A 111,655-nucleotide genomic window follows, 5' to 3' on the forward strand; every position below is an offset into this window, starting at 1 on the left:
ATTGGTGTTTGAAGGTGCTCAATACAGTTATATTAACGGCGTTAAATGATAGACAAATAGAAGAACCAAGTATTTTTATTCCTTTTTTGCAACCACTAATTTGAGATTGCTTGAAAAATAGATTTTTATATAAATATTTCTGCGGCTATTAATTATGTAAGAAAAATGAATTTCACCGGAATGAATTTAATAATAATTAGATTGAATATTTTATTAAATTTTATATAAATTTAATTAAAAAAAGATATAATAGATGTTTGTATTTTAAAATAGTAGTTAAAGATGTTAAATTTATGTACTCACGGTCTTAGTCTAACGGCAAATACATGCAAATAAATCTGAGAGATTTCATATTCTATTTCCCGATTCCCATTGTGTAAATACGTCAAACTTATAAAATAATTATGGGTCAAAAGTGGAAAATGACTAATACTCATGCGTATCAAGGAAACAATAATGATGGGCATAATAGTCATTTCGTTGCCCAGCTTACTTTTAATGTGAAGCCATACATTACTTACGTACTTAAGAACTTGAAAAGCTAGATCATCAGGACCAGCAATGGAGTATAAGCAACGAGAAGAAGCCTTTAAATGTCCCTGTGAGATTGCCTTCCCTGAGTGACGTCATTTTCCGGCCTTTCCGGCGAATTTGATCGTTCTTTTATAACCAAGTTGCACAAGGACCAGGTTTTGTATACTCTCTTCTCTTCCTCTTGTTGATTTTGAGATATGATTGATTGTAGCTAGCGAAAACTTTGATTTTCTTCTCTTGGGAGCTCTATTTAATTTTGTTTCTTGTATTTTGACACCTTGTTCAGTCGGTGGCGACTTATATATATATATGCAATGGATTTAGTTTGGTCGAGAAAATTTGAGAATATGAGTTCAAAAGGAAGAGATAGGAATCATTTTAGCGTGTTAATTCTGTCCTTGCTTAGTTTTAGTGACTAGAAAGGAGAAGAAATTATGTTTTCAACGTTGCATTTCAAATTGCATAACATAGAAAGTGAAGGGGATTCTGAATGTTTGTTTGCTGGGAAAAATTTTAGGAATTTACAGATATTTTTGGTTGTTCTTTTATGCACTGATTAGTGAAGAATAATTAAAGATATCAGAAAGGTGTAAATTCCATAATAAAGTAAATATGCATCTTATGTGTTTGTTTTATTGATATAAAACAATTTCATTTGTTATTGTTATTAATTAGGTAGTGAAAGCAATGGTGCTTTTTCCATCTCTTTTTGATGGATTAGCTAGGACAGTATCAATCAAGAAAGGGAGGAACTCCCAGAAAGATGTAGGAAAGGAAGCTGCAGATGCTTTGGCAAAGGATGCAAGGAAAAGCGAGTTGATGTTGAGTTCCTCTGGCACTGTTAAGTCCAACAAGTCAAACAATTTTACCTCCGTCTGCTCGAAGAGAGGGCAGAAAGGAATTAATCAAGATCGCTTCATTGTCTGGGAGGTATGTCAATTTATGTTATGATTAGATTCTATTGTAATCAAGAGTCATTTCTGCATTCTGCTAGATTGGGAGCTACAATTTAGTGGAATCTAGCTATAGATTGAGCTTCTTTATTAAATATTACTTGTTGTTGTGCTTTTGGTGTGGTAGGAATTTGGTTGCCAAGAGGACATGATATTTTGTGGAATATTTGATGGGCATGGTCCATGGGGACATGTTGTTGCCAAAAGAGTTAAAGAATCTGTTCCTTCTTCTTTGCTGTGCAATTGGCAAGAAAGCCTTGCATTGACATCACCTGATGTGGATTTCGGAATGGAACTGGATAGAGATCTCCAACAGTTTGATATTTGGAAGCAGTCCTACTTGAAAACTTATGCTGCCGTTGATCAGGACCTTAAGCAGAATCCTGACATTGATGCCTTCAGCAGTGGTACTACAGCTTTAACAATCGTTAAACAGGTTACATGCTTTCTTCCGTTGTTGGAGGTGGATATATAGTAGCAATCATGTCATTTTGCAATTTCATGTTTCATCACATAATGATAGATTTCTCCGATTACTTAAAGCAAAATAACAGTTTCCTATGTAGAACATGAAATATCCTTCTTAAAATATTTCTAGAATACCAAAGTTTTGGTTTGTAGAAGTCGTTAGATTTACTGTTTATCTTTCCAAAAGCAATAGCCCACAATTGAAGAAGGGAAAAGTGGGATAAGCATTGTCTAAATTCTTGAATGGTATCGGAATGATCATAAGTTTTTGAGTTTCGAACTTTTATCGAGTCCAATAAGCCGAAAAAAGGAAGAAGCGAAATGATTGATAATTGTTGTTTTCAGGGTGAACAACTTATTATAGCAAATGTTGGGGACTCTCGAGCTGTGTTGGGGACAACTTCTGATGATGGCAGTTTGGTGCCTGTTCAGCTTACCATCGATTTCAAACCCAATTTACCCGGTCAGTGCTCTTCCTCCCTCTTAACTCAATAATTGTTATATGTAAACAAGCATTTTGTTCCCTGAAGAATTTGTGCTCCTGTTTATGGTGGTTGTAGAGGAGGCTGAACGAATAACACAGTCCAACGGTCGAGTATTCTGCTTACATGACGAGCCAGGGGTGCATAGGGTATGGATGCCAAATGGGAAAAGGCCAGGACTAGCATTATCAAGAGCCTTTGGTGACTACTGTGTAAAAGATTTTGGGCTCATTTCCATACCTGCTGTGTCCCAAAGAAGCGTAACACGCAGAGATCGTTTTGTCATTCTGGCAACGGATGGGGTATGCATATTCCCTCTCCTACTGCTTGACCTTGTGTTCTGCAATGCGAATTTTCTTTTAATTCGCTTGGTACTTGTAGCTAATTAGGTCTCAGGCTAAAATAAAAAGAGCACAATGGATTTATTCATATAGTAATTGATACTGAAATACACTTAATTTTAAGTTCTAAAAAAGTGGAATTTGACTAATTTTGATGCGCTGTTTTCCTCAGGTATGGGATGTTATTTCCAATCAAGAAGCAGTGCAGATTGTTTCTTCAACACCAGATAGGGAGAAATCGGCTAAAACGTTGGTGCAATGTGCTGCTCGTGCATGGAAATACAAGAAAAGGGGCATCGCAATCGATGATATCTCAGCCATATGCCTCTTCTTTCACGATTCACCATCTCAAAAGATTGACCCATTGATGGTCTTGAAACAAGCATAAGCGAGCAAAATAGCGTGATGGCTGGTTTAAAAAAAAGCCTTTCACTATAGTATGTAAATGTGAACCGTGTATAGTGTAAGAATGAATAAGAAGCACCTAAATGATCAAGCCATCTCAATATTATCTTTAATGCCAGAAAAGAATATTTTACATCCAATAATGTTCTTTTCTTGCACATTTTCACTGGTACGAAAAGAAATAGATAACCAAATTAAAAAAGTGCATAAGAGAATAGGTCTAACATCATGTGAACTCAAATCCAAAGATTAATCCAATCTTCCTTAACTTCCAAAACAGGGGTCAGCTGTACAATATGCATACTGGAAAAATATGCCCATTGCTTCTTAATTTCTTGCTGCTTGTACTGTCTGTGTTGCAATCATTTGAGCCACAACAGTGGCATATTGCACAGCCGTGTGTTGTGGAGTATAATGATCCAACAGACCGTACTCAGCAAAATTAGGTTCTATATGCATAAAGTGACCAGGTAATGATCTTTTTGAGATGGCCTCTTGCCATATATCAACAAATTCTTCTATGATTTGCCTGGCTTTCTCCATTGAAGATATGGGAAGATACTCAACCTTGAAAGGAACAAGATTAGTTAGAATTGCCTATGGTTTAAACAACCATGTTTGGAGAAGCAATCAATAAAGACCATAAAATCATAAACACAGGTATGAGATAATCTGCTTGGTTGTGATGTCATAATTTTCATAATGCCGAATTATCAAAAAGTTAAAATATCATAAACTCCTAAGAAGACAGTTATATTAGTTGATTATTGCGCTCAGTCCTCAGAAAACTAAGAACAATTCAGAAAGCAGGGAGTCTAGTAATAGAATGTATTTCAGCTACAAAAGCTTTAACCTTTTTACTGAAATGAAGTATCGATAAGCACTGTGAAATGTGAATCCTATGTATAAACAAGATCAGAACAAATATACTACAAGAGAAGCCAACTTTCAACACCTCTACAACATATATGATTCCACAAAGTTGAAAACTTGAAATCAAAGTATGCATTAGCATTCATAAGAAATCAAAACCCTAAATATGCATTTAAAAAGTAAACACAAAGTAAGCGGAGTATCAGACAAAAATGAACTTAGCATCAAGTAGCTTGAGGGGATACCAATTTTGTGAAATTAATCTTCAAATTTAAAACATAATATGCAAGTTCATTACCTCCATAACAATTCCTCTCAAGTTCTCAGAATGACTTGGAACAACCTTTCCCACTCTCAACTGAAAGTCTCCAAGTTGATACTGAAACCCCTAGATAATTAATTACAAACATCACCAAAGATTAAACCAACCAAAAGAATCACATCCACAAATCCAATGAAAATTTTTTATTAGATCAGTAACCTCAAAGCAAAGCGCCACTCTCGATTTGTAGGACTGAAGTTTGTCCATTATGGTCTGAATTGTTGAATCCGCCTCAACAACGAGCCTTTGGCCCCTAATCATGAAATAGTACTTGTCTGGCTGCTCCGGCAGAGAAATCCCCAAGAAATCTCGAGGGAATTCCGCAGTTAGCGACTGTTCTGTTGATCATATTAAATCAAATTTTCAGAAACATTTTCTGTAAAAAAAAAAGGGGAAAGGAACCAAATGAAAGAAATGAGATTAACCTCGAACCATTGGCTTATAGGAGGTTAGAGTAGCTTTCCACCTCCCTTCTTTAACTCCATTTATGCTCTCTACGCACTGTGAGACCTCGTTGAGAATTTGGGTGTTGACAGTTGTTCCTGCATTGGGTTGCCAATGCAAAACCCTATACGTACAATTTGAATTGGAAACTTGACATTAAATCCATAAAAAAGAAGATGAATGTGCTCTCTCTTTCTAGGGTATGTGCTTACCATTTCAGCGGCATCGCTCCAAGAGGGAAAACAGCTACAATGAAGACCAGAAACGCAGAACCTGAGACCAATTGGTTGGAGACCTCTTTTATGCATAGGAAATTTTTGGGTATCTTAATAAAACGAATTTGCAGAATTATAATGGGCTTTGGGATAGTTTCAAATTTTAAAAAGAATATATATAAATTGTGAATTTAAATTTAATTTGAGTTTTATATATAGATATTAATGAACTGTTTATATAAATAATTAATTTAATATAAAAATATATTTTATAATAATATTTATAAAAAAATTATATTTATTTAAAAATTTAAATTTAAATATTTTTTAAAAATATTAGATTTTTTAAATAAAAATATTAATAAAAAAATATTTTTTATATAAATTATTAATTAAAATATATAAAATTAAATAAATTTAAATTTTATTCAAACAATAATAATTAAATTTAAAATAAATTTAAATAATTTAAATTAATTTTTAATTAAATTTAAAATAAATTTAAATATTATTAATATAAATCCAACTCGAATTTAAATAATTTAATTTTTACTTATATCTATTTATTTACATCCTATTAATTACCAGCAAAATGGGATCCCTCCTCTTAGCTTGGGGCTGCTTTCTTTCAAAGTACGCAGGGCCAAATCCCACATCGAAATCTAATAAAGAATGAGAGGTTGGAGAAAATTATAAATGAGGGTGGGGTTGTAGAGCAAATTTAACCCGTCCTGTCAGGGGTGAAAGGCGACTCGTCAATGATCGTATAGAGATGGCGTGTCGTGCCGACACCTTGAACAAACGAACACACCTCTTTGGGCGAGTGGGTTCCACCCTACTTTAGGTGGTCCCGCTCGTCAATTTTTGGAAGCCTCGCCTCCGGGGAGGCTCACAAATCCTTAAATTTCAACATAATGTTTCATGGTCTGTTTAGTTTAAATTAATGTGCTTAATTTTTAGGCATATAAACGGAAGTTTTATTTTGCAAAATCATTTGTGATTGCATATTTGGAATAGGTTTTATAAAATTAAAATTACTTTTGGTCTAATTTCTCTATTCTATTGATTAATTGCGTTGCATTATGTATAAAGGAGGACAAGTAAATCAAATATAAATTTTATATAATTTAATAAAATTCATTTTATAAATTGCAAGGTGTATTGTCTGTTTTGTGCTTGATCTGTATTTTTCAGAGCGCTTGCTTCTCTCGCCCAAAATGTGTGGGCTTTGATAATATTTTATGTCATATATAAATAAATCATTTCAATGCATTTAATTATTTTAGTTTATTAACCGAATAGAAAAATGAAAAACACTAATCAAATTGAAAAATTGAAATCTCGTATATCTATTCGTATAGATTTTTCAAATAAAACCTTTTCTTCTTCACCTCTAGGCACTTAAAGGAGCAGCCATCATCCGCGGTAATGGCCAAATTCATCCATTTAATTCCAAATCTCAACAAATTCATCCATTATTATTATAATTACAGTTATTATAAAAAAATATTCTTAAATACGATTACTTTTAAACATAAAAATTTCATAATAACTAATCAATTCTTTTTCAAACAATATATTATCTACTCAGACTTCATATTCAAATTTTCAAACAATATATTATATAAAATCCCTAATTGACGTTAAGACCTCTTTTATAGAGCTGTATTCTACTCTGAATTCATATTCTCATGCGTTTGTCTTACTGGGAAATGCAGCTGCATTGAGCTTGTTAAAATTTTTCAAATAAAAAATCAATTTTTTTATCCCTCTGCTTTGATATTCAAAACATCCATATGTTCTGGAACTTGGGTATGGGATTTTTGAATTCAACCACTCCACTTTTGACCTATGTTTAGGCCATCTTGGTTCAAATGGTGAGATTCCATAATCAATTACCAAGAAAAATAATATTTGAGTTCAAAATGAATGTCATTTTTATATCACCAAATGAAAACTAATCAAATTAAACTCTCACAAGAAAGAAGGCTCAAATTTCAATTGAATGGGAACTTTCTGTCTTTGGTTGGTCAATCATGGAAAATGCAATGCAAGGATCTGTGGGGAATCTTAAGGTCAAAGTCCTTTCATGTCTCAGAGATGATTGGATACATTGAAGCTTCCCATCTACTATTAAACTATACCCATTACCCAACCAGCAGCACACAGAATCATTCAAATTTTAATTTTTCTCATCTTTGGACAGAATATAGTTTTTTTTTTTTTTTTTCTCTCAAATAAAGGTTTGTGTAGCTTTTGCTTTTGCTTTTGTTCAGAGGAAGCCTGGTAGACACCTTATAAACAATTTCTTCATGCTTCAGTTTCAACTGGGCATTATATGTGTGGGTCACTCGCCCCCAGCTTTCACTACGTAAATTTCTCATTTGATTTTATTTTGTTCATCAATTTTTGAGGGGAATGAAATTTAGTGTGAATCACTAGAGAATATTCATATACACTTTGTCAACTTATCTAGTGAGTGATAGGCGTACTTTACAGTTAAACCCCTCAAATTTCTATACCTATCCCAATCAATCCCATCCTTTATCTCTTATTAAAGATTTATTTGAAATTATTCTTATTGAAATTGCTAGTTTTATAAAAAGTTTTTATACGATTTAAAAATATTTTGTTAATATATAAAATTCAGAAAACTTTGAAAAGCTTGAATTCATATGAATATGATTTTACTTATATATTTTAATTAATTTTATGCCATTCGAGTTTAATGTTAGATAATCTCAAATTAAAAACCCAAGAAGATTAATAGCCTTTGGACATTGCAACACGTGGCAAAATTAAGGTTAAGCTCTTCATTTCTACACTTCCCACCAACTGATCCACTTTCAAAAATCTCTCCCGCAAACTTGGTCTTTTTTTTTCTTAACCGCTCCACCATCCATCACTCTCTCCTTGAAATTATAAAAAAAGAAAAAGAAAACGTACGAGCTTCTCCAATTTTCTTGGTCAACCTCATTTTCCTTTCTCTAAAATGGGTAAAGAATCTGATACCATCAAGTCCCAGTCGGTGCTGCAAATTTGCGCGCTCTCCATTTCTTGTGCCCATAGGCATCCTTGCAGGCCTGTAAGATCTCGTTTTATCGACTGGTATCTCCTTCTCGGAATATGTTATTTATATCTTTGATAAATTGTCTTGTATTATGAGTTGTCTTGTGTTTCTTTTTATGAATTATCTTGTATTTCGTAACTTGCATTTCTTTGTTATGAATTGTCTTGTATTTCTTTCATAATTTGTGTTTCTTATTATGAATTCTCTTGTGTTTTTTGTTGTGAATTATCTTGTATTTCTTATTTATAGACATGATCATAATCAAACCTAACCAAATTTAAATAAACTCAAACTCAATTAAAAAATAAATTTAAAAATTTGAAACTCAAATTTCATTTATGAGTTTAATATTGATTCATAATAAATATTAAACTCAAATTCAATTCGTAACAATCTCATTTACCACATTAACCAATCAACTTAAATTTCACTCAAAAATTTTAAATTTGAACTCATTTAAACTAACTCGATTATATTATAAACAAACTCAATATAATTTAAACTCATTTTAAATAATAAATAAATTTAAATAAAAAATAAAATTTAAATGATAAGATCATTAGTACTTTTAAATTAAAATTTTTTATCTAATCGAAATCTCTTGTAGAAAAATTAATTTTTTTATAAAAAACCATAATCTTTCATATTTTTTTAATTTCGATGTGGGATTGATGTTGTTAGCACATTAACTCTCACGTACTTTCTGTGTATATGTGATTTTTTAATCATTGTTGGACATATAGGTTGGTATAGTGGTGCAACACTTAATAAGTTTCTTCTAAGTTTTGGATTTAATCCTAACAAATTAATTTTGTTTTCAATTTTTTTTTATATTTTTTATTAATTAACTAAAAAAATATTATATATTAAAATTTTAAAATATTTAAAAATTTTATTATTATTTATAACTTTAAATATTAATATTTATTAACTCAATTTTTAATTATAAAACCTTTAATTAATTATATATAGTATATTTAGTATAAATTTGATATTATATAATCAATGTGCAAAATTTAATTAAAATATATATATTGATGTATAAATCTATATATAAATATTCTATTTAAGTGATGGAGAAAAAATATTTATTTAAATTACATAGTTTAATTTAATTAAAACTATGTAATTTTTCTGGTAGTATCAAAAAATATTTTTTATATTAAATTTATTAATGTAATATATTATTCATAATATAATTTTTAGTTTTAATTTAAGCATATTATTTATATTAAATTATTATATACAATATGAAAATTACTATTATAATGCAAATATAAACTATCATATAAAATGAATATATTAATACAAGTATAATCAATTTAATTACACAATTATATTATATTATATTATATTAATAATTTAATTTATAAAATTAAAGTAGATAATAAATTAAGAATGATCATAAAAGTGGACATACACAGATACATATATACAATAACAATCAGAATTTAAGAGAAATATTTTTTCAGTGTATAAAAATAGTATCACTTAAAAAGACACAGTGGCAAAGAAATATATGGTAATAATATTTATAATTTATTCTTGCCAAAGAATATTTATATTATTACTTAATTCTTTTTAAAATTATTACTTAATATTTATTATAAAGTATTTATTATTTTATATTAAAAGTATATTTATATTTAATATACTACATTTATTTCTATATATATATCATTAACTTTTTTATTTTAAATTTAAAATTAAATTATAAATTATTGTAATTTTTAAAATATATATTTTTTAACTATTGTAATATAATTTTAAATAATTAATTATTTATTGAGAAAATTGATATAATTACACATTTATAAAATATAATATTAACATAAATATTTAAAAAAATAAATGATATAACTCATGATTTTATTTAATGATTTATAAATAAATATATTATTAAATCTATTTATGAGTCTTATAAATAAACTTGCTCATAAACTTGATTAATATTAACATAAATATTTTTTTTGAAATAGAATATTAACATAAATATTTAAAGGATAAATAATATAACTCAAAATTTTATTTAATGATTTATAAATAAATATATTATTGAATCTATTTATGAGTCTTGCAAATGAATTTGCTCAGTAGTTTGATTAATGAATCCGTTCACTGCTTATTCGCGAGTCTGCTCAATGAATTAGCTCGTGAATTTGTTCATAAACTTGAAAACAAGCTTAACTCGCGAGTTTAAACAAGTTGAATACTTACTATTAAGTTTAAATTCAGTTCGTTTATTAAATGAACTTAAAAAGTGAGTTGAGTTTGACTCATTTTCTGTACAAATCGAGTCCGATCGAATTTTTATCGAGTGAAGTCTCGAATAACTTATAAACTGTTTGATTCATTTACATCAATATTTGTGGGCAGATGCTTTTATTTGATTCAAAGCCTTTCCTTTCAATATAATAGGTAGAAGAAGATGCCGATATTGATGTTATAGGAAAGCGGTATCATAAACTTGGTAGGATTTGTTGATGGATTGGTTGTTTTCGATTTGCGATGAGCTTTTCTAGCCTGTTTGGTAAGAGAGAAAATATTGTTAATTTCTTGGTGCAGCTTTGCAGCTTCATCCAGATACGAACAAACACCCCAAGGCTGAGATTGCCTTTAAGCTTGTGTTGGAGGTTAGATTCTGTCCTTTTTACCATATAATGGGGTTAATTTTATTTCAAATTTCATAGCATTAGAGAAAATCATGTGTAAGACAGTGGGGTTAATGCTCATAGATGAAAATCTAAAAATGACTTCTGGGTATCTGCTGTTTACACTTGAAATCCTTAATAAGTTTAACGTGAAATCCAATTCAAACCCAAGTTTTGGAATAAATGCCATTATATATCTTTGTGTTAATATGGGAGCTAACACCTCCATAAGAAGTCGATTAATGTCATGACTATTGAACTGTGAAAGAAGCCTGGAAAGTGAAAAATGTTCATACAAATGTAGTGCATTATTCAACTCATTGAATGGCTTATATGAGTTTTAGCTTTCTGGTATTTGAGAGGTTTGTGAATTTAATAGCTTATATAGCACTTTGTCTTCATCAAACTAAAGATGGATAATGATTCTTGGGAAATTTACGAAAACAGACCTGAGTATTACCATCAATAACAAGTTTATGTAATTTAAAAAACTCATTGAAACAATTTTAAGTCTTTATTTTTTGTTAGACATTTTATATTTTTATCCATTTTCTGAATATACTATAGCACAATTGTTTGATTTTCTTATATTAATAAAATTTTGAAAATATATGAATCAACTTATTAGTAATGATAGTATTTAAGGAATGTTTTTGTAATTAATTTAACCTCGATTCTTTTGAAGATTTCAGTTCAGGATGGCTGTATTTTAGTGCACAACCTGTTATATGATGCTTCTTTCATTATTAATGCTTTAGGACAAGTGAACTTTGTAACGTCGCTATCGCTCAGTTCAAGGCCTTGCAATGAAAGCTTAACATGGACAAATAAATAAAAACTCAATCTTTATTCTATTATTTTCTGGCTTTCTAAGTTGGAAGCTTACTTGGTTGCAGGCTTATTCGCGTCTCTCTGACAGTGTAAAGAGACGAGCCTTCAACTCGGAGAGATGGAAGAACTTCTGCATTGAGTGCGATGGAGTTCCATACATTCGCGGCAATTCTCCGAACAACTTGTACACATCAAAACTCAAGGGATTGAATCCTGCAAATCACTCAAGATTAAGCAGAATTCTCCAAGGTCTGAAAGAAATCAGAGAGAGGTTCAAAGAGGAAGCAAGGTGATGGAGAACTGTTTGAAAGCTAACGCTGCATTAAGGAAAAGATCTCCATTGTTTAGTACATCTGACAATCAATTTCCGAGCAACTCTGGGTGCAGATCTCGAAGAGAATCCCCAATTTTCGATCCATCTGACTACCTATTCGAAGGCTATCCTCATACCAGGAACCGTGTATACAAGAAACCTGAGGACGTTTGCTTCTCACAAAGACGGCATTCATCAAATTATGACCAAGAAACCGCAAGATATGATTCTCCAATCTTTGAGAACAGACTAAATGGAGGAATTTTAAAGACCAAATCTACTTGTGTTGGGTCATAAATCAGGGTAAAGTTTTTCACTAGAGCCCATAGATGTCTGTCGAGGGGAAAAGTTTCCATGTTTTTATCATTTCAAATTTTTTGAGTGGCATAGGATCACCAGAGAATCAAATATTTTGCTCAGATGCTTTATGACATTATAACAAAGACGGTATGACAAACTATCAGTGCCAGAAAGACAGGGATAGGTAACAGAAAGAAACTATATTTTAGGAAATTAAGATGGTCTCATTTTTGCAGCTTACTGGAACTCAGCCCTAATTCTTTCGTTGCATTGAAAGAAAATTTCATTCTTGGCTGCGATGGGAAAATTATATATGTATAAAAAAAAAAAAAAAAGAAACAGTCTAGTTTCAAAACTGATCAACCAGATGCTATGCCTCTGTCTCTTCGAGGAAAAATCACTGCATCCTTAACAAGTAACTCACCCTTCTTTTCCTGGTTGCTTGTTCTCAGGTTTTTTGAGAATACCGCCATCTATCAATGGCTGAAGCTCTTTATTGGCTCGTTCTTTGATTTTGACATCCGAAGATTCCAAGAATGCATATATTACTTTTGAACTGCAGGATAAGAGCAAAGGGATTAACATCTGATAGAGGTTTAAGTATCATACACAGGATAAAGGAGCTTAACATCAGCTGTAAGCTAACCTGTGACCTTGGGCCCACAATCCACAGTTCCCTTTCAAAGCTTTTATCCATAAAGTAGTAGCAAAGGTAGGGCTATCTATGATTAATCTTCTAATGGTTCGACTGGAGTGGAAATTTTCTAAGACATGCTCCTCTTCAGATTTAGGCTCTGCCACAAGTGATGCTATGGCTTCATGCAAAGCATTCAACTTGTCATCCAACACTGGGTGGAGAATGCCACCAGCACCCCCAGTTGCAACCTGTATCCATCACCAACATAAACCAAAGTAATGATGCCATTACAGATTTTGACAGAGAAAAAAGACAACCTAATTTATTTTTCACAGTTCCCTAACATGGTACAACAAAATAACATCAGCAATAAGGGAATTGACTTACCTCATACAACACATGTTTGCCAAAATTTGATCTGAGCAACTCTCCTGCATTCTCAATACATACGTCAATGAGTTTCTGCAAGGCACAGCAACATAGGACTTAGACTACTTTCAAATATATGTGTAATTGAGTGTGCATGCCCACATGCATCTCTTTAATGAACATAGAAGAACAGTAAAAAAGAATTGAAATGAAAGCTGCCACATAAATAGAGAGAGAGAGGAGAGAGAGAATCAAAGAGACCTCAGCAAGGCCATTCTCAACCAGCAATTCTTTCCTTCTAAGATAAGGATCTTTTTTTCCACCGTCAATTAATTGAACATTCTCAGGACTTGCACTCTCCTTGGTCCCAACCACTGTAAGTTTCGTACTATTGTCCTCATCTCCAGATTCTCCATCCTTTAAACAATATGTATCAGACTTTACTTCCAGTTCACTCTAACAATTGTGGGAAATATAGCAAGTCTCGATAAATTGAAACTTATTTCTAGAGAAGAGAAATAACTCCCATTACCTTGGCATTGAGAGAGGGAATAGTTAAATTGAAAGCAGCCATTTCATCAGGACTGAAATAACGTGAACAATTTGGATGGAGAAGCTGCAGCAATGGGCGCCTTCCATTCTGAAATTCACATAAAACAAATAAGATATATCTGGAACGAGATCTCAATATACAAATGCAAGCTCAAAAGCAGAAAACAAAAATATATAATGTATGAGAGCCATTGAATTAAACTTGGCATATCTGCTCCATAATTTAGCTTTTCTGCAGTTGAATTTGTTAAGAACTTGACTTATAAGATGGAAAGAGCATAAACCTTATCCAAAGCAAGCTCCTTCAAAATTGGTTGAAGTTCACGTATGACAGTCTGAAACAAGGAGAATTTGATGAGAATCATAATCAGAAAGAAATATACAATGACATACCAAGAACAGCCATTGTAAGCATCATAAGAAGAATCACCTTTGTAACAAGCGTTGTGTCATCAACAGTTGAAACAATGTAGGCAAGTACCTGAATAAAGAAATAACTGATATATGTAAATGGTAAAGATAAAATAAAATAAAACATGATTTTGTTAATGTGCTAAAATGGAAGAACTTCAAGAGAATATCAGCTGGCAGAAAATTCAAGTTAACAAGTTTTTCTGCCAAGATAATAAGTTAAGGTTTATTGTCTAGAGCACCAGTTCAACATCCCCGATATTAGGGCTCAAAACGGAAGCAGGGCTTCTTTTACAACTATTTTGAACAATATGAAGATTTCTTATAGATTCCAGAAGCATTTCTACCAATCAATAAACTAGACTAGAATTTAGGAAGTAGGTCGTTAAAGTAGGTAAAAAAACTGAACTTCTCAATTTCAGAGACAATCAAGTATTTAAAATGAATGCATTCAAGAAGAAGCATAACCAACAGTTAAGCAAGGATGAGCCTACAGCAATTAGACAAGGAAAGAGGAATCATTACCGTGCTCCCATATTGATCATACGCTATCTTGCCCATATGGCCTTTCATTCCTTTCACAATCTTCTTTCTTTCCTACATATAAGGGGAAAAAGAATAGCAACTTACAACCAAAACCATTTTTGCATAAGGTTACATAAACAAACTATTAGCTTCTTTTTCTTTGCATATGATAAAGATCAGATCACTTGCAACTGACCTTAGCACTCCCATGTTTAATACAGAGCATACCAATCCTTGATCCATCTTTTGTATGGATCATTCGAACAAGAAGTGGACCTGATAATTGCTGAATTACTTCCGCTGCAGAGGACTATACAAAAATGTAAATTAGAAAGACGAGAAGTTGCAAACTAAGTGGATGTTCAAAAGAATCGAAGCGCATGTAAAAATGTCAAACTCACCTTATCAACAATGCTGAAGTACTCTATCAGTACCCTGTGTATGATAGAGTGGTCAACTATTCCTTTTTCAAGAATTGGTTGAACCACAGCAGTCATGTGTCGCAAGACTGAACCCTTTTGTAGGTTCAGCTTTGCAATCACATCAAGCAATCTGAAGTAAAATCATGCACAGGAAAAAGCTGCCATCAGCAAGAAAAACAGCAATAACATGGGATATAACAAAGCATTGCAAAAGGGCAACAACCTTTCTGGTTGTAATTGTTAGAAACAATTAATCAGTTACCTGCTCTCTTTCATTAAGGTAAGGTCCTTGAACAACTGAAGCTCAGTAGAATATAACTCCATAAGAAGCTCTTGTTTTTGAGTTGCATTTGCAAGTTGGTATGCATGCTCAATGACTGCAGGTGATTAAACATGCACACCAAAAAAGGCTTAACAGCAACACACGAGAAAATATATACTTGGAACAAAGACAAATGCATCACTTATACTACTGCTTCTACTATTGGAACACTTAAACATTAAAATGAAATCAACAATTTACCACTTTTGATACTTGAGCTCATAAGATTCAAGCTTATCCTCTAGTGGATCGCTCAATACTGCTGATTCTTAAGTTAAATACATGAAAAAACAAAAGCAAGTCCTTAAAACCAAACTTGCCAGCATCACATAAGATGCTAGAAGCCTAGAACCAAGCACAAACTAAACTTTAGGAAGACTAGAATCCATCAAAGTTAAGCGCAAATGAGCAGATATAAGACTTTATCAGAACATTATATGTATCAAGTACTTTTGAGAAAAAAATAGAAAATAAGTAAATAAATAAAAAAGAAAAGGAGATAAACTTTATTATCGCAAACTTACCAACAGATCCAACCATGTGTCGAAGAAGAGAAGCAACATGCCCATGGAGATTCAAGATAAACTCTGACAGCTGTTTTTTAGAAGCTGCAAGCAGTAAAGTAGTATACTGAGATGACAATAATAATAAGGTTTACTTACATGACCTAGAAGAAGGTATTTGGAACCGGTCTTTCTTCCGGTTCCTCTCTTTGTTATTTTAACCCAGAACTTACCATTATCTAACATCTTATTTACTAGATGAACTGCGTATGTGTTGCATGCGAAGTTAAGAAAATGCGGCTTAAGCTCCTCAAATACAGAATCTCTTTCAGTTTGTGAGCAATACTTAACGCAGGTCTGATACAACAGAAACAGAGTTGAAGGTTAATGCTACAAAATAATTTAAGACAAAAGACAAGGAAAGGAAAAGGCTAAAAATCACCTGCAAAACACGCGAAGAAACATGGGAACTAGCAATTTCTGGAATCTTGCCCTTCATCTTTTGTAAAGCTTCACTAATTAACCTGAAGATAATTTGCAAATATAGAACTAGATGAGAGTGAGGCAAGGGATTGGAAAAAGAGGTGGGGGGAGGTAGAGCCTTCAAAAAGAAATTGTAAAAATAGAATCATATTTAAAACTTCAAGCCTTACGTACTTAGATCTTTCTTCTTTGGCAATATTTCGCTGCCTCATCTTCTCCCAGAGAGAAGCAAGTTCCTACTTGGAAACAGTGCAAATTAGGAAAATGCTTCAACCAACCATTAACATGAAAACACTTTTTGGCTAAGGTATTGAATATTTATATAAACAACTATTGAAGCCACTGTACTACAGCCCCCAAACCAAATCTCTTTTATGATCAAAGGGCAGGCAAAGCTCCAACTTCCATTTAGACAAATGTCCAGTTTCTCCCCTAGTACATATTGCATTGAGAATGTGAGTATGAGAGTGGAAAGGGTACAAACAATAAGGAGAAAAGACCAATGCCCGAGTCATGCACAAAACCTTTCAGACTACATGGGGTCAATTTCACAATGAATTATTCATTTCCCAGTCCCTCCAGCCAAAAAGAAAATTAAAATAACAAAAGGAAAAAAGAACGCATACTTGCTCCAGAGTGTAATGCCGCTTCCTTTTCTTCTTCCTAGCCTCTGCTAATTCCTACCATTAAAAATGAGATTCTATCAGTGAAAAAAAAATTGTAAAAACCACATTAGTAGTCAGTATTCATTTCCAATCCACTTTTAATTACAGTAAATACACAACACAAGGAGGGAAAAAATAATTAAAGTTGAACAAACAGCGATTAAAATACTGTAAAATACCTTTGAAACATAAACAAGAGAAAAATAAGCAATGCCCACCAACTAATAATCCATAAATAAAAACAATTAACCAAAATATACCTTGGCATGAAGTCGTCGCTCTCTCTTTGTTTGGGGCTCATGCTTCTCTTTACCGGATTCTGATTTTATCAACTTGCTCGGATTATGTGCTTTCTTCGAGGGCTTGAAAGGTTTCTTCAATCTCTCCGTCTGGGTATCGGAGCTTACAAGCTTCGGTTTTTTGGACGCTGAACTATCTGTTCGATTCTTGACATCTGGGTTTTGCTTTCTCTTCTTCAATTTGTTGCCATCGTGTTTCTTCGCCGCCATTGGAGCTAAGGTCGAGCTGCTTGTCTTGTTTTCAGTTGTTACTTCTAGGGGGGGTTTTTTGAGGGTTTTAGTTTGTGGTCTGGCCCTTGTGGAGGATAGGAACTATGAGAAACAGCAACGGCAAATTTTGGGCCGGGTCCTCATCCGGGATCCGCAGGACAAGTTCTATTGGGCGTGATTAGGCTTGGACTAATTTTTGTCCGAACCTAGCAAGACGCTCACAATTCTTTAAGACGACAACCATCATTACTCAATTAAAATCAATTATCTGTAATTAGCCAAAGTGTCCTATAAATATATAGTTACTCCTTATGTGTTATAATTTTTATATTTTTTTATATATATTAAAAATATAATTTTCTTTTTAATTTTTTCATTATATTTATTTTAAAAATATTATATTTTATTAAATTTTATAATTTTTATTTATTTTATTTTTAAAAAATATTAATAAAAATATTTTTTAATTTTTTAATTATACTCGTTTTAAAGATATTAAATTTTATTTTAAAAAATATTTGAAATAATTATTTAAAAATAAAATAAAATAAAATTATAATAATTAATTTATATATTATTATAATATAAAAAAATAAATAATAATTTTGATAAAAATTACGAAAAAGAAAAAGTATAATTTTTTATTTATTATAAAACATATATAATTTTTAATTATAAAAAATTACTAATAAAATGAGAATTTATTTATTAATCTAATTTAGTGTGCATTAAATTAAAATTCATTATTTTAATAGTAAATTAATAACATAAATGATAATATCTTGTAATTAAAACATAACCTTATATGAGAATAAGGTTAAGGGATGCATGTAGAAAAATATTAAATAAAAACTATTGCTTTAATTATATAAACTTTTCAAACTAACGGCTTCTAATTCTAACGGTATTTTTTTTTTTTTTTTTAAATACAGTTTCGGCCAAAAAAACCCAACATCAAATAAGCTTTTTAAGTTAATGTGAGCCACTGGCAAGAGAGGCACCGGTATGGTAAATTTATGAATTCCGGGAAGATAAATTTTAATCGGATAAATGAAATTTATATGTTAGTGAAAAGAACATCTGTGGGGTTACCTGTAATCCAAGAAAAATGACAAAGCTGTACCTCTAGTGAAACCCACCTGAACTCAGAGTTCAGAAATGGTTTCCATTAATTCTGTATTCAAAACTTTAACTACGTCATTGAATATCCTGTAATTAATTTAAGTAATTAAGCTGTAAATTAATTATGGCCTTCTTAATTAGAGTGACAGTGAATCACAATAGCTTGGTTCTTAACTCAGACTCAAACCCTGTCCATAGAGATGGCAACAGATTGGATATTTTCGGGTATTCGATCTGACCGAACCCTAATAGAATGGATTTGAGTAGGATTCGGATTTTATGTACCGGGTACTCACTATCCGAACCCGTTTATATAAATAATTAATTTAATATAAAAAATATATTTTATAATAATATTTATAAATTTTTTTATATATTTATATTTAAAAATTTAAATTTAAATATTTTTTTAGAAATATTAAATTTTTTAAATGAAAATTATTAATGAAAAATATCTTTTATATAAATTATTAATTAAAATATATAAGATTAAACGGGTTCGAATTTTATTCGGATAATAATAATCGGGTTTAAAACGGATTCGGATAGTTTAAATTAATTTTTAATCGAATTCGGAACGAGTTCGAATATTACTAATATAAATCGAATTCGAATTCGGGGAGTTTAATTTTCGCGGGTACCCGACCCATGTACATCCCTACCTGTCCATGACCCATGTTAGACGGATTCGATGAGTCTAAAACACCACAATGTTGCCGTGAATCCAGGGATGGATCTACATAGGGGCAAGGGCAAGGGACATGCCCCTGACTTTTTTAAAATTATTTAAGTATATTTAGATAAATTTTTTAAATTTTAAATAGATAAAAAATTATTATTAAATTTTTAAAATTTTAAAAATTTTGTTAATTTGTCCATATTTAAAAATTACATTATTAAAATATCTTTATATTTTATAAAATCAAATTCTTTATCCTTTTATAAAAAAAATTAATTAACCTACTTTAAACACTTATATTATTTACTTCATATAATTTTAACTACTGATTATTTATTATATATAAATTTAAATATATATATTATTTAATCTTACTAAATAAGCGAATAATAATTATTTTAAGAAATTATTTAATAATTTAATTTTATAAAATATAAAAATCTTTTATTTAAGTGATTTTAATATAAAAATAAATTAATGAATTTTTTAAAATAATTTGAAAATAATTCTCTTATAAATTAAATCACACCCCAAATACTATTTTTATATTAACAATTATATATTATCTTTTTTTTCCAATCCAGAAAATTCACTTCTAATATAAGGTTTCAACTTCAAGTGTATTAATTCTTTTTTCAAACTATTTATTTTATAAATGTTTATTTATTATTTAATTTATTTTTATGTACTTATTTTGTTATTATAAAAGGATAGTTATTTTTATTTATTTATATTTATATAATTAAAATTATATATTAAATTTTTACTTTATGAAAATAAATTTTAAATTAAAAAAAGAGTATTACAAGTAATGGTTAAATTATTTAATAAGTTTAATAGATTATGAGTTAGATTATTTAAAAACAACTTAAATATAAATAAAAACAAATATAAACAGTATTTATATGGATAATAAGTTAAGTTATTTAAAAATTTTTATGTTAATAAATTGATTTAACTCGTAATATTTTATTTCTGTGAATTTTTTTTTAGTTTTTATTTTTAATATATACATGCATAAAAATTTGTTTGAAATGAATAAAATTAAATATTATACTAACAAAATAAAATTGAGTCCTAATTTAAATTTTTAGATTTGTTACTGCATAATAAACCTATTTTGGTGGGTAATAAAATTATAAATATTAAGAAAGAAAAAAAAGAAACAAAGCATTGGATGCTGCTGTCTAATTAGGTTGGTGCTTTTCATTGGAAGTAGACCTAACAATTACATCACGGCCATGCAACATTGGATGCTTGGAGGCTGTCTTGAACAGTTTCAATAATTAACAGCTTTAGTCGCATGAAACGAAAAGGGGAAAAAATTAATGTATTAATATATGCATTGTGATTAGTTGGTAATTGGTGCAGTTGAAACCATGAATAATTGCAGTAAAGTCATAACATTTGATCTGATTTAACTTGATGCTCACTCATCAGCTTTAATTAGCTGATAATTTTTCATTTATCATTGATTTTGGATGATAACGTTTCTAATATATTCTAAAAACTAGTTGGAGGAGAGTAGTGTCAGCTTATAATGAGCACGTTAAAATGTGAAATTAAATTTGTTAATATCTAACTCATAAAAAGAAATGTCTAAATATTTTATAAGAGTATATTATTCTTATCCCAATTCAATGTTACTGGGAAATAAATAATTAACTTTATTTTGTATAAAAACATTTTGAATGTATAATTTAAAATATCCAATTTAAAGTATTCAAAATATTTTTTATTTGACATTACATTTAACTTATATTTCTTTATACTAATTTAAATATTAAAATGTCAAAATGTTTATTCATACGACACCACCCATTTTATTTTTTTGTTTTATAAATTATTAACTCATAAAAAACGTAATTTTTATGACATCAATAAAAATTAATTTTTTATAATTTATTATCTCAATTATAAAATATCAATCAAAATATTAAACATTACTTTGGAAATCAATGTCAAATAGTCTTAATAATAAATATTTTAATTTTATCTCAATTTTTTTTAAGATATACGTATCTTATTGACATAAACCCTCTACAAATTAGAAAATAAATATTAAATTCCTATTAAGTAAATGTAGATGATTTTAATTAATTTATAGTCAGAGCTAACAGTGAATTCTTTATTGTGTAGATAGTATTTTTTATGTGTTTTTTATAGCAATGCTTTTGGTGGAGATAGTTAATTTGATTGGTTTTGCAAATGGATCTTCATCAATAGATATGCTATGAGTCTCCTTCACTATAATGCTCCATATTTTTTGATATCTATACTCCCTTTGCCTATAGTGCTTTAGTAGGTGACCAAATCTGCTATGAATATGTTAAGAGTGTCCTTTTATCATTGTTGCTGAAAATATGAGAGATCTTCAACATTTGTTGCTTGATCCTTCAAGTACAAAGACGACAACAAGTGTTTCTCTTCAGTTCTACCTTAGCCATGGCAAGGGATAGCTTTGCTTCTTTTTTTTTTGTTCATTTTCTTCTACTTTAGTGACTTCATCTCTTTATTCCAACGACCTCTTAATCTTTTTGTAGTAACTGATTATTTTATGAGCAAATTTAGAAATTTTCTTCTTTTATAAAATTTTATTTATTGGGTTTAGATTTATTGTCCACAAACATTGGATTATATATTTGTTTTGCTTGTAATTTTACTTATCTATGAAGTTATATACTTATTGTATTTGGACCTAAAACCTTGATCAACATATCCCTTTTAACTTGAAAAAGAAAAAAAACTATTGAATTCTCTTGCTGAGACTTAAGGAGTATTACAAAATTAAAATAATAGGTATTTAGAATCCTTAAAAGGTAAGGAGGTGCAAGCTCGTCGGATATTTTTTGGTATTGAATCCGATAAAAATTTAATAGGATATAATTGAGTAATTATAATTAGATTTAAAACGTTTTCAAATTTGAAAAATTAAATAATATTCATAATGGGTTTGAATTTTATTTATAAATTACCCAATTCATTTATATAAATAATTAATTTAATATAAAATATATATTTTATAATAATATTTATAAGATTTTTTTTATATATTTTTATTTAAAAATTTAAATTTAAATTTTTAAATAAAACTATTAATAAAAAATATTTTTATATAAATTATTAATTAAAATATATAAGATTAAATAAATTTAAATTTTATTTAAATAATAATAATCGAGTTTAATACGAATTATGATAGTTTATATTAATTTTTAATGGGATTTAGAATAAAATTTGTTAATATAAATAGAATTTAGATTCAAATATTTTAATTTTTACTGATATCTTATCCACTTAGGTTATAGTTAAATAAGCAAATTAAATATTTAAAAAATTTTTAGGGTAAGCTACAATATATTTATTGATTTAGTTTATATTTTTTAAAATTAAATATTTTAATTTATTATTTTTATTATATTTATTTATAATATTTTATTTTATTAACAAAATAGTCGAACAACTTAAACTTCATATTTAACAAAATAAAAATATATTAAATAAATATTGTGTAATGCTATAACTAAATTATCTTATGTTATTTCATAAATTTACTTTTGAAGCATAATATTGATATAAATTATTAAAAAAATATCAGTTTAAATCACAATATTTATTGTCTACATAACTTTAATTTTCATTTACAATATTAATATTATGTAATATATAGAACAAATATTATCAATATGTTAAAAATTCTAATTTGTTTCTAGAAAAAAAAAGTGTTCTTCACAATTTTAATGGGGTTGAAAAACTTATTTTATTATTTTAAAATGTTAAATATAACTTTACTATTTTAGTAAATTAGAATAAGTATAAAAATTTTAGAGATTAAAAGGTAATTTTACTCAAAATATATTTGCTAATAAAACTTTCAAATTAAAGGGCTAGATGCCCAGCGGGAAACCAGACAACCCAAACATTTGAACTTCTCTCTTTCTTCGTGGTGAAATCTCATTGCCATTACCACAAATCCAAACTTTCTCTTCAGTTTTCCTGGTAACCAATCACACCATAAGCCCTACCTCTCTACTTCATCATTCTGCCATTCCTTTTCTACTCTTTCTAATTGAGTCCCAAATCCTAGGGTTATCAACTTACAATTGGAACCCTAATACACTCTGCCAAAACCAATTTGAAAATGACTACCAGAGAAACTCCTCCAAACAATATCCACACTGTCCAGGCAGAGAGAGACCTAGGAGCGAACTGGGAGGTAGATCTCGCTTCAAAGCTTGAAGATTACCTGTTGAAGATTTGCTCGGGTGAAATTACGGCCGCCGAAGACTATAACACTAACGCCTCTGTAAATTTTGCTGAAGGTCAGGTTCTTTGTGCTTTTATGGTAATAAATTCTTTCCTTTTCTGTTTTCTTGTTAATGAATTGCTGTTTATTTTGGGGAATGTAGCTGCTTTGCTGCTTCAAGGTTCTGTTCAGGTGTATAGCAGGAAGGTGGAGTATTTATATAACCTGGTGTTGCATGCTTTGGAATTTATTTCTCAAAAGAGGTTTGGTTTCTGTATTTCCTCTTCAATTTTTATTATTTCTTTATGGTTAGGTTCTAATTGGACTAACAAAGCAAATTTTATTGTAAAAAGTTAATTTTCCATCTCTCTAAGTTACTGGATTTAGATTTTAGAGGACTTGTTCAATTAGTTAAAGTTCACATCTTTTTGCATTTAATTGTAGAATAATTGGTGAGAGTGCATATATGTAACTTTTAATTCTGTCATTGTGCTCATGACTTTTAATTTTCAAAAATTTATTATGGCCTTTTATATCTGATATGAAAAGTTGACAATCTGTTATATATATATCTTAGAATGCATTACGTCCCTGGACATCCACAAATTATTCTTATTTTGTCAACAATTTCATAAGGTTTACTTTGTGGATATAGCTGCCCTGATCATTTTATAAGTATCTTGAATTCGGTTTACTTTTACATCAGCTTGCTCATTTATTGCTAGCCACTATGCCAACTATGTAGTACTTTCTTTGATTTTATGTATTTTCAATAGGCAGGAGCAATCAGAGGGCACATCAGTTCAGCCTGACCAAAGTGGTTCCCATGCAGTTTCTGATGAAGAAAATGATCAATTTTGGTGCTTAGATGATATCCCTGGTGTGTTTAAATACTGCACTCTATATAGTGATGCTATAATGCAAATATCAGCTAAAGTGTTCATTATATTGCAGTGGAAGCAAGGAATTCCTTAGATGATTCAACTAGTAAAGATGGTCCTTTCTATCACTTTGTGAAACCACCAGCAAACCTTGTTGTCCTTGAAGGTGATTGCTTGGATACCAGCGGTGATGCTGGAGAATTAGAATCATACCTGGTATGACTTATGTTTGCACCTTTTTCTATATTGATGAAGTTTCTATCTGCCTGATCTCAAAAACTTGTCTTTTTCTGCATTCTTGCAGTTAGCCACCAATGATCTCTATAGGGATTTTATTCTTCTAGACCCATGTGATTCTGTGGCAGTGGATGATTTTTTGATGGGAGATGAAACTGGAAAAGTACCAAATAGTATTTATAGGGGAAGCTCAACTCGCAAGAGCTTTCAGTCCCCCACAAGACGTTCAGGGGGAACTGCACGCATATCATCACTTGGAAAGAACCTGGATGAAAATCTCACAAAACCTCCTATGGCTTATTGCAGTGTTGGAGTGAATGACTGTAATGTGGAGGATGCTAACCTTGGATTTGATATGGAGGATGGATATTCAGAACCTGGGAACTTGGAGGATTCAGAAGATGATGACGACAATTATGATCCATGGAAACCCTTAAATCCCCATGAACCTGGGAACCTAAAAGTCAAACCTTTTAGAAAAGGTTTTTAAAGAACTTATCTCTCTTGTTTGTTTTGGTTACCTTATAATTTCTTTGTGCATCTAATAATCACTTGTCTTGGATTTTCTTAACAAACAGTAAAACCTTACAGAAGGAATGGTGTAAATTCTGCCAAGCAGACCTTGATGACTACTCTCTTTCCCCTTGCAAGGATGCATGGTACCATCAATCCTGAGCTCACAGAAATATGGAAAGCACGGCATAAAGGATATGAAAGCAACTCCCAGTCTCCTCCTTTATATGAAAAGGTACTGATTTCTTCAAGATTGTGTTATCTGAACCTAACCTGAAGTTTGTTTTGTGATTGTTGTATGATGCCTGATGTTACTACTGCAGCTAAGGCAATCCCTTAGTGACGGATATAATAGCTCTAATGTGACTTTTGATAATGCTGAGAATGCAAATGAAGGTATTGAACACGATGATGGAAATTCATATTTTGAGCAGCCTGATGATGAGATGCCAGAAAGTATGTATATGAATGAAGATTTACCTCAAAATAAAAAGGTTTGTAGGTTTGTCTCTTTGTTAAAGTTTACATCTGATAGTAGGTTGCTTATTGATTGATTTTCTGCAGTTTGATGATAGCTCTATTCAATTTGATGCCAATAAAGCTTTTGGACATGAAGAGCCGAGTTCTCAAACAAGCTTAGAAGATCTTTGTCGCTTTCACCTAGTAAGCATAAATTTGTTTGGTATTTTGTTAGAGTCTAGATATATTCTAATACATTTAATCAAAAAAAATTCTCAAATGCAATCTAATCTAACACTTCAATTAACTTCACGATGTTCATTCACACTGCATTTGTTTTGCTTGGTTATTATGGGAGTGTGTGGAAGTTCAATGATAGTTTTATCATGTAGGATGCTCTCCTTGCTGATATAGCTGAAACTGAAAAACAGACTGAATTAGCTTCTCGAGTTTCATCCTGGAAACAGAAAATTGAGCACAATTTGGAAGAACAGGTAATTGGAGTTGATCAATTACAACTATACATCTTGTTTTCTTCTGCTCATTTTAAATTGCACAACTTTTTACTCCTTTTGATTGAAGGAAATTTCCTATCTCTGATAGGACGCACGCCTTCCATTTGATATTCATGCCTATGGTGAAAGAATTATTGACAAGTTATCTCTTGAAGTTAACAATGATAATGTAATGTCCTTCGTTGATATTGTAAAAGGACAAGAAAAACATGATGTGGCTCGAATGTTCTCTGCACTTCTTCAACTGGTAAGTCCTTTGCTACATTTTAGTCCTGCCTAGCGTGTTTGTTTTTTTTTTTTTTTTTTCTTTTCTTTTAAAAAAAGAGTGTTTGGTTAGCTTAAAGTAAAATGGGTTGTCTTAAGAGAGGCAATTTTATTCTGCAGTTTTGCTTGAAGTGTCTACTCTCGTTGCTTAAATTTTGCACTAATCTTCACCAGGGAATAGATCTTAACTTTGCTTTTGCTTAGAATTTAACAAAATTTCTTGTAAAATGTCATAATTTTTCCTATTACAATATGAAATTTGAGAACTATGTTTAAAGTGATTCAATTGATGAAATTTTTCATGGAGAAATAGGTAGGGATTTGCATTAACAGTACTATTCAACTAAATTTCTAATTTCAGGTGAATAATGGAGACGTTTATTTGGAAAAAAGTGGAGCAAATGGTGAGTCCATTTGTTACACAGCAGTGAATCCTTTTCATATTCGGCTACTCAATCAGGACAAGAGAAGAAAGCATAATCAATTTAAATTACCAAAAAAGAGAGTTAAATCGCCAATGATACAAGGATACGAGAAGCGATCAAGAGATAAGTTTGGCCGACTAACATCCCCACTCGTCAATTCATCATCACAAGGTGAATCAACAATGCTGCCATCACAAAATAACTGCAAAACATCTGTTAAGCTTGGGAAGGTCAGCGGTGTAAGGCGCACTCCTGAGAGTAAGAGGAGACGGAGATCTCGAATTGTTGAACCAATAGACTTGCATTCTACACGGTGACACAGATGCTGTTAGCAAGTTTTCCTTTCATCCTCCATTGCTGGGGCAATTCAACTTCTATGCTGAAAGACTCGTAGAATGTAATATCAATCCACTTACCATCAACTCCCAAGATGTTTACGTTCTCAATTTAGAAAGCATTTCATTGGGCAATTATTAGCGTCTTTGTATTGGGCTTGTCTACATGAATCTGGAAGGGCTTTATATTATGAGCTATAGTTGCAGTCTTGTTGACTAACCGAAGACCTTCAGAGTAATGGCTTCATGAGCTTTTTTTTCTTTTTTTTTCTTTTGAACAATGCAAAATAGGATTGCATTTAAAAGGCTATCAAAGAAAATTCAACTGGCAGACTTGCATTTACGTTGGGAGAGGAGAAACAACTTACTTCAGTGGAGGGGCGACATGCTTCGCTGAAAGGAAGCTTGCTTCGATGGAGGAGGGACTGCGATTGCTATGGGAGAGAGGGACACGTTTTGCCATAAAAGAGAGATTATAAGGAGTCGTTTAGGTTCAAGGATTTAAACTTTTAAGTTAGGATCGAGATGAGTTGGTTTGGATTGTGTTAGGTTATTTAGTTAATTATATAAAGAGCTGTTTAATCTATTTTTAGTTTTTTAATGTAAATAAATCGAACTGAAAATTAAACTTTTTTTTTAAAAAAAATAATCAAATTAAATTGATCAAACCGAAAAATTAATTTGATTAAATCGATTTGATTCTATTTAATTTTTAATTTAAATTGAGAAATACTATTTTTTGATTAAAATAGTATAAATATAAAAATTTTAGAGATTAAAAAATAACTTTTTAAAAAATATATTTGCTAATAAAATTTTTAAAGGACGAGATGAATATGAAATTATTTCTTAAATAGCATAAAAAAGGAAAATCCATATATGAAATTAAATCTATAAATAAAGAAATCAGACATGAATATGTCAATGTTAAGTATCATTCACTCTATATAAGCCCTACAAGTGTCTTTAATAATGATCGCATTCCTGCACAAAATTATTTTCTTAGAAGTCAATTGCTATGATCATTACTTATTAAGGAAATTTTTTGTGATTTCATGAGGACCCCAACCTCTATTTCCTACTACTTGAGCAGTTTTTCTTAATTTTTATTAGATAAATTATTTGATTTGATTTAATGATTAAACACCTTAGAATTTGTAATTTTAAAACAATTCCCGATCAATAGGTTTTTATTTTTGCTAAAAATTAAAAATAAAATATTTAAATTTTATTAAATATATTTATTATCGAATAAAAAATTGAATCGATCAAAAATTTACAATTGAATAGGCTGAATTATAACTCAAGTTTGAATATATTATCTTGTGAATTATTGGCTTAGGTTTCTTTTTGGGGTCATAAAATGCACAGTTATAAGACAAAATTTGCAGCATTTTGTTCCGAAATGTGCTGATTTTTTAAATTTCTTTTGCTTTGTGAATTATTTTCTATATGATTGGTTTATTCTAATTGACGTTTTGAGACTTTTTATAGCAAGTGTTCAAATTGCAACCTCTAATTCTTATTAACTAAGCAATACCTTTTGATGGTGTCTAAAATATTCATTCCTTGTCTAGTTGGTAAATTGAATTTGTTTAACTTTAAATTAATTAAAAATTAGATTAAAATTTATCAATTAAAATAAAAATAAAAAGAGATATGCCCTCCTTTCACAATGCACTCTTCGCTCATATTAATTTATTATTAATTAATTAATAAATAAATAAATTATCATTTAAAAAATAAACTTAATTTATAATATCAAGAAAAAAAGCCTATATTTATGGGGAATTTTGTATAAGGTCCTAAAGATGTAATCTTACATCTCTCAAGGCTGCGCAGTAGGGCAATGCAAAAACGAGTTATAGAAAGAAGTATCCAAAGAAATAATTTAAATATGTAATGCAATGATTTCATTTTTAAAATTCATAAATTCTAACTTTTTAATTTAATATTATTTTTTAAAGCCGATTAATTAGCATATTAATAATAAGAAAAATATTAGGTTTTTGGTTATGATTTTTAAGTGTCCTATTTGTATAGGCGTGTGAGTGTGTTCTGTCAAGTGATTGAGTCCAGGCTAGCATCTTTGCGATGATTGAGGTGGGTCCCACACCCCCTCTCTGCCCTGTCAGCCCACATGCTGTCTCAACTCCCCCTTTCACTCTCTCTCTCTCTTCCCTTCATTTTTTTATTCCTCTTACTCATAGTCTCATGGACTCACTGTACTACCTCTCCTTTCTCCTTACGTGTCCAAAAGGGTTTCCACCAACCATCTCCTTTCACTAAATTTCTATGCTCCTCTCTTCTACCCTATCATTCCCCCTAATTTATTTTTTTCTCCTCTTGCAAATCAAGTCTTAACAAATGTAAGCTCACACTACTGCTAAAATTTAGCTGCTGCTTCTTCTTCTATCGCTGATGGAGGGCCGTTTCGAGCTATCTGTCGGCGAATGACTTTAGTAATCATATTGGTTTAAACACGGTAATTACCAATTAGTGGCAATAAATATGATTACTAGTATTAATATTATATTACTTACCTTGTTTTTTTGCATGGAGAAATAAGAAAAGGGAAAAGAAATCTGTCATTTCTTACTTACCAAATATATAAATTTAACAAGTGTGGTGTCATTTATATATAATTAATGCTTATTATTCACTAACTTACAGAACGTTTGCCCTCTCTCTATTTTGTGGTGCTTCTTCTTCTTCCTCTCCTTCTTCTTTTTTCTCTGTTTTTTTTGGGGTGCAGTTCTTTTTCTATCTGCTGCTGTTTTAGCATTGGACCTGTTCTTTTTCTTCTGCAGGGGTTGTTTCAACATGCAGATGCCAGTAAGTACGTTTTATGTTTGTCTGTTTTAGTTCTTTTAATCTGGGCGTTGGACCTTTTTTTTTTCTTCTTCTTTTTGTGTTCTTCCTAAATCTGGAAGTTGTGTATTTTGATTGCTTCAATTCCATGATTATTCGTGATTGATTGAATCAATATTTCATGACCTTTCTGGGATTTTCATTCTTGCTACCAGTTTATATCACCAATGGCTATGATGCAGAATTCAGTTCATTTTTACTTTTTTTACATACATAATATGCATATCTCTCTGTTTTTTTGTTTTTTGTTTTTTAAATTTATTGGAAGTGACTTGGGTATCATGTCAAATCGAATTCTTTCATTCCCCTTCTTGTTCTGGGTGACTCTGGAATTCTATCTCGAATAGTGGGTTTTATTTTTGTTGGTTTTCCTATGTTCCTGCACGTTTGAACAGCTTTTCTTTCCTTGGATTCTAGACCTTTTCAACTTTTCATAGATTGGTTTATTTACTGAATTATTTTCTTACTTTTGGAGTTACCAAACCATACTTCAGCTTTTCACATTTCAGCTGCCTATTTTATTCTATTAAATTATGGTAGTTTCCCATCTCTGCTTTTATTATCTTTTCCTTTTTTCCAAGAAAAGTTTTCTGCTTCCTGTTTGAAGTAATGGTGATCTATTATATTCATTGCTTTTATTTGGAAATACTATCTCCAATATTTAGTGTATTTGATTTTTTTTTTTATTTTTAAAATGCACTAATTGTTACCTCCATTTGGAATTATTCAACAACATGGGTGACATTTTGTGTGTGTATTCTCTTTGTTGGTCTTTCTTTAGCATTTTACTTAATGCATAGGATCTATAGCTTCTGTGAGTCCAGCAGAGGAGCATGACTAACTTGGACTTTCCATCTTGTCCTACTATGGAATTATCAATTTTTCCATTTTTGTTTCAAAGTTTTGTTTTTTTCCCCTTCTCCCTTTTAGTTGTTGTGTTATTTATTGCAATACTGAATCCTGATTATGGAGGTCTGTTGCTTGTCACGATTTTAGGTGGCATTGCTCTTGCTGCTGGCACTAAGCATTGCTATTGGAATTAATGGAGAAAGGAGCAGTGGACAGTGTGATTATAGGCCTAGTTTAGAACCAAGACCACACAGTGTGTCCATTCTTGAGTTTGGTGCTGTTGCAGATGGGAAAACATTAAATACCATTGCCTTTCAGAATGCTATTTTCTATCTCAAGTCCTTTGCTGATAAGGGAGGTGCTCAGCTTTATGTGCCACCAGGAAAATGGCTTACTGGAAGTTTCAATCTTACCAGCCATCTCACACTTTTCCTGGAAAAAGGAGCTGTTATTCTTGGATCTCAGGTTGTTTAACACTTGTGTTTTTATTTGATGTTGGTGGGAATTAGACAATGTAAAATTTTCTGCAGATGTGAAATCATTCAGTTCTGTTACTGGATTTGATAGACATTTTCCTTGCTTGGTAGGATCCATCTCATTGGGATGTTGTAGAACCCTTGCCTTCATATGGTCGTGGGATTGAACTTCCTGGAAAAAGATATCGAAGTCTAATAAATGGATATAAGCTGCGTGATGTGGTGATAACAGGTACTGTGTTTGAAATTTCACTTTCCACCATTTGAGCTCTGGTTTCCTTGTTCTCTATCATGATCATCTTACATTTTTATAACTGCTCTAGGTGATAATGGAACCATTGATGGCCAGGGCTCAGTTTGGTGGGATTGGTTCAATTCCCATTATTTGAACTATAGCCGGCCTCATCTCGTGGAATTTATAGAGTCAGAACACCTTGTAGTTTCAAATCTTACCTTCTTGAATGCTCCTGCATACAACATTCATCCAGTATATTGCAGGTAATTAGGCCAAAGCATAAGGGAATGCAAAGTCTATTTTTCAATCCTCTGATCAATTTATCCTCATACAATGTTTCTAACATGTCCATGTGGTTATACTCTGATGCAGTAATGTGCTTGTGCAAAATATGTCTCTCTCTGCTCCCCCCAAATCTCCCTACACCGTCGGGATAGTCCCAGGTTTGTAGAGCTCTTCTTTTATTTCTTCTAAAATTTTAACGCAGATCAACTGTCTTTACAAATCAGCGGTTCTTCCATTTTATGTTGCATGATTCAACTCTAGAGCATTTTATTTAATGATGTAGTGATAGTTTGGATGTTTTCACTCATATTTGGCACAGAATTACTTCACTGTGCTATGTGGAATGATTGATTAGACTTGCTAATTACTGAAAACATTTTCAGACTCTTCCAATAATGTATGCATAGAGGACAGCATTATTGAAATGGGTTATGATGCTGTTGCCCTCAAGAGCGGCTGGGACGAATATGGCATTTCGTATGATAGAGCTACAAGAGATGTGCACATTAGAAGGGTCCACCTTCAATCATCTTCAGGCTCTTCCATTGCTTTTGGTAGTGAGATGTCTGGTGGAATTGCTAATGTGCTTGTGGAGCAGGTCCACCTTTACAACTCATTTAGTGGGGTTGAGTTTAGAACAACCAAAGGCAGAGGTGGTTATATTAAAAGAATTCATATATCAGATGTTGAAATGGAAAATATCAACTTAGCACTTGGTGCTATTGGCGATCGCGGGTTACATCCAGATGACAAATTTGATCCTAATGCTCTTCCAGTTCTTGATCAAATCACCTTGCAAAATGTAACTGGTAAAAACATCAGTATAGCAGGAAATTTCACTGGAATTCAAGAATCTCCCTTCACCTCCATTTGTCTCTTTAATGTCTCCTTAATAGTTTCAGCCTCATCAAATTCTTGGATATGTTCTAGTGTTGTTGGCTTTTCAGAGTCTGTTTTCCCTGAGCCATGCCCCGAGCTGATGAGCCGGTATTCGAATTCCTCAGCTTGCTACTCCCTCTTGGTTTCTTATGGTGAATCTGCAAGCTTATGATACCATTTCTTCACACTAAAATCACATTGGTTAAAAATATGGATTCTTCTACAGTTCACTGTCTCTAAAGTAGGTGAGATTCTTTCCAATAAGACACATGTCTAAAGGAGTATTTGTTGGTTCCTGGGTTTTGTATTCTTCCAATGTTGAAATCTGCAGATTAATTACTTGTACAGCTTCATTTCTTCATTCATGTGTAAGAAAATTTTTGGTAGTGATTTGCAAGAACCACAAGGACTCGTCATCTTATTAGCATTGCTGTTTACAGTTTATTCCTTTATTGTTTATAATAAAGTTTGCTGCTGTACAGTTCCATTTTCAAAAAATTTATGTGAGCTTTTCATTGTTAATTAGAGCGTGATTGAGACTCGAGCTCGAAAACATTTAGCTCTGTGGACGACGAATCCATGTTTCAGTTTATCAGTAAAGGCCAAACCTATGATAAGTTATAAAAAACGAGGACAGAGTGAGGCTTATCTTTTTGGCATTTTGCTTTCTTCCGGTTGCTTGAGTGAGTTTAACGGTTAAGCCAGATTGGTGGAGGTAGGTCGGAGAGTGAGGTGGATGAAAGAATCTGACATGGCAGAACTCCATTTACGTTATATAAAAATGTATTTAATTAGATTATCTTAACTGCAAATTAATTATGTAAAACTTTCTGTTTTACAATTGCTATTAGATGAATTATTTAAATCTAATTAATGGAATAATACACAAAAGATATATAAAGTAATTTTATAAATATTGATGTATTATTTTGTGATAATAAATAAAAATAATTTCTTTTAATTATTAAAAATGAATAACAGAAGACTTGCTGTTTGTCTTGGCCAATTATTGTTTGCCCATCCAAACACAAAATTTAGGAATTTTCAATTTATTTTCCAAATTACTTTAAAAGTCGCTTTGTTTGTTTGTTTATAATGATTTAGACAGAGGGCCGTCCACTAACCCAATATGTGCAATTATTAAAAGAAAGTAGTTTAATTTTAATTAAAAATAGGATAATTTAACATGGTAGCCACATGCATTTTAATGCTAAGCCAACAAGAAGCAATATTTTCATGTGAATGCCATGCTTTAATGTCAAGGGTTTTCGGTTTGATTTGGGTTGAATCAGATTGATGATTTCAATTTGAAGAATTGAGAATTTAGGATTGGAATAAGCAGGTTTTTTTGGTTTTGGTGTTTATTTCAGTTTTAGTGTAATTTTCATTTCAATTTTAATTTAATACATTCAATTTGATTAATTAATGGCCAAAAATTTTAAAATACTTCAATTAAAAAAATTATTTTATTTTAAAATCAAAAGTAAACCGCATCAAAGTTTCAATTTGATTTAAGATGATTTTAGACAAATGCGAATTTAATTGGTTTCAATTCAATCTCATACCATTGTTAAGTGGTTGACCAAAGCAAATGTCAACTTGGCAATCAGAGATCAAAGTGACAAACTCGGCCCAATAAACTGTCATGAAAAAGCCCAAACAAGACAATGAGCAAAATGGAGAAGAGGGAGAAAATTGAAACGAACCGGAGGCCGGAGCCGATTGACGCAAGGCAAATTTCGGTAGAGGTGAGGAAATACAGTTATGCTTTTGTGCAGGATGAGTCAAAATAACATGTGGATGGCTAAAGGAGGAGTTTCTTTTTCGGGAACTTGTATTTTATTTTCGCCAAATTCCTATATATATATTTATTGATACTTCACAACCTGGAACATGCTTTTATTATGTGATTTTGATGGTTTATGCATGCTATCACAGTTCATGATCTTCTTCTAGTAGACTATTATGGGAAAGCTCGTCAATATGCATTAAGCTGTGTATGCATAGATTCCTTGGTGCATATTTCAGGCATTATGGGTCTCTATAATTTTTCTTTTTAGTCCAAATTCAAAGATGCTTTCCTATATTTGTCTTGTAAAATGGCAATCAGTTTTGTAATCTGTCTAGAGCTTTTCTCCTGGTGCAGCCTTAATAACATACTACTTGGAAACCAATTATATATGGCTTGAGACGTTGGGACTGCAAAAGATTTCTTATTTCTGGGGTTAGCACACATGTTAGCAACAACCAGTCTGTCTACGTTTTTGTTCTTTTAGAACATTAGGGACTTCATTATTATTATGAGAATGTTAGCAACAACCAGTCTGTCTACGTTTTTAGAAATTGATTCTGTAATCAATGGTAGACCTGAACCTAGGTTGTCATAGTAAAATATCTACATATGTTATGAGTCTTGCAATTTTATAGTATTGGGTTACTGTCATATGGTAAGATCATCGATTATCCATTTTCATTTATAAGTAATCATTTGTATATTGACGAGGACCTGTTGAACTAACCATCTTAAAAATGTTTAAATCTGGAAAACTTGGTTAGAAAAAAATGTCATTTCGAAGTTAATTAGGTGAGGACCAAAGAAAGTAATCTTCATTTAGGAAAGCATATTTCCTTGTCAACATTGCATTGTTGACAATTTATTTAAAATACAGATGGGTGGTGTTTGTCAAAATTGGTAGGCTAGGAAGCCTAGTTTCAGAATATATATGTGCAAGTCTTTTAAGGATTCTTCTACAAAAATTGAATTGCACCAGGCAGTATGTATTATTGGTCCAATTAGGAGAGGAATGCAGAATCGATTCTTCCTGAAATAACAAGCTTAGAATCAAATATTTCCCTTAGACATTTTCACATGCTTATTAGGTAATATAGTGCTTCCAGATCTTCTACTTTTTCTCTGATTATTCTCCATCAAGTTCTCTCTTTGCCAGAGGTGTAAGAAAGTGCCTTATTTCTCTTGCAACATTCCTGAACCTCACACTATGCCACACACATTTGGATTTTCATCACTGAAGATAGATGTGATGTTTCCATTGCGAGTATTTTCATGATAATCCTTTCTGTAATTATCCATCCTACTAGAAATTATGTTGCATGGTGGAGAGTGGATGTACTCATATTCTGTGACATATGGTGATGGCCTATATATGTTATAGCTGTGAGTCACATAGACTGGCTGTGGTGGTTCTGTTGGTAGTTCATGGCCATTAGGGTGTGTGGGCTCTAGTGGAAGTCCATGGCAGTTTGGGTGTCTGTTCCAGGGATCACCATAATTATGACCAAAGCTATACCCATACCTATAATCAGGAGGATGATGGCATATAACATGAACCTCTCCTACATCTTTTGGTTCAGGGGCTAGTGTAGGCTGACTTGCATTGACATCTGTAGTATCAGGTGATGATGATGGTTTCTCTGCTGTTGTTGGATTCTCAGGTGGTGGTGGATCTTTTGGTGGCTCTGCTGCTTCAGCTTGTGGAGCTTCTGCTGGGGTACGTTTTATTTCTTCAGTGGTTGGTGGTGTTGCACCACCTTCAGGTGGCTGTTGTGGTGGTTCTGATGGCTGTCTGTGGGAACAAATAGTCACAATCTTCCTAGTTTTCCTAATGGCTTTCACTATTTTTTCTGGATCTGCCCACCCTATTACTGTCAACTTCTGTTGAGGGAAGTCAATATATAGATCATATATACCTGTTGGAATGGAGAAGTTAGATATCAGAATGTTAATATTCTCAGGATGTTGATATTGGAAGAAGAAAGATCAGGATTATCACAAGTCACTTGGTAGTTGCTTACCATTGATACCATGCAGAGCCTTCTTGATCTTCTGCGTGCATCAGTTACAGTCTATTCGGACTTGTATCTCTGTAACTTGAGGTTTCTGCATTTGAGAAGAAATTTCAAGTTAAATTCTAAATGCACTCAGATAAAATTACAGGAAACAAGGTTAATGAGCGCTGGCTGGTGTTGTACCTCTAACTCTGGAGCCATTGGAGAGAGAGGTAGAGAAGGGAGATGAAACAACAGGGGATGGAGAGGGTTGGTAGCACGAAAGAAGAATCATTTGGTAGCATTTATCTGTACACAGAGGAGGGAATATTTGAAAGGCAAAAGGTATGGGACATGGAAGGAATCTCTTTTTCCTTTCAGTGAGAAAGGACTGGGAAGATTGATACCGTAGTGCTGTTTTGTTTACCCTTGAAAGAGTCTCCGTCAAAGCTTGAAGATGAGAAGGGAAGAAGAGGAAGGGATTGAGCATGGTGATTGATTAGTCGATGGGAATTTGCTTTAGCATGGATGTCCATGTCTATAACCGACCATGAAAAAGAATTAAAGCGAGAGCAGTCGATTTTGTTTTTGATGGGTTCACCAATCAGTAACAAATATCAAAGTATCTCCTTTTCGGGTGGAAGGATATCCACTGTCAAGGAATCCTTTCACAAGAAAAAATGACTAGAGCAAACAGAAATGAAAAAGCTATGGTTTTTTTTTGCTGTATGAGTTGTTTATTAGAGTTGGAAAGCACAAACCCACATTTCATTTTCATCATAAAGAACGTCGGGAGATGGAAGAAAAGATTATCCTATTTGCCTTAGAGGTGCTTAAGATTTGAGGGTAGCAATAAAAGAGTTGATTTTTGCATATGATTCTCTGATCACAGTTTGATGATTCCTACCAACCAGTTTGTTATTTGATTGGAGGAGCTTAATTGCTTGACTTAGTTTTGATGGGAGGAGAAAATTATCTGAAGCAACTAATGATTGTATAATGGTTATATTCCGAGGGTTGATAATGATGAGATAAGACATGATATGAACCCAAAATAATTCAAATTTAATTGATTTGCCATCTTTTAACTACATTGTCATTAAGCAAAAGCTTATTTAAACTATTTAAATTTGAGTTCAGAATCCAAGTAACTAATGATATTTTTGTTATTTGAGTTTTACAAGACAGAGATGGTATAGAATGTTGTTGTTTTTCTACTTTAAGGCACAAATTTATTGAGAAACTTTGGAATTCTGGAGACAACGATTGCTTTTGAAAAAAAAAAGGGATAAAAGGAATGAAGGTGAAGGAAGATTAGTTAGGCAACAAGAGTGTATCTCAGTAGAATATGAGTAATTAGATGTGAAAGCCAAAGGGGTGTAGTTTTAGGAGGATGGTGGTTTCCTTGTAGTTTGTGGAGATCAGCAGAGCCATTTCATTTGGACATATGTTAGGTCAAAAAAATAATGCTTCATATATAATTAAATTGATTGGTATATCAATTTCAAGATTTTCTTCAATATTTTAACATCAGATGCTACATTGTCCAATGATTATTACACCTTCTAGATGATATTATTGATTTCATGACAATAAAATAGCACATGTTTATTGAAAAATAAAATATTTTTTATAAATATTCGTGTTTTCATCGATCTCAGAGGTAAACCATTAATTCTTTTATTTATTTGAAAATTATGAAAGAATTTTATAATCATCAATTATTCAAATATTTAAAGGAGAAGATTAAATATGTGAGAATGAGAAATTTTTACTTGTAGGCATCAGGATTTGACAAGAAGTAGGCTTTAAGGACATGGAACATTGAACTTTTCTTCAGCAGCCTTGATATAAGTTCTTCATTGATCTCACTGTCACACTTTGGGTGGTATTTGCTTGTGGTCTTGCAAATGGATCCTCCCATCAGCAGCAGCTGCTGCTTTTAGCTCATAAGAAATTCTCTCTATTCACCTCACCTGCATCCATGTGCAATAAGGAAAAAATATATACAGGAACGAATTTAAATTGTGTATATTTTCTTAACGTTATCCTTTTATTCTTATAAAATTTAATTATGTATATATTATAAGAATTCCTGTTCATTGCCATCCATATATCCAAGTATCCTATTGTTTAATTTAATCACCGTCAAATTTAGACTATCTAGAAGGCATCTGAATTTCTCATTTCTTCTCTATGCCATTCTACTTCTGAACCTACTAAATTATATTATTCCATTTGCTGCGTATCACATGCCCCTTATTTTTTTTTTTAATTTTATAATTCGTGTCAGAATAAATTTTAATTATGCAATTTTTTATATATTACAAATATTTTTTGATATTGTCAACTATTACATTATTTTTTTATTAATATCAAGAATTATTTCTTGTGTATTATATAGATTTAAAACGGGCGGCCGTAAATTGTTGATGTATATGTAACTCATTGATGAAGTGTGAGTCTACTGCATGCAGTTGTGTGAGTATTAAGCATTGGCAGAAATCGAGGAAAAAGGACTCACTATTTCTGATAACTTAGAATTATCAATACCATTCTTTAGCCTCCATTATTTGACCTTAATTTAAGTGCATTTAATTTCATGTTCGGTCCATCTTTACACTTGAGTTCTCTTTCCATCTATAAATACCTGTGTTAGCTCTTGCAGTTCGCCACACACCACAGCATTTTCTTCTAATCTTTGCTTTATCATTCACCTTTGTTTGTTCTCTTCCAAAGGCTGATCATGGGCATTGTGACTAACGACACTGAGATTGCAAGCGCAATCCCTGCCGCCAAGTTGTTCAAGATCTTTCTCCTTGATTCTCCCAACACTTTTCCCAAGATTCTGCCTCAGGTCTTTAGGAGTATTGAAATTCTTGAAGGGGATGGAGGCCCTGGAACCATTACCAAAACTACTTTTGCTGAAGGTGATCATATATACATATAGTTTGCTCTTTTTTTTTTTTTTAACTTGCATTCAACACTTTTTTTGATAATTTTCGTTTACTTCAGTAAACATACTGTTGGTTCAAAACATGCAGGGACCCAATTAAAGTACATCAAGCACAAGGTTGATGTGGTAGATAAAGACAACTTCATTTACAACTACACTGCTGTTGAAGGTGATCCATGGTTGGAAGGACTAGACAAAATTTCTTATGAGACAAAGATAGTAGCTTCTCCCGATGGGGGATCTATCAGCAAGTGCACCACCAAGTACTTCCCCAAGGGTGACAGTCAGCTCAATGAAGACAAAATCAAGGAAGGCCAACAGAAAGCCCTGGAACTCTTCAAGGCTGTTGAAGCCATTATCTTGGCAAATCCTGATGCCTATTAACTAAATTCTTAAGGTGCTAATTAAGACAGTTCCTCTTGTTTCCTGCCATTTGGTACAACTAAATAACTGGCCATCAAAGTTATTCGCTTGTTTTTTTTTTAAATTTTTCTTTAATTTCAAGGCCAAACTTGCTTTTGGATTGCGTGGTAATAAAAGTATATGGAGTTGTGTGGTGACTGGTTGGCTTGTTTTGTACTTTATGATGAACTCAAAATAAATTAATAATACCAAAATTTTTTTCCTTAAAAAATGATGGATATGCATTTCTTGATTTTTTGTAGATTTTTTTTTTAAATTTTAACAACTTTCAAATTAGTAATAAGTTATAATTAGAATTCTAATTCATGATAATATTAAGAAGGTTTATCTAATCTTCCATTTGGAATGAAAAATTTTATAAGAATTTTATTTAATTATTTTATTTAAATATTTATTGTTTAGAATGAAAATTTTTAATTATTTTTATTTTAAAAAGCTTTTAATTTAAAAGAAATTGAATTATTGTATGATTTTATACTATTTATTTTTATTTTTTACAAAATAAATTGCTAGAGAAATATTAATAGCATTACGACGAATCCATTTAACAAAAATATCTTTTCTAGAGTCTAAAAAAAATTTACAATGACAAGGATACTCCTCCTTATTTCTCATCTCTCGAATATAAATCATTAAAATCTCCCGAATAACGTCAGAAAAAAGAGTTTCTACGAGATAAAACTCGAATAAGATTTCAAAAAAGACGTTGCCATTGCGATTCTGGAAACCCATAATAACTAGTAAACTTTTATTGAATATTATCTTCCGAAATAACCGAATCAATAAAATTTGAAGAAAAACAAACCACAGAAACAGACTCATGACTCTTCCACGTTAATGAAAAGCTTTCTCCCAATCCTTTTCTACTGATTGAGAAGCAACCATCAAAATGTAAAAAATTACGAAAAAATTCCATACGAGGACTAAGAGTTTTTGTTTTCATCAAAAATAAAATGTGCGGCTTGTAACTAGGAACCAAATCTTTCAATGCAATAACTGTTCGAGGATCACTGCCATAAATCTGCTAAAAAGGTATGCGTATTTTGAAAATTAATTGGATTATATGTGAGAAACATCCCCACCATACAGAAATCATAAGTTACGATAGGAATATCTCTGTTGCTCTTAATAGGGACAATAATATTTTTTTTTTTATCGATAGTCAATTGATGCAGATTGTCTTTCATGGGGAAGGAAAAAAAAGAAATTAGGTTTAAGAAAAAGGTAAAGGCGAGACCATAAGTATTAGATATATTTCATGCATTAAATGTTAAATCGGGACATTTGTGATAAAAAGATATTAAGTATACTAAACCATACATTAAAAGGTTAAGTCAAACTATATTTTCAATATTTGGATAGTTTTGACCTAAATAATGTTATTAACCTTCAAATTAATTAATTAGTTAATTATATTTATTGTCAATATATTTAAAATTTAATAAAATAAATAAAGTATAATTTGATTGCATAAAAATTGACACTGAAAAAAATTATAATTCAAAAAAATTATGATTTTAATCTAATTAATTAAGCAGAAATAATTAAAATTATCTAAAATTTATATAATATAATTATAATTTAATTAATTAATTAAATAAATAAATACTATTATACTAAAACGCTTTTAGTATAAAAGAATATTTTGTATTTATTTCTTATAAAAAATTTTTGAAAATCTCCAAAATATTTATAGGAAAGATAGAAAGCTAGTACTTAATATCTTTTTTCTTCTCAATTTATTAAAACTATTTTAAGGTTTTTCGATTGTTATTCTGTATAAATATCATTAAAGAATGAACATTTAAATGGTTTGTAATTTCAATTTATGATAATTCAATTAATAGTATAAATATAGTTAGAGAATCGTTTAAATTTTTGATTTGCGATAATTCAATTCTTAATTGGTGGAATTTTTTTTATCTATTTCAAACCCAATAAGCTTCAGCTTTGAGGGCAATGGCCTTGGACAACTTGCTTGGACAGACTATGCCAGTGAGCTCCATTTCATACGTGACAAAACCCATATTGAATTATTTAGAAATTTGCGAGAAGTTGTTTGTCTGAAATTATAAGAAATTGCTGCTGCTATTTGGAAAACTTGTTGCATGCATCCGGGTACATCTCTGGTCAATCTAAACAGACATATCATAGTTAGAAAAATCTTATCCAAAATATGGTAAATTTTACATATTAATATAAAATTTTAATTTTTATTAATTATATATACAAATTTATACATTAAAATATGTGTAGATTTTTCATGCTATTTATAATGTTAAATTACGTGTGATAAAAGCGAATCCGCTCATGATATTTGTATTTTTTTTTTATTAAATATTTGTATTTTTTATTAATCATGACTTGATCTAGGGAAAACAAAATGAATTAAAAATAAAAAAAATTAAAAGTATAGAATCACAAAAGATATCATATTCCATTCTTTATAAATTGGAGTTTAATGCAATTATTTGTGGTTAGTTGCTAAATTACTTTACTTTGTTTTTATTTAATTATAAATTAATTAAGGATTTCGTTGGCTGAGGAAAGTTCCTAAAAATGTGAAACATTAACTTGTTTAGTTGCTGTGAGTTTGTTACATCCTTTTCGAAATTGAGAATTAAATAAATCAAATTTGGACCATCCCATCTTCATTTCTCAGCTCTACTTTACGCCATTTTACTTCTGAAAGCCTACTAAACTATGTTATTTCCTTTGCTGTGTATCACATGCCTTTTATATATATATATATTATTCGTGGCAGAAATAAAATTTAAATATATGCAATTTTATATTTTGCAAATATTTTTTAATATCGTCAACTATTACATTATTTTTTTATTAATATAAAAAATAATTTCTTTTATAATTCTTTAATAAAAAAAATTTTATACCTTTTTATGCATAATTATAGATATCAAAATCATAAAAAATAATTTATTTAAATTCAATAAATATAAAGGTCTCAAAATTAAAAAAGTAATTTATTTAAATTCAATAAATATAAATTACGGAGTAAATAGAATCGAATTCATAAAAATTTGACACTAAAAATTTTTAATTAATTATTAAGAAAATAAATAATAAAAATAAAAAAATTAATAAAATATAAATTAAAATAAAAATCAAGACAATTAAAAAAGCAATAATCAAGAGAAAATCAAATCAATATAAATAAATTCTAATAGAAAATTAGAATTAATTTCAGTTTTAGCGATTAATTATAGAAATAAACATATCTTTATTTATTTTAATAAATTAATTCTAGTTTTAAAGGAGCGCGCCACGTAACCAATCTCTCAAATTAATTAATAAAAAATATTTACTAATTAATTTTAGTTAACAAATAACTCAAAAAAAATGTATTAAATTTAATTTCTCAACTATTTTAAAAATTAGAGAAACTTAATTCTAACGGTTAGTGAATTTACACTAATTATTCTTTATTGTTAATAATTCAAGCAATTATTAATTTTAAACATTCGAACTAACAATATATTATATTGAAATATGAATAATAGGCTCTATTGGTCAAATAATAAAATAATAATAATAAGAATTGAAATTGAATAATATTAAAAAAATAAAATATGAATAATAATATTTAGATATCACCATTTATGAAAAAATTAAAATTTCAACTAGAAATAAAGAGTTTAGCTATGCTCGATAAAAAACAAGACGTGGACTGCTATTCTAAAAAATGTGTTTAAATAGTAAAATTTTAAAAAAATTCTCTTGAAATTTTTTTCTAAAAGAGTTTGATTTGAATATTTTTAACCAAATAACTCTCTTGATTTATTTCCTGAGAGGGATTCTTTGATTTTTGGAGAGATTATGCCGTGAAATCTAAATTAAAACGTATAAGATCATCTATTATTTAATAGAAAGATTTAATTTTATTTATTTTTCCACATCAAATTTGCTTCGTTGCCATTGGGAGTTTTGCTAGGATTTGGAAAAATCTTTGCTCAAATCATTCCGCTATCGCACATAATCAACTTATTTTTTGATTGACTATTTTTTTATTTTTTTATTTTTTTATTTTTTTAAAAAATATTTCAAAAGACTCAAAATTAATATAAAAAAAAGAAGTGTAATTCTTGCTGCATGCACTTGTGTGAGTATTAAGCATATATTGAAAACACAAGGCAGAAATTGAGGAAATATGACTCACCATTTCTGATAACTTAGAATTATTAATACCATTCTTCAGCCTCCGTTATTTGACCTTAAATTAAGTGCATTTAATTTTCATGTTCCATCCATCTTTTACACTTGAGCTTTCATGCCTTCTATAAATACCAGTATTAGTTCTTGCAGTTCGCCACACACCACAACATTTTCTTCTAATCTTTGCTTGATCATTCAACTTTCTTTGTTCTATTCCAAAAGCTGATCATGGGCATTGTGACTAACGACACTGAGATTGCAAGCGCAATCCCTGCTGCCAAGTTGTTCAAGATCTTTTTCCTGGATTCCTCCAACAATTTCCCCAAGTTTCTGCCTCAGGTCTTTAAGAGTATTGAGATTCTTGAAGGTGATGGAGGCCCTGGAAGCATTACCAAGACTACTTTTGCTGAAGGTGATCATTTTATATATATAAGTTTGCTCTTCTTTTTTACTTCCATTTAATAATTTTTTTGATAATTTTTGCACACTGAAATCAAAACACTGAATACTACATTACTTTAAAAAATACAGGAACCGAGTTGAAGTACATCAAGCACAAGGTTGATGCGGTAGATAAAGACAACTTGATTTACAACTACACTGCTGTTGAAGGTGATCCATGGTTGGAAGGACTAGACAAAATTTCTTATGAGACAAAGATAGTGGCTTCTCCTGATGGGGGATCTATCAGCAAGTGCACCACCAAGTACTTCCCCAAGGGTGACAGTCAGCTCAATGAAGACAAAATCAAGGAAGGCCAACAGAAAGCCCTGGAACTCTTCAAGGCTGTTGAAGCCATTATCTTGGCAAATCCTGATGCCTATTAACTAAGTTCTCAAGGTGCTAATTAAGACAGTTCCTCTTGTTTCCTGCCATTTGGTACAACTAAATAACTGGCCATCAAAGTTTGTTTGTTTTTTTAAAATTTTTTCTTAATTTCAAGGCCAAACTTGCTTTTTGGCTTGCACGGTGATAAGAGTATATTGATTTGTGTGGTGATTGGATGGCTTGTGTTTTGTACTTTATGGTGAACTCAAAATAATAATACCAAAATTTATTTTCCTTGAAAAATGATGGGTATGCATTTCTTGATCTTTTGCAGATTTTTTGTTCTTTTAAGAACTTTTAAATTTCTGATAATATAGTAAGCTATAATTAGAATTCTAATTCAATATCTTGATAATATTGAGAAGGTGTATCTAAAAGTTTCCTTAACCTACAATATAATAATAGGAAAGAGGCATTTCTAGCCTAAATGCTTCCTCTACAAAGGATATTTTGAAGATGATTCTATAAATACAATTCCCTTTGCACTTGCATCTCGGCCAACCATAGACACCAATTCTCTCTCTATATATCTTGTTCCTTAATCATTGATTCCTCTTCATTTGTTGTTTCATTTTCAAAAACGCCATTATGGGTGCTGTAACTTTTGAGAGGAGAATTACAACCACGATCCCCCCAGCCAAGATTTTCAAGGTTTTAGTCCTGGAAGCTGACAACGCCGTCCCCACGATTCTGCCTCAGCTCATTGAAAGCGTGGAGATTCTGGAAGGAGATGGAGGGCCTGGAACCATCAAGAAGACCAACTTTGCAGAAGGTAAGCAATTATATTTACAACCCTTAATTAAGGTTAACGAATTTTTAATTGCACAGATGAATTATCTATAAATGAAGCAGGCAGCGAATTCAAGTACATTAGGACCATAGTTGAAGCAATGGACAAAGATAATATGACGCATTGCTACAGTGTAATTGGAGGAGATCAATGGTTGGATGTGCTTGAGAAAATTACGTATGAGACTAAAGTTGAAGCTTCTCCTGATGGAGGATCCATTATCAAGACTAGTAGCAAGTACTTTCCCAAAGAAAATTATGAAATCATTGAAGACCAAGTCCAGGCTGGTGCTGAGAAAGCTTTAGTATTTTTCAAGGCTGTTGAAGCCTATCTCTTGGCTAATCCTGATGCCTTTAATTAAAAATTTTCTGTAATTAATTTTGTTCAACTTATAATTTTTATTATTTCAAAAAAATTTAGTTAGGTCCTTGAATCTGAGAATATGAGTTAGGTCCTTATATCAAATCAAAGAAACACCAAGTGGATTACCCAGAAATCCGAGAATGAATCAGACAATGGCCCTTCAGGATGAAGAAGGAGCCTAAATATCAGGATTCAGGATTTGCCAAGAGGTAGGCTTCAATGGCCCTGAACATTTCCAGGGACTTCTCTTTGCGGGCATCAATTTCCTCCTGCTTCATCTCAGTGTTTCCAATAGTGTAGTATTTGATGTTGCTCCTGCAAATGGATCCTCCATCACCATCAGGCCTTCCCTCAAACTTATACTCATAACACAGTTTCTCAAATTTGTTCATCAATGCTTCACCTTCAATCACTGAATAGGCATACATGAAATTCTCCTTGTCTATCGCATCTGTCCTCTCCTTCACATACTTCCCTGAAATAAATCAAATTATTAAACCCTCCCAAAATCCTTAACAATAGATGCCATTGAATTTGTAATGTTAAATTACCGTCGACGTAGTTAATTTGCTTAATGGTTCCGGGACCTCCATCTCCTTCAATGGTGATGAAGCTTGCAATAAGCTGTGGGAAGATCTTGGGGAGAAAGTCTCCAGCTTCAAGGACAATGGCACTGAACAACTTGGTTGGAGAGACGATGCTGATGAGCTCCATTTCATAAGTGACGAAACCCATATTGAATTAGTTAGAAATTAGGGAGAAGATGATTGTCTGCAGCTGCTATTTGTATTATTTAAGAAATTGTCTCATTCAATTTGGAATCTCATATCTGGTATAAAAGCGAATCAGCCAATTGTGATATTTGTATTTTATTTTTATTAATCATAACTTGATCTAGGGACAAAAAATAAAATATTAAAAGTATAGAATCACAAAGTTTATCATATTCTATTATCACATATGTTGGATTACATTGCAATTATTATTTCAGGTTAGTTGTTAAATTACTCTACTTTGTTTTTATTCAATTATAAATTAAATTAAGAATTTATTTAGTTGAAACAGTGTGAAATATTGAGAGTTAAATAATTAAATTTGTAAACTTTGAAAATAAAAATAAATAATTTTTTCATCAAAATATTACAAGTGAATTATTCTTGGGCTTGTATTTAAAATTGGATGCTAAATTTCATTAATTTAATTTAATTGTACTATCTTATTGTGGAAGTAGGAGATAAACATCTAAACTGCCAAGTGTGACGTGGATTGTGGAGGATATACCCTTGTGCAAAAACCCCAGACAACCAGACACGTGGAATCAGGCTTTATCTGTTGAACTCAACCTAATCCACAAAACCAAACCTTCTAACCGACCACAGCGCCTTGATTTTGATTCGAAATAGATCGGAATCAAACCGAACCCAAAGCTGGAGATGGCTTGAAGTAAGGGGAAACACGAGGAATTTGGAAAATTTTGCAGGGTAAAAATAAAATAAATCAAAGAGAAAAATGATAAATATGGACTTGTCTCGAATAGCCACATGTTTCAAATAAACTTTCTCGATTCTTCTCGTCTCCGTTCTGGCCCAATTTCACAGTAACACCCCCCATAAAGCCAAAAAAAATCTCAGCTTTTTCTCGCCAAAGGGAGCACCAGCGTCTCTTACACTTACCCTTTTCACATAGACACTTCTTCTAGCTTGCCCTATTCTGATACACCCAAACGCAGAGAAGATAGAGATTTTTTAAAACCCATCTTTTTCTAATCAATACAAACACTCCTAAACACACCCCAACTGAAAAGTGGAAGGCTTGCGTCCAATTTCTTCTTCAGCATCATCGCTTTTTTCGAATTCTTCGTGGGTTTCGTACAATGTCAGGGTCCGGTGGGGTTTCGATCGCCCGAGCCCGCGGTGAGAACCGATTCTATGTTTCTCCAGCGATGCGAAAGCAGCAGCAGCTACAACAACAGCAGCAGCAGCAGAAGCAGAGGCAGGGATCCTTGATTTCCAAGAATTGTGCGGTGGAGATGGAAAAGAGAATGGATTCCGATCAATGTGGCTCGATGTCTTCGTCGTCGACGGCGTCAAATTGTTATTGTTCGATTTCGGGCCGGGTTGAGGGCGAGTGTAATTCCACGAATTTAGATCGGTTCTTGGAGTACTCTACTCCTGTGGTTCCTGCCCAGTATTTGCCAAAGGTAAATCTATAATACAATTTTCTGTCATTTTTCTTTTTGGGTTCGTGTATCATGTGTTTTTCGAATATATATATGAAAATGAAATTTCTGTCTTTTCTTATGTTGATTTGGGTTTTGGATTTTGATACTTGATGTTTGAACTCCTCAGATAGTTGTGCAATGATGGTTTTGCATTGTGAAATTAGGGTTTGAAAAATTAGGTTCTTACTGACTCTGCTCTATCAGGAATGTATTGAGAATGCCTATTAGAAATATCAAACTTTTTTTCAATTTGTTGCCTTTCATCAGTTAGGGCTTCACCTTTAATGATTGCTTTGGCAGTCACTTGCACAATTGATGCGATCCCCTTTGTTTAACATTCACAAATAACAGAATGTTCTACTTTTTTTATTTATTTGGCAATAAATGTGGCTTATATGGTGGAATTTGGTGACTTTTAGACAAGCATTAGGCGATGGAGAACCAGTGAAGCAGAGCATCACCCATACTTTATGCTAGGTGATCTATGGGAATCTTTTAAAGAGTGGAGTGCCTATGGTGCGGGTGTTCCCCTTCTGTTAAATGGAAGTGAAACTGTTATGCAGTATTATGTTCCCTATTTGTCTGGCATTCAGCTGTATATAGATCCATCAAGACCCTCTCCAGTCCTAAGGTGAGCCACCCTTGTTTTCATTCTTTCTTTTTCATATTCTTCTTGATGGTTTGTGTGTCTATTTCTATTGAAACTTTGTAATGTTTGGGATTCATAAAATCGGCATGTTCTGACTGATGATTGATGTTTGTGTCTCTCTTTGCTCTTGCTTCCAAGTTATTTCCTTCAAAACATTTGGATAATTGATTAGTTTGAGCATTCTTTCTGTTGTAAAATGGTGCGGCCATATGGGTGGTTTTCTTGCTTTGGAGACACGTTGGTTTGAGGGCTTAATTAAATTGGCAAGGAGCAGTCAAAAGTTAATAACATTTTGCAGCAACCATTTGCATTTTGGTTGTGTTATTTATCTGTTTTTTTAGAAAATATTCTATTGGATGATTTTACCATCTAAACTGAGTCAGATGAATATGTCATTGTGTAACTAGTTTATCTAGATTGTGAAGGAACCATTCTGACTAACAAGATGTGCCAAAAGGTGCCTATTATGCATTTCTACAAGTCTAATTCAAATTAAGATTTTTTCTGGTTGCTTTCTTTTCCTTGAGTTTTTTCTTATAAGTGATTTTATAGGATGAAATTTAACACAGACTGCACATCTGATTCAGTTATTTGTAAACTTGAATTTATATCTGAAAGCTGTAATTGTTGAATGGATGTTTTGCCCTTGATTAACTGTTGCACCTGCCCTTCAGTTTGTTACAGATATTTTTTGCCTGTCACATCTCACTCAGTGAAATGATTTAAGTATAGTGTTTGATCAAATAGAAGCTTGAAGCTAACTGTGTTATTTTGGATTTCAGAGTCATACACTTCTTTGTGTCTCCACTTAAATTGAGTCAAAAATTGGAATCTTTTTGCAGACATACTAAATCAACTCTCAGTAGATAATCTGCCATTGCGGGCTCTTCTAATTCTCGGGCTATGTTATGTGTAGTGTGGAATTAATGTGCTCTTCTTCTTTGTTGTACAATTTAAAAGGTTATATACATGTAAGATTCAGTGATTTGCTACATTATACCAGGTTTATCATTCATAGCAGTGGTTTTAATACTGCAGCTGGCTGTCTGGGTCCCATCTCGACTTACAGTGCGATTATTTAATTTCCTTGAAAATGCCTGTCATTGTAAAGAAGTTGCTATCTTCTCGGCTTTTTTCCCTTATAAATTGATATTGCTTGGGTTTCCCGACGCATATTGTCTATGTGATACAAATAGTTGATTTGTTCTTTCTATTGTAAGAAATGTTAATTGGAAATGCAAATGATTTTTAACATTTGCTCAATTTTGAACCTTATATTTTTTAGTAAACATGCTTGGTGCATGCATTATTAATGCTACTACTCATTGACAGGAGGCCTGGTGAGGAAAGTGATGCCGAGTCCTCCAGGGAAACCAGTAGTGATGGTAGCAGTGAATATGGAGCAGATAGAGGAGTAAACAATGTTCTCCAGTGGAATTGGACCCAGCAAAATGTTGTAGATGCAAATATTAAAAGTTTGAATAGACTCTCACTAAGAAATAAACCTTTCAGAGGCTCATCAAGTGATGAATGTGAGATTTCCAATCCCTCAGGTCAGCTTGTTTTTGAATACATGGAGCATGCTTCACCATTTACTCGTCAACCATTGGCTGATAAGGCAAGTTTGTGTCTCTGTTCCATTAACATGCTTTTGTCATGGTTCTCTACTCCCATACCCCCAGATGGCCATACCATCGTGACTTATATTTGAATCTTTTCACCCTCCAGATCTCAGTTCTTGCCTTGCAGTTTCCAGAACTCGAGACTTACAGGAGTTGTGATCTGTCACCTTCAAGTTGGCTGTCTGTTGCTTGGTATCCCATATATAGGATCCCAATGGGTCCCACACTACAGAATCTGGATGCCTGCTTTTTAACCTTTCATTCTTTATCAACACCCTTTCAAAGTAAATCTGTCTCTCTCTCTCTCTCTCTGTGTGCATGTGTGTGTGTGTGTGTGCACGTGTGCATGCGCACGACCTTATTTGTGCATGCATATGATGGTTGTGAACTGCTTATATCCGCCTGCTGTCTCAAGTGTTTGATGTGGTTGTTTGTTACAGGTCAGTACACTGATGAGTTGCCCCTCTATAGTGTTAGGGAGGTTCCCTGTGCTGATATGTCATTCAAGCTACCTTTGCCTACATTTGGTCTGGCTTCCTATAAGTTTAAAGTTTCATTTTGGAACCCAAATGGAGTTTATGAATGTCAAAAGGTGAATTCCCTGTTACGGGCTGCTGACAACTGGCTTAGGCTTTTGCAAGTGAATCATCCTGATTTTGTTTTCTTTATCACCCACAACTCAAGCTGGAGATGACTGGGGAGTTCTTGTAGTGAGCTATAAATCTGAAAACGAAGGGATGCATGTTGGAAGCTTTAATCCTGAAAGAGAAACCTTATTCTCATTATTGTCCTTGTTTTATACCCATAGGGAGCAGTATCCGATCAGGATTGCCAGCCTAGATGGAAGTTTGGCAATGAACCTTGTCACTGTACTGAAAGCACCAAGATTAGTGTCGGCTTTAGTGTGAGGCATTACATATTCAGAGATATTTGAAGAGGGTTTGTGATGATAGTCATTATGGTGTTTTGATCTTATTGACAGTTTTACTGGCCTGAGATGGAGAACCTACGTTTTATACAACGTTTTAATAAGGTTGTCAGATAATGATGAAAAAATTAGTGACCTTTGTGTAAATATTTGTTTTGTCGTAGCCACTGGTATATGTACGCAGCATGCTTGTACTAATAGTTCCAAATTACTATGACACGATATTGTTTACTTGTCATGCTTATTTGTAAATCTTTACGTTGAATACTTCTAAGTCTCGAGTTTGCTACGCTCTTTATGTGCAAAATGCTTTGTCGTAGTAGTTCCATAAGGGATTGACATGCTACTCTTACGCCTATGGATTGAGCTTCAAATTTCAGGGTGAAATGATGTATTGTAATTTTAGTATGTTAATCAATGATTTTATTAGAGATGGGATAATAAATTTTAATCCTTTATTTTTAAGTGTTTATTAAAAAATTTCGAAACTAAATAACATATTAATTGTTTAGGATCAGTTAAGTTTTAATTATTTTTCATTATGCCCAGATATCTGATTTGGAAGCTATTTATGATCGTACATTTTTCACTTACCAGGCCATAAACACATCTAAGCATGAAATTATGCAAATTAGCAGATGCAGATTAAACAAGTTCTTCCATCTTTTCATTATGCGCATAAGCTATAAATACAAGCGATAATACAAAGTTCATTCTGACCTATCTACTAACCATGTTATAAATGCAACATCTTTCCCCTTCACTTTGCTCCCAGTCCTCAGCCCATTTATATTAACAAGTCCCATTACATTTACCCCCTACTCTCATAACTCATCTTCAAGAATGGTGGACAGCAGCAGACCCTGCACAAACCTGCACCTCTGAGATTTCTCCTCCTGGTCTTCGTCTGACAGCAGAGACTGTTGCACTTTTCTGTCAGTATGAAAATCATGTTAGAAATTTGAAAAAATAATAACAGAAGTGTTAGTTTCCTGACTTCAAAAAAATAAAATCTGCATAATGCAATGACTAAAGCGATCAATGTCGATAAGAATAGCTACAGATACGATCCAATAAACACTTCCCCAAGAACTTCCTTTCATAATAAAAAGCCCTCAAAATATCCAAATACATATGTTTGTAGCTCGTAGTTACATCCAATTCAATTCACTCATCACCCCCATCATTTTAAGCATCTACTTAATTGATTCAGAAAGTTTTGCAGGCTCTTTAGTTCACTTTTACTAACACAAACAGACAAATTTAACCAGTGGTATACCTTTCCCGGAACTCCTCATTGGTGCTCCCCTTTACTGAGCCTACTTCAGCTGAAGAAACAGGCTGTATGTTCAGAGGTTCATCCAGAGAAGGTGGATTAAGTATAAATGACGAAAGCAATGGATCTGGTTCTATGTTGGAGGAAGAAACAAAGCACGAAGATCCACCAAGAAGCGATTGTAAACTTCCTTCTCGCAGCTCTTTTCTCAATAGTGAAAATGCAGAGTTAGATCCTCCCTTACGCAATCTCCTTTTCCGCTGCACGTTATCTTCAGTCAAGGAACACCATACTCCAATTTAAAAGAAATGACAGTGAGCATTTATAACATAAGACAGAAGCTTTAAGAATATTTGCATCAATATGCAGAATTCAAAATAAAAGAAGTTGACAATGCATTAATATTGAAAGTAAGTTGACGAAGAAATTTTGCATTGTTAGACATAAAACATAAAACTAAAACCAAATTGATAAAAAGGATATCTTGAAGAAGTTGCCATGTTGCATAGTAATGTGGCCAACAATATCCATTCCCACCCGTTTAGCACAGACTGGGCACACCTGAAACAAATAATTTGAACAATAATAGCTTAGCAAAGTGATGGTTAAATATTATCACCAGTAGAAGATCACCATGATTAAGTTTAAGAATTAAGTGCTGAAATGCATGGCCATACAAGATAAAGACCAAGACTGCTGCATTATACTCTAGGATGCAGTCAAACTCCCCAAACTAGAGAAAGAACCACTAACTTAAGGTTCACACCAGTAAACACTACATGCCCGTTAGGCAGAATCCTGTTGTCTGATGATCCATCCCAAGCAATCCTCTCTTCCTAACTAGCATTTGCAAGAAGCAGCGGCACCATTGTGCGAGGAAAAATTCACAATCCAACACTCATAACATGTACAAGAACCAAAACCAAATATAAGCAAGTACTCTCTAAAATCATTCTCTAACTACTTAATAATGGAACTATAATTAAAAAATAAATAAAACCAAGATCAAGTACCAGAATAAGTTTTACTACTTGAAACGGGGGGGAGAGAGAAGATAGAATTAATACCCCATTTTTGGCTTCAACAGGATGCTCCTCGTCGATGTGACAACAGAGTCCAACAACGTCGAAATCCTCAGCGCAAAACGGACACAAAAATTCGGCTTTCAAATCCTCGTCTACATCGTTTTCCTCGTACAGATCTAAACACAACAAAACAACAAATAAATTCCCAGAAAAGGACAATCAAAACCTCAGTTTCAACAGATAACAATTCTACCAAAAAAGAAAACTAAGGGGCATTATAGGAAATAAAAAGGAGTTCATGACACTGAACCAGATCGAGGAAAGTAGCGTCTTGAAGAAGTCGATAAGCGAGAGCTCCACGAATCAGAAGCCATTAAAATCTTCGATCGAAAGCTTTTTACAATATGTGTTATGCAGTATCGATGACAAAGTAAAACTAAGCAGAGGGGTGATTGTGTAATTTTAATTAACTTGACGACCTGAAGATAATAAATAGAAGAGGAAAAAAAACCCTAGAAAGATGGAAGATAGGTGAAATGAGAGCGAGGAAGGGACGAGGAAATTGTGATAGAGAAAGAGCAGAGGAACTCTTTCCACCAAACTCCTGGTACGTGTTGAGGCCCCCTCTCTCTGCCTCTCTTTTTCTTATTTGCAACAATGGGTCTAGATGTTTATTAAATTGCAGAAATATCTCGCCACCTGTCCTCTTTTGATCCAGGAAGTTGCGTCACATGTGAAGAATTTTGACGTCGTCACCTTGTGAATTTGATTGGATCACATCATTCAACGCGCCTGTTCGATTCGAGCTGTACGTCAACACGCCAGACGTTTCCTTTGGTTATCAAAAGGTCGAAACAATCAGTGAGCATCTGCTCTCGTAGCTCAGTTGGTTAGAGCACCCGTTTAGTAAGCGGGAGGTCTTGAGTTCAACTCTCAACGAAAGCAAGGCTACCTTACATGTTAATTTTTTACTCTTTCGATTTTTCCCGTTCTGCTTAGCTCATGCTGATGAGTGGTGACTCATCGTTCTGATAACAAAAAATCAATTTCTTCCCCGCCGACGTTGTGGACCAGGCATCTTAATGTCTCCAGTTTCAACTCCTTGACCTCCAATTGCTCCAAGGTCGAAGCAACGCCTCTCGGAATCAATTCAATCAAACCCAATTTGATTCAGCCATCAACAAGTCTCATATTTTATCAAAATCCCATATTTTTATCTATTTGATGGATATCACTGCAAACCTCTCCAAACCCGTATCCAGCTCCTCCTCCAATTGTAATTTCCCATCCAGCACTTCAACCTCCAGGACCATGACGATAAAAGGATTCCACGAATTCAAAATCCATGGCTGCTCTCTAACGAAGGGCATCGGAATCGGAAATTTTTTATCATCAAATACGTTCGACGTTGGGTGACACCAGTGGGCAATTCACTTCTACGCTGACGGAAAGACAGAAGAACATAACCCAGCATATGTGTCGTTATTCATAACCCTCGAAAGCGACGGCCTCGTAAGGGCTCTTTTTGAGCTGTCGCTGATGGATCAGAGTGGGAAAGAATGCCACAAGATTCATACCCATTTCGGAACAACTCTTGATAGTGGACCTTACGCACTCAAACATCGAGGGAGTAGGCGGCGAGCTTTGTGATTATTCAAATATTCTTTTTGTTCTCGACAACAGTAGATTTTAGTGCAATTATTGGATTTTGCAGGAGTTTTAAACGATTTTTTTAGAAGAGATCTACTAGAGACATCAGATTATCTCAAGGATGATACCTTGGTAGTTCGGTGTTGTGTTGGTGTCGTTATATACGCAGAGGAAGAGCCTCACCCTCAATTTGGGCATAGTTTAGGCAATCTTGCAGGAAGTGGAAGCAGAAACGATGTTAATTTTCAAGTTGACGGAGAAGAATATGCTGCCGAGGAGCTCAAGTAGAATCGTAGAATAACGCATTGAAGAGTAATTGATTAGGAATGTGAAATGAAAAAAAATAATTGATACTTATTTAATTTTCTAAAACGGTAAATAAAATGAAAAAAAAATCTAAAATTAAGTATTTATTTGTAAAAAGCAGGTAAAAAGTGGATCCCGGGTATTTTGTTACAGAGCATAAATTTCTTGTGCCATATATTTCTTTTTTTTTGCAATTCCAATGTAGACTTAACTTGCTACAGAATCAATGCTTTGCGCTCAGAGAGAAATAGAGCATGCTATGCTGATTGCCAAGTATTGAAAATGGAGCGAATTTGTCTCATTGTTTATCATTTTCAAAATGAATAATGTAGAAAAAAAACTTTTACCTTAGGAACCTAATTCCATGAATTATTGTATAACCATCATTTTGTGTCCATATCTCCCGTTATAGTCATATGAACACGATTTCAAATGTTAAGAGGTTTTTTGTTCCGTGGGTCCAACGAGTCAATTGAGTTTGATCTCCTATATAAGGGTTCGAGCCCTGTTCAATCTGTCCGGTTCGTTTGAGCGAGTCCTAGGCTTATATGTAGGTCTGACTTATATATTGGACTTTGATAGAGTTAAAGTCTGTCATATTCAACACGGGCTCAGCCATAGTCTGGGTGTTCAAGACTCGGTAGTTATCAAGTATCCATGTACTTACTCATTAATTATTTCATGATTAAGGAGGGTAAATCCTAAAACTCTAATTATTATTGTGCGGCTCTAGAAGTGTTCTTGTCAAGACGTCTCCCTTTCGCTTTTACCCATTTCAAATTTACGCTTTTGATTTCGCTTGTCGTTCTACCTCTTGCGCTGCTTTTGCTACCTTTCCCTTTCTTTTCTCTGTAATTCCTACTTTTCTAATTCGATGTACGTCCTACTTTTCTCATGGTTTTCACTAGAGTTTCCGTTGTTGTGGGTTTGGTGTCCTTTATCATCCTTTCCTCTCTCTCTCATTACTTTTCCAGTGACTATGTTGATACCACCATCTATAGGATTAGGGTTTTCTCATGGCTTTCACTAGAGTTCCCGATGTTGTGGGTTTGATGTCCTCTATCATCCTTTCCTCTCTCTCTCATTACTTTTCCAGTGACTATGTTGATACCACCATCTATAAGATTAGGGCTCTCCTACCCAATGAAAGGATCGTTCCTCCCTTTCCACCGCCGACGAGTTTGATAGATGCCTAGTAAGGGCGCAATCTAGTCTTTTTTGTCAAACAACGCGATTTCGAGCTGACCTTCCCTTTTCTCCCTTTCTTCATTAAGGTTTTCCGTCATTTTAGGGTGACTCCTCGAATGTTGTCTCCTAATTCTATCTTATTCATATGTTGCTTTGAGTCTGTTTACTTGTGCTGGGGTTTTGCCCTTCTATTGAGTTGTTCAGTATCTTTTTCCGCATTGTCAGGTCCACCCATGGGTTCTACTACTTTAGTCCTCAGGCTGAATTGTCCATATTTACTAGGTATAAGGATTCAATAAAGGGTTGAGCCGAGGCTTTCATTGTTGTCGAGCTGAAAGAGATTCGGGATCAATTGGGATGTCTACCTCTCCTGGGAGGAGGTCCCTCGGGGCTGTAACGACTTTCCTAGGTTGAACTTAGTGGACCAGATTTCCCTTCTTCGACTGACCTCTGTAAAGAAGAAATATGACATCGAGAAATGCATGTTTATGTCCACTTTGTAGGACTATTGGGAAGCTGGTATTATTTTCTGGTGTTCTTTCTTGTTATGTTTTCCTTTTGTTGTTTTGGGTTCTAACGGAATTAGTATTTTTTTTTCAGTTTCTGTCGTATCCATAGACACCATCAAGCTTCCCAAAAATTTTACCATGTCCTAGGAGAGCATGAAGACGACTTTGGCTGACTTCAAGGCCAACAAAACTGTGGCTGATGTGATTCGAGAGGTCTTTCAGGCTGTGGGCCTTGCATCTGGCTCTCGTCACACTGCCCCTACCCCCTACGCCTTCTCTGGCTTTGGTGCCTGTGACAAGAGGCTCTCGCTCTACGGCTTCAAGGACGTCAATCCCCGCTAAACCATCGACTCCTGTCAAGACTCATCCTACTCCCAAGGAGACTCCTAAGGAGCCCATCGTGCTCAGCGAATCGGCCTAGAGTAGTTCGAAAGAGGGCACCAGGACTGCTCCTCTGGATGTTCCACCTATCAAGGCTGTGGAGGCTGTCGTGATTGGAGACGGGGTTATTAAGTGGACCCAGACTTCAGAACCTGTAATAGAGAGCAGGCCTGCTGATAGCGGTTGTCAAAGCCGTAAAAAATAACGTATTAACAATCAACAAAAATAACTTATAGATAGTGGCAATAGGATTGAACCAGAGAGATTTGACACTAAAGACTCTCCTAACTATGACTTGGGCAAATCAATAATAAAAGTAAAATAAGAGGAGGTTTATTTTTAATGATATTGAACTAGAATTAAGACTAGTTAATAAAAGAATAATGTTTTAAAAGAAGAGTAAATTGATAATAGAAAGACTCTAGTCGAAGTATAAGATCTATTTCAGTTTAGAATTGATCATTGATACTTTGATACTTCTATTTATTTCAATAAATTGGTTTAGGTTGTGGAAGACGCTTTTCACAACCAAATTCCTCCTTAGTTTTAGTTTGATTACGAAACTTTCGCTAATCAAACACTAGTTAACAAGTTGCCAAGTAACGTCCTTGTAATTCTTCACTTTTCAACTATTAACTGCATTAAGAAATAGAGAAACCCAATTCTAACTTTTCCAACTGCGTGGTTAAGTTAGATCATGCAACCAATTGTTATTTGGGGTGAGTAGAAATAGAGCCTAATGAGCAGAACCATAAAAATAGTTTAATAAACATATGCTCATATGTAATGCGTCACAACACAAACAATTCACAACAAGATGGACTTGTCACCAGTAACCCTCTACATATCCAGTGTGCCCAGCCCTCGATGGAGCTCCTCAGAACTTTCACTTAAACATAATATAATATATCCATAAATGCCAGGGGCGTAGAATGGGCCTTAACCTGGACTTTCGTATCATATCATATCATATCATATCGAGGGCTAGTGGGTCATCGAATATCCATCCATATCAACAGTAATTTATGTAATGCATCATATTCGTGAACTCTAATGCAAGCAACTTATTACATAACATGACATTAGTGATGCATGAACATGCTTAAAAAGTTTGATTACTTTAAAACAATAGATTAGTTTAGTTCTACTCACCTTTGGTTGACGTTTGGCTTAAACTGGTGCAGTCACCTCACTGCAAGCTTCTACGGTCTCCCTGGTCCGATCCTACACAGGTGGACTCAAATGAAGGACCAAGCATAGCTATTACATGATTCTAAACACTCCCTAAAAAACTCTTCTAAAACATCACAAACCATGCATATAAAACAAGCAGAGGAAGGCTGGGCAGAGGACTTTCGGCGGCAGGTTCAGCGGCCGAATGTCCTCTACAAATCTGAAAGTCAGGGTCCTTCGGGGGCAGGTTCGGCGGCCGAAGGTCCTTCACAGGTCCGAAAGTCAGGGACTTTCGAGGGCGATTTCAGCGGCCGAAACTCCCTTACAGATCTGAAAGTGCATGCTTTCGGGGGCATGTTAGGCGGCCAAAAGTGTAACGAACCGAAATCGGACCGCTACCGGCGCTAGGATCCAGATTGACTTCAGGTCGCCAGGACCCGTAGCAAGCCTAACATACATCATGACATACCTGATAAATCTCATATATGATCATACATTTACATAAAACTTTAAACTTTTTCATTCACCAAGCTTGACCTGTGCATGCATCATAACCATAACATAAACCCCACACAAGAGCCCTTATCAAATGCTCTATTGGGACATCATATCATACATCAAGCTTAGTCTAATATTTCTTAACATTAAAACATTTTATAACGATCATGTACAAAAGGGGATTAACATAATATTAGAGCCAAACACAATACTAAACCTCATAACATTTTTACACAATACTTTACATTACATTAGCTTTCATGTCCACAACTAACTATTACAAACATGACACCTTTATTTTTGCTGACTTTCTGGTCTATCCCGAACCTGCAAACCTGGGGGTTAAGGGAAAGGGGTGAGCTACTAGAGCCCAGTGAGCAGAATAGTAAAACAATATATTAAAATTCATGCTTTCATGAAATGCGTCACATCACAAACAAATCACATTAAGTGTAACGTCCCGGAACCGATACCCCTCTGTAACGGCCCGAACCGCCACCGGCGCTAGGATCCAGATCGGCTTAAGGCCGCCGGGACCCGTAGCAAGCCAAACATACCTCCTATCACCTGGTCAAATCCCATACATGATCAAAAACTTTAACATAAAAACTTAAACATCTGATGTACAAACCGAACCTGACCTGTATGCGACATAACTGGAAACATAAAAGGATCCCCTACTAGAGTCCTCATCATAACTCTAGCTGGTTCAACATAACATACATCAAGCCGGAGTCACATCCAAGGAACTAGAACCTACCCTGTGCATGCATCAAACCACAAACGATGGACCTACACTAGGGTCCTCATCCATTACCATAACGTGGTAAACAACACATGCCACAAGATTAGCTCAAACATAACTCAACATCTAACACACAACATACATCATGTATTAAACATGGACTAACCAAGTCTTAGGGCCAAGCACAGTACTAAACCATAAACATAACTCCAATTAACTTTACATTACAATAACTCAGTTACATAACATCATGTCCACACTAACAGTACTAATCTATAACTATCACAAAAGCATAACCTCTGCTCTTGAGACTTCCCGATCAACCTCAAACCTGCAACACTGGGGTTAGGGGAGAGGGGTGAGCTAAAAAGCCCAGTGAGTAGAAACATAGAAAACAGTTCATTAATTACATGCTCTCATGAAATGCGTCATAACACAAAGAAATCACATAACTGTATCTTGTCCGTCTCGGGGTTCATGCAAATAAATATTCCCCACGGACTGTTTTTTAGAGTTCCTTTCTTTGCTAGCATCCTTTACTCTCAAGGATCAGACATGACCTCAAAAATCCCTCTGTCGGTGCCCGGCTCCCCCAAAGGAGCTCACACAGGACTTTCACATACATGACAGGGTGCCTAGTCCACAGAGAGCTTACAAGGACTTTCCTATATGTACTTGTCTGGCTCTCAAAAGACTCACCCAAGACTCAATGACAAATATGGGCTATTGAAGTCGCCTTGGTCCGAACCTCCTGAATCAACATCAAATAATGCAATGCGTCACATTCGTGAAACTAGTGCAATCATCCTATTACATATAATCATGATGCATGAGTATGCTTTAGGCATTCGATTTCGTACATAAAAGATTAGGTTTAGTTCTACTCACCTCTGGCAGACGCTGAACTTGCTCTGCACGGCTAACACTACTGGCCTCCTCGGTCCCTCGGGTCCGATCCTACACAGGTGGACTCGAATGAGGTGCCAAACATACTCTAAACAACTCATAAACAACTACCCAAAAACCCCCTAAAACATCATAGAAACATGCATAGGAAACACCCAAGAAACGGCTGGACAGGGCACTTTCGGCGGCCGAAAGCCCCTTCCAGAGACGAAACTCGGGTAGGTTCGGCGGCAGGTTCGGCGGCCGAAACCCCAGGACAGAAACGAAACTCAGCCTTCGGGGGCACGTTCGGCAGCCGAAAGACTGCCTCCCATGCAGGTTCGGCGGCCGAAACTCCTTTCGGCGGCCGAACCTGGTCCCCTCTGGACGACAGGTCCGATTCTGCCAAGCCAAAAACCAAACTCAATACACCCAAATCCTTACATACACTCTCCCAAACATGCATACTCACTCCCACATGCATAAAGGGGCATAAACTAACTTAAAACCCCAACAAAACATCATGTAATCATACATTGGGCACAAAACTCACATAAACCCTATCATGCATATCTACCCAAACACATACATCAAATCTCCTTAAAACTTACTTAAAACTCATTAAAACATAAAGAAAAGCAGAGATCTACACTAACCTCTTGGAGATCGAGGGTTGGTGTGATCCGAACCTTGGAGATGTGGAGGAAACTAGCTCCGGGGTCTCCAAGCTCCAAATCCTTGATCCAAGCTTAAAACTCTTCAAAACCAAGAATGAAACTCATAAAAACCATAGAAGATTGAAGGAAAACGTGAAATCGATCAAGGGAGGACATGAACTCACCTTAGCCCGAGAATGGGGAGAAAACTCGCCCATTTTCGGTCTGAGGCCTTATATAGGCGACCGGCTGAGCCACCTTCGGCGGCCAAACCAGCACCCTAAAGTCCCCCATGTTCGGCGGCCGAACTTGAGGTTCGGCAGCCGAACCTGGTTTCTGCCCAACTCAACTTTCGGAAGCCAAAAGTCCATCCGAAACCATCTCAGTTAGGGAGGACACTTTAACTCAGACACCATCAGACCCAACCTCTCTGCAGCTCTAGAAGAAATGAAAGAGTGAGAAGCACCGGGGTCCATTAAAGCATACACCTCTGAACACCCAATGATGAGATTACCTGACACCACCGTGTTCGACGTGTCTGCCTCCTGCTGAGTCAGGGTGAAAATCCGTGCTGGGGCTGACGGACCTGCACCTCGGGAACCCATCCCTGATGAAGAGGCTACCCCTCTTCCTCTTCCTCTGCCACTGCTTGGTGGTACGGCTGAAGCTACTGGCTGTACTACGCTGCCCGTACTCATCTGCTGGGATGGTGCAACCAAAGTCGCCTGAGGACATTCCCGTGCATAATGTCCCTCCTGCCCACATCTATAGCAGGCTGTGGATCCCAACTGACAAGCTCCTCTATGCTGTTTGCCACACCTCTTGCACACTGGAAAATCTGCGCCAGAACTGGAGCCACTACTCATTCCCAGACCCGACTTAAGCCTATTCCAGAACTTGCCTCTCTTTCCTCTGAATTTCTCCCATCTCTTCTTACTTGCACTTGCTGTACCCTGTGAGGAAGAACCTGATTTAACACCAGAAGACTGTACCTTAACTACACCTTGACTGATAGCACTGGCCTCCATCTTTCTAGCAGCATCCACAATAGAGTGGAAACTTTCCTTCTCCGCATGAAGAATCAAAGAGAAATACCTGGCATGAAGCCTTGTGGCATATCTCTTTGCCTTCTTCTGATCTGTATCATATGCCTGACCGACATATGGCAACAATTCCAGGAACTTATCTGTATATTCATCAACGCTCATCTCCTCCGTCTGTCGCAACTGCTCAAACTCCACAACCTTTAATTCCCTGGAACTGTCAGGAAAAGCCCATCCAGCAAATTCGTTGGCGAACTCTTCCCATGACATACTCTCAAGTCTCGGGTCCACATAGTTCTTGAACCATTCTCTAGCTTTCTTACACTTTAACGTGAACCCTGCCATCTCAATGGCTCTACCGTCATCAGCTCCCAACTCACTTGTTATCATTTTGACTGCACTGAGATACTCAAAGGGATCATCTCCTGTATTGAATTTCGGAGCATCCAACTTTAAGTACTCGGTCATCTTCACCTTACTTCCCCTTGAAGAACTGGGTTGATGTGCTTCCACAACAGGGGCTACTGGTTCAGGAGGTGGTGGTGGAGGAACTGGTTCCCTTACTTCAGGTTGTACTGGACTTGGATGAACAGGTGGGGGTGGATACATGTGATAGGGTGGATAAAAGGAAGGATAGGGCATATATGGCATGTAGGGTGGATATGGGGCAAAACTGGAGTAATCCGACGTGCCTCCCATCGGATACTCTGGGCCCTGTGGAAAGGGTGGATAGCCAAACCCAGAGGCCTGAACGCCTCCCTGGGACTCCCCCATACCTTCTTCTGACCTTCCTACACCCATGCTTGCATCTCTACTCTGATCCTCTTCCCTCACACCTCTTTCTTCTACTGCCCTTCCCCCTCTGCTTACTCCTCTCCTGCTCTCGTCAGAAGACCTTCTCGGGTCTCGTGACGTTCCTTCCCTGCTTGACCTGTGCGATCTTGCCCTTGGCAAGGCAGGTGGACGAGCAGCTGTACCCTCACTTACAGGTGGGACTCCTATCAATCTCGCGGATCGACGAGTTCCTCGCATCTTCACTCTCTGGAAAACAACAAATCACATAACACATAAGCAACACATCAAAAACATGCACATGCATAACTCAGGGCATTGCACATCAGCATAACATCCTATCCTCGTGGACATGTTTTTCCTATAGTGCTTGACCTGCTAAACCTCTCTATGAGCCCAACTCTCTCTCTATAGGTCCGACCATGTGAACCTAGGGCTCTGATACCAATCTGTAACAGCCCGGAAACCGAACTGCCACCGGCACTAGGATCCAGATCGACTTAAGGTCGCCGGGACCCGTAGTAAGCCTGCTATCCTGTCTGTATACCTGTGAAATCCCATACATGATCATACATTTGCTGTAAAAACATAAAACTTTTCTTCATTCCAAGGCTTAACCTGTGCATGCACTCTCTCTGTGCTCTACCAATCCCTACTAGAGCTCCTCATGGCTCTAGGCGGATCAATCTCATAATGTGAAGCCTGATTTTTCTCATAAACATACAACAATAAAAAAAAACATACATAAACTGATCATGTGACTCCACAAAGGGATTACAATTCTTATAGTCAAGCACCATTCTATACACTATACATAAACCTTATCTCTTTACATTTACATGTCCACACTAGCTATTACACCACTCTGTACTCTTCCTGTACCCTGCTGAGTTCTCTCTGATCTCTGAACCTGCACAACTGAAGTTAGGGGAGAGGGATGAGCTACGATAGCCCAGTGAGTAGAATAGGTAAATAACAGGTGATAAAACATGCTCTCATGGAATGCAACACAGAATCACATCACCTCGGCCGGACGGATCAAAACTCCCTCTATCTCATCTGGGGTACCTAAGTACCATGTGCCTGGTCCCCGTAGGGCTGTTCCAGGTCTTTGTATATGTGCCTGGTCCCCGTAGGGCTGTTCCAGGTCTTTCCTCTGAGGGCTAATGAATCCTCACGAAGTCCGTGCCGTCTCACATAAGCAATGTACAAGGAGCAGTGCCAAGTACAAGGATAAATGCAATGCATCATCTTTGTGTACACTAATGCACTCACCCTAAAGCATATTCATGATGCATGAAGCATGATAAAATATCAGTTCTCATATTAAAACATTAAGTTAAATTCCACTCACCTGGTTATCTCTGAACTGACTCTGCAGGTTCTGACACTGGACTCACTGCTGACCTCCCTGATTCCTCTGGTCCGTACCTACACAGGTGGACTCAAATGAGGGACTAAACTCACTCAAGAACATCTCTACGAAACTCCCCAAAACCCCTCTAACAAACCTCAAATCATCACATAAAACATGCAAACTACCCATACAAACTTCATAAAACCTTTCAAATCATCAAAGAAGCTCAGGATCTTCACTTACCTCTTACACAACTTGAGGATGAAGGATCCTAACGTGGAGATATGAAGAAAAGCTCTTCCAAAGCTCCAAGCTTCAAAACTTGCTTCTTTTGCTCAAAACCTTCATAAGTCACCAAAACTCTTAAAACTCTTGAAAGATTTGATGAAAATCATGGAAAACATGAAAGTCAACGTGGGGAGAGGCTGAAACTCACCTCTGGCTGCAAGTGGAGGAGACATAACCTCCTTCCACCGACCCTTGGCCCTTTTATAGGTGGCTGGCCAGACCACCTTCGGCAGCCGAACGTGAAGCCGCAACCATGCAATGTTCGGCGGCCGAAAGTGACCTTCGGCGGCCGAACCTTTGCATTTCTCCCTTGTTGCTTTTCTTTCAAAACTCAAGTCTTTTAACACTTCAAAACATGAAAACAAGTGAAAATACCTTGAAAAACATATGTATTACCCTTCTCGAGGGTTCCGACACCCGAGATTCCACCGGACGACAGGAATGCCGATGCCGGACTCGAGCCGGGTATTACATCGGGCTTCTCTCCCACATTCAGCCAACCAAACCTTCCAACTAAACCAACTCATGCAAAAACATGCAAAAATACATCCTCAAGCATTTAGGGGCTTAGAACTAACCTATACCCCAAAAACATCTCATTTAACAAACAATAAACATACATTTCATCATTAGCTCACATAAACCCTAACACTTTACAACTAGCCTAATCATGCATCAAAACTCTCTAACCCCCCCCCCCCCAAAAAAAAACTTACATAAAACATAAAAGAAGGGTAGGATCTCCACTTACCTCTTGAAAAACGAGAGGAGAGGCGATCCAAACTCGGAGACGGGAGAAATCGAGCTCCGGGGTCTCCAAGCTTCAAAATTTCGTTCTTAGCTCAAAAATCTTCAAAACCAAGTTAAAACTTGTCAAAACTTGAAGGATTTGAGGAGAAAACACAAGATCGACAAAAGGGGTGGCAGAGACTCACCTTGCCCGAAAATAGAGAGAGAAAACTCGCCCATTTTCGGTCAGGGGGCCTTTTATAGGTGGCTGGCCATACCACCTTCGGAAGCCAAAAGTACCTCCGCAACTCCACCATGTTTGGCGGCCGAACATGGGGTTCGGCGGCTGAACCTGGGTTTCTCCTCCAAAACATTTTCTTTCAAAACTCAATTTCTTTCTTCATTAAAACCATAAAAACATGTCAAAACATTTATAAAAACATGATTTTACCCTTCTAGAGGGTTTCGACATCCGAGATTCTGCCAGAAAGCAGGAATTCCGATACCGGGGTCTAGCCGGGTATTACAAAAAGGCTGCCTCCCATGCAGGTTCGCGGCCGAACCTGAGTTCTCTAGAATGGCAGAACCCGATTCTGCCTTATGCATTTCAGTCCCAAAACTCTCAAATCCTTACATCCAACTTCCCACAATATGCATAAGGGGTATAAAAACTAACCTAAACTCCAACAAGCAACAACAAAACACAAGAGGGAGCATACATTCATCAAAACCCAACTCAAAGCCTATAACCTTAGATCTAGCCATTTCATGTATTTTTAACCCTTAACCCTTTTTAAAATTTACTTAAAACATATGAAAAGGCAAATATCTACACTTTCCTCTTCAAGATCTAAGGTAGATGTGACCCAAACTTGGAGTTGAAGAGAAACGGTCTCTAAACTTTAAAATCTTGGATCCAAGCTTAAAATTTCAAAAACAAGAGAAAACTCGTGAAAATTTGAAGGATTTAAAGGAAAAATATAAAATCATCAAAGGGAGGGCAAGAACTCACCTTTGTCCGAAGATGGAGAGAGAAACTCTCCCATTTTCGGACTGGAGGCCTCTTATAGGTGGCTGACCAGACCACCTTCGGGGGCCGAAAGGAGAGCTTCTGCGGCAGCACCATGTTCGGCGGCCGAACCTGGATTTCCTAAAAAAAAAACATTTTCTTTTCTTTTAAAATTTTAACTCAAAACCAAACAATAAAATCATGAAAATCATTTTGTAAAAATATATTTTACCCTTCTAATAGGTTCCGGTACCCGAGATTCCAGATCCTAACGGAGATTCCATCGGAAGGTTAAAATTTCGACGCTGGAGTCTAGCCGGGTATTACATAATCTAAGCAATTACGGACCTAAATCATTCAAACTAATAATATATTGCTTATGCAATTAAAAGCAATAGGCCTTAATTGATTCTAGAAGCAACGCAATAATAACATGAAGATCAAGTTGCATAAATATTGAAAAATAGAAATTTAACAATGGAGTTTCAAATCTCCCAATTCATAACAAACTGAAATTTCTCCTAACTTCAACTAGAGATAAAGTTGTTTAGCCACTCATAGTGGACAAAGAACACATAATAGAAGAAAGAAAGAAGAAAAGGATGCTGCTGAAGTTCTACCGAAAATCTCCTTTTTTGCTGTTTGGTTGCTGCCCCTTTTTATAGGTGAGGAGTCCTAATCCTTCTTGGAGTTGGAATCCTATTTTGACTTGGTCTTTTGATGGTATTTTAATTCCTCCTTTGTCTTTGCATTTTAGTATGAATAAAACTCCTTTGGTGAAAGACTTTCTTTGGCATGGTTCTTGGAGTTGTCATAGGACTGGTCTTAGTGTATTTGAAGTAGGATAGGACTCCAAGACGTTTGAATCTTTGAATTTAAGCTTTTCCCACGCTACTGTGTTTTCTTACTGGAGACAGTTGATTTGGGCCAATCACTTGCCCAAATAATTTCTACGAGTTACTTTCAGGTTCCTACTTCAGCTTTTCTTTAGGTGATTTGGCCAGCGATCGGGGCAAATCGTTTTGGGCATATCAAGTCTTGAGTGTTCAGCTCCCTCCTCCTACAGTTGTTCCAGTCATCCTTTTGGGTTTGATTTGGCCAAATCACTGCGGCCAAATCGATTTTCTAGCTTTTTCTATAAATTTTCTCCAAATTTCCATTTTTCTCCTTTTCTGCAAAACTATCATAAAAACTTAAATTAAATTAGAAAAATACATATTTAAACAGTAATAAATATAATAAAAATGTGGCTAAATTATACTTGATCACCTGTTAAGCACGCCCGTACCTCAGAGCCTACAAGGACAGCCCTTCCCCTTCAGTTGATAAGGGAAAGAAAGCGGTGAAGCACTTATCATCTGCCCCAGACAATGAGCTATTAAATGTTGCCGAGGTGACTACTGAGTCCACGCCGACCTCTGCAGCCAAGATGCTGTGCAAGAGGATGTTTGGGAGGGTCCCAGATGCTTCTGATCCCCACTTCCTACCCCTCATCAGCCATCTCACTTGCTCCAGCAAGCAACAAACATTCTTCAGCTCGTGCTCCTTGGAGGACCTTGGGGATAGTTTGAGGGAGACGTTCCTCATGGTAAATTATCTGCTCTCTTGAAGGTATTTTTCATCTTCAGCTTTCTTAACCCTGTTTTTGCTTTTCTGTGGCAAGCTTTTGTGGTGTTCATGAAAATTGACGCCCAAAACCGGTCCTTTCAGAGCTCGGTGGAGCAGCACATCGCTAAGGAGCGCCGAGATAAAAAACATTATTGTCACTGGTGAAGCTCGCAGGCACATCATCGAATTTCAAGGGTAAATCGAGGACCTCACCAAACAGCTGGAGGAGATGAGAGAGGAAGTTACTAGGGCTTTCCAATAGGCTTCTGTAGTAGAGTCTCAGCGAGACGAGGCCTTAGAATAGCTGTCCGCTTTGAAGGAGTCATATCGCCAACGTGACGAGGCTTTAGCTTGTGCTACTGTCCTCCAACAGGAGCTTGTACTACTGTCCTCCAATAGGAGCTTGTACTACTGTCCTCCAATAGGAGCTTAATAAATACATCGAAGATCTGAAAGGCATGACTTTGGCAGGGGAGGAACCGCCTTAAGCAACAATGACTTCGGCAGGGGAGGAACCGCCTTAAGCAACAATGACTCCGCCAAAAGATCTCTGCCCTGGAAGAGAGGTATACTTCATTGCTGAGGGATGTCCGGGCTGCAGAGGACAGGGTCCAGCAGGCCTATGAGGAGTGTTTGTAAGAGTACAAGAATTTTGTAGAGCTAAAGGAGAAAATTTCGCGGGCTTATGAAGCACGACTGGAGGAATATGAGGCTTCTGCGGGGCTAAAAGAAAGAGTATACAAAAAGGCCTTCTACATGTTTGGTTCGGGCTTCAACTAAGGCCTTAAAGCAGTTAGGGATGTCCCCTCCACTCTGTTAGCTGACCTACGATCCCCTTAAGTGAACTTTGACGGCAAGGAGGTGTGCTACAGAAAGGATGACAACCCTTTGCCTAAGAACGCTCCTCCCTTGCTTTCTAGACTACAGGAGGCAATACTATAGATGATAGTCCTGTAAATGACTTAATCAGTTCTGCTCCCCCTTTCCCTATTGCCTTTGTAACCCACTCTAATGGTTAATAAAAATTTTAAATTTTTCTGTTGTTTTCCATCTATCTGCTTTTATTTTATTTTTGTTTATTAAATTTTACTTGTATTCTCATACTTAGATTGCTTTTATGTATGTTGCCTGTGAGTTGTGCTTATTTTGCTTATAAAGCGTCAAACTTATTACATTTGTTTTTTGTTTATCGAATGCCTTAGTGTTTCTTGCCTTCTGTTTCCTTAAAGCCTTTAGCTGGCTTAGTGTTTTAGCCTTTTGCTTCAGTTCTTATTGCCCCCAAGTTATATATTTTTACTTACTTGTATTTTGTCACTCGCGGGTTTTTTTTGAAGTTAATGATAAAGCTTGATTTTATTTCGATTTTGCCTTGGCTTCATTTCTCTTTGAGCCTTAGGGGTACTGAACTCTTTTTCGAGGTCAGCATTATGCCTTAGCTTTATAAGCCTTAGATTAGTTTTCTGCGAGTTGAACTCTTTCGTGAAGTCAGCATCAAGCCTTAGATTAGTTTTTCTACGAGCCGAGTTCTTTTGTGAGGCCGAAACCAAGTTTTGCCTCGCTTTCCTGTGAACCCAAACCTTTATAAAGTCGGAACCAGGTCTTTAGTTTGTTTTTCCTACGATTCGAGCTCTCTTGTGATCCGGGCTCTTTTTATGAGGTAGGAACCATGTTTTTTTTACTTGTTTTCCTGTGATCTGAACTCTTTCGTGAGACCGAAATCAAGTTTTGCCTCGCTTTCTCGAGAACCCAACCTTTTATGAGGTCTGAACTAGGCCTTTGGTTTGTTTTTCTTGCGATCCGAGCTCACTTGTGATCCGGGCTCTTTTTATAAGGTCAGAACAAGGCTTTTTGCTTATTTTCCTATAACCTGAGCTCTTTTGTGAGGTGAAAACCAAGTTTTTTGCTTATTTTCCTGTGATCCAAGCTTTTTTATGAGGTCGGAATCAGGTCTTAACCCCTTTTTTAGTCTTGTGTATGCTGGGGTCTTTTCTTAAAGTCGACCTCATATCTTTGGTTTGTTTTCTTTTGGCTTATAGCCTTCCTGGTGTGGGCCTTTGTTATTGGCCTTTATCCTCTCAATCGGTTTTGAGGCGCCGGTGGTCTTATTCCGAGACCGGTCACCTACCTCATTGAGAGTTTTATCTTCGCAACCGATTTTGTGGTGTCGGTAGTCTTATTTTAAGACCGGTCACCCACTTTATTGGAATCTTCATCTCCTTAACCGGTTTTGTAGTGTCAACAGTCTTATTTTCGAGGCTAGTCACCTATCTCATTAAGGACTTCATCTTCCCAACTGGTTTTGTGGTTTTGTGGTGCCGGCGGTCTTATTTTGAGACCGGTCACCCACCTCATTGAGGTTTTTATCTCCTCAACCGGTTTTGTAGTACCAGCAATCTTATTTTCGAGACTGGTCACCTACCTTATTGATGATTTTAACATCTGTTTAGGAGCGCTTTGAGAGTAGGAAAGATGAATATTTTATTTATATTTTTGACATATCATTATATATTTTTATGAAAAATATCTTTTTAGGTGCTGGATGTTCTATGCGTGAAATTTCAGATTTCCTCGTAAGTCTTTGATTCTAGTATACTCGAATTTAATGTCTTTGGTGATATTCTAAAATCTAATAAAAGTAGACTGCAGGTGTATTTTGGCAAGTTTAGTCTGAATTACTAAAAATAGGAAAAGATGGAATAAAAATAAAAGAATCCAAAGGGATGAATCAAGAAAAATACAGATTCACATAAGCATTTGATAACAAAAAAAAAACTGTGATAAAGTTCAGATAAGAATGTAAAACTTGAATCAAAATTTACTAAGTCTTATAATATAAATTAATCCTCAAAAATGATACAGCAGTTTCATTATAACATCCTCAATCGAAGACCTATGGATAAAAATTTTATACATTTTTTTTTTCATTTGCAGCATTTCTTCCCCCACCCCACCTGACCGTCAGCGGTGGTTCTTTCTTGTTGTTGATTAAACAAGAGAGAAAAAAACAAAAAAGTCGTCGTAACAGTGTGCAAAAGAGAACCTTTTTTCCCTGACGACCTTGTTGACCAGGCATCTCTATTTCTTGACAAATTATTCAGGAAAACTACTCCCTACCTACTGATCAATTCAAAACCCCTTTCTCTCCGATTTCCAATCGTTGACCTCCAAATTCTCGACGTAGTACCTCTTGGAAGCCTTCATTGCTGCTATTCTCACCATAACTCCACAGTTCAATCAACCCCAGTTGATTATTTTATCAAAATCCATTTTCCTCTATTTGATGGAGACGATCACCGCAGAACTCTCCAAACCTATATCAAGCTGCTCCTCCAATTTCAATTTCCCAGCAGCCACTTCAACATCCCGCTCCGTGACAATAAATGGATCCCACGAATTCAAAATCAATGGCTACTCCCTAACGAAGGGCATCGGAATTGGAAACTCATTATCGTCGGATGCGTTCATCGCTGGTGGGTACCAGTGGGCAATCCACTTCTACCCTGACGGACGGGCAGTAGAAGATCACCCGAGATACGTGTCCTTGTTCATAGCCCTCGAAAGCGAGGACAGCGACGTGAGGGCACTGTTTGAGATCTCGCTGATTGATCAGAGTGGGAAAGGACGCAATGAGGTTCACACCCAGTTCGGTAGAATAGGAACAAATCTCGAGAGTGGACCTTACACAATTAAATGTCGCGGCAGCATGTGGTGAGTTTTTTGTGATTTTTGTCGTTCTAGATAGTAATAGATTTTATAGTGGTGTTACTATTGGATGTCGCAGGGGCTTTAAACGATTTTTCAGAAGAGATCTATTAGAGAAATCAGATTATCTAAAAGACGATACCTTAGTAATTCGCTGTCGTGTTGGCGTTGTTGTCACCTACACAGAGGGAGTACCACTGCCAGACCCCGATATTGGCCATAATTTTGGCAAGTCTTTAGAGAGTGGAAGCAGAAACGATTCAGATGTAAATTTTCAAGTTGATGGCGAAGAATTTGCTGCTCAGAAGCTCAAGTATCAGCACACTCAATCGGCCGATTCCTGGTCTTCTTCAAGCGTAGGGAACTGGAAAAAGTTGAAGAGGATTAACTTCGAAGAAGAAGAAGAAACAACGGAGGAGAGCGACGATGCAGCTACAAGGATTTTCATCTTTGAACCGGATAGCCGTTAGAGCCCGACCCGGACCACTTCTTGTTCTATGCTAAAGCCCAATTTCAGCCCATTCACGTTCTAATAAGCAATAGTATTCAAAGCCCATTCCACTTTTCGTCCCAAAATTTTATATTAGAGATAATTATTATTATCTTTGTATTTTTAGAATTACATTAAAATATCTCTATAATGATATCCATTAGTTTTTGTTACTCTTACCATTAGTCTTCTAATCAACACTGTAAAAAATTATTTTTATTTTAAAATTATCCTTTTTATAACAAATAAAAAATTAATCCTCTCAAAGTCTCATTAAATAAAATTAACCTTTTTATACCAAATAAAAAATTATTTTTCTTTTTTTTTTCTTGTACTTTTGTACAAAACTTTGTTTATATTATGAATTTTATGCTTATTTTTATGGATTTAGTTGAGTTTTTTGGAACTAAATAGATTTAGGATGGTGAGTTCTAGGAAGGACACACTTGTGGCTATATATGGATTTTGACATAATATTTTTTTGGCTGATATAATCTAGCCAAAAGAATAATCACCAGATTTTATAATGAGGCTTAGATAATGTCAACGTGAAATCCTAAAACACTGTCAATTCTTTCAATTTCTTTTGAATATTGGCAGTCCAGAAGTTAATGTACACATAGAACAGTGAAGATAATCAAAATGATAATAATAAAATTCTTTGATATTAAAGTTGTGGAATTAATTTGATGGTAAGTATGTGAGAGAAAATGTTAAGTACCAATCGCTAAAATTGATAATAAAGATAAATATTATTAAATAAATCAATGGTAATACTCAAATTTAAGATGAGAAATACATTAAAAATAATTTTGAATTAAATTGAAATAGTTGATTTAATTTTGGATCAAAATTAAATTTTAATTTTCAAAAGCTTAAAATTAAGGATATCAAGAATAATTAAGTAAGGAAAAAAGATAAAATTAATTTTAAAAAATAAAATAATTTGCTATAAACTCAATTTTCTATAAAAATATTCATATATAAAAGTAAAAGTACATTTTCCTAATATAATAAAATTTTTAACATTTAGAGCTTAATTATATCCTTAGCTAAATACCCTCTAAATACAATAATAAATTCTTATATAAGTGGCTTTCCAATACATCTTTTTATTTGTCTATTTTACTCCTATTTTATTATTCCTATTAATTCATAAATAACTCTTTATTATGTATTAAATACAATATATTAGTTTTATTATTATCCTAATTGATAAATCACCTTTTAATTTCTTAATATTTAAGGTAATTAATATATGAAGAGAATTTGCAAAATGATTCTTAATTTTAAAATTAATAGCTAAAAGAACACATTATATAATAAAGTTGAACTTTAAAATAACTTCTCCTAAAAATAATAAGTGATTTTGCTTTTATATTATTATTAATTAATAAATAATTCTTTATATATTTTTTAAAATTAACTTTTTAGTTTAATAATAATATGTATGTATGTATTCCATACAATTTATTAGTCTTATTATTATCCTAATTAATATATGACCTTTTAATTTTTTTTTTAATATTTAGCATATATGTGTAAGATATAATTTGCAAAAAAAAAAAATCTTAAATTTGAAATTAGCAATTAAAAATATATAATATAATTGATCAATTAATTATATTTTTAATACATGTTAGTTTATCTTTAAGCTATCTTTTACCATTAAATGTTAATATTTCTTATACCCTTCATGGTTGAAAATTAATATTTATATAAATAAATTTTTATATTCGTATTTTTATTATTAATTATTTAAAAATAAAAATATCCGCGCTTTGCGCGAGTAAGCGTCTAGTTCAGTAAAAAATTGAAGATAAAGTCAAGAGAATTGACCAACGAAAAAACCCAAAAGAGTATAAAGCTGTGACCAGTTCTTTTGTTTTTTTGGTCGAAAGCTTGTGACCAGTTCAATAAAAAGGAAAAAGATAATTACCTGTATCCATGCTTTTTACTGTAACTAATTAAAATATATTTGTATTTTATAATTATATTAAATTAAAATATTTGAAGGTCATTACTAATTTGCTATAAATTAAAGCCCTAATAATTAAAAAAAATAGAAAAGTCAAAGTAGTACATTTTTCTAGTAGACTAGATTATTACACAGAATCATATACTAATGACCAAAAATTTAAATTATAATTTGCTTTATATATGTATACATATATTTTGAAATTCAAGTTGCTCTTTTTTTTTAAAAAAAAAAAAAAAAAAACTTTGAATTATATACCAGATAATCTGAGATAAAAAGATAGATAAATTGAATTACCTCTTACATGCTTGCTAACTAAGGAAGCAGTATTTTGAATTTGGATTAAGGGTTTTGAACGAAAACTGCCATTTTCAGTGAAAAGTGAAGATAATATGCATGGCAAGAGAATTGACCAATCAAATTCTAGTAAACGAATGTGTTAACAATGGAAAACCCTAAAGAGCATAACCTTGTGAAGAGTAAATAAAAAACAAAATGACTGATATTTAGGAGGGAGTCGTTGAAATAGGGATTTAGATATGGGGTGGCGGAGTTTGTTACTTCATGAGTGAGCTGGATCCACTCTTCAAGGACTGAACAAAATAAATTCAACATATTTACCATTTTTTTCTAATTGTAGAAACAGATGATTAAGCTTACAACTTCATGCAGATGTTAAATGTATAAATCCTTTATTCTAATAATCCAAAATCTAATGCCTTTCTCTTTGTTCAATTCCTGCTATCTCAACTCGGTTCCATATGTTTTGAACTGGGTATCAATATTTTGATGCCAAGTTCAACTGCAACTTCAAATACGTGAACTGGGTTGTTTCTGCATGTTTATTTTTGTTTTGTTTCTTTTGGATCATACGCCATGGATCCTAACAGCGGGAAGGGATCGCTGCCAACGTCCAGCTCTAGTGGAGCTTGGAAAGCTGAGGACCTTGTTGACGATAAGTTTCCAGTAGGATTAAGGGTTTTGGCTGTTGACGATAATCAAACATGTCTCTTGACCTTGGAGAAGATGCTCATGTCCTGCCTTTATGAAGGTGCTCTCAAGATTTTTATGTTTTTTTGGAAGCTATGCCTCTCTTCATCTTTTAATTCTCTAAATTTGTAATGTTTGATGTCATCTATTGTGCTTTAAACAATGAGTTCATTTCATTTCAGCATGTTTTGGATTTGGGTTTGTGTAGTTGAATAACTGATATTTTTCATGGGAATTTTCAGTTACAAAATGCAGTGATGCTGAGACAGCATTATCCTTGCTTCGGCAGAACAGAAATGGATATGATATTGTTTTAAGTGATGTACACATGCCAGACATGGATGGATTTGAACTTCTTGAACAAATTGTGCTAGAGATGGATGATCTGCCAGTTGTCAGTAAGTATGATTGTTGCAAATGTGCAATCACGTGGCTCAGATTAGCTTAGATTGATGTGATGTCTTTGTGAACTTCACAGTGATGTCTTACGACGAGGAAAAAAATATGGTCATGAAGGGGATCACTCAGGGTGCTTGTGATTACTTGATTAAACCAGTTGGCATAGAGACACTGAAGAACATATGGCAGCATGTGGTTCGGAAGAAAAGGAACGCGTGGAAGCATTTGGAGCAATCAGGAAGCGTTGAAGACGGAGATAGACAGCACAAACAATCCCAGGACACAGATTATTCATATTCAGCCAATGGAGGAAATTGGAGAAACTCAAAAAAGAAGAAAGGCGAGGAAGAAGAAGCAGAGGAAAGGGATAATACTTCTACTCTAAAGAAGCCAAGAGTGGTTTGGTCGGTTGAACTCCACCAGCAGTTTGTTGCAGCTGTTAATCAACTAGGCATTGACAGTACGTATCCTCACCATTTCTTTGAATTCATTTCCATTGAAATTAAGGTCCTTATATACTCGTCTTTTGTTTTTGTATATTGAGCTGTGGATAGAAGCTGTTCCTAAGAAAATTCTAGAGTTGATGAATGTTCCTGGGCTTACTAGAGAAAATGTTGCTAGCCACCTCCAGGTTTGGACTATGTATGCTTAATAAATAATTGTATAGAATTCAAATAATATGTTTGCTGGGTGAAACTCTTGAGCAAGTAAGCTTTAATATTTGATGTAATCTCATCATCTGTCCGTACGGTACAGAAATATCGTTTGTACCTCAGAAGATTGAGTGGGGCTTCACAACACCAGAGCAATTTGAACAACGGTTTTATTTGTCCCCAAGAAGCAACTTATGGGCCAATGTCCTCATTCAATGGAATTGACCTTCAAACTCTTGCTGCTACTGGTCAGCTTCCAGCACAGAGCCTTGCCACGCTACAAGCAGCTGGGCTTGGTCAGTCTAGAATTCCCATGCCCATGGTTGACCAAAGGAACCATTTCAGCTTTGAAAATCCAGAATTAAGATTAGGAGAGGGGCAACAACAGCAATTAAGCAGTAGTAAGCTGAACTTACATGGAATCCCAACAACCATGGAGCCAAAGCAACTTGCAAATTTGCACCATTCAGCGCAACCTCTTGGAAGCATGAATGTGGAAGTTAATGCCCATGGTGGTCAGAATAATTCATTGCTCATGCAAATGTCTCAATCACAGTCTAGGGGGCAGACACTAAATGAAACCACTGGCAGCCATCTTCCTATTCTCCCATCATCCATGGCACAGCCTGTTCTATCCAATCCAGTTGTTAGCGAGGTGATAGCAAGAAATGGTTTAGCTGAGAACGGTAGAGGTAGTGTATATAATCTAGTTTCACAATCATCTTCAATGTTGAATTTCCCCTTGAACAGCGCAGCAGAATTATCAGGTAATAGTCTTCCCCTGGTATCCAGCCTCACATCTAATCCAGAAATGAAAGGATCTGTAGGATTCATGCCAAGTTATGATATTTTTAGTGATTTGAATCAGCACAAATCCCATGATTGGGAACTAGGCATGAACTTCAATGCATCCCAGCAAAACAACTCTCTGCAAAGCAATCTTAATGTTGGGCCATCAGTTTTACCTCATCAAGGGTTTTCTTCAAGCCAAAGGATAGGCCTGAATATATCTGCTGTAGGCAAACCCATGTTTACAGCTGAGGATGCAAGTGCACATGTAAATGCACAACATTTTGGACAAGTGAACACCTTTTTTTCAGATAATTCAGCGAGTGTTAAGCCTGAAATTGTTTCTGATGCAAGCTGTCAGACTACCCTTTTCCCTGAACAGTTTGGCCAGGAAGATCTCATGAGTACACTTCTAAAACAAGTAGGTTCTGCCCCCCCAAAAGCATTTTCTATTTTGTTCCAAAATTTTGAATAATTTTTTGTCTTCAATTTTGCAGCAGCAGGGAGGTGTACCAGCTGAAAATGAGTTTGACATTGATGGGAGTCCCTTGGATGATATTCCTCAGTAGCATTTCCTTCAGCTCTTTGAGCTTCTGACAATATAGCTGTTACAGATGAACTGATTTATCTCTTCTGCAACTAGAGGGGAGCAGTTCAAATGAGTGTTTTGATCGGCAGACAGGATTTCTTCATTTCAGTTAGCTGCATTTCCTTTCTGTATATGATGACGTTCGGTTGGTTTAGAAATGGGAAGAAGTTGAGGTGAAATATTTAGGTAATGAAATACTAAGGCATAGGTGCAAAATTTTGGCTGCAACTTGGTTGGAAAATCTAGTGAGAAGCAACTAATTTTAGGGTGGTTGTGGAGAATCCTAGAATAACTTCTTAGACATCTGCAGAATTTTTAAGAGTCTAGCTAACTCTAGTAGCAGATGGAGTTTTGTTTTTTAATCATTTTTAGTTAATAATTATTATTTAGGAAATTGACCTTGATGTACATATGCCATTTGACGCTCTAGACATTAAGTCTTGAGTAACTTCTTTTTTCCTGGATGTTTTCTTGCACTTAATTTCTAAGATGCTATTTCTTTTGCCGTTTTATGCATTTTTTATAATGACCCTCTGTTTAATTGTTAGATAGAGTTATCATCTTCGTTGTTGCCCAACCAGATCTAAGCCAGCGTTGAAGAAACTGCGATGGTAAGTGTTAGATTGTGATTGATTAGTGTAGAGGAAACTGTGCTATCTTACTCAACAATGAACATTGTCTACCATCATCAGACAACCTCACAATGTAAGAAAAATGAAGCACGTGGACCAAACTGAGCAATTACAACACTGTTCAATAATTACTACACATGATACCAAATTGCACAGTCGCTTTCAAAAAAATTGCTGTCACAGTATAGTATATATCATTCATTCAAAATGAGCAGAGAACAGCACACCTGCTGGCAATAATCAGATTCACAAAACTCCATATATACTGATCTTGGTGTGCCTATCTTCTGGAAATTCCAGTGATGTGAAAACTCCTGGATAAGAATGTACACATCAAACTCCTGAAAGAATGAAAAAAAATTAGAAGCCACAGTAGGACCAAGCAGTTCCTCATCTGACTGCTACTGTTGCATCAGATGAACACCAGAGTTGCTAGGAGGATCCATAAAATCATAGCCGGTCCCTTTCTGTTGCTGTTACTTGTTGGATATATTTTAGGAAGTGAGCACTCCTCCCCATTGAAGAATACTTTAGTAGGAAATCCATCTCCAGCAGCCACATTGAGTCCAGGTGTAGATTTCTTAGTAAATGAGATCACGGACTGCTGTTTCCCAGGCACCCTAGGATTTCTTTGTGGGTCAGCTCCATCAGTTTCAGCCACGAGATAGTTCAATCCTGGAAGCCCTTGCATGAATATGGTATTGTTGACACCTTCCACCATGCTCCCATTGAATGAATACATTGCTTCAAAACCAGTAGCTGCTTTGTCCAATTGTACTGCAGCAAACCAATCAGGAAATGCTATTTCATCCCAGTTGAAGACTGTGATCCTTGCACTCCACCCACGAGTATAATCTGTATACACATGCCAGTTGATGCTGACCCCACAATTATCTCCACAAGGCATTGGGTTGGGCAACATTCGATGTTTAAGTCCAGCCCAAGCTCTAGACATAGCAGTTCGATTATCGAAAGGTATAAGCAGTGCTTCTGGTGGAAGAAGAACAGCTGGAGCAGTCGTACTACAAGTCCTTGCAGTGTTTCTAGGGCATCCACACGCACAGGTATTGCATGGGACAACAGAATCATTGTAGTAGGCAGAAAATGATACACAGCATCTGGGACTGACTCCCTTGGGATGAGTGATATTGCACACTACCTGCCAGCTAGCAAATGCAGTTGAATTTGATGGTAAGCCACTAGGGTCTGGGAATTGGCTAGGGCTCACTCTTACTGGGGGGCCACATTGATAATCAGGGTTAAGTGTGCCATTGATCTTCCAATTCTGTGGTGGTGTGAGGTCAGACCGATTAAGAACTGGAGGCATTTTAAAAACCTGCAACTGGAAAACTGAGATTGACTTGCTTGGGTCCATTGATGGTGGCAAGATTGTACCATTTCGACAACAGAAAGGTTTCAGCCCAAGGGTTGTGTCATTATACTTCGTTGGAGGCAGGTCAATTATTGTTGGCCTTCTTTCACAGTTCAATACATTGGCAAAGTCCAGTTCCTTGTAGAATGTACCTTGTGGGCCAAATATGCAATCAGATGAATCAACAACATAGGGATAAGCCCCTTTCATAGTGTAGATAAATTCATCCATCATCCAGTCCCAGCTCAATTTCCAGTTATCAAGACGACCGAGGGGATTGTGATTCTCAATGGAAACCTGTGCCCAATAATTGGAATCATATGTCCTGATCACATCGTACATAATTGTAAGATCCCCGCTCTGGCGAGGAAGGAACTCTTCCACCACAGTGATGTTTGATTTAAACTTTGGATCTTTGGTGCAACAAACATACATCATACTACCTGGGAAAGCCTAAAAAAGATTTCATCAAAACGTGTAGGAACACATACAACTTTAGAACACAACTCACAACAACATCAACATCATATGATCTTCTAATTCTGAAGATATTGGATCAAAGCAAAGCAGAGAGGCTAAAAAACTACTTTGCAGTTTTTATTTTGGAAATGCTCTGACGATTGACAAATCTAAACAGATACGCAACGTTGAAATTTCAAGAATCTAGAGGAACATAGCAATTTTTTCTATTGCTCAATTTCCTTTCCACAAACATTATGACTCAACAAGATTCAAGATGCAAATAATTTATTCTCAAGAATTGGGAAAAGCAACAAGGTTAATAAGAAATAGAATCAAACAGTTACAGATATTGAAGCTAAGCCCTCTTAAGATCCAACTGATACACAGTTACACGAACTCTTACATTAACAGGTTCCTGCACAAACAATGAGCTAACACTCTCAGCTCAATCATATCAGCCATACATACAGGTCATGCTACACTGAAGCAAGCTCCAAAACCTTTTGTGATCAATCACTATTTTCTCTGACAAATACAGATCCAATCTTATACCTTAATAGTCCCCTGCCATTTCCAATCAGATCATGTGTTTATCTTAAAAATACATAAATCACAAAACCTGTGAAAAAAAAATGCACGACAAAAGAAAATCATCCAATAATGAAAACCAAATATCCACGTAGAAATGGCATCAGCTTTAATTTTCCCATTGATCTTCCTAAATATTAGAAGAAAAGCTTGCCACAAAATTTAACAAAAAAAAAGCCAAAACATAAACTCCGACATCGCAAAAACCCATAAAGAAAATTCCCAAAAATCACAAGTCAAAACAGGAAGGAAACAAGGAAGAAAAAGAAAAAGAAAAAGCTCACCTTCTGTGGTAGTCTTAGGGCAAACAAACCCATCATTAGCAAGCGTGATATTAGAAGGCCAAGGCACATCTTTCAAAGGCACACCAAACTGGGTACCCAGCAGCTTAATCTGAACCGAAGTCTGAGTGGAATCCCCTGCAGTCGCAATTGGCGTTTTGAGATCAGTCATAGGGTACCCAGCAAATACAGTACCATTACCAACATTTGCAGGCAAGCTAGTCCCATCAGCAAGAATAGCATTAGATGCAGAGACTAAAAACTCATCATTTTTAAAACCCACAAAGACCTTCCAAGATTTGAGCTCATCAAGGCCATTATTTTGTATACTAAGAGTAGACTCAAATCTGTAGGGCTGGTGGGTGGGATCGGTAGGCTTGAGCTGTGTTCCTCCTTCATATAGGTAAGACAAGAAAATCCCATTGCAGTCGCTGGCCGCAGGGGCCGGTGCTGCAGTGTTAGACTGGGAGATCGCAGAGGGTAGTACAGTAAAAAGAAGGAAAAAGAGCAGATCGGAGTAGAAGGCCATGACGTTTGAGGTGGTGGATACTGAAGAGAAATGGAAAATTGAAGTGGTTTTTGAAAGTGGGAAAAGGACGCGAAATGGGAAACGCGTAAGGGATTGTTTGGACAGCTTCTACTAAGCTGTATTTGCTGCGAGCCGTCACGGTGTTCATGCCAGTCCACCATAGAGAATTTTATATTTATATTTCTTCTTTCGGCTTTCCTAATTTTTTTTTTTTAGAGTTTTAAAATAATTTTAAATAAAAAAAATCAACCATTAAATTTAGTTAGAATTGAAGAATTATATTAACAGAAATTCTACGATTCTATTCTTATTCTCTAAAATGTTAAACTGCAAACATGAATTTCAAATTAAAAATGTAGGAGTTATAATTATTTTTTTATTATATTTAATTTTCTAATTATTGTGTTTTAAGATGAATCAGGTTAATACAAAATATTTTTATCAGATGTGAACAACTCTCTTTCTAATCGAGATACGTAGCGGAAACTACGGCTGATGTTGCGACCACGTCCTTGTCTCAGTTGTCCGCGGTGGGCCCAAAACGTGTGCGTACATTGTTTTAAAAAATATATATATTCTTAAACAAATACTAAAACGACAACGGGTAGAATCCCAAGCCCATGGGCTGAATACGTTCGGAGCATTTAAAGTTCCTAACTAGCCGTTACTCAGAAAAGGCTTGACTTTCCTTTTCCACTTTCTCTCTCTCTCTCTTTTCTTTTTCCTTTTATTTTTTTTTTATTTTAAATAGTAATATGAGAGAACTAGCCATTGATGGATTACGTTTGCTGGGAATGAGTACTCATTTGGTTAATTTTTGAATTGAACCAAATTGCATTAATGAAAAAATAAATTTGTTAAGAATAAAATTAATGGAATTTATTAGTTTGATTTAGTTTTAGTGTTGAATTTATTTTAATTTACAAACTTTTATTATTGGAATCTTTAATAGAGTCTGTAACTAGAATTATAGTAGACTTCAGAAATATATGTGAAGAATTATTTATTTATTGGATATATACAGCCAGTCCTTAGTGAAAAGAATGGATCACAAGTCTTTCAATGAAGCTTAGTTTGTTTCAACCCAGCAAGTTGAACTGGTTTGGCCCATTACTTCAGCTGAGACCATATTATTTATGTTTTTCACTTGACAGATTTAGCAGAAAGCCCACTAGCTATCTAGCACATTTTCTAAATTGTAAGCAAAACAAAGGCCAACACTAATATTGGTTATCGGGTGGTGATTAAATTTGTGTTGAAATGAGATTATGACTTGCATCGCTATGCAGGTCATGCGGGATGACGACCATCAAAGTGCAGTCAGCACTTGAGCATCAAGCAACCCCAGCTGCTCACTGTCAACCAACCCAACGATTTTATCTTGCTTCTTAGATTGGGGTCCCAAGATTTGTCTCGGTGGTGTTTGGAGAGGAAAGAAAATGTTGAAAAAGGAAAGAAAGTGATCTACTGATGAATCAATTGACTAGAAGTAGATCCTGTTTACGCTTTGAGTTTCTTCAACTAAGCAATCATGACCAGGAAGAAGAACAAAGAAGAAAGGTAATATGATAAAGGGCAAAAAGCTTGCTTCCTTAGAAAATTAATAAAGCAAAAGTTTGAAGGGCAGGATCCTTCACATGAGCACCTTTGCCTGCTTTTCAAGTTTATTTATTCATGTAAATTATACTTTTGAGTCATTTTGAAAAAGCATTGCTTAACTAAATTATAGTAAGTTTTCAAGAAATAATGCAATTCGAAAATCCATTATTTATAAGATCAGTAATGGGGAGACCCACACAAGATGAAATTTGAACGTGGTAGACAATTGCCACCCAACCAGCCTGGAAAGTTCCATAGCTAAAATCGATCTGTATCTTCAAAGCTACTCACTATGCACACCTTCCAATTATTTGCAAAATTGAATACCCACATGTGCCACATGAACTTGGAGCACTGCGCCGAGGTCAACTGGTGAAGCCTGTCCAAAGCTCACCGTTTTAAGTTTCATTGTTTAACATGGGTTTAAAATCCATTTCTAATAAACTAAAACCGTTTTACATATAGAAAGGATTGGCTTAAATTCAAGGCCTGCCTTGCCTTCTCTGAATTTGGTAAAGTTAAACGTGTCGGTGTCATCTTTTAGGCTCCCACTTTTTCTTTTCAATAGTAATTTTTTAAAAAGCATCGTAGAAATGATGACAATTTATGAATGGTGTTGCTTCAAAGATAAGACACTTAACTCTCAACAGGCACTAGCTCTCTCTCTCTTCTTCTTCTCCTTCTTCTTCTTCTTCTCAGCTACTCCTTAATTTCTTGGCCTCCCAAGAATTCCAACTAAAATTTCATTTTCTTCTTCTCCACCAAACTGCATGCATTTCTTGATATCTCAAGTCTCCTGTTAATTGTTCCCAGAATGGAGAGAATCCAGATGATCAGTTTCTTTCTGGTAGTATTTCTCATAATTCTACCGTCCACCAATCCCTCACCCATTCCAAAATCAAGAATATTGTACCAGATTGCATGCACAATGTGCTCTTCCTGTTGCAACCAAACGCCACCATCTCCTCCTCCACCACCACCACCACCATCCATATCTAACTGCCCACCCCCACCATCTCCTCCGACTTCATCTGGTTCGTACTACTACTCTCCACCACCACCCTCCACTTACACCTACTCCTCTCCTCCACCACCCTCCACTTACACCTACTCCTCTCCTCCACCACCACCACAGGGTGGTGGCGGAGGAGGCGGCAGCAACTATTACTATCCTCCACCAAACTATAACAACTACGCTGCACCTCCTCCTCCTAACCCAATTGTCCCTTACTTTCCTTTCTACTACTATAACCCACCTCCTCCTTCCATGTCCGGGGCTGTGAAGCTGATGGGTTCTATTATTTACAGTGTTGCTGCCATCTTTTTACTTTCTTTGTTTTGATAGAAACTTTAAAGGAGGCAAGGAATTAGAAATAATGTGTGAGATTGGCAGATCTGGTAAATTTACAGGTGAGGAGAAATGGAAACTTGATCATTTCAAGAAGAAAGAAGAAAAGAGCCCTGAGGAAGAGGAGCACACTGCAGAAAACAGAAACTTTGACCAACTGTGGATGCAATAATTGTAATCCTCTCTTTTTCCCTCTGTTGCTGTAGAGTGATCTGTAATTTGTTAACAATTTGTACCTATCTTTGTTCATCTTTTGCTTCACAATAATTATTATAAAAAAAAAAATCAGTAATTAGTCATTTTGGTCACCGTTATTAAAGAAATTGCCTTTTTTTTCTGTAGCTTAATTACTTCTTAGCAACAGACGAAACTCAGTAATAATAGATTTAACTGCGATATAACATAAAATTAAAAAATAAAAATAGGAGGAAAAAGAAAAGCTTTTTGAGAATCTGAGGTGGCGACAGGGCAAGGAATCAATCAGATACTTGAAGAAAAATTCATTGGGTGTGGTGGAAATGAGGAGGAGAGTGTTTCTGACAGGATTTTGTGAATTCTGAGATGCTGTTCATGTCATCAGAATAACTACTTCTAATTGTACTTGGAATCTACTCTTCTCCTTGTCCGAGAACTCGGAGGAAGGAGCCAATTCTGCAAAATCCAATGCATTTCCATCATTACAAAGGTCTCACTTCAACGATTACTTGGTTTCCTTTATGAAATATATATTTTTTTAACCAAAAATTTTATAAAAATCTAATTCAATTTATTTTTTTTTATTATCAATTTAATTTTTTTATATAAAAATCTAGATTTACGAAAAAGCATGTATTGGGAATTCCGATTTTCCTTTTATCTAAATATATATATATATATATATTGATTAAAAAAATAGGAAAAATTAGCTGGAGGCCACGTATGGTGATGGGGGTCAAAAGCATCTCTATGAAACAGTGCTTCAAAACAAAGGGAATAGTAAAATTTGAATTACATGTGAAAATAATTTTTATAATTATATTTATATATAAACGTTTCTACTTAGTTAGTCTATTAAATTTAATTGATTATCACATAATTAAGTTGAACTCAAAGCTTTATTATAGCAAAATGACATGGGTGATAATATAACTTAAAAATAGATATAATAGCAAGTTGTATTTATGTACAATAATAAATAATTATTAATATATTTATATTATACATACACAAAATATATGAAAATTTAATAATTATAAATGAATAAAAAAAGTAAAAATCTATTGTAAGAATATATGAATCAATGTAAAATTTATATGAAGATTGAGTTAATAAAATAGTTGAATATAAATTTATAAATTTTTTAGATATTAATTTAAATTCAATCAAATAATCAATTTTAATTTGATTTTAATATTACCGTTTTAGCGGTAGGTTAAAAATATTATATTAGTATACATGTTAATTAAAATGATTTTCAAATTAAATTTAAAAAGATTTGCTATGAAATTAGTAAATATTTAAGCTTGGGACTGCTCATACCTTGCATCTATGATCTGTTGAGTGACGGGGCCCATTATTAAGAACTTGGCATCACATTATCAGGAATTTTTTATTTTACTTTTATGTTTGAAGGATTTTTTTTTTCTTTCTCAGAATAAATCATAATTTATGGAATTATTATTACATGAAATTTTATTTATTATATATATATATAGTTATTTATCTCAAATTATAAGGTACTTTCTTATAGTAATTTATTGATTAATTTTCTCATAAATTTCTATTTAATATACATTGAAAAAGTGTGAGTGAAGGGTATATTAAAAAGAACAATATAAAATTTATTATTTTTAATTATATTAACTATATTTTCCTCATAAACGTACAAATAAATAATCTATTTATTATAATTAAAATATGTCAAATTCATTTTTAATATCTTTTTTACTAAACAATAATTTCAATAACAATGTAAATTATAATACAATTGCACGCAAAATAACTTGGTTAAAATAAATAATGAAATCAAAAAGCAACAACTTTATTTTACATGGGATAGAAAAGGTCGCATTTTGAAACCTCAAAGTTAGTTACCCTTGCTCTGTTTGGCTCCTAAGAAAATAAGATGCCACTCTGCATAGTCAACAAACCGTACTAACGACACTTTGAATTTTTCATCTTTTCATATCGCCGGGAAACATAAACTAAAAAAAAAAAAAAAAAAAGTCCCATTCCCGCTTCTTCCATTTCTATCAATAAAGCCCCAAATTAAGCAATTTGATTTAGAATTGAAATTATGAAAACATGATAGTGTTACATTTGTGTTGTACAAAAATGAAAAGAAAATATTAATCCGAATTGAGCATTTTATTTTCTTCATTTAGGGCAAAACCCACAAAATCCCAAGAAATGTCAAGTTTTATTTGGGAAAATTGGAATAGATAAGAATAGAATGGCAATATCTAGTTGTTGCATTTCTTGAATTCATTCCAAATACAGTTAGCCAAAAGAGCTTCAAAAACTAATAATAATGATAATAATAGGTAATTAAACCCAAATTTAAAAAAAAAAAATCACAAGATACATTTTCAATTAATTGGGTCAGCTAATCTAATACAAGAATTTCTTGATTCCATTACTTTTCCTCCCTAAAATTCTAAGCATACACTGAGCCATAAGACAGAGCCATTAATAGCACAGCAGCTTGTTCTTCTTCTCCTAGCTTTCTTCTCTGCTTCTCCACTGTTGATCTCTGCATCAATACCTCTCTACCCAGAGCCAACAGCCTCTGCTTTAACCCATCGCCTATTCTACTACTGTTGTTACTTGAACTATTATGATTGTTCCCTTTCTTTGATTTCTTCTCATTTGCTGCTCTGTTCAAACCCAAATTGTCCCTTTTCTTCTTCCTGCTTCTAATTCCACATGCGTTGCACAGCGACTGCAAATCAAACAGTGAACGATCATAAAGTCAGATCGAACAATGGAAATGAAGTTGAGCTGCCAGCTATTACTACCTTAGGGCCAGCTGGGCCACCTCTCCAGAGTGGAGTCTTTGTTGTTCCGCAATCGGTGCAGGTTTTCTTTTGCTGATTTTCTCCTCCTTCAGTTGATTTGCTACTCATATCCTCAGGCTCTGATCCCTGCGTACCAGTCACCAGACACGAAACTCGATTAAGCCAAGATTTGAATGAGATCACAGATCAAATCAAGAAACCAGCTCGATTTTACTTACCTTTTCGCTTTGATCCAGCATTTTAATCAACTATACTGGAGATCTAAAAGAAACCCAGATGAGAAAAGCTGGTAAGCTGAAGTGGGCAGTCAGCAAGAGATGGTGATTGGGCTATATACTAAAAGCAGAATAAGCTAAACTTGAAGTGGGTACACAGTAAAGCTCTAATGATTGCACGAAATAGATAGGGAAACAAAAGCAGAGATCTAACAAATTTGCAGCTACAAGCAAGAGATCAAGCAAACAGATAGCGAAGTAAGTGATCAAAGGTCAGAGAGAAAGCGAGAGGAACGAATAGTCAGCAATGGGAGCGAGCGGAGAGGAAGAAGAAGAAGAAGAAGATGAGAGTGTGAGCGTTTGGGTGAGCAGAGGCGAAATGAGGAAACGAACCGACAAAGACAGAGACAGAAACACACACCACACGCACCAGCGGATCTGAAAAACACTTTATAAATGATTAAATGGGACGCGAAACCCTAGCCTCCTCTGGAAATCGTGAAATGACGAAAACGCCACTGGTTATGAAAATATTGACCACCCGCCAAAAGTCCTCGCTGAAAATTAACTCTTTTTTTTTTTTTCCTAATAAAATTATAAATAAATAAAAATTTGGCGCCATTGAGTAGGATTTGGCTCGCAATTTGGAATTTTTCTTCCAGTGGTAATGGCCGAGGAGGATATGATCCTGTGCTGCTAATTAAGTTCATAATGATTAGTAATCATGTGTGCAATCATGATAGGTCAAAGCAGTGTCTTCTTTTCTTTTCCTTTCCTCCACTCAAAATCAAAATCAAAAGCCAAAGCAAAAGAACCCAATTTAATCCCAGCTGATCTGTTATCCAGAACCTCCGTCTCTTTCCCATAAAATATCAATCGCGTCTCTCTAATTCCGTCGTCCGTTTTCTCTCCCAGCTGCCACTCAAACGTCCCCTTAATTAATTTCACCAAAAGTAGCTGAAGCCTCCTGATATTACGATGTTGATTGGCTGTAACTCCATTGTCAACAGACTCTCATGTCTCCCTCCATTGCTTCTCAGCTGAATGCCTTTGAGCTACACAGCTTTGTGTTTTTAACATTAATTCGCTGACTTGTAACATTTAATTCTCTCTTATATCCTTTAACATATTTTAATGATTTTATATTAAAGTACAAATATACTGAGGACATGACAGAAGTTTAGAGGTTAAAAAACAAAAATTCTCTAGACATTGAGACACAAAGAAAGCGAAACCTAGACCTAAAGTCTTTTTTAATCCTCTTAAAGGCTAGGGAGCAGAACCGGCCACATCATCATACTCAAATGTTTTTTATTGTAATTAATGAAGTTATTAAATCATTTAAAATCTTTTTTTTCTCATCTAATTACTTCTATTCTAATAGTTTTTTTAATTAATATACTACTGCAGATTAAGAGGGAGAAAAAAAAATAAATTTCAAAATTATAAAATTAATTGTTATATTTATCGACAATAAATATAAAATATTTTTTATTTATTATATTTTATAAATTATTATCTCTTCATAATTTTTATTTATTTATTTTTATTATCCTAAAATTATTATCCAATTTTCTTTTTTAAGATTATAATAACATATAAATTAATTTTTATAATTCTATTTAATTTTATTTTATTTTTAAATTTTTTTAAAAATATCTCTTAATATTTAATAAAATTTAACATATTTAACATAAATATAATTAAAAAATTAATAAAAAAATTATATTTCTAATATATATAAAAAAAATAAAATAGATAAAAATTATAAATAAAAAATAAAATCTCTAATTTTTTTGTCAAATATGGATTAAAAAGATTTTTATTTGTTAATTTGGAGTTGGGAAAAAAAATTTGGGATCATAGAATTTGACAATTAGGTGGTCTTGGAAAATGAGGTCCGGCACCGGTCAAACAAGCGCCGGGCACTTGGCTATTTAAACCACTCCTGGTCTCTCCGCCCCACCCTACTTCTTTTCATTTTCTCACTTTCCCTTCATTCTACCTACTTAATTTATTTTTAAAATTTTATTTTCTATTCCATAAAATTAATACTTGTGACTTAACAGTTCAATTTCATCTTCTGTTTTTATCACTTGCACTAAAAAAATAATTATCATATGACTTAACAGTTCACTTTTATCTTCTATCTTTATCACTTGCACTAAAAGTAATACTTGACATGTGACTTAACAGTTCAATTTCATCTTTTATCTTTATCACTTACACTAAAAAAAATAATTGCCATGTGACTTAACAGTTCACTTCCATCTTCTGTCTTTATCACTTGTACTAAAAGTAATTCACCATTTGCAACAAAAGTAATAATTGACACGTAAATTGATAGTTCTAATAATCATTTGCAGGAATGAAGGTCCCACGTGACAGTAGAATTTTCATTAACTCAGGACCACGTGATATTTAAATGTTACATTTGTAACAGTCTCATAGGTCCCAAGTCATGTGGGATGAGCCACATGATACTGGTGTAATCACATGTCGACGATCTTCTGGCGTATTACATGGTCACGATATCGATGACAGACTCATTCTGTATCTTCATGCTAGTGGATTTTATGGAACAGTTCAACTAGGTTTCTTCTACTTAGATCACCACCTCATTACGACTTTGATTGAAAGATAGAGACTAGAGATAAATACTTTTATGTTACCTCATGGAGAGTATACTATTACACTTCAAGATATGGGAATAATATCTAGATTGCCTATTGATGACAACGCTATTACTGGATTTACAGATAGTCTTGGCAATTATTATGTCAAGCTTTGCTAGGGTTGGTCTCGAATCGAGATGTAATGAAGGAAAATTTACTTGCATTGACCTGGTTGAGGGATAACTTTGACCACATTCCAAATTACGCCGATAATATTACTATTTAAAAGCATGCTAGGGCATTCATATTACGACTAATAGGTGAATCATTGTTTATAGATAGATATGCTCACAGGGTCAATCTAATATTTTTGCCACTATTAGCAAATTTCAACACAACAGGTCAATATAGTTGGGGTGTAACATGCCTTGATTGGCTTTATAAAGAGCTATGCAGAGCTACATCACCACAAGTGCAGTAAATGAGCGGCACACTGCATATTTTATAGAGTTGGGCCTGAGACAAAATAAAAACAATTGTGCCAACAATCTCCCAGATAGATCCAATTCCAGATATATCGATAGGCAGCCGGTAAGTTTTATACTCTTGTAATACCCGGCTAGACTCCGGTATCGGAATTCCTACCGTCTGGTGGAATCTCGGATGTCGGAAGCCTCTAGTAGGGTAGAATCATGTTTTCATAAAATGTTTTAAGGTATTTTATGGTTTTTAAGTAAAAAGAAAATGAGTTTTTGCATAAGAACAACCTTGGAGGAAAGCTCAGGTTCGGCCGCCGAAACTCAAAGTTCGGCCGCCGAACATGCATGCCTTCGGGAGCGCCTTTAGGCCCCCGAAAGCACAAGTGAGGGAAGTCCAGGTTCGGCCGCCGAACATGGCATGCATGCGGAGGCACATTCGGCCCCCGAACGTGGCCTGGCCAGCCACTATAAAAGGGTCCCTTAGCCGAAAACGGGCGAGTTTTCCCCATTTTCGGCCAAGGTGAGCTTTCCGCCGCCCCTCACCGATCTTTGATGCTTTTCCTGTAGATCCTTCAAGTTTTTCACTTGTTTTAACTTTGTTTTGAAGATTTGAGCTTTTGAGCAAAGTTTTGGAGCTTTGAGGTTCAAGAACTCAAATCTCTCCCAACCCCAGGTTTGGTCGCCTCTACTCTCGATCTTCAAGAGGTAAGAGTCGATCTCTAGCTTATATTATGTTTTAAGCAAGTTTTATGAAGTTCATGGGGGTAGAATGCATGTTTAGGTTTTAGTTATGTTTATGGGTATAAATGTATGTTCATGAACAATGTGGCTTGCAAATGCTTGTGTATGTGTGTTGTAGTTGGGGTTTAAGTTAGTTTGAGACCCCTAGGAGCTTGTGTGCATGTTTTGGTTGAGCTAAATGCATGATGGTATGAATTTGAGGCTTTTGTGCATGTTTGAACCAAGTTTCTGCCCTTTGGGAGAAACCAGGTTCGGCAGCCGAAGGGACTTTCGGCCGCCGAACCCTCTTGTGGAGGCAGCCTTCGGCTGCCGAAGTTTGCCCCCGAAAGGAGACTTTCGTCTCTGTCTGGGAGTTTCGGCCGCCGAAAGTGCCGCCGAACATGCATGAGTTTCGCCTCTGTCTGGGAGTTTCGGCCACTGAAGGTGCCGCCGAACCTGCCTGACTTTCGGCTCTGGAGGGACTTTCAGCCGCCGAACCTGCCGCCGAAAGTGCCCTGTCCAGCCCTTTCTTGCATGTTTTTCTATGATTATTCCATGATGTTTTAGGGGGTTTTGGGGGATAGTTTAGAGTTATGTTCATGTTTGTTTGGTCCCTCATTTGAGTCCACCTGTGTAGGTTCGGACCCGAGGAACCGAGGACCCCAGCAGTGAGTCTGTTGCCCCAGTGTCTGGTCAGAGCTATCCAGAGGTGAGTGGAATAACTTATTATGTTTTAAAGAAAAGAATGAACTTTTCAGCATGTTTCACGCATCATGAATACCATGTGATGAATTAGGTTGCTTGCATTAGAATTCACGAATATGTTGCATTGCACATTTTTATGTTGATGTGGATGAATGTTGGATGATCCATAGCCCTCGATCTATGATATGACGATGTGATATGTACGGTACGGAAAGTAAGACCAGTGGGACCCATTCTACGTTCGCTGGCACTATGTAAGAGAAAGACCAGGACCCATTCTACGTTCTGGCACAGTTGGACACTGTTATGTTATGATATGTAAGGGAAAGACCAGGGCCCATTCTACGTTCTGGCACAGTTGGACCATGTAGAGGGCTATCGGTGACAAGTTCATCCTTGATGTGATTAGCTGTGATGTGATGCATTCCATGTCCTCATATGATTTAAATGTTTTATTATTCTGCTCACTGGGCTCTAGTAGCTCATCCCTCTCCCATTTTCCCCAGGATTGCAGGTACAGGGTAGACCAGGAGATCCATTAGAGTATTGAAGTCTGGTATATGTAATAGATAGTGTGGACATGATAAATGTATTAATGTTATGTAAAAGTACAGTTTCAGTCATGTATTGATATTGAGGATTAGATATTGTGTTTGACATTGTGTATGAGGTATCCCTTTTATTACATGATCAAAAATGTTTTATAATGTTCATGAAAGCCAACTCATCTCATGTTGTATCGCCCGTTGGGGCATTGATGAGATCCCACAGAGGGATCACGATTATGATCATGACTATGTACATGTATGTTCAGGTTGAGTTGGATGTTTGAAGGAAAAGTTTTAAATTTTTATGTATGCTGTTGATCATGTATGGGATTATACAGGTTTACAGGTTATATGTCAAGCTTGTTACGGGTCCCGGCGGCCTTAAGCCGATCTGGATCCTAGCGCCGGTAGCGGTCCGATTTTCGGGTCGTTACAACTCTAATGTGCGCACTGCATATTTTACATATTTGGGCCTGAGCCAAAATAAAAATAATTGCGCCAACCATCTCCCAGATATATCTAATTCCAGATGCACCGATAGGCAGCCGGTAAGTGTTATACCCTAATGTAATGTAGTTTTGTTTTACAACTATAGCATTAAATCCATCATCTTGTTAGTAATTGTAAACAATATATCATATAGGTGGAGTAATATTATAACTATTACCGAAATTACAACGCATGTACTAGTGCAACTTCGGTACCAACAAGATCGCATGGAAGCCAAATAGGTCATTATTCTTAATCTTTTAATTACATGTCAATTCTAAATAATAAATTTTAACTTTTTACATTATTTTATCTATGCAGTTTCTATGGGAGACATACTATAATGATACGGTGGATGATATGCCAGATTATTATCTACAAGGAAGATAAGTATGGCAATCGATTATGCCACTTATTTGTTTTCATATTATAGAGTGACATCAACCTAACAGAGTACTGCGACAATTTGGGTTAGTTCAATCTATTCCACAACCACCATGTCAAATAGATGATATGCATGGAATAAAATTAACATATTCAGCCACAAATTGAATGACCGAATACCAACACTAAATAGCGCTCTGGGAATCAAGGCACCAACTGATTGTCGGCAGCAATTCTCTAAACCAATCTTTACATTTTCATTCACAATATATGGAATAGTACAGAAGGATTGCACGTCGGTGTGTCTTAAAAAGGGTGCATCAATTGACGTTGTGCTAACATTGTATTCTTTATTAATTACAAAAATAATTACAATACTTAACTTTTAGGATTGATATCTTAATAAATACATTTTACAGGAGGATGGTCTGGAGAACTGTCACTTATGGGCGAGTGAAGTTCGTCATCCAATAATGAATAAGATTGGAAATGTAGTCAATTTGATATTTCATGCACTTAAAATGTTTGATCGCATTCCCCAAATACTACCTCCACAGCCGGCCTCATCTTCCAAACTACTTCCAGATGATGTATATGATGCGCTCTTATCCTCTATAAACCCTCCACGACATCGTCGCCGAACTAGTAGGCTGTCAAGGGAGACGGAGATTCCACGACCTATGCTAAGCCCTAGTGTTATGCAGATACCATCACCGGTTGCATTCCATCCATATGGCTCATACACAGAATTAAGCCAATCTTCACACATGCCTACTTATGGAGATGATTATCAGAAATGAGCACCAAAATCTTCTTATATGCCTTTTCAGTCATTTACTCCTTACAATTACGATCAGACTGGAGGGGAATGGATGACTAGTATATCGTTCGACTTTTCTCTCCTGTGCAAACACATACTCCATTAGAGTATGTTTTTCCTGCATTTCTCCAACAATCACTTAATGATCCCTCAAGCCCATTTAACTTGTTTTTTTCAAATTTCCCTGAGTTATTTTCTTCAACCCCTTATCTAGGGGATTTTGGTTTTGCAACTCAAGATTCAATTGTTAAGAGAGCTCAAAAGGTCTCGATCTCAATTTCCTAATTTAAATCTATCTATAGCAGATACTGGAAATTGTGAAGAGGCTCAATAGAAGTCATCATTTGATGAATATCGATACAACACAAAATACCCTCAAAAGAGGAGACCACAACGTTGTGGTACGGGTGATTATCGTTAGACGTCATTCAAAACATCAGTATTATCAATTTTATATAATTGAATTTAATTATTATTAACATCATTCTTAATTAAATTAAATTTGTTTAAATTATTATTTTCACTATTATTTTTTCATTATAAATTATTAACTTCATTTAAAAATTAATAAAGAAGTCCTAAAATATTTAATAAATTTTAATTTTAATATATATAAATAACTCATAATATATTTATAGGTAGTAATATATTAAAATTTATAAAATTTTAAATTTAATAATAATTAAATATATTAAAATAATAATTATATATTTTAATATTTTAATTTTACTTTTAAAATTAATTATAAAATAAATGTTCCGATGATTGCCTATAAAATGAATGTTCAATGATTGCTCAAGGCAATCATCAAAATTTTTGATTGCAGGGTGAGAGTAAGCAAATGCTAGCGCTTCTTGCGATGAGCGCTAGGCACTTAGCGCTTCTTGCCTAGCACTTTTTTTGAGAAGCGTCAGGCCTAGTGCCTGTTTGAGAAGTACCAGGCCTAGCGCTTATTTAAGCGGTGCCAAGACCTGACGCTACTCAAACAAACACCACACACAATTTCTCACTACCACTCAGCAGTAAAACCTAAAACTCTAAATTCTTTTCTCCCAATTCCAAATTCATAAATAAAAATTAATATAACCCCTATTTGACAAAAGCCGCAGAGCCTCGAGTAAAAATAAATTTTGATGGAAAAAGATTTGGTCATTTATTAAATGATAAAAACAACATTGATGGGCTATAAGAATTTGACTTTTTCATAAAGTTTTCTTCTCTAACTTCCGTATTGGAAACGACCCACATTTAAGAGCAAACTGCCACCACATAATGAATTCTACATGAGTCCATGCCAGCAGCCAAAAGTACAAACCATGAATCCCAATGCCCAAACTAAGGAGTGACACTTGCTATTGGACCACATATGAGCAAATCTTACAACAAATGTTAAAGATGTTCGGCCCTTCTTCTGTAGCTTGTTGGTCCACTATGTCTTTCCAACATAAGCATGGACAATACTATGGTTCACACAGCAATACACAACGAAGACTCGCATGCAAGGTGTTGGACTACAATTGTTCAAAACAATATCAAGAATCCATTCAAATCAAAATTTAACAGCAATAATTATGACAAAATGATCCCACAAGAAAAAAAATCACGACTAAATCAAATTGTTTTCCCTTGAAATAAATCGAGAATATAAGGTTTACAAAGTAACGTATTCACGCAATCGAAGATAAAATGAGCATCTCCGGTGTGCAAATTACTAGTACAACCAATACTGCAAAAATAAGGACCAATGCTGCATACTACTACACCTCCACTGGAACAGCAGCATACGCATTCAGTGGTTCATGTGAGGAGGCCATGCTCATGCGAACAGTAACTCTCTCTGACTACCTTTCACAGCACACCATCCTATAGTATTTTTGGTCTAGGTGTGTCCACTTCAACAACAATAGGCGAGCCATGGACATAGAATAATGCACCACTTTAACAACAATGCATATATGACACCAAACTGTAAATTAACACAAGGTGTTGTGACGGAGACTCAGACTGAACTTTATCCAACATTTCCCACCTACATTGTGATTTGCCCATATCAAGCTCCCAGTAAATTTTGTAAACCAAATGAATAAAACCTAATCAAGAGACATTAATTGCTTCATCATACAAGTTAAAAGCCAATGAGGGGAAAGTTTGTATTGCAGATCTTCATAATTTATAGGTAATAATTTAAAGATGAGTATATATGCACAAAGTCATTCTATTATATGCACATATTCATTCTTATAAGTGCCATATACCTTTAGCTAAAGTTGAATCCACCAGATGGAGCAGAGGGATCATTTCCACCAAACTGAAAGCCTTGCTGGGAACCATCACCTGGAGGTAAAGACTCATCATCTTCCTCTAACCAATATGTCTCAAGAACCTTCACTGCCTTCTCATAAATCTCATTATTGTCATGACTCTGTAGATTTTCAATCTTTTCTAAACCCTCAGCATCATCTATCATCTGGGCATACATATTATAATCTCCACTGCTTCCCAAATTCTTTTCAGCTTCTCCAACCTTCAGAATGTTCTCTAACCCTTCGAGACATACAGTGACAATCCTTGGATCAGGACAGACAAGGAGATCACATAAAGGTTTTATGCACCCTTGACTCACCAAGTACCTGTCATACAGAACAATAAATTTTATTGTTTAATGAGGGAAGTAATACAAAAAGGTTGAGAAAGTAAGCAATAATGGCACAACACAATCCAACAAACAACACATACTTGAGTTGGTCTTGAGTACCACCAGAAGTAGCATTTGAAATTGCCCATGCAGCTTCTTTCTTTATGTCAAACTCAGCATTTTGAAGCAAGTTAACCAGGGGGCCGATTAAGCCAGCATCAATTACAGCCTACATTCCAAAAGATCAAGACTAAGGCCATGCACATGTGCAATTCATATTCAACAAATAGAGCTAAATGGTTTTGTGTAGACGTACACATAAAACAAGTATGACAGTACTTCTAAATTATGATCAGCAGAAGTCTAGAACTTTAAATCAAGTTGCATAAAAATACAATAGCTTAAAGCATGAACTTCCTAAGCCGTAAAAACTTGCCTGAATTTGTTGGTTGTTTCCAGCTGTAATATTTGAGATGGTCCAGCAAGCTTCTTTCTTAATGCTCTTTTTATGATTATGAGTCAACAGGCTTAGAAGATATGGCAGTGCACCATTGTTTATTACACACTAAGAACAAGAAACCCAACAAAGTTAGCCATCAAACATGTGAAGAACAATATTACAAGTATAGATGCAAAACAGTCACAACACAACCACAAATCTTAAAACTAAATTTATCCAGAGAGTTAGATTTAGACAGAACAAGAATTGATTGGGCTACTCATATTAACAAAAGCATACGCATCATCAGCTGATTTAGTTAGATCATCTTTCTTGCCTGAGGACAAGCTTTTGCTTTCACACAAGAGGCTGATGATACAGGCAGAGCAGCAAGGGAGGACCAGTTTAGGCAGTAATATATTCTTATGTTCTAATTTAGAATTTTAAATTATAGGAGTCAATTAAGAAATCAATTGAAATTCCCAAAAATAATGATCCACCATATGTGAATTTATACATAGAAAGGAATAAGAATAGAGGAAAGGAATTTCAGTCTAGTCCTTTGTTTATACACAGATTGCGAGCTCCCTGATGAGCTTGAATTGAGTATCGCCGACGCTTGAGGAAACAACAAGGCTAAGTCACCTTTTGCTCACAACTAGGGGTGAGCAGTATTCGGTTCAAATCGAAAAAACCGACAGAACCGAACCGATTTAAAAATTTGGTTTGGTTTTTTATACATTTCGGTTCGGTTTGGTTTTTAATTTCAAAAATTTTGATTATTTCGGTTCGGTTCGGTTTTGATAAAAAAAAACCGAAAAAACCGAACCGAACCGACTAGTGATAATAATATGTTTTTTCAATAATATAGAGAAATTAAATCATATTAAGATTAAAATATTTTAATTAAATTTTAAAATATTAAAAATAAAGTGTAAAAAATAAAAAAATTATTAAAAATCGAAACCGATAAAACCGAACCGAATCGAACCGAATCAGACCGGTTCGGTTCGGTTTCTGACCAAAATCGGTTCGGTTCGGTTTTCATAAACACTAAAATTTTGATTTTCGGTTTATTCGGTTCGATTCAAAACCAAAACCGAACCGACCGAATGCTCACCCCTACTCACAACCATCCCATGATGTGATACACAATCTGGGGCCTTATCAAAATCCTACAACCATCAGCCAAAAGCTTCCAAATTCCTTAGTCTTTTATAACCTACCCTGTAGCATATAAAGACCTACCATTTCCAATGGTTCACAAGTTAATTAAACAAGTGATGCCATAGGAAGTTCTTTATGATTCTTATCCCATTGATGCTATTTCTTTTGTTTTTGTTCAAATAGCTTAATTTTGCACTTTTAATACCATAAATGAATTTTATGAACAATTAACAATATTTACCCGATAGAAAAAAGAAAATTGCAATTGTAAAATCTAATTTCTATTGAAAAACAATGATACCTGTGTCTGGATGTCATCCCCAGTCACAATATTTCCAACAGTACGAAGGGCAGGAACAAGAACTGATGGAGATGGATGGCTGAAACAGTACAAATACATTAAACCACCAAGTTCATAGTATGGGACAAAAGAAACTAAATGAAGCAATTGATAAAATGTTACTCACAGGAGGAGCTCAATAAGTCGGGGACAGACACCTGCCTCAATCACAGCTTGGATTTTGTCATTTGTACCGTCAGAAAGATATGATTGTGCCCAACAGGCATCAGTTAAAACTTCTTCATCAGTTGAATGTACAAGACGTTCAAGTGCTGGAAGTGCTGGTCTCACCTGCCCATCAAATTGCATGAGTTGTGAACTCTGAAGAAAAGCTAAAACAAAAATCCAATTCATGCCTAATAATTCCCAGAAGCAAAAAATAACCTGTTCAAATGGAGGCTGTGGCTTGCCCCTGCAGAAGTTTGATAGTGTCCAGGTTGCGTTCCTCAGCATTGAGAGCTTTGCGTGCTCATTCAGCTGAGCCAACAGGGGAAGTAGTGCTCCATGGCTGAGAACAAGATCACGACATTTTGGGGAGTCACCAGCAATATTTCCCAATGCCCACACAGCCTACAGTTTCACAAAGGATAATTTTAGAATCCCCAAATGCTTTCCCTAATCACACCCAACAAATCAATTGCAATAACTGGAGCAGCAATAAATATTACATACCTGCTCTCGAACATCATCACTGGGAGAAGCAAGAAGCTTTACAAATATTGGAACTGCACCCTGATCAATTACCACCCTAGTGTTCTCTGAAGTTCCAGAGGCAATGTTTGTGAGGGCCCAAGCAGCCTCAAACTGTACAGGTTCCATGTTTTGGCACAAATAGATACGTATCAGCAAGCCACTCTAGTTTAAAATTAATGACGATACAAATATAATAAACTGCTTTAAAGTACAAAATCGGACCTGGAGTTGAGGAAAATCTTCCCTCACAAGAAACTCAACAAATCGAGGAACAACCCCAGATTGTATGACTTCCTCAATTGGAGGACTTCGTTCTGATATTATTAGTTTTAGAAATTTAGTCGCAGCAAATCAAGGCATTAAGAAGCAATTTACAAATGCATAAATACCAATTGAAAGCAGTTTCCGAAACTGAGTGGTGGCTTCCAGCTGCAAGCTGCCATCATCAGACCAAACGCCAGCGACCATTGAAGGCAAACTTTCTAACTGGAATTTAAGGAAAAATGACAACCGTCAAAAAACAATATAAATCCAAAAACATGAATCCCAAGCTTCGGTTATAAAAACCCACAAAGTTCACAGCAAAACACCCGAAACCCTAACTCAAATGAATTCAGAGTATGAATAGTAGACACCTTCTTTTCCATGGTAGAAGAAATGACAGTGGGAGGGAACTGCTGAGCCTGAAGGCCTTCACGGCGCTTCTTCTGCAAGCTCTCTTCGCGCTTGCTCTTTCGGATCTCCACCATGTTGTCCTCTCTCCTCCGCCGACCTTCATCGGCGTCGACCGCGACCTTGTAACGGTTCCGGCGAACCTCGGTTCTAGCGCTGGGCCTCAACGACATGATTAACTAGAAAGCTTAAGAAGAAGGTTGTGGTTTTGATTTGAGATACAGCGAAGCAAACCCTAGCGATTGATTGAGTAGATATTTGATTGGGAGGCAAGGCAGCACGGTGGGTAGAGAGTAAGAGTGCAAAATGAGTTGAGGTTTCGAAATATTTATTGTAGTTCTAATGCCTTTGGGCTTTTCATTTTTAACAGAAGACTTGCCTGCCCTCTTCTTTCACTTACAAATTCTTTTCTTATTTTGAAGATTTATCGCTTTTATTTAACTTTTAAAAGAAAAAACTGAAGTTAAATATTGAATTAATTTTAAAATTGATTCAATTTTTGCCCTTTGCAGTCTATTTGGGCCATCGGAACCAGATTATATTTGGTGATTCAATAAGACCACGAAGGACTGGTTTGATATTATTATTTCAATTATCACAAATATATAATTTAAAAATAAAATATTTTATATATAATCAAATGAGAATCACAATCTTAAATAGAATTTTAGAAAGGTTGTTAAATATGTAAAAGAAAAGGAAAGTATAATATTAAAAAAAGATATTTATATCTTCATATCCTATTAAAATTATCAAAAATATTTTTTAAAATAAGTAAAAAGTCGGACTAAAACTGAACCCACTGCTGTCAGGATATTGTTTGTGAAAGCAGTAGTGTCAAGTATTACCGGGAAGCAAGAGACACAGTTAGTAACGAAAAGACTCCATCAGCAGAGAACAGGCCTTGTTTGATGAAGAGGCAAAATGGAATAGATCCTTCAACAAAATTGTATAAACATAACAAAGTAAAAAAAAAAAAAAGGTGTGATTCCAGGTGGAGAGAGAGAGTGAGACAAGATGGCATCTGGGTCTAATGAAGAATTAGCAAGCTGGCCAAATTTTTGTGGGTAGGGTGAGAAATTTTAATATAAGAATGGAGGGCCTAGAATTGAACGAGAACAAAAAACCAATTATATTATTAATCCCTCCAGAATTGACATTGAAAGAGAGTGTTTATGTTGTGATGGAAATTCCAATCAGACAAGAACAAATGACAGAAATTAATTAAGTTGACACATGAAGCATCTAGGAATTGCAAATTCCCCCGAATTGAACTCAATAATGCACACAAAACACTCTACCTAGGGTTGATGGTTATGGTCAACTAGTCAAATCATGTGCTCCCTTGTTGTCATTTGTTGTACAAATAGTAAAAGCAAACATGGCCTTTTGTAAATATTTACATAATTATATTTTCTAACAGTTAACTAGAAAAAGCTGGCATCTCAGGATTAATCTCATTATTCTTTGAGAGCTTAAACCTAGTTAGAGGAAAAAATTAATATTATCTCAAAAGCCAATAGCCTCCACCATCAAACAAATAAAGATCATATATTAAAAATAGAATATTATTTCCTCCAAACTCCACCCTGTATTATTTCGCTGTATCCTTAATTAGTTATCACAAAAAAAAAACTTTTGTTTTTTTGAAATGGCAAAAAAAAGAAAAAAACTTTTAATTTCCCCCTCACAAAAAATCATGATAATTATATAACCATAAAAGCTTCCACCCATTTAATCCTTTCATGATAATTACATAACCATAAAAGCTTCCACCCATTTAATCCTTTCTTAGTCTCTCTTCGCCAAATGAGTCTCTAGCAAAGAAAAAAAGGCCAACCTCCATATAACGCATACCCGTTTCCCCATTCTTTCTCTTTCTGTCTCTTTCCGGGAAAAATGAGTCTGGCAGAAAGTACGAAAGACATGGAAGAGTTCAGGGAAGCTCATTGGAGGAATTGCAATGAAGACATTCAGTTTGAAGCCAGACCCTGCAGCGGTTTACCAGGAGATGATGTAAGAATCCCACCGCCAAAACGGCAACCTCATCCTCATCCTCCTCCTCCACCTCCTCCTCGTTACCATAAATGTTCAAAATCAACAGGATCTGCATGGAATCAGAAAAAGAAAGCAAACACATATCCCTCGTCATGGAGTTTTAGCGATGCTGAAGTGAAGAGGCAAAGGCGAGTTACCAAGTACAAGTCCTATGCCGTTGAAGGCCAAATGAAGGCTTCTGTCAGAGATAGCTTTCGCTGGTTCAAGAACAAGTGGTGTTCGATTTTGCATGGATACTAGCAATTCTGGAAAATAATTATAACAAAATTTTCGTCTTGGGGTAAGACTATGGAGAAGACGAGTTGATGCAAGAATGAGTTTGGCAACCATTAGATTAAACATTTGTCCATTTAATATGTGTACTTGGATTAATTATGGACAAATCTCAATAAAAATATCCAATCTAATGGCTATTGAATTCTCTTTTCATTTTTTCAAATTAATGGATTTTTCTTTTCTCTATTTCTTGGATAAAAATTTGCAAAATATGGTTTTTTGCATGCCGAGTATTAATTTCTGTACAGCTAGCTATTTCTTTTGTATAATGAAAAGCCTTTGGAGAGATGATAGAATTAGAAAATTGCAATTTTTTATATGTCTTTTTTATTTTGTTAGAATAGAATTAGAATTATATACATCAGATGTGAAGGGCTAATACTCGAATTTTTTAAAAAGGCTCAAAACTTTTGGATTGAAATAGAGAGATCAGACGACCAATAGTCGACCTGCCAAAAGGAAAGGTCGATCTGTCTGATGGAAGCAGGCTTGATGAAAGAAGAGCTGGAGTCCTTGAAAGCTAAGAATATACAATTTTTTTAAAGTGTTCGGAACGTCTAAGAGGATTAAGAGGAACGATGATATTTTGTTTACCCAGCTTCATTTAAAAGAACTGAAGAGCTTTTTAGTCTTTTACATGGGGGCCAAGATAGTTGAATATGTTATTTAAGGAACAAACGTTCCTCTATTTTTAGCGTGAAAAGGTGTGCAAAGAGAAAAGGCGCCAAGATTGTTTTTTCCGCAATTGTTGATTTGTAATCGAGTTTGTGCTTGTATGGTTGTTCTCTTTTCTGTAACTCATCGTGAATAAAGGATTTCCTTTTATATGACGTAGGATAATCCCTAAAAGATCGATCCGAACTCATAAATCTCACTGTGTTTTCTTCTTCTCAGTTTTTCTTTCTTTTCTTTTTTTTTTTATCCTGTTTCTGTTACCTCGCTCACTGGAAATCAGAGTTTAAGCCTCAAGCAACAACAAATAGTATTAAAGCATGGTTTGTCAGCAAGGAGGTTCGTCACCAGTCAATTTTCTTGAAGCCTAGTTGAGAAAGGAATGGCGTGATAATGTAGAAACTTGATGTTGAGAAGTTTGATGGGATAGGAGATTTCATGCTTTAGAAAGAAAAGATTGAGATAAGTCTTGAGATCATGGGGCTGCAAGATTGTAACGACCCGAAAATCGGACCGCTACCGGCGCTAGGATCCAGGTCGACTTAAGGTCGCCGGGACCCGTAGCAAACCTGCTATACTCTCTGTGTACCTGTAAAATCCCATACATGATGCTGTAAAAACATAAAACTGATACTCTGAACCAAGGCTCAACCTGTGCATGCACTATCTCTGTACTATAAAACCCCTTACTAGAGCTTGCTCTAGACGGGTTCAACTCTCTGTTAAGCCTGGTTTTGCAACATACTGATAAAAACATTCATAAAGAGACCATGTATACAAAAAGGATTTACAACATGGGTCAAGCACAATACTCTACACTATACCATACTAAACCATTTCTTTACAAAATTACATGTCCACACTATGCTATTACAACATTCTTTACTCTTCCTGTACCCTGCTGACTTCCCTCTGACTCTGATCCTGCAAGACTGGGGTTAAAGGAGAGGGATGAGCTATACTAGCCCAGTGAGTAGAACAGATAAAACATGTTGATAAAACATGTTAATAAAACATGCTCACATGGAATGCATCACATCACAAGTAAATCACCCATCTCAGACGGACAGATTCAAAATTCCCTCTGTTCTGTGCCCGGCCCGCGAAGGAGCTACTCAGGACTTCTCTACGCACCCTATGGTGCTCTATGCCCGGCCCTCTCAGGGCTCCTTAGGACTTTACTCGGAGGGCTAGTGAATCCAAAACTATGTCCGATCCGTACAAGCATAGATAATGCAATGCGTCACATTAGTGTATTCTAGTGCACTCAACCTATTACATATGATGCATGGAATATGCTCAAAGCATTTACTTTCTCAATTTAAAACATGAAGTTTAGTTCCACTCACCTCTGGCTGACTCTGAGCTGACTTTGGAAACTCTGAAGCAGTGCTCACTGCTGACCTCTTAGGTTCCTCTGGTCCGTTCCTACACAAATGGACTTAAATGAGGGACCAAACTAATTCAAGAACAACTCTAAGAAACTCCCCAAAACCCCCCCTAAAACATCCTAAAAGAATCAAGAAAAACATGCAAAAGAAGGCTGGACATGGCACTTTCGGCGGCAGGTTCGGCGGCTGAAAGTCCCTTCCAGAGACGAAACTCAAGCACTTTCGGCGGCACTTCGGCTGCCGAAAGTCCTCTTCAGAGACGAAAGTCCCTAACCTTCGGCGGCGCCTTCGGCAGCCGAAACCCTCCTCTAGAGCCGAAAGTCCAAACTTTCGGGGGCAAGCTTGGGCAAGCTTAGGCAGCCGAAACCACCTCCTTAGCATGTTCGACGGCCGAACCTTCTTTCGGCTGCAGAAACTGGATTCTCCAGTAAAGCAGAAACGTGTTCTACTTCATGCAAACCAACCCAAACTTCACTCAAACATGCAACCAACAAATTCTCAACCTGCATATACTCAAGTATAGGCACAAAGGGGTCCAAAACGAACTTAAAACCCCAACAAACTATACAACTAAACACATAAGCATGCTTTGACCACAAATCAACCAAAACCTCAACTTACCCTACACATGCATCTCTACCCAAACACTTCATAAAACCTTCATAAAACATGAAAAGAAGTTCAGGATCTTCACTTACCTCTTACAAACAAGAAGATAAACGATCCCAACGTGGAGATATGGAAAAACTCTCCCTCAAAGTCTCCAACTTCAAAACTTTTGGTTGATTTGCTCAAAAGCTTCAAACAACATAAAACCCATCAAAACTTTGCAAGATTTGAAGAAAACATGAAAATCACCCAAGGAAGAGCATGATCTCACCTCTGTCTGTGAATGGAAAGAAAATCTTATCCATTCACCGACCTAGGGCCTTTTATAGGTGGCTGGCCAGACCACCTTCGGCGGCCTAACGTGAAACCCAAACTCATGCATGTTCGGCGGCCGAAACTCACCTTCGGCGGCCGAACCTTGCATTTCTTCCTTGGCTCTTTTCTTGTACGTAAAACATGAAAACATACTAAAATCCTTTACCAAAACATGAAGCTTACCCTTCTAGAGGAACCCGACATCCGAGATTCCACCGGAAAGTAGAATTCCGATGCCGGACTCTAGCCGGGTATTACAAAGATGCTCTTAATGATGATCCAGAAATATGGAATCTTGAGGAAGAAAATGAATCAAAGAAATCCATAACTTCAGTCCAGAAAAGAATTCTTTCTTTAACTCCTGAAACCTTAGAATCTTCTAGAGCTGCTTTAATCATCACCTTGAATCAAAAAGCAAGATCAAAAGAGAAAGAGATTGAGGAGCCTGTCAAATAGTCAAGAAGAGAAAGGAGTAAAAAGGCTAGAAACTTGATAGTTCTGTGTTTCTCGGATTAGATTCTCAGAAAAGTGATATATAAGAAGAGTGCTTTTGGGATCTGAAGGCTTTTAGAGAAACTCTACCTGAAACAATCTTTACTTAACAGAATGCACCTGATGTATAGGGTTTCAGGCTTCAAGATGGATGAGGGCAAGACCATTGAGGAGAACTTGGACATTTTCCATAAGATGATGTCCGATTTGCAGAATCTACACGTCAAGGTGGAGGATGAATTTCAAGTAATGTATCCGTTGAATTCTTTGCCTCCTCCTTATAAACAGTTAAGGGAGATTCTGAAGTATTTAAGAACGAGTATCATGACTAAAGAGGTGAAGGCCACAGCAAGGTCCAAAGAAGTAGAACTCAATGCTCAGAAGGGTACAAGAAATCAGGGTGAAGGTTTAGTAGTAAAGGGAAGATTTGAGTATAGAGACAATAAGAACAGTGACAAGAACAAATCGAGAGCAAAATCGAAGTCTAAAAGCAAAGCAGAATGCTGGCATTGTGGCAAGTAGGTCATTTTAAGAAGGACTATGTAACGACCCGTAAATCGGACCGCTATCGGCGCTAGGATCCAGGTCGGCATAAGGCAGCCGGGACCCGTAGCAAGCCTAACATTCAACCTGTGAACCTACTTAATCCCATACATGATCAACAACATACATAAACATTAAAACTTTTCTTTCATTCATTCTCTCATACACCAAACTCAACCTGTGCATGCACTGAACATAAACATAACCATAAACATTGACCCCTCTTTGGGATCCCATCAATGCCCCAATGGGTGACATAACATGTGTTGAGTTAGTTTACATAAACATCATAAAACATCTAAGATCATGTATTAAAAGGGATAGCAACATTCTATGGTCAAGCACACCTCTAACATCCATGAACATCATTATATTATATTTCTATACTGTACTTATACATGATTGTACTAAACATAATATCTCAACATTATTCATGTCCACACTATCTATTACATAACCAAGACTTCATTACTCTTGCTGACCTCCTGGTCTACCCTGTACCTGCAAACCTGGGGGTTTAGGGAGAGGGGTGAGCTACTAGAGCCCAGTGAGCAGAATAATAAAACATTTATATTAAAGGTTCATGCTTTCATGGAATGCATCACATCACAACTAATCATATCAAGGATGAACTTGTCACCACTTAGCCCTCTACATTATCCAACTATGCCAGGGGCGTAGTGCAGGCCACACCTGGTCTTCCTCTTATACATAACATATCATACATGACCAACTGTGCCGGGGGCGTAGTGCAGGCCACACCCGGTCTTTCTCTTACATAGTGCCAGGGGCGTAGTGCATGCCACACCTGGACTTCCATATCATATCATCATGTCATAGCATATGAGGGCTAATGGATCATTCAACATTCATCCACATCAACCACATTTTATGCAATGCAACATATTCGTGAATTCTAATGCATACACCCTAATATATATCACATGGCATTCATGATGCGTGAGTCATGCTGAACTTTCATTTCATTTCTCAATTTAAAACATTAAGTTTAGTTCCACTCACCTCTGGCTGAAGCTCTACTGACTCTGAAGCGACTGACTCACTGCTGGGGCCCTCGGTTCCTCGTGTCCGAACCTACACAGGTGGACTCAAATGAGGGACCAAACATCTATGATCATAACTCTAAAATACTCCCCAAAAACCCCCTAAAACACCTTGAAACAATCACATAAATCATGCAAAGGAGGGCTGGACAAGGCACTTTCGGCGGCCGAAAGGCCCTCCAGAGACGAAAGTCATGCACCTTCGGCGGCACTTTCGGCGGCCAAAGGTTCCCTCCAGAGACGAAACTCATGCATGTTCGGCGGCACCTTCGGCGGCCGAAAGTCCCTTCCAGAGCCGAAAGTCATCTTTCGGGGGCAGGGTTCGGCAGCCAATTCATGCTACCACAGGCAGGTTCGGCGGCCGAAAGAACCTTCGGCTGCCGAACCTGGTTTCTCCCAAAAGGGCAGAAACTCAGCTCAACATGTATAAACACCTCCCAACACATTCCATCATGCATTCTCCTATTCTACAACATGCATACAAGCTCCTAGGGGCTTCAAACTATCCTAAACCCCATCTACAACACATCAAACAACCCACATTGTTCATAAACATAAACTCAAAAACATAACCATAACCTATCATGCATTTCTACCCCATAGATCTTCATAAAACTAGTTTAAAACATGCAAGAAAGGTTGGATCTAAGCTTACCTCTTGAAGATCGAGAGGACAGACGATCCTAGCTTGGAGGTAGGGAGAAATCCACTCTTTGGTCTCCAAGCTTCCAAACTTGCTCTTTTTGCTCAAATCTCTTCAAATCAACATAAAGCTTGTTAAAACATGAAAGATCGGAGGAAAAACATCAAAAACGAACCAAAGGAGAGCATGAACTCAACGTGGCCGAAAATGGGGAGAAAACTCGCCCGTTTCGGCCATGGAGCTCTTATATAGGGCTGGCAGACCACCTTTCGGCAGCCGAACGTGCCCCCACATCTCATGCAAGTTCGGCGGCCGAACATGAGGTTCGGCGACTGAACCTTTGAGATTTTCGGAAGCCTAATTTGCCTCCCTAAACCATCCAATGTTCGGCGGCCGACCTAGAGGTTCGGCGGCCGAACCTGGAAATGCCTCCTTGGTCTTTTTCATTTAAAAACTCAATTCCTTTTTGCTTAAATTCATAAAATACGTTAAAACATTTTATAAAAACATGATTTTACCCTTCTAGAAGTTTCCGACATTCGAGATTCCACCGGACGGTAGAAATTCCGATACCAGAGTTGTAATACCCGGCTAGAATCCGGCATCGGGATTCCTGCCTTCCGGCGGAATCTAAGGTGTTGGATCTCTCTAGAAGGGGTAAAATGTGTTTTCTAAAATGTTTTCACATGATTTCATGGTTTTAAAAGGAAAGAGAATTGAGTTTTGAAGGGAAAAGACCAAGGAGGCAATTGCCAGGTTCGGCCGCCGAAAGTGGAGTTCGGCCGCCGAACATGGGAAGGCTTCGGGAGCGCCTTTGGCCTCCGAAAGTCTTGTTTAAACGAGCCAAGGTTCGGCCGCCGAAAGTCAAGTTCGGCCGCCGAACATGCATGAGTTTAGGGGGCACGTTAGGCTGCCGAAGGTCTTCGACCAGGCCACCTATAAAAGGCCCTCAGATCGGAAATGGGTGAGTTTTCTCCCCATTCTCGAGCTCAGGTGAGTTTATGCCTTCCTTTGGTCGTTTTCGTGTTTTCTCTACCCATCTCTCAAGTTTTTCATGATTTCTACCTTTGTGTTTGAAGATTTAAAGCTTAAAAGGAGTTTTGGGAGCTTGGAGCTTTTGGAGCTTGGATTCTCCATACCTCCGAGTTAGAGATCACGCAACCCTCGATCTTCAAGAGGTAAGTGTAGATCTATGCTTCCTTTTATGTTTTAATGAGTTTTAAGTAAGTTTATTGGAGTTTTGAATGGGTAGAATGGCATGTTTAGGTTTATGTGGGTTTTATACCCAGTGTATGTTATGTGATGTTTGTGTTGAGGAGTTTATGTTAGTTTATGCTCCTTTATGCTTGTGGGAGTGAGTATGCATGTTGGGAGAGAGTATGTAAGGATTTGGGTATGTTGAGTTTGGTTTTTTGGCTTGGCAGAATCGGACCTGTCGTCCAGAGGGGACCAGGTTCGGCCGCCGAAAGGAGTTTCGGCCGCCGAACCTGCATGGGAGGCAGTCTTTAGGCTGCCGAATGTGCCCCCGAAGGAGGGACTTTCGTTTCTGTCCTAGGGTTTCGGCCGCCGAACCTGCCGCCGAACCTACCCGAGTTTCGTCTCTGGAAGGGACTTTCGGCCGCCGAAGGTGCCGCCGAAAGTGCCCTGTCCAGCCGTTTCTTGGGTGTTTTCCATGCATGATTAAGTGATGTTTAGAGGGGTTTTTGGGGAGTTGTTTATGAGTTGTTAGAATGTGTTTGGCACCTCATTCGAGTCCACCTGTGTAGGATCGGACCCGAGGGACCGAGGAGGCCAGTAATGCTAGCAGTTGCAGAGTCAGTCAGCGTCTGCCAGGATGTGAGTAGAACTAAACTTAATCTTTTATGCACAAAATCTAATGCCTAAAGCATGTTCATGCATCATGATTATATGTAGTAGGTTGATTGCACTAGTTTCACGAATATGACGCATTGCATTATTTGATGTTGATAGAGGAAGGGTGGACCGAGGCGACTTCAATAGCCCATATCTGTCACGAGTCTTGTCTTAGTCCTTTGAGAGCCGGACAAGTACATGTAGGAAAGTCCATGTGAGCTCTCTGTGGATCAGACACCATGTCATGTATGTTACAGGCCTTTGTGAGCTCCTATGGGGGAGCCGGGCACCGACAGAGGGATTTTTGATGTCATGTCCATCCTCTGAGAGGAAAGATGCATGCAAAAAGACAGACTCTCAGAAACCAGGGTCCGTGGGGAATAAATATTGCATGAGCCCCGAGACGGACAAGTTATGTGATTTACTTGTGTTATGACGCATTTCATGAAAGCATGTAATTAATGAACTGTTTTCTCTGTTTCTACTCACTGGGCTTTTTAGCTCATCCCTTTCCCCTAACCCCAGTGTTGCAGGTTGAGTCAGAGTTCAGAGGCAGCAGGGTAAAGTCAAGGCTAAGTTAAGTTATGTATGTAATAGTTTATGTTTTGTAGCAGTTTAGTAGTTTTAGAAGTGGACATGTAATATAAGATGATGTAATGTAATTTGAGATAATGTATGTAGCTGATAGTAGA

The 111,655-nt window shown here is 35.4% G+C and overlaps 19 protein-coding genes, 1 long non-coding RNA gene and 1 other non-coding gene across 24 annotated transcripts; 13 read left to right on the plus strand and 8 right to left on the minus strand.

Moving 5' to 3' along the window:
• Positions 1 to 538: 538 nt before the first annotated feature.
• LOC110610370 (probable protein phosphatase 2C 34) lies at positions 539 to 3,341 on the plus strand. Of its 2 annotated transcripts, none has more exons than XM_043954505.1 (6): positions 539 to 694; positions 1,210 to 1,464; positions 1,615 to 1,923; positions 2,301 to 2,418; positions 2,516 to 2,739; positions 2,951 to 3,341. In XM_043954505.1, the coding sequence occupies exons 2-6, from the start codon at positions 1,222 to 1,224 to the stop codon at positions 3,164 to 3,166; spliced, it is 1,110 nt and encodes a 369-aa protein (XP_043810440.1). In that variant the 5' UTR covers positions 539 to 694; positions 1,210 to 1,221; the 3' UTR covers positions 3,167 to 3,341. The 2 variants fall into 2 exon arrangements, with proteins under 2 accessions (XP_043810440.1, XP_021605960.1); XM_021750268.2 differs by having other exon boundaries at positions 539 to 689.
• LOC110610371 (mediator of RNA polymerase II transcription subunit 20a) lies at positions 3,268 to 5,196 on the minus strand. Its single transcript, XM_021750269.2, has 5 exons — positions 5,035 to 5,196; positions 4,804 to 4,946; positions 4,538 to 4,716; positions 4,355 to 4,444; positions 3,268 to 3,750 (listed from the first exon to the last, which is right to left on the minus strand). The coding sequence occupies exons 1-5, from the start codon at positions 5,046 to 5,048 to the stop codon at positions 3,511 to 3,513; spliced, it is 666 nt and encodes a 221-aa protein (XP_021605961.1). The 5' UTR covers positions 5,049 to 5,196; the 3' UTR covers positions 3,268 to 3,510.
• A 5,243-nt stretch (positions 5,197 to 10,439) lies between these two features.
• On the plus strand, positions 10,440 to 12,411 carry LOC122723382. The gene is made up of 3 exons (XR_006350327.1): positions 10,440 to 10,577; positions 10,673 to 10,740; positions 11,655 to 12,411. It is a non-coding gene; the product is annotated as an uncharacterized LOC122723382 (long non-coding RNA).
• A 32-nt stretch (positions 12,412 to 12,443) lies between these two features.
• On the minus strand, positions 12,444 to 17,690 carry LOC110612411 (pumilio homolog 24). The gene is made up of 17 exons (XM_021753193.2): positions 17,352 to 17,690; positions 17,053 to 17,106; positions 16,601 to 16,662; positions 16,386 to 16,467; positions 16,177 to 16,300; positions 15,965 to 16,048; positions 15,381 to 15,495; positions 15,098 to 15,248; positions 14,893 to 15,006; positions 14,697 to 14,768; positions 14,191 to 14,241; positions 14,045 to 14,095; positions 13,741 to 13,848; positions 13,470 to 13,625; positions 13,227 to 13,301; positions 12,849 to 13,087; positions 12,444 to 12,758 (listed from the first exon to the last, which is right to left on the minus strand). Exons 1-17 carry the CDS (start codon positions 17,598 to 17,600, stop codon positions 12,623 to 12,625), a joined length of 1,923 nt encoding a protein of 640 aa, XP_021608885.1. The 5' UTR covers positions 17,601 to 17,690; the 3' UTR covers positions 12,444 to 12,622.
• Positions 17,691 to 23,280: 5,590 nt separating this feature from the next.
• Positions 23,281 to 27,534, plus strand: LOC110610646 (condensin-2 complex subunit H2). The gene is made up of 11 exons (XM_021750668.2): positions 23,281 to 23,723; positions 23,811 to 23,910; positions 24,424 to 24,527; positions 24,602 to 24,744; positions 24,833 to 25,247; positions 25,344 to 25,513; positions 25,602 to 25,772; positions 25,843 to 25,941; positions 26,130 to 26,231; positions 26,341 to 26,499; positions 26,878 to 27,534. The coding sequence occupies exons 1-11, from the start codon at positions 23,543 to 23,545 to the stop codon at positions 27,256 to 27,258; spliced, it is 2,025 nt and encodes a 674-aa protein (XP_021606360.1). The 5' UTR covers positions 23,281 to 23,542; the 3' UTR covers positions 27,259 to 27,534.
• Positions 27,535 to 29,642: 2,108 nt separating this feature from the next.
• Positions 29,643 to 33,313, plus strand: LOC110610596 (probable polygalacturonase). Of its 2 annotated transcripts, XM_021750584.2 has the most exons (7): positions 29,643 to 29,761; positions 30,032 to 30,111; positions 31,144 to 31,461; positions 31,584 to 31,704; positions 31,796 to 31,970; positions 32,080 to 32,150; positions 32,376 to 33,313. In XM_021750584.2, exons 2-7 carry the CDS (start codon positions 30,100 to 30,102, stop codon positions 33,041 to 33,043), a joined length of 1,365 nt encoding a protein of 454 aa, XP_021606276.1. In that variant the 5' UTR covers positions 29,643 to 29,761; positions 30,032 to 30,099; the 3' UTR covers positions 33,044 to 33,313. The 2 variants fall into 2 exon arrangements, with proteins under 2 accessions (XP_021606276.1, XP_043811464.1); XM_043955529.1 differs by lacking the exon at positions 29,643 to 29,761 and having other exon boundaries at positions 29,855 to 30,111.
• A 1,206-nt stretch (positions 33,314 to 34,519) lies between these two features.
• Positions 34,520 to 40,241, plus strand: LOC110610691 (major allergen Pru ar 1). The gene is made up of 3 exons (XM_021750728.2): positions 34,520 to 34,619; positions 39,397 to 39,587; positions 39,702 to 40,241. The coding sequence occupies exons 2-3, from the start codon at positions 39,404 to 39,406 to the stop codon at positions 39,995 to 39,997; spliced, it is 480 nt and encodes a 159-aa protein (XP_021606420.1). The 5' UTR covers positions 34,520 to 34,619; positions 39,397 to 39,403; the 3' UTR covers positions 39,998 to 40,241.
• Positions 35,864 to 37,193, minus strand: LOC110611701 (extensin-like). The gene is made up of 3 exons (XM_021752088.2): positions 37,065 to 37,193; positions 36,733 to 36,769; positions 35,864 to 36,579 (listed from the first exon to the last, which is right to left on the minus strand). Exons 1-3 carry the CDS (start codon positions 37,191 to 37,193, stop codon positions 35,864 to 35,866), a joined length of 882 nt encoding a protein of 293 aa, XP_021607780.2.
• Positions 40,242 to 44,358: 4,117 nt separating the features above from the next.
• On the plus strand, positions 44,359 to 45,124 carry LOC110610692 (major allergen Pru ar 1). Its single transcript, XM_021750729.2, has 2 exons — positions 44,359 to 44,621; positions 44,741 to 45,124. Exons 1-2 carry the CDS (start codon positions 44,438 to 44,440, stop codon positions 45,034 to 45,036), a joined length of 480 nt encoding a protein of 159 aa, XP_021606421.1. The 5' UTR covers positions 44,359 to 44,437; the 3' UTR covers positions 45,037 to 45,124.
• Positions 45,125 to 45,474: 350 nt separating this feature from the next.
• On the plus strand, positions 45,475 to 47,049 carry LOC110610690 (major allergen Pru ar 1). The gene is made up of 2 exons (XM_021750727.2): positions 45,475 to 45,809; positions 45,890 to 47,049. Exons 1-2 carry the CDS (start codon positions 45,626 to 45,628, stop codon positions 46,186 to 46,188), a joined length of 483 nt encoding a protein of 160 aa, XP_021606419.1. The 5' UTR covers positions 45,475 to 45,625; the 3' UTR covers positions 46,189 to 47,049.
• Positions 46,295 to 46,925, minus strand: LOC110610693 (major strawberry allergen Fra a 1-2). The gene is made up of 2 exons (XM_021750730.2): positions 46,742 to 46,925; positions 46,295 to 46,665 (listed from the first exon to the last, which is right to left on the minus strand). The coding sequence occupies exons 1-2, from the start codon at positions 46,923 to 46,925 to the stop codon at positions 46,376 to 46,378; spliced, it is 474 nt and encodes a 157-aa protein (XP_021606422.1). The 3' UTR covers positions 46,295 to 46,375.
• Positions 47,050 to 47,612: 563 nt separating the features above from the next.
• Positions 47,613 to 51,899, plus strand: LOC110612245. 2 transcript variants are annotated; one of them, XM_021752976.2, is made up of 5 exons: positions 47,613 to 48,390; positions 48,831 to 49,042; positions 50,393 to 50,678; positions 50,810 to 50,966; positions 51,123 to 51,899. In XM_021752976.2, exons 1-5 carry the CDS (start codon positions 48,064 to 48,066, stop codon positions 51,374 to 51,376), a joined length of 1,236 nt encoding a protein of 411 aa, XP_021608668.1. In that variant the 5' UTR covers positions 47,613 to 48,063; the 3' UTR covers positions 51,377 to 51,899. The 2 variants fall into 2 exon arrangements, with proteins under 2 accessions (XP_021608668.1, XP_021608666.1); XM_021752974.2 differs by having other exon boundaries at positions 47,619 to 48,390; positions 50,789 to 50,966.
• A 356-nt stretch (positions 51,900 to 52,255) lies between these two features.
• Positions 52,256 to 54,553, minus strand: LOC110612172 (protein DEHYDRATION-INDUCED 19 homolog 4). Its single transcript, XM_021752874.2, has 5 exons — positions 54,222 to 54,553; positions 53,954 to 54,087; positions 53,370 to 53,447; positions 52,890 to 53,152; positions 52,256 to 52,543 (listed from the first exon to the last, which is right to left on the minus strand). The coding sequence occupies exons 1-5, from the start codon at positions 54,283 to 54,285 to the stop codon at positions 52,435 to 52,437; spliced, it is 648 nt and encodes a 215-aa protein (XP_021608566.1). The 5' UTR covers positions 54,286 to 54,553; the 3' UTR covers positions 52,256 to 52,434.
• A 229-nt stretch (positions 54,554 to 54,782) lies between these two features.
• On the plus strand, positions 54,783 to 54,856 carry TRNAT-AGU. The gene has a single exon. It is a non-coding gene; the product is annotated as a tRNA-Thr (tRNA).
• Positions 54,857 to 55,450: 594 nt separating this feature from the next.
• On the plus strand, positions 55,451 to 55,849 carry LOC110611702 (BTB/POZ and MATH domain-containing protein 2-like). The gene is made up of 2 exons (XM_021752089.1): positions 55,451 to 55,541; positions 55,626 to 55,849. The coding sequence occupies exons 1-2, from the start codon at positions 55,451 to 55,453 to the stop codon at positions 55,847 to 55,849; spliced, it is 315 nt and encodes a 104-aa protein (XP_021607781.1).
• A 15,865-nt stretch (positions 55,850 to 71,714) lies between these two features.
• LOC110610761 (BTB/POZ and MATH domain-containing protein 2) lies at positions 71,715 to 73,096 on the plus strand. The gene is made up of 2 exons (XM_021750826.2): positions 71,715 to 72,436; positions 72,510 to 73,096. Exons 1-2 carry the CDS (start codon positions 72,009 to 72,011, stop codon positions 72,898 to 72,900), a joined length of 819 nt encoding a protein of 272 aa, XP_021606518.1. The 5' UTR covers positions 71,715 to 72,008; the 3' UTR covers positions 72,901 to 73,096.
• Positions 73,097 to 75,774: 2,678 nt separating this feature from the next.
• LOC110611722 (two-component response regulator ARR2) lies at positions 75,775 to 78,778 on the plus strand. Its single transcript, XM_021752124.2, has 6 exons — positions 75,775 to 75,949; positions 76,131 to 76,286; positions 76,367 to 76,747; positions 76,842 to 76,918; positions 77,044 to 78,150; positions 78,227 to 78,778. Exons 1-6 carry the CDS (start codon positions 75,775 to 75,777, stop codon positions 78,296 to 78,298), a joined length of 1,968 nt encoding a protein of 655 aa, XP_021607816.1. The 3' UTR covers positions 78,299 to 78,778.
• A 181-nt stretch (positions 78,779 to 78,959) lies between these two features.
• LOC110611721 (COBRA-like protein 7) lies at positions 78,960 to 82,330 on the minus strand. The gene is made up of 2 exons (XM_021752123.2): positions 81,657 to 82,330; positions 78,960 to 80,765 (listed from the first exon to the last, which is right to left on the minus strand). The coding sequence occupies exons 1-2, from the start codon at positions 82,180 to 82,182 to the stop codon at positions 79,363 to 79,365; spliced, it is 1,929 nt and encodes a 642-aa protein (XP_021607815.1). The 5' UTR covers positions 82,183 to 82,330; the 3' UTR covers positions 78,960 to 79,362.
• A 2,048-nt stretch (positions 82,331 to 84,378) lies between these two features.
• On the plus strand, positions 84,379 to 85,428 carry LOC110611012 (leucine-rich repeat extensin-like protein 6). The gene has a single exon (XM_021751110.2). The coding sequence runs from the start codon at positions 84,596 to 84,598 to the stop codon at positions 85,121 to 85,123; it is 528 nt and encodes a 175-aa protein (XP_021606802.1). The 5' UTR covers positions 84,379 to 84,595; the 3' UTR covers positions 85,124 to 85,428.
• Positions 85,429 to 87,548: 2,120 nt separating this feature from the next.
• LOC110610666 (GATA transcription factor 15) lies at positions 87,549 to 88,779 on the minus strand. Its single transcript, XM_021750701.2, has 3 exons — positions 88,344 to 88,779; positions 88,126 to 88,251; positions 87,549 to 88,049 (listed from the first exon to the last, which is right to left on the minus strand). Exons 1-3 carry the CDS (start codon positions 88,362 to 88,364, stop codon positions 87,765 to 87,767), a joined length of 432 nt encoding a protein of 143 aa, XP_021606393.1. The 5' UTR covers positions 88,365 to 88,779; the 3' UTR covers positions 87,549 to 87,764.
• Positions 88,780 to 96,702: 7,923 nt separating this feature from the next.
• Positions 96,703 to 101,412, minus strand: LOC110611817 (importin subunit alpha-2). Its single transcript, XM_021752312.2, has 11 exons — positions 101,010 to 101,412; positions 100,764 to 100,860; positions 100,597 to 100,688; positions 100,354 to 100,485; positions 100,066 to 100,251; positions 99,809 to 99,972; positions 99,643 to 99,721; positions 98,172 to 98,300; positions 97,837 to 97,964; positions 97,356 to 97,730; positions 96,703 to 97,129 (listed from the first exon to the last, which is right to left on the minus strand). Exons 1-10 carry the CDS (start codon positions 101,217 to 101,219, stop codon positions 97,358 to 97,360), a joined length of 1,590 nt encoding a protein of 529 aa, XP_021608004.1. The 5' UTR covers positions 101,220 to 101,412; the 3' UTR covers positions 96,703 to 97,129; positions 97,356 to 97,357.
• Positions 101,413 to 111,655: the final 10,243 nt, after the last annotated feature.

Source organism: Manihot esculenta, chromosome 3 (assembly GCF_001659605.2).
Source record: "Manihot esculenta cultivar AM560-2 chromosome 3, M.esculenta_v8, whole genome shotgun sequence".
NCBI classification, from domain to species: Eukaryota; Viridiplantae; Streptophyta; class Magnoliopsida; order Malpighiales; family Euphorbiaceae; genus Manihot; species Manihot esculenta.

Excerpts from the sequence above, each read along its gene's own strand:
- LOC110611721 (XM_021752123.2), bottom strand. The coding sequence starts at position 82,182 with ATGGCCTTCTACTCCGATCTGCTCTTTTTCCTTCTTTTTACTGTACTA. Across the intron at positions 80,766-81,656 it reads CCCTAAGACTACCACAGAAG|GTAGTATGATGTATGTTTGT; the intron begins GTGAGCTTTTTC and ends AGGCTTTCCCAG.
- LOC110612245 (XM_021752974.2), top strand. The coding sequence starts at position 48,064 with ATGTCAGGGTCCGGTGGGGTTTCGATCGCCCGAGCCCGCGGTGAGAAC. Across the intron at positions 49,043-50,392 it reads AGACCCTCTCCAGTCCTAAG|GAGGCCTGGTGAGGAAAGTG; the intron begins GTGAGCCACCCT and ends ACTCATTGACAG. Across the intron at positions 50,967-51,122 it reads TTTATCAACACCCTTTCAAA|GTCAGTACACTGATGAGTTG; the intron begins GTAAATCTGTCT and ends TGTTTGTTACAG.
- LOC110611817 (XM_021752312.2), bottom strand. The coding sequence starts at position 101,219 with ATGTCGTTGAGGCCCAGCGCTAGAACCGAGGTTCGCCGGAACCGTTAC. Across the intron at positions 97,965-98,171 it reads GAAACAACCAACAAATTCAG|GCTGTAATTGATGCTGGCTT; the intron begins GCAAGTTTTTAC and ends TTTGGAATGTAG. Across the intron at positions 97,731-97,836 it reads GGTACTCAAGACCAACTCAA|GTACTTGGTGAGTCAAGGGT; the intron begins GTATGTGTTGTT and ends TCTGTATGACAG.
- LOC110611722 (XM_021752124.2), top strand. The coding sequence starts at position 75,775 with ATGGATCCTAACAGCGGGAAGGGATCGCTGCCAACGTCCAGCTCTAGT. Across the intron at positions 75,950-76,130 it reads CATGTCCTGCCTTTATGAAG|TTACAAAATGCAGTGATGCT; the intron begins GTGCTCTCAAGA and ends GGGAATTTTCAG. Across the intron at positions 76,748-76,841 it reads TAATCAACTAGGCATTGACA|AAGCTGTTCCTAAGAAAATT; the intron begins GTACGTATCCTC and ends AGCTGTGGATAG.
- LOC110610693 (XM_021750730.2), bottom strand. The coding sequence starts at position 46,925 with ATGGGTTTCGTCACTTATGAAATGGAGCTCATCAGCATCGTCTCTCCA. Across the intron at positions 46,666-46,741 it reads GCAAATTAACTACGTCGACG|GGAAGTATGTGAAGGAGAGG; the intron begins GTAATTTAACAT and ends GATTTATTTCAG.
- LOC110610646 (XM_021750668.2), top strand. The coding sequence starts at position 23,543 with ATGACTACCAGAGAAACTCCTCCAAACAATATCCACACTGTCCAGGCA. Across the intron at positions 23,911-24,423 it reads GAATTTATTTCTCAAAAGAG|GCAGGAGCAATCAGAGGGCA; the intron begins GTTTGGTTTCTG and ends TATTTTCAATAG. Across the intron at positions 26,232-26,340 it reads AGCACAATTTGGAAGAACAG|GACGCACGCCTTCCATTTGA; the intron begins GTAATTGGAGTT and ends TATCTCTGATAG.
- LOC110610666 (XM_021750701.2), bottom strand. The coding sequence starts at position 88,364 with ATGCTGGATCAAAGCGAAAAG. Across the intron at positions 88,252-88,343 it reads TGCTGGATCAAAGCGAAAAG|GGATCAGAGCCTGAGGATAT; the intron begins GTAAGTAAAATC and ends ACTGGTACGCAG. Across the intron at positions 88,050-88,125 it reads GTGGCCCAGCTGGCCCTAAG|TCGCTGTGCAACGCATGTGG; the intron begins GTAGTAATAGCT and ends TTTGATTTGCAG.
- LOC110611012 (XM_021751110.2), top strand. The coding sequence starts at position 84,596 with ATGGAGAGAATCCAGATGATCAGTTTCTTTCTGGTAGTATTTCTCATA.
- LOC110610371 (XM_021750269.2), bottom strand. Across the intron at positions 4,717-4,803 it reads CTATAAGCCAATGGTTCGAG|AACAGTCGCTAACTGCGGAA; the intron begins GTTAATCTCATT and ends TATGATCAACAG. Across the intron at positions 4,445-4,537 it reads GAGTGGCGCTTTGCTTTGAG|GGGTTTCAGTATCAACTTGG; the intron begins GTTACTGATCTA and ends TTAATTATCTAG.
- LOC110610761 (XM_021750826.2), top strand. The coding sequence starts at position 72,009 with ATGGAGACGATCACCGCAGAACTCTCCAAACCTATATCAAGCTGCTCC. Across the intron at positions 72,437-72,509 it reads AAATGTCGCGGCAGCATGTG|GGGCTTTAAACGATTTTTCA; the intron begins GTGAGTTTTTTG and ends TGGATGTCGCAG.
- LOC110610690 (XM_021750727.2), top strand. The coding sequence starts at position 45,626 with ATGGGTGCTGTAACTTTTGAGAGGAGAATTACAACCACGATCCCCCCA. Across the intron at positions 45,810-45,889 it reads GAAGACCAACTTTGCAGAAG|GCAGCGAATTCAAGTACATT; the intron begins GTAAGCAATTAT and ends TAAATGAAGCAG.
- LOC110610596 (XM_021750584.2), top strand. Across the intron at positions 31,462-31,583 it reads CTGTTATTCTTGGATCTCAG|GATCCATCTCATTGGGATGT; the intron begins GTTGTTTAACAC and ends CTTGCTTGGTAG. Across the intron at positions 31,705-31,795 it reads GCGTGATGTGGTGATAACAG|GTGATAATGGAACCATTGAT; the intron begins GTACTGTGTTTG and ends TAACTGCTCTAG.
- LOC110612172 (XM_021752874.2), bottom strand. The coding sequence starts at position 54,285 with ATGGCTTCTGATTCGTGGAGCTCTCGCTTATCGACTTCTTCAAGACGC. Across the intron at positions 54,088-54,221 it reads ACGCTACTTTCCTCGATCTG|ATCTGTACGAGGAAAACGAT; the intron begins GTTCAGTGTCAT and ends TGTTGTGTTTAG. Across the intron at positions 53,153-53,369 it reads AACATGGCAACTTCTTCAAG|GTGCAGCGGAAAAGGAGATT; the intron begins ATATCCTTTTTA and ends ACTGAAGATAAC.
- LOC110610691 (XM_021750728.2), top strand. The coding sequence starts at position 39,404 with ATGGGCATTGTGACTAACGACACTGAGATTGCAAGCGCAATCCCTGCC. Across the intron at positions 39,588-39,701 it reads CAAAACTACTTTTGCTGAAG|GGACCCAATTAAAGTACATC; the intron begins GTGATCATATAT and ends CAAAACATGCAG.
- LOC110611701 (XM_021752088.2), bottom strand. The coding sequence starts at position 37,193 with ATGGACATCCATGCTAAAGCAAATTCCCATCGACTAATCAATCACCAT. Across the intron at positions 36,770-37,064 it reads GTAAACAAAACAGCACTACG|AAACCTCAAGTTACAGAGAT; the intron begins GTATCAATCTTC and ends TCTCAAATGCAG. Across the intron at positions 36,580-36,732 it reads GATACAAGTCCGAATAGACT|GTATATATGATCTATATATT; the intron begins GTAACTGATGCA and ends CCATTCCAACAG.
- LOC110612411 (XM_021753193.2), bottom strand. The coding sequence starts at position 17,600 with ATGGCGGCGAAGAAACACGATGGCAACAAATTGAAGAAGAGAAAGCAA. Across the intron at positions 17,107-17,351 it reads AGCGACGACTTCATGCCAAG|GAATTAGCAGAGGCTAGGAA; the intron begins GTATATTTTGGT and ends TTTTAATGGTAG. Across the intron at positions 13,302-13,469 it reads TTGAGAATGGCCTTGCTGAG|AAACTCATTGACGTATGTAT; the intron begins GTCTCTTTGATT and ends TGTGCCTTGCAG.
- LOC110610370 (XM_043954505.1), top strand. The coding sequence starts at position 1,222 with ATGGTGCTTTTTCCATCTCTTTTTGATGGATTAGCTAGGACAGTATCA. Across the intron at positions 1,924-2,300 it reads CTTTAACAATCGTTAAACAG|GGTGAACAACTTATTATAGC; the intron begins GTTACATGCTTT and ends TGTTGTTTTCAG. Across the intron at positions 2,740-2,950 it reads TCATTCTGGCAACGGATGGG|GTATGGGATGTTATTTCCAA; the intron begins GTATGCATATTC and ends TGTTTTCCTCAG.
- LOC110611702 (XM_021752089.1), top strand. The coding sequence starts at position 55,451 with ATGGATCAGAGTGGGAAAGAATGCCACAAGATTCATACCCATTTCGGA. Across the intron at positions 55,542-55,625 it reads CGCACTCAAACATCGAGGGA|GAGTTTTAAACGATTTTTTT; the intron begins GTAGGCGGCGAG and ends TGGATTTTGCAG.
- LOC110610692 (XM_021750729.2), top strand. The coding sequence starts at position 44,438 with ATGGGCATTGTGACTAACGACACTGAGATTGCAAGCGCAATCCCTGCT. Across the intron at positions 44,622-44,740 it reads CAAGACTACTTTTGCTGAAG|GAACCGAGTTGAAGTACATC; the intron begins GTGATCATTTTA and ends TAAAAAATACAG.